The 144,179-nt window shown below is 35.6% G+C and overlaps 3 protein-coding genes across 4 annotated transcripts in view; all 3 read right to left on the bottom strand.

Moving 5' to 3' along the window:
* LOC121411793 overlaps positions 1-18,520 on the bottom strand; it is a 26,587-nt gene extending 8,067 nt beyond the window's left edge. For both annotated transcript variants that reach the window (XM_041604650.1, XM_041604651.1), the window contains exons 1-4: positions 18,150-18,520; positions 5,238-5,292; positions 2,101-2,241; positions 1,366-1,487 (exon numbers count right to left, since the gene is read on the bottom strand). In XM_041604650.1, coding sequence (XP_041460584.1) covers positions 1,366-1,487; positions 2,101-2,241; positions 5,238-5,292; positions 18,150-18,287 — 456 coding nt within the window. In that variant the 5' untranslated portion in view covers positions 18,288-18,520. The remainder of the gene's footprint in view (positions 1-1,365; positions 1,488-2,100; positions 2,242-5,237; positions 5,293-18,149) is intronic.
* Positions 18,521-28,512: 9,992 nt separating this feature from the next.
* On the bottom strand, positions 28,513-52,407 carry LOC121411792 (nuclear protein MDM1-like). The gene is made up of 15 exons (XM_041604649.1): positions 52,277-52,407; positions 50,014-50,128; positions 48,713-48,920; positions 48,005-48,224; positions 47,357-47,488; positions 46,395-46,565; positions 43,554-43,690; positions 42,876-43,065; positions 40,907-41,085; positions 37,951-38,103; positions 35,906-36,072; positions 34,702-34,839; positions 33,148-33,281; positions 31,796-32,012; positions 28,513-30,552 (listed from the first exon to the last, which is right to left on the bottom strand). The coding sequence occupies exons 1-15, from the start codon at positions 52,292-52,294 to the stop codon at positions 30,242-30,244; spliced, it is 2,490 nt and encodes an 829-aa protein (XP_041460583.1). The 5' UTR covers positions 52,295-52,407; the 3' UTR covers positions 28,513-30,241.
* A 5,861-nt stretch (positions 52,408-58,268) lies between these two features.
* Positions 58,269-137,589, bottom strand: LOC121411791 (extended synaptotagmin-2-like). Its single transcript, XM_041604648.1, has 26 exons — positions 135,606-137,589; positions 123,738-124,084; positions 120,728-120,769; positions 115,708-115,845; positions 111,429-111,505; positions 94,684-94,759; positions 94,175-94,264; positions 91,877-91,932; positions 89,584-89,704; positions 88,950-89,049; positions 87,365-87,435; positions 86,787-86,872; positions 86,026-86,074; positions 85,326-85,415; positions 84,284-84,382; positions 78,973-79,047; positions 77,669-77,755; positions 76,931-77,083; positions 76,138-76,194; positions 74,674-74,954; positions 71,537-71,575; positions 69,301-69,393; positions 62,387-62,521; positions 61,326-61,431; positions 60,791-60,840; positions 58,269-60,346 (listed from the first exon to the last, which is right to left on the bottom strand). Exons 1-26 carry the CDS (start codon positions 135,784-135,786, stop codon positions 60,283-60,285), a joined length of 2,763 nt encoding a protein of 920 aa, XP_041460582.1. The 5' UTR covers positions 135,787-137,589; the 3' UTR covers positions 58,269-60,282.
* Positions 137,590-144,179: the final 6,590 nt, after the last annotated feature.

Below are 144,179 nucleotides of genomic sequence, written 5' to 3'. Positions count from 1 at the left end.
CTTCCACCCAACCCCACCCCAAGCACATTCTGACACCATAAATGAAAAAAAAAATCTTCGGCTACAGAATTTAGTAAAAATAACTTAGAATATTTTTGTGTTTTTTGCCAACTGCAAACTTGTAGACAAGTCTACAAGTTGTAGACTTGTCTTCATGAATTTGCCAACTGCAGAGTTACCAGTTTTTTAAGTCTTGTGTTCTGTTCTTTTCAGATCTGAAACGGGGCAGTACTTGTACATCACTTTGCTGACTGGTATAGCGTATAGAGTTCTGCCACTTTAATATTTGCCAACTATACTTTGGCTTTGATTATTCAAATTAAACCTTGGAAATTCATCCCACCCCACATTTATTTACCTAGTCTTGCCTCTAATTTTACAAAACTAATAATTGTGGTATAATTTGCAAACTCAGTCACAAGCTTGTTTATATCGGGGGAGGACCGGGAGCTTACTTTGTGTGTTATTATAGCTCCATCTGTTTTGTCCTTTGTATTTTGCTGACTAGTAGGGCTCTAAGCCTGGCTACATGGACTTGGATTTGCCAACTGGTTGTCTTTACTCTAAAAGTCGTAACCTTCTTCGAAGTTATTACCCCTATTTTTTTCTTTCTCTCTTTGCCTCTTCCCCGCCCCCTCTCTCTCTTTCGTTCTTTCTTTTTCTTTCTCTTCCCCTCTTTCCTTCTTTCTTTTTCTCTTCCTTTCTTTCCCTCTTTCTTTTTCTCCCCAATCCTCCATTTTGCCAACTGGTAAATGATTTTGCCGACTGCTATGAATGTTGGGGGGTGTCACATTCCCCATACCCCCCCCCTCTAGCTACGGCCCTGCGTTAGACAATCAATTTTTTTCAATTTAAATGTGTTATATTAGCATTTTCCACACAATAGATGTTTGTACAAGGAGGGGGGGGGGTAACATCTCCCATTGAGACATTTAGAAATCCTCTATTTATTAAATCGCATTTGTTTTATGTAACACATTTTCATTGTAAAGTGTGTACCAAATAGTTAAATTTCATTCAATTGATTAATCAATTTATTTATTAATTCATCCTTTTTATTTGGTTAGTTTCATATATATATATATATATATATATATAGCCGAAATAAAGAGATACTTGAAGCTACGTCTTGCATCAATGATTGAGTCATTTACGTCTGTACATAGAACATGATGCGCTGCAATACACGTTCTGCGAAGGGCCCTCTTCCTTTATATATACATATATAATATATATTTATTTATTCATTTATTTATTTATTTATTTAAACATATTTATACAATGTAAGAACAAGGTCACCAACTGATTGTTTAGATCATACCAGTAGTCCTGTACTAACATAACATGAAATATTATCTTACTTACACGTGTTTCATTGACTGTCAGTGTTCTGTTGAAATCTATTCTGACGCAGAAAGTTTCCGCGTTACAATCATTCGCAGTACACCGGACCTGAGCTTCATATCCAGTCAGAAGATGGATGTTTTCTGTAAAACAATGAATAAAGTTCCTGATTATTTATTATACTAAAATTAATTATACACTCATTTGCCATATACTTTGCCCCAATTGAAACAATATATATATTTTAGGACATCGTGTAGAATCTGCCCTGTTCTTCCCGTCATTCGCCTCAGCGATCCTTTTAAAATGCCCCTGAACAAACATCTTTGTAAAATCATACACTTTAGCAAACCTGAAGATTATAAGAATTCAACTGGGAGGAACATGATTTAACAAAAAAGTGGAGAGCCTATTATTGAATTATTCATACTTTTTAACAAAGCTATCGATCGAAGCGTGATTATGGATTTTCTATAGTAACATCAATTCAATCCAGAATTATTTAATTCCAATAAAACATATATATATCATACAATTGCATGAACATTATTAAAATCGAGCGATTAAAATTTAAATGTAATTACAGAATATGAGATTATAAAAAAATAGTTCCGTATTGGATTATGTTGGTCTTGAAATTGTGTAGATGACTGCCCTTAAATAATTAAAAAAAAGTATTTTGCATTGATAGTGTCGTCAGAATCGGAATATTTCTGGTGCAGATATTATCTGAAGGCGCTGGACTGTACCATTTACCTGAAGGTGAGGTCCACTGTGGGATCATTTCCAGGTATCTCTGTCCATCTGTTGCTATGTAGGAAGAAGAGTCTAACCTGGCCTCACCGGGGGCACCCGGTGCCTCGCGACTACGCTCATTGTAGATGTACGGGCAACTTCCTGACCAAAACATGAAGAAGGTTATGATTGTTAGAAATGATTATTAGAAATGCTTTCTCACAAATTATACGAAAGCAAAATTAAAATCGAATTGCACAAAAATACAAAAGGAAAATAGTACTAATTAGAACACGTTCGAAGACACAAGGTTCGTCAAAATGAGAAGCAATAGGATTTGAAATCAAACCCAACTATTCAACTGCCAATTAAACCATCATTGCTGGTATCATTATTAAGGACGGGCAAATAGACATGGCTTTATATGTACTTCTTTTTACTTGTTTTAACCTTACACTAATGATACAGGGTTTTATTTAAAAAGATGATAAATCAGAGGGGGGAAAATATTTGTGAAGTCTTAACGAAAATCCATTAAGGAACAAGAGAGAGATATGAATTTTAAATTTGTAATTTGTGACGTCATAGACAAGCAGGTGGGTGTTTCATAAGGATGTTCATTATTTAAGAGTGACTTAAAGAACGACTGGTGAACCTTTCTTACGCGCTAAAACTCATCAATGAACATTAATGGTGACTATCATTCACTACAAGAAAGGATCACCAGTCGTTCTTAAAGTCACTCTTAACTTATATGAACAGCTTTATGAAACGGCCCCGGTTTCCCAGACATGTAATATGAATTCAATAAACTTTCATTTCCATTTGCTAATGACTGAAAATGGCAATTTATGGAATTTACATTCGCATGACACCTACGGGAGATGCTCGCATGTGGCGTCGCAAAATAAGAAAATTCAAACTCCGTTAATCTTTGATGGATTTCGCCAAATCTTTACCAATATGTTTCTTTTGTTTTTATGCTTTTATTAAAACAACTTTCCGTCAGGTGGGTGTTTCTTAAAGTTGTTCGTAAAGTAAGAGCGACTTTAAGAACGACTATTGATCCTGTCCTGTGGTAAATGGTATATCCATTGGCGATGGTTTAGCGCGTAAGAAAGGATCATCAGCCGTTCTTAAAGTCGCTCTTAACTTACGAACAGCTTTATGAAACGGCCCAAGGTTGAACTTCCCCGGTCATGCGTGACGAGAAAACACGGAAAATGTGATATCTCGTGTCACGTGTTCAAGGCTACATTAATCATCTTTCGTTACATTGAAAGTGATCAAATTACCATGTCCTGTTGTTTTTTAATTTGCACTTTGTCTTGAAGGAAGAAGAAACATCGCACACCGTAGGCCACTGAAAATTCCTCTAACACGCGTCTGTATGATCACATTCGCTAATTAATTCACTCACACCCCACCCACCCTCACATCCTCACGAAGAAATACACATACAAGGCCATCGACTCCTATTCACAAAATGTATATTTTAGATATTGGGAGACTATAAAACCCTTTCCCCTTCATATTAATAAAAAAAATATCATGTTTACTAATTAAAATTTCCGCAAAGGACTTCCTGATCTCAAGGTGTCATTAAATACCAACACCTGAAGTAGTCATTTTTACACACCCTTGAAATAACTTTTTACGGTTAGTAATCAAGTTACTACCAGCATATACCAGCCTGGCACAAACAAGTGAGCTTGATGTATCAATTCTGGACAACAGGAGACGGATCCCAAAACTTCCCCTCTGAACGTTTAAGAATGAATAAAATTTAATGAATACATTGTTACTTTGTAATTGAGACATCGAGTCAGGGTAGAAAAATTGAACAAGGCCGAGATTATCGATAGGTCATGACCCACTCACATTTTTTTTCCTGGAGCGCAAGAAGCGAAAAAAAAATCGAAGAAACTATAAAAAGAAAGCGAGTGAGAGGAAACAACCGCTTGTCACGTGCGCGCTTTTGCATTTTCTTAAGTGAAATTGAAGGATTTCGTGCACAATTTTGGTGAATTTTGTGAAAATTATCAAAAAGGTAGCTTTATAATAAAATATTTTACACATTGACAGTCAGATATGCCCCGCGTTTCGACAATTTTTTTTATATTGATGGCAAAACGTCTACTGTGTTTCCTTTGGCAATGCTAGTTTATATCATATTAAAATCAAATTTTGGGGGGCGCCAGGGTATTTTAATGATTTATTTCCAATTGGTCTAATGCAAATTCGTCTAATTACCAACTTGCCTACTATCATTTTGGTCTATCATAAATTCGTCCTCTCTCTCTACACTCTAAAAAATGAAGTGCTAATTTAGCTCTTAAAGAGCGTGTATAGTGACTGCACGTCGAAGTGCTGATTTGTCCAGTTCAAATTTGAACGAGACAAATCAGCACTCCGAAGTGCAGTCACTACACACGCTCTTTAAAAGCTAAATTAGCACTTCATTTTTTAGTGTGTACATGGTCTAATTGCCATTTCGTCCACTCACCTTTTCGTATAATAACCAGTTGGTCCAATAGCCATTTAGTCTATAAACAATTTGGTCTGATTGGATAAGTGTTGATTGGGCGAAAGGAATAAAAAGAAAAAAGGTATTAGACCAAGTGGTTATTAGACGAAATGGTCATACTGATGATAAGACGGAGTGATTATTGGACCAAATGGTTGTAAAGACGAAATGTTGATGGACGGAATGGCATTCGACTAAAAGAGTGGACGAGTTGGCAATATCGACAAATCGTCAGTTTACCATTTTAATAAGTAAATTTTCTCTTATTAATTTTTTTTGTTCTCGGGCCCGTTGCAGAAAGAGTTGCGTTTAAACGCAAGTAAAAAAAATCAGTCGCAAGTCCCAAATGCGCGCTGTTGATTGGTTGAAAATCAAGTTACGCTTGGTTGCGATTGATTGCAACTCTTTCTGCAACGGGCCCTATCCAGCAGAATGGTCTAATCCTATATTAGGTTGGTTCGACAGTCCTTGAAATCAGGACTAGGATCAATCCCTGGGCTTTGTGTAACAGGGGCCAGGCTCAGATTTGCTTGAAATTATATTGCAGTGCATACTTCCTCTTTCTTCTCACCTGACGCTCGTTATGAATGATAAAATACGATTCTTAAATTTTTGGCTTGGATTTACTTACCTTTTATGGTGATATGACACGGGGGTAAAGATATACCTGACGCTCCAGATGCATCCTGTAAAACAAGGGAGAGGGAAATGATGAAACGATTAAATTACCCACCTGCGAGAAGGATATCATTATCTCAAGTAATCAGATTAACATGAAAAAGCGTCTGTAGTTGTTTTAATTTGGCTGAAATATCAATCTGACACCGTTTCAGCTAGAAGAGTACATGAATTCAACTTATCTGAAAGGTTGTTTAGTGATTAGGTTTAGTTTATCAATTTAAAACACGACCACTCACGAATCCACTTGAAAAAATACATTGAAAATTATGATTCTCAGGAAATCAAAAGGATCATGGGGAGTGCATTGTGACTCCTTTTGGAGTGAACTGCAAGAAGAGGCACACGCACTTGCCTCCAAATTAAAGTAGTCATTATGCACTCTAAAAAGATGTACTGTTCACTCCAAATGGATTGGTCCCTATAGTATCACTCCAAGCAGGGGCGGATCCAGGATTTTGAAATGGGGGGGGGGGCGCCAGCGGCAAGGGAGCGAAGCGACCGAGCGGGGGGAGGATGTGGGAGGGGAGATACCCCCCCTCCCGCGGCAAGGACTTTTTCAAAAAAAATCATGTCCAAAAGTCGTATTTTGAGAGCACCTTTAGAAGAAAAATGCACACTTAAATCACTGTAACTTCATGAATAAAAGACACATACTGACTCATTTAGGAGCTGGTTTCCAGTCACACACCGTATAAGCGGTCATTCAAAACATACATTTGGCACAGGCTCTTCACTTGCTTGCATCGTGTGATTGAAACGTCAAATTTAAATGATACGAAACTGAGACTTGTAATCGATAAGTTCCGAATAATCCATTCTGTTTATTGTCATTTGTGTATTTACATTGTGTGTTTCAAACGAGAATTGTTTAGTCGTATGGCAACATGCATAAAATTTGGTTCTTTTTTCCCCAAAATGCACAGTAAATTGTTACAAACTACAGAAAAAACGACATCATCTTCTGGTAATCAACCTTTTCCCTCGTATTATTTTCAAATCATCTTCAATAATCCAGTCATTCTGCACAACCTCAAAGTAATATAATGCCTCTTAAAGGGATTCTCATCATTTTTATTGTTTACGTTCAAAGTCTCTCATCGCGTTGCCATCTTAACTCAGTGGCGTACCGTGGGTCACGGCATTGGGGGGGCACCAGCAAAAATTTCGAGTCACTTAGGAAGCGCGCGAAGCGCGCTCAGTTGCCAGGTATACTGACCTAATAGAGATATTTAAAGGACATGTAGTGCCATTAAACAGATATGTATCTCACTGACTAGATAATGCGAGCGCGAAGCGCGAGCTGAAAATTTTTGATATTCAGACCTAAAAAAGGACATTATAAGCAAATTTTTGTAATCATGATCTGTCTCGCTAAACAAACAATGCGAGCGCGAAGCGCGAGCTGAAATTTTTCTATTTATTGACCCAAACAGGGACATTTTAAGGACTATATTTTAGGAATCCATTTAGAGTATAAATATCTCAGCATAGTCATCTAATGCTAGTACCATCCTTTGCTGATTTTCTTAGAATTACATCTTAACACATGAAGCACTTTTTGTAGTCATTGTATCGTGATTATCATACGCATCTCACTAATCAAATACTGCGAGCGCGAAGCTCGAGCTGAAATTTTTTTTAATTCACACCTGAAGAGGGGCATTCTAAGGCTTGTTTTGTAGGAATTCACTAAGACCTTACATATTTCACTAACCAAATAATGTGAACGCGAAGCGCGAGCTGAAAAATTTTGATATTCAGATCAGAAAAATTGACATTTTAAGGACAGATTTTAGGAATTCATGAGGAGCAGACATCTCACCAATCCACTAATGCGAGCATAAGCACGGACAGGAAATGTTTTATATTTAAGACCTTAAAATAGGGTGATCACTTTAGATAGTCATGAAAAGAAGCAAATGTCACTACATAAAAAATAATAACTCGAATTGCGAGGAAATATATTTGGTGTATATTGATTTGAAAACGGAAGGTTTTAGTACAACAGGATCATATATCCCGTTAAACAGTCTATGCGAGCACCAGGAACAATAAAGACAAAGGCCCTAAGCAAATAATGTTTCATAACGTTATGAAAAAATGCTTCTTAAGTAATATAACATAACACAATATAATATAACATTTTAATGAACAATAATTTCTTCTTTCCCCACTACGTTTCTCTTCCTTTACCCTCTTTTTCTCCTTTTCCCCGTTTTTTTTGGCCAGCTGATGGGGGGGGGGCACGTGCCCCCCATGCCCCCCCCGTAGTTACGCCACTGTCTTAACTTATGACCAGCCAGGATGACATTGTATTTATATTTATTTTAAAATAAGATAATCAATTTTTCGCTCCTTACGCTGACATATAGCTGCCTATACACAGCAAACGCGGAGTGGGGTCGACTGGTGATTGAGAATATACAATTTTGCTCCTTGATAATTCGTTGGAATGATTGCTTCGGCGAAACTTAGTTGGGGCGCCCTGGATAATATGCCTCTGAATCTACCAGAAAGTGTAAAAGTTAGTTTACATTAAATACAAATATGTCTGACCTATACATTTCAGTGAAAACGTACATGACCAAGGCAGAATGATAATGCTGCGCACGTGGCGCCCGATATACGGCTTCATCTTTGAGTAAAGAATAATCTCGGGGATAGACATTATCATTCGCATCGTTGACACTTTCTCTCGCGATCTGTTACTTACAATTACCATGTATTTGCCATAAAGACGGACAAACGCATGTTACAAAAAACACAAAATTTCGGGAAAAAATGATATCCAATCCAACATCTTCAAACTGGTCACTGCACTGCAACTCCCGATCACAAGTGGTGCAACTTTCCAACCAATCGATTTGCGCGCCCTGGAATTCCGGAATTTACATATTGCAGTACAGTATGACAGAGGTGCATTTGTGCGAACACAAAGGCCATGAGCGTAAGTTAAAATATAGTTTTGACTAGATCTAGCCCTTGAAATTGACTACATTGTACCAATCCAGTAAATATAACCATCAAAAAAAAAAAAAAAAAATCCGGCGAAAATAGGGGGGGGGGGGCGCGCGCCCGGGGCGCCCCCCTCTGGATCCGCCACTGCCAAGTCAGAGGAGTAAAATTGGGAGTTAGATTAGCTTTTTTTTTGCATTTAGAGAGTATAAAGATATCAAAGGACAAGTCCACCCCAACAAAGAGCTGATTTGAATGAAAAGAGAAAAATCCAACAAGCATAACATTGAAAATTTCATCAAAATCGGATTTTAAATAAGAAAAAAAAACAGCTACATGCACATCCTGGGGCCCATTGCATAAAACTTTTTACCTGAGAAAACTTAAGTTGTTTTTACCGGAGTTTTTGCCCTGTGTTAAAGTCAATGGCAGAAATCAAACTAACCTTAGTTTTCAGTTTTTACCAGAGTTTTCTCGGGTAAAACAGGTCGGTATGCGAATGAGGAGACTGATGACGTCATCCAATCACTATTTCTTTTGTATTTTATTATATGAAATGTTTTTCTAGAGGAAACTATTGGCGGTACGGACGTGCAGCAGTATTGTGATGGAACTAACACTTAAAGTGTGATGAATAGATCCGACAAAAAATGTCGAATGAAAATAATGAAAAGAAAAAAAAACCAATACATCTTGTCAAATGAAGTTCGTATCATGGACATACGCCAAATGTCAAATGTTTTTGTCTTAAGCATAAAGGAGGAATGGTATTATCTGTTTTATCATGTTGATGACCCTTGGGTCAAAAAGGGATCATATTTTTATCTTCTGCACAACTGATGCGTGATCATGTGGATATTATCAAAGTTATTGGTGGAAACTTTTGGAATGATACTGAGGGTAAGGTATATGTGAATGTAATACATGCAGATACTGATAGGCCTATTTTATAACTGAGAGCTTGCCATATTTTGTGAAAGTCTACTAGGTGAGATATTTCTTTTTTATTCATCAGGTAAGATGATTTAATGCATGTCGCCAATATTGGAGAGATTATGACAAGATATTACATGTATATTTTTTCCGTGACGACATATTTTTTTTTATCAAATCGATATTTTTTATCAAAATGATATCAATATATCGCCAGGCCGACATACATTTTCGTTAAGTCTTGGTAAGATCATTAACGTCATCATGTAGATTTGCAATATTTACAAATCAATGAAATGTGGGAATTATGTCAACTTGTCAAGATAAAAATCTCGACAAGTTGTTAACACGTCAAGGGCACTTTAAAGCTTCTGTACAAATAAAAATGAAATATATGTCTTCTTCCCCCCCCCCTCTTTCTCTCTCTCTCTTCTCTCTTATGTCGCTGCTGAATCTATAGATAAATGAGACCACATGTCATATTCGACTTTTTGAAAATTATAATAGCAAAGTCGAAAGATGTCTAATGACCGATCCAACTCCCGGATCCAACTACAACAATTAAAAATAGCCTAAAATGACTTTGTCGCCATATTAGTGAGAATTTGAACAAGTATACGCCGTATATTTAATTATCCCATGTATGTTAATCAATTCAATTGACGATTCCTTTGCCGAACATGATCCTCGATTTGATCAATGCTCACCCTCCCCCCCCCCCCTCCAAATTTATAATTTTCTATCAAACTTGCATCATAATCATCAGTCATCAGTGCTAAAAATATATCAAAATTTATACTATTCGTTCAAACTTATGATGCAATAGATTGGGGGAGACAAAAAAAATTTGGGAGCAAGGAGAGGGAGAGAGAGAGAGGGGGGGGGGGGGGAGACAGGGACAAGCCCAAAATTTATTTGTGCTTCTAGATATGCACACTGCACTTCTAATATTTTTTTTTCGAAACTTTCATCATCTATATAGATCGTCACAACCAATTGTATTCTCATTTAAAAAGCCACGAGACCTTTGACACGTGACCCCAAGCGAGAATAGATCGCGGATATTACTTCCAACAACACGTCTGATCCAAGTTTGATTCTGATCCATCATAATTATTTATGATAATCTAATCGCCAGAACAAGAGAGTTATTGACTTGTACATAATAAGCTCTGTAGACATTTGGGCTCAGCAGTTGGCATATTATCTGATAAGATCATTTTTCACACATTATGCACTCACTCCCACGCGAAACATGAGCCAGGCCTGACACGATGTTCGAAGCTGATGCGTCGACGCCTATCGACTGAAAATGTAGTGATTTAAGATATCTTATTTACCTCTATGTTTTTGCTGTCCATACGAGCTCAGACTCCTTCTGTAAAAAATATTATATATATATTACATATAATATCCAAATGAACTGTTGCTGCGCTAGCGCCATGAGCGTTTCTGGACGGCACCAACGTACCTAAGGGGGGGGCAGGGCTTTTTGGCTTGTCAAATTTTCAGGCGAAATTCGCATACCCCCCCCCCGTGAAAAATCCTATAGGTACGCCACTGTACTGCTGGACGGTGTGTGCGCTCAATAACACATGACTATTATTATTATTATTATTACTATAGGATTTCCCGGCCAAAATAGCACTGATGTTAACTTTCCTTTCTTTCAAATTCGACGGATTCCGTACTCTTGGTGATATCTCTGCTTTATATTCCCTTTTCTTGCTTAAAAATTAACGAAGATTTCATTGGAATGAATTGTAGTTTCCTTTCAATTAATGAATAATGTCCTTCTTTTGCGGAGCGGTCATTCTATTTAGCACAAATCGGTTTTCGGTTTTCGCGACGGCATGTCTTTATCATTTAATTTCGTTTATATCGCAATCAAATTAGCACTATGTGCATTATTAATTTGCCTTCAGGCAGTTTTTTTGGCAGTGCTCATGGTATTCTTTTTCTTTATTTTTTATTCTCTCTTAATCTACATTAGAGAGTATTCTTCTTTTTTCTTCAGCTTTCTTTTCCTTTTTTTTTTTTTTGGGGGGGGGTATGAATTCTTGTCATACAGAAAGGGAAAAAATGATGTACCATGTATGTATATATTTGATATTAATCTTATGCTTATATTACTCATAATTTCATTGTGGGTCATGGGGGAATAAGGGAGAACTCCATATGCTACATACATGTCTGTGAACAATGTGCAGTTATTACTCCAATTCTTATAGCTAAATTTCTGAATAGACCCATATACTTTGTTCTTGAAAACGAATAGACATGATAGATGAAATAACGAAATACATCACAACGTCAAACAGGCATTTCGGCACATTCTTAGGTTTGGAAACACTTGTAACATTTATTCCCCTGCATTCTTATAACTTGAATTATCCCTTCAAAATAAAAAAGGATTTCAATCGCTAATTTAAAAGCTAGAAATTACGCTTCGAAATTCACTGACTATTTTGAATGCAACCTGGCTCGTTTCTAAATTAAATGAAAAAAAAACGCAAACCTTCGACTAACACCCTAAATGTAAAAATAATTCTGTAAAAAATGATAATGACAATTTGCACGGCAATACTGATCTACGCTAATTTAAATGTCAAAAATATTGATTCAAATGAAAATCTCGTGAATTTCGCCGGGAATCCTAAATTATTATCATTACTGTTATTGTTATCATTATTATTATTATTATCATTATAACGATCCATTTTCTTGTACAGTATAATGACCTCTGTCACATTTTTCCATGTGCCTGGCTTTGGTCACCATTCATACATGTACACGAAGTTTGTAGTTCATCTCTTCAATATTTTTTTTTACTTGTACACTGTAAAAAATATTGGGCAAAATTTTAACCAGCACGAGGGTAATTATGTATCCAACCAATTATGGGCAGTATTTTACCCAATGCGGGAAGCATATTGTCCAGTAAGGTTAAAAAATAAGCAGAAATTACTTTAGAATGAGCAAATTTTCATCACACTGGATAAATAATAATGCCCAAAAGAAATGCCCAATGTTGGTTGGATACATAATTACCATCATGGAGCATTTTTAACCCAATATCTTTAAGAGTGTAAAGTTACTACGAACAACGCAAACACAAGGACCATACAAAGCGAAAGCATAGGGTACATTCATTTATAAATTCCTTGAAGACTACTTTTTTTCAAATTGAAATCATGGCGGAAGGTGTTATTGCTAATGTAAGGTGGTTTTTTTTACCGCCTAGAATTTGACTTTAGTTGAACTGTGTGCCCTAAATGGATACATACTACATAATGTTTAAAAAAAATAGAATAAAAGAATGTCACATGTGATTCGATTTTCGATAAGGGTTATCGGATACGAACAAGTAAAAAAAAAGTTAGATAAACTTTGATATGTATTTTGTGGGATCACTTACAAATATATCATACTAGAGGGACAAGAGGATAAGTATTACAAACTTCCTTCCTCATAAGAATAGGGAGCAAATCGCACTCAATGCATATTGCTTTGTTCGGTAATTTGGCGGAAAGGTAAGTTCTAATTGGAGATCTTTTTTTGGCACACACTTCCTTGATCAATAGGTAAACTGTCATTCCAAACAAAAAGGAATTAAATTTGAGGAATAGTTCCCTTTCCCCCACATATCAAGGGTCTGATGACGGATCCAGGGGAGCTAGGGGGTACATCCGGCCCATGCCCCCCCCCCCTTGAGAGTCACAATCAATTTTTAAAAGGTAAATATGCCCTTTTTACATAAGCGCCCCCCCCCCCCTTTGAAAGTGAGGATTTTTTTTTTGCTTGTCACATTTTCCGCGGACAAAATAACCGTAAAGTGTAGGAGTGTAGGCTTGTCACATTTTCATCGGGAAAATGTGCCACCCCCTTTGAAAAATCTTTGATCCGCCCCTGCAAGGGCCTGCATGCAACGCGAAAAATACACTCATCTGTAGTCTGAACGATTGATTTTACCGGTAAATCTTTGGCAAACAACGTATTAAATTACCATTGATTGTTCATAACTGATTTTGATTTATAACAAATACATAGCCCGGACTTCGTATTTTAATTGGTGCACGGCTGTCGATCGGACAATAAACATGGTTTCAAAGTCGATTAAACTGGAAATGAAGTAAAATGTGTATGTAATCACCAATACTACCAGTTTTGCTTTCTTTTGTCCCCCGTTTTGAAAATAGTTAAACACCCTTTTTGCGACAAAGCCTTAATTTGTAGGCGCGAAACTGACATCTAGACATAGAGAGAAATGATAAATTACTGAACCCCCAATTTAGTTTATCATGTGGGAGGTCCGTGATCATACTAAGCATGAAGGCACGTACATGTCCGTGTCTATTTCCCTTAACATTGAAAACATAACGTTTTTGAAGAAACATAGAAGATTCAGGGTATTTGGAAACATCTTACATGAAATTTGAGCTATAGACCTACACCACCGTCTTGAAATGTTACATGATAACCCTTTTGACAAACTATACGGGGAATCCCAGTCAGAATTCAATGTCGAAGACAAAATATAAACACACCGCTTCGCCTTGCTTTTATAGGCAAAGAGTTCAAAAGATTCAAATTTTCAAACTGGAATTTATCTGGTTTAAATTTGATTACGGGTGTGATATACTTCCATGAAGAAATTGATATAGATTTCATATAATCTAATGGAAGCTAGTGAAAAGTCTTCAAATCCTTGCACCTATTTGTCTACTAGATTGTGACTGACGGCAGAACTGACTTGCTAATATCGAAGCGTTACTAAATTTCGTATAATCTTACTAAATGCCCTTGTAGTTAGGAGTCTTTGCTATTCCAGAAGTGTTGATATCTTTCGTAATCTTACTACATACCTAGTTATAGAAGTCCTTGCTAATCTCGAAGAGCTACATACCAAGCTATAGAAGTCCTTAAAGGGGAAGTTCACCCTGTAGAAAACTTTGTTGTAAAAATAGCAGAAAAATTAGTAAAAAATATCGCTGAAGGTTTGAGGAAAATCCGTTAAATAGTAAGAAAGTTATTAGAGTTCAAAGTTTTGGATTTCTGACGTCATAAACGAGCAGCTGCCCCATGTGTTATGTAATATAAAATGCATGAATTTCAAATGTTTTATGGTTCCTGATAACTTAATTTTGTTTTCTATTCATGATCGGGTGTGAAATGATTTGTCTATTGATATACAAAAGGTACAGTGAAAACCATTCTCAATTTTCTGAAAAAATTACATCTCATCGATTTTTTACCATTCGCTATGTAGGAATGCTGCTCGCATATGACGTCACAAATCAAATAATTGAAATTCTAATAACTTTTTACTTATTTGATGAATTTATCTCAAACCTTCGGCAATATTTTTTATTATTTTTTCTGCTATTTTTACAATAAAATTTTTCTCAGGGTGAACTTCCCCTTTAAAGCGTTACTAACTTTACAAAACTTACTATAAGTTAGAGGAAGTAGGGATTGAATAATGGAGACCATTAAAAGGACGTTCATGCTGTAGGAAAATATTGTGTTGGTCTGGACGTGATGGCGATTTTTAATGCCGATCTTTAATGCACATTTTTTTTTTTACTTGGCAGCCAAGGGGGGGGGGTGGGCGTTAAACCCAAAGGTTAAACCCCTACCCCTTGTCCGCCACTGCTAGATGTCTGGTTAGAAGGCGTCACCATTCACGATGCTTTAATAACTTTAGTAAGCTTTAATACCAAATGCCTAGTTAGACACACTTCTCGAAGCGTTACTAACTTTAGAAAGCTCACCAAATGCCTATAGTCATAAGCCGTCGCTATTCAAGATGCTTTAGTAATTTCATGAGCTGTAAAACTAAATGCCCAGTTATAAGCACTTGCTATTCTCGAAGCTTTACTAAATTTATTCTGTGATCAAAATGACGTCATCACCTTACTAACTGTAGTAAGTTTAATAGATATTAACGTTTCGAGAATGCTGGCCTATGTGTTTTTTTTATCATGAATTGGGCAATTTTCTCCCCAGCGCCTTCAGACTTTAAACATAATAAATAGTCACACGTCCACCGGATACCTCCTTATAAAAAAAATACAATTCAAAGTAAACCTTTAATATCATTTTAGTGGGTCTATTTTGTGCGTGGAGCACTAGAGTCAGGGGCGGATCCAGCTTTCGCCAAAAGGGGGGCCGAAAAATATTTTCATTAATTTTTTTTCTTGATTGGCCGCTATAATCTGATTTTTGTGGGGTTTTCAGGGGGTAGTCCTAACTAGAGACATAAATTTTTAGTATGTTAGTTTTTTATTGTTATAAACAAGATAAGGCATCTCATGTGGTCGTAATATATAATGCGAGCGAGAGCTAATATTCTTTGATATTTTATGTCCTTAGAACTGAAGATTCTGAGCAGTTTTTATAATCATGAGCAAACATAAGTATCCAACTAAACAATGCGAGCGCGAAGCGCGAGCCGAAATTTTATTATAGTAATGTGAAAAGGGACTCAATTAGGACTGTTTTTTAGTGATTAGTGAAGAGGATACAAGTATTAAATAATGAGAGTGCGAAGTGCAAGCTCAACATTTTTTGATAATCCGACCTGAAAACTGAACAGTCTAAGCGCTTTCTTATTTAAATAAATAACAAGTTGTGTGTCTCAACCCATTAAATGCAAGCGCCAAGCACGAGCTTAATTTTTTTATATACTGACATGATAAAGGAACATTTTGACAAATTTTGGAAAGAATTCCCAAAGAGAATAGGGATTTCACAAGTCAAACAATGCGAGCGCGCAGCACGAGCTTTAAATTTTGATATAAATCAAACAAAATAATGAAAGCTTGATGTGCGAGCTAAAATATTGTGTGCAAATTTATTTCAGAAATTGGATATATGAAGTGTCATTTAATCCTCTTGCATGGGGTTCATTACACAGACAATGTGAGCGCAAAGTGCAAGCGAAAATTCTTATATAAAGTCTATTTTCCAATTCTTCCCCTCACCTTTCTCTTGTTTTCTTTCGGGGTCGGGCCGGCCGTTACGAGGCCGTAAATTACACATCATGGGTATGATACCTCTTTCTTACTTTTCTTTCTGTTTTTCGTAGTTTCTATCAACATAAAGTACACTTTCTTTGCAGGTTGTCAAAAAATAGGGGGGCCGGCTCGGCCCCTCCTGGGCTCCGTAACACAAAGGTTTGCGATGAATTGCTAATATGAAAAAACCGCTCTGATTGGTCACTGGTCAATATTCTAAACCTAATGCGCGTGTAACGTTGATAATGATTGGTCAGTTGATTTAGCGATTGATCGCTAATCTTTGTGTTACGGAGCCCAGGATCCGCGCCTGAGTTACATCACAATAAAAACGCTACGTGGTCATTTCGAATTCTGCATTAAGTGGGCCAAATAGAATTAAACGTCTCAACAATTTTGAAAAATTTGTTATCGCTTGTCCGATTATCTTCAAACTTTCATCTATACTTTTACAGGCTAACTGCTTATCTAATACTTTATCTTTTAAAAAACTTTTCGAATTGTTATTTCCCCTTCCCTTTTATGTATGATTTTTGAAGAAGGGTCTATCTTATCATTGCCTCTCGATCTAGAAACATGCCGAACTTTCCCGGCGATTTTTTATCATTTACTACGGGGAAACTCTCTTCAACGTACCTATTCCTTTGAAAATGCAAGTCAAATCACAATGGAGAGCTGAGAGGCGTTTGTCGAAACTTCCGTGTGGACAGGGACAGAATCGGCGTCTCTTGAGGACAACGACATCTTTGCAATTCTTCGTCCGGTGCAAATCTTCGGATGATCTGCTGTCCCAGTCCACCAACTCGAGTCGACAAAAGCCTCTCAGCTTTCCATTGTGATTTTACTTGCACGTTCAAAGGAATCGATGCGTTGTACAGAGGCGTAAATATTCTTTTAGAATGCAAATGCCGTTAAAATAAACACAAACCAACCAGTTCCCCCATAGTAAATGCGAAAACTATATTGCAGAAACGGTAACTAGAAAAAACAAAGACGTTCTTGACATCGGTGAAACGAAAAAAAATCGGGGGCGATCGAATCGGGGCAAAATGTTTAACAGAGTTTTATAAACAACAAATATATCACACAAGTTGGACTTTACATGCCAGTGCCTGTGCCACGTACCGTTTGGGAATCCCAAATAGCAGTCCCGCGCGCTTTCACTTTCATTTATTCACAATAAGTCATAAAACGATCACATTTTACCCAGGATTTTACCCCCCAAAACTGATTTGTAAAGTGCATTACATCAAAGATTTATTTGATTTAATGAAGGTTATTTTGCAAACCAACGCAAATAATTATTGTATTGTATCTTCACTTTTCTGCATTTGGTTAAAATCTTACCAAAATTGAAAAAGTTTATACTGTCACCGTCAACTCTTTGAAAGTTATATAATATGCCTTAATTACAAAATAAATGAATAAAGTCACTCGACGGTTGAATAATATTCCGTATTCATGAACCTACCATATCTGACAGATCGAGGTGGTATATCATCATCATGGTGATACTACCGAAAGAAATTATAAAATCAGTCTCCCCTCCCGTCCCAACTGTTACTTGATATTAAAAAAATTAAGACCCCCCCCAAAAAAAATCTAATATTTTCCCAACCACATGATGTAAAGTGATACATAATTCGTCATATTCGGAGTCGGATAATTGAGAATGAAGAAGATAGGTAAATCATCATCATGGTGATACTACCGAAAGAAATTATAAAATCAGTCGCCCCTCCCCGTCCCAACTGTTACTTGAAAGTAAGACCCCCCCAAAAAAAATCTAATATTTTCCCAACCACATGATGTAAAATGATACATAATTCGGAGTCGGATAATTGAGAATAAGCAAGCTATACATCTAGACCCCCAGAGGAATCAAATCCAAACAAAGGTAAATCATGATAATGGCAGTACATTATATGAAACATACTTATGGTGTACATACGTACCGCACAGGGGGTATAGCATGACAACTCTCCAGAAAGTCCTGAACCCAATCCAATGTTTTCTCCTGACGTACACACGATGAAGCTCAAAATAATCCCTACCAAAGTAGCAGAATGGTGACTGAATAAACTTCCAAACATCTTGGTAGAGTGTGTGGTATTACAATTTCAAAAGGGTATACCTGAAGAAAACACACGGGTTTTTTTACATTCTATTTTTCTCAGAGAGGCAAGTTGGGATACCAGACCAGCAAGCCAGTACACTGGGTTCGTAAATTTGGCAAGCCTGTATTTATGATTTCCATGTTGGCCTATCTCATGGTGATATCTATATGCCTCCATTCTACAACTGAAGCTCGGAAGTAAGTGGTATACCTTCGCGTTAGATCCGGGGGCGGAGCTTACTCCACGTCCAGGGGTAACTCGCCCTGACCTTTCCGATCCTGTTTCTTGGAATAATATGTAGTCGAAAACATGTAAGAATAAAGTGTAACATACTGACGCACTGTCATGATATACGGGGTGGGGAGCAATATGTATACCCAAATGAAGGGGCGGATCCAGGAATTTCCAAAAGGGGGGCACAATATTTTGCGGATGAAAATTGGACAAGCAAAAAAAAAAAAAAAAAAAAATCTCACTTTCGAAGGGGGAGGGGCACACTTGGGTTAAAAACAGTATTTTTTTTATACATTACGAATTTGATTATGGCTCTCGATTTCAGCCAGTTTACCTAGCTCCCCGGGGGTGGGGGTCACATTTGTAATTTTTAGTATTTACATGGCTGTATAGTAATATCTGATATATGTTGCATTTTTTTTCAAATAAATATCTTGGGGGTCAATCATTGTTCCATTGTTTGGGCCCGTTATGGGCTAGAAACCCCCTCCCCGGCCCACCCACCAACCAATACAGATTAATTATCACATTCTCATCACAAACATCACTTTATATTGCAGTATAATGATGACAGTAATAATGAAGTTATGATAACAAAATCAATAATAAAGATGATAAGAATTAATTTGGTAACATAGTTAAAATGGCATTAGAGTTTGTAAATCGATAACTATCTATACTTTGCTTCATTTGGCACGAGTCATGCCATGGCCTATAATGATAATTGTATTGTTTCCCTGCCTGTCTATTGTTAATAACATGTATCCCGGAATGGCATGTTTCCCCAGGGATCTTTGCCCTTCCATCTCCCTGGTTTCCCTTATTTACATAATTTTTTTTTCCACGAAGCTTTTAGTTTTATATGATTATCTGTACTTTTTAGTTTCAATTATTCCCCCACTTGTTTAATTTTGTTTTTTCTTTTCCCTCTCTATTCTTGCACTCTCTCCTTCCTCTTTTTCCGCCATGTGGCGGCTGTGGCCTCCCCCCAAAAAAAAAAAAAAAAAAAAAAACGTACGGACTAAAAACACGCTATGAGCATAGCTAAGTAGTTAGACACGTATCTTGATTAGATTACAAATATTGATTAGAATTATTGAGGCTAAACTTATTTAAAACATATAGTTTAGAGTCAGGATTGTTGATCCATGTTTCGGATGGCGAAGGGGGGGGGGGGTAAAGACAATGTCCAAAAGTTTCGGCACGCTCTGCGCCCCATGCAACATAGACGCAGAATTTTGCACGTTAGGCACACCGAAATATTACAATTTTCCATGTTTAATCTTGTTTTTTATGTCATGTTTGATGGCTATATAGCGCTTTTAAATGGGAATGAAACCTTTGGAAGAAATAGGCTTGTGTAAAATCAGAAAAATCAAAGAATAAGAATAAAGAAAGTTTGAGAAAAATCGGACAAATAATGAGAAAGTTATGATCATTTGAATATTGCATTCACTAATGCTATGGAGATCCTTCCATTGGCAATGCGACAAGGATGTGTGATGTCACTGATGAACAACTTTCCCTTTGGTGTGGACTATAAAATACCCTCAAAATGTATCTTTTTGCCTTTTTTTATGATGATACAAACTCTTTATCCATGATGTATTCTTAAAAAATATGTATTACATGCCCTCATGTAGAAAGAACACATGATCTATGGATAGATGTGATAAAAGAGGCAATTCAAGTGAAATATATACTAAAGTAATGGGGACAGTTGTTCACAAGTGACATCACACATCTTTGTCGCGTTGCCAATTTGCTATCTCATAGCATTAGTGATCGCAATATTCAAATGCTCATAACTTTCTCATTATTTGTCCGATTTTTTCTCAAACTTTTTTTGATCTGTTTCTTTGATATTTCTGTTTTCAGACAAGCTATCTTGTTCCAATGGTTTCATTCTCCTTTAAGATATTTTTTTCAAACACATTTGTGCAGTGGATTGTTAAAATTTTCATTTTGTCAAAATTATTGGGCAGGGCAAGTCCATATGTTTGACGCATACCCGACCCCCGCACTATGATAGAAGCAACATGTCTTGCGTAATTTCCTTCGACAAGAAGTTTATCCACATTGTGCTGCACTCAACCCAGGTGAGGGAAATGGGGACCTGGCTGGAATTTTTCCTTGAAATGCCACCGCGCTGTAAAAGGCTGCGGGGCTACAGCCAGTGTAATAATTCCAATTATAAGAGCATATAGGGGCGCATTTGGCAGTGATATACTGTTTATGCGCTATATAAGCATGTTGGTATCATTTGACTCTATTCTCTATAGACTTTGTGTTATTCAGGGCCGTGATCACTTGGTTCTTATATCCCATTCAGTAATTTAACGATATTGCAGATGTACATTATATTTGGAAGGTCATAAAGCGCTTCAAATGCTAGGTTTTTTCTTCAAAAATCGGCTCCCTAATCACCATATTCACTCCCAATATTTTTTAGGGATACCATACCATTGACATTAAAAGCCCATCTTCTGCCATGTTCTATACCTTTTATATTCAAAATCTTTAAAACGCCCACCTCCCCCTTATCATTAAATGCCCTCATCTACATCTGTATAACACACATCTGGCCCTGATGCACAATATGGATGAAAAATTCTCAAGCACTTTCGAAAATGTGATCTTTTTTCGCTCGGTCGCTGCGCTCCCTCGCATTTTAGAAATACACTTTTTATAGGGGAGGGGGATTATTTGCTTGGTAGGCATAAGGCTATACGCTATAGGTCATTTTCATTGTATTGAATAAACCAACGTCGAAAATTTCTCAGGCCCCCAGAAGCCCCACCAAAACTTTGAACTGCGCCTATGACATACCTATATCTTTTTTTGATAGAGTAAAATTAAGATGTAATTAAAACTTCAATCTTTAGTGAGGATTACCCCTCATACACCAATAAAAATCAGATTGTAGTGGTCGATCGTGGAAAATGTTGGTAAAAATACCCCCCCCCCCTCTTATTGGCGAAAGCTGGATCCGTTCCTGTGAGTATGCAATCTTAAAATTTGCCAACATTATCCTGGTTTGTTTTGCAAAAACGACCCATCTATCAACATGATTAAGAGTCAGAGGCGGTTCCAAGATTTACCAAACGGAGGGGGTATTTTTTTACAGGAAAATTTTGACATGTCCCCACTGCGAAATGGTGATCATTTTGTTCCAGGAAAAAAAAATACCCCTCTATCAACATGATCAAGAGTCAGAGGGGGATCCAGGATTTACCAAACGGAGGGGGTATTTTTTTACAGGAAAATTTTGACATGTCCCCACTACGAAATGGTGATCATTTTGTTCCAGGAAAAAAAATTACAAAAACTACCCCTCTATCAACATGATCAAGAGTCAGAGGGGGATCCAGGATTTACCAAACGGAGGGAGTATTTTTACAGGAAAAAATTTGACAAGTCCCCACTACGAAATGGTGATCATTTTGTTCCAGGAAAAAATACAATAAAAACTACCCCTCTATCAACATGATCAAGAGTCAGAGGGGGATCCATGATTTACCAAACGGAGGGAGTATTTTTTACAGGAAAATTTGACAAGTCCCCACTGCGAAATGGTGATCATTTTGTTCCAGGAAAAAAAAATACCCCTCTATCAACATGATCAAGAGTCAGAGGGGGATCCAGGATTTACCAAACGGAGGGGGTATTTTTTTACAGGAAAATTTTGACATGTCCCCACTACGAAATGGTGATCATTTTGTTCCAGAAAAAAAATGACAACCCCCCCAAAAAAAGGGTCATCACTTGCAAGTGCATTACCTAAAAAAAAAAATTATTCTTCTCTCAAGGGGGGGGGGGGTACACGGGCCGGATGTACCCCCTTATAATCCGCCAGCCTCAAAAGTATCCTGCTTTCGCCGCAATAATTGCAATGACTCCGTGTATTTATGAGCAACAGGGGAAAACATATATTGGGTGCGAGATAAATTTGGCATTTTTCAGTTGTCTCTCGGCATATAGACCAGCTCTTAAATAATAAGACACGAACTTCATCAAATCGCCAGGAGGTATGTGAAAGTTGTGAAAAATGAGATGTAGTTCATGGCCTTTCAAATTTAACACTCCCTTAAAAAGATCTATATAGTTCAAGATTTTTTACATTCTGACTCTTTCAAACAAAATTTCATTGGGCTATTTCCCGTCATTTTTCATAATGTAGGATTTTTGGTGACACTAATTACGGATCTCATCAAAATTCTTACGTAAAATGTATTTCATTATCTTCAAAATTGTCAAAACCCATATATTGGACATCATACTTTTGAATTTTCCCTTCAATTTCCCACTGCGGGAAATTCATGACTAACAACCATACATGCAATATGCATTTTCTCCCACTTTTCCTCTCTCGCAATATTTCCTACATTTATTGTAGCATTTCCAAACCACTACCTAAAGTAAAATACAATTTAATTAGGAGGAAGTGATTCGAAGAGTCGGACTGATTTACATTATCATACGGCAGGAAGAATAGCCGGACTCGAATCTTGACCAAGATGTGACTTGTTCGATCTAAAACTAATAATTATGGTTTTGTTGTTCATTTCGTTTTTGTTGTTTTGGTTTCTTATATACAGTAAGGGTGTGTTTACTTTCCCAAGAAGCCTTCTGTGTTCCATAAAATGAAATTATGTGTAGTGTAATTTCTAATTTACGATCATGACGATGGCAAGCTATTGGGTACTATTAGAACCTGCAATAGGAAATAAATTATTATAATGCACGTTTACTCTTCCAAATTGACTCTGGCATTTAAGGGCCAAAATTACTGTCACATTTTTTTTCTTCCAATTTCGAGCCAGTGGATCTATATTATTAGCAATCATTAGGCATTTTTTTTTAAATCAGAATTGATTCTAAACTAATGCCATTGTTTTAAAAACTGAGACTCCCCAAAGCTAATGATTTTTTTTTAAATATCAACCCAAAACGGGGAGATGAATAATTGGGTTACTTGATTAATATTCATGTGTTTGTCGATGAGAACATTTGTATGCCCACTTTGCCAATATCCACTTATTTTTCAGACGGTAAACGTTCTCACGTTGGTAAATCCTTTTCTGTCAAAAGTACCTCTTCGAAAAAAATATAGGCAAATTGACATAAAATGTAATTAACAGTTTGAACCCTTATCAATAAATAAGTGGATGACCCTATGTATCCATATAATAAAAAATAACACTTCACTTGGTAACAACAAATAAAAAATGAAGGAGGAGGGGGGGGGGGGGACAAACAACTTTTTAGTCAAATGAGACGCTTAGGTTAACCAGATTGTAAAACAAAAAATAAAAGAATGCCGATGGGAAGAACCAACGGAAATAGGAGCAACAGAATATCAGGGATGTTATAGAGTTAGACTGCTATCTTCTCTTTTCTTCCTTTTTGGGTCTTTTCTCCTTCCTCTTTTTTCACTACTTGAAAATCATAGGGAGAGAGGAAGGGGGGGGGGGTCGTCCCCCTACCCCACCTGTAGCAATGGTCTTGGTAAAACGGTTCTTTGAATTACCGGATGAAATTACAACAAAAGTACAATGGGATAGAATGACAGCGTGACATTATACAATGGGGTCATATTTCTGTCATAAATGATGAATTAGGAGGATTTATTATCATTAGCAAATACGATATTTTCATGAGAGGAACTGAAGCGATCATGATCCCGGCAATTGTCTCCTGATTCATCAAATAGTGCAAAATTTTGTAAGGTTTATCTGCCTTCATGAAGGTATCTTAATTCAGTAAAAGTATCAAATTTACATCACAAACCAAGCGCTTTCAACAATTAATTTTAATTCAGTCATGTAACAGATTATTCATTCAGATGATTCAGTTGTAGAAAATTGTTGGTCATATTTCAAATCATTTGGTAAGATTCAAGTTTCAAAAAGAAAAGATCAAAATTGCGGGTTCATTTTGTTTTCCCTACAAAGTGCAAATTCTCGGTATTTCATTCCCTTCTTAAAATCAGGTTCATTTGAAACGGTAAAAATAAGCATTTCGTTTCTTATGCAGTCCGTCTCCATCAATTTCTTGTAAAACAATCACGAAAGGTAAATCTTACATCATATGGAATTAAATTTGACTCGACAATTTGAATTCAGGCCATATGGCATATGCTTACTCTGAAATCATAGTTTTTCCAATATTTGATAGACGGGGAAAATGTCTACAGACCAAAAAGGAAGTTATTTCCTGTATACCGACATTAGTCAGAACCAGAAATTGTTATGGCTCCAATCTGATGCCAGACATGAGCACTATACTTATTCCTTAAAGGTCAAGTCCACCTCCAAAAAATGTTGATTTGAATCAATCGAGAAAAATCAGACAAGCACAATGCTGAAAATTTCATCAAAATCGGATGTAAAATAAGAAAGTTATGACATTTCAAAGTTTCGCTTATTTTTAACAAAATTGTTATATGAACGAGCCAGTTACATCCAAATTAAAGAGTTGATGATGTCACTCACTCATTTCTTTTGTTTTTCATTGTGTGAATTATACAATATTTCAATTTTTACGAATTTGACGATTAGGACCTCCTTGCATGAAGCACAAAATGTTAAAATAATGGAATTCTACGTGTTCGGGGAGGAATGAAACTTCATTTCACATGACAATGCCGAGAAAATAAAAATATTTCATATAATGAAATAAAAAAGAAATAGTGAGTGATGTCATCAGTTCCTCATTTGCATACCGACCGTGATGTGCATATAACTGTTTTGTGAAATGGAGCGAAACTTTAGAATGCCATAACTTTTTTATTTTACATCCAATTTTGATGATATTTTCAGTGTTTGGCTGGTTGAATTTTTCTTTTTTTATTCAAATCAAGTTTTTGTTGGGGTGGACTTGTCCTTTCAAAATGTATATACCTTTGATGAAAAATGGAAATTGGCAGTGAATTAGAAGATTCAGAAAACTTTTAGAATGATCAGGGGCCCGTTTCATAAAGAGTTACAACTGTTGCCATTATGGCAACTACCATGGCAACCTTGATTCTGATTGGATGCTGAGCCCCGTTACCATGGTAGTTGCCATAATGGCAAAGTTACAACAGTTGCAAGTGCTTTATGAAATGGGCCCCTGTATGTGCAATCACGACAAAAGGCATGTGGTGTAGAAATGAAGCTCTATAAGTAAAAAGGAATTCGATTCCCCGTAGACTGTCGTCTGATATGTCAAAGAATAGAAGTGTGTTTAATTATGTAGCTACTAGAATAGAACTACTATCAGGGGAGCGTTTCACCAATATTTTCATCCGACAAGTTGTCAGCACTGACACCTTTCCATGATTTTGATTGGCTGAGAGGCACTGTTCCTATGGTAAAATGTCGGATAAAATGGGACTAGTCGGATAAAACGTCCGACAAGTCCTTTCATGAAATGCCCCCCCCCCCTGATCAATAAATATAAGGACGTCCCCCCCCCGCCCGCCCCGAAATACAAAAATTTTGATATAAATACAGTAGCGATATCATTAAAATATCAAAGTGTACAGCTAGTCATGAGACTGTTAGGGTGTAATTGATATGAAACTAAATCCTCCAAGGGAGAAAGTACCATCTGGCAGTGCCTGTGACTAGCATATTTTGAAGCATTGCTTAAAACACACACACACAAGCTGGTCCTTTCTCATTATTAGCCCACCCACTGTATTCAGATTTTGGGGGTATAGCAAGGAAATAATTTCAATTCATTGTACAGCGGTGCTGAAAAGTTACGCCAACTGAAAATGAACATATCTAAAGTGTTCAAGTTCTGACTTATATTTCAGATATTTAATTGTGAAGTGAGGTGATAGAATATTACGTCAAAAAAGTTTGTTTTCTCTGGGCTCGCCGAACATTGCAGTGTTGTTGTCTACATTCCACACTCAGCATGAAGGAGTGCATTTCGCGTTGAGGTTCACAAACTATTGAGTACAACTGTAAATTTCAGTTGCAAATTTACAAGCGATAGATCAATTGTAACTAAAGAATATCAACTTGAAGAAAGGCATTAGCAATTAATTGCAAATTTTACAATTAATTTCAAGACTTATAACTAATTTTTTTTAGACCTAAAATTGACTTGCGAATGATTGTAAGTTTCTTGCAATGTCGTAAATGGAGGAAGCTTCCTTGTACACAGTTTATGTAAACCCCCTCAAAAAAAATAACTGAAAAGATATTGGGGAAAAACCAAGTATGGTTGAAAGAGAGCACTGTACAAAAAAGGCCAAAACATTTAAGTGAAATGGAAATAACTGAAAGTGAATTGATGCCATTTGATTTTCATTGAAATGGTATGATTAGTGTTTGGTTTCTTGGGTAGGATTGTGGTCAATATGTTACTTCCTTCATCATTCTAATTCTCTACGAAATGGTATTTTACTCTCCTAGCAAACATACTTAAAATAGATTAAGGAACAGCAATGGGGACAGTTGGCGATGAGCAAGTTCGTGTGTCTTTCTGTTGTCTTTGGGAGAAATTCAACCTTTTATGGTGATTTTTTTTTTACCTGATTACACTATGAAAGCATGGATGCCTGTAAACAAGCAACCAGAAGACAATTGGCTTTAAAGTCCTCTCCAAGGCGACTGGTAATTAGGATAAATGCCTTTCCAAAGAGCACAAGCACATCAAGTAGGAATCACAGGAATCATGGGTCAGAGGAATCCGAAACCCCTACTCTACCGACTGAGCTATCGCACCTCCAAACAAAATTGAATTTTGTATAGCATTTCAAACGCCACACCATTTCAAATAGAAATAATTAGCATTAGTAATAATCTTGATAGCCAATCTTTTCACACTGATTCCAATTATTACAATTAAATAGCATAATTCTTCCAGAATAAGACATAAGAACTTGAGAGTTATAATTTATACTATAATATGCATATTCTACACTCCATTCTTTATCCACATATAATCCAATTGCAAAAATACACATAAAATATTGAAAAGTCAATTACGTCATATTTTTTGGATGGTGCATTAAATGTCAGTCCCAGATTGATTGTCATCTCATTTATGCACGGAAAATACATGTAAAACAGTGACAAGATACTGTGAGCTTTATTGTATCCCTGAAAAAGATGTGTTTACGTCAAAAATTTGGACTTGGAAATAAACTTTGTTGGAACTAATGCATTACCTCTTTGCCTCTTTTATATGTATACTGTGAAAGAAATGAAGAGAAATATGGTAGGCGTATCTTAAATCAAGGTTCCCCAAAGCTATCTGCTCTTTGGAAAAATAAGTGATGCCGAAAAAATGTCTCTGCTGGGAATCGAACCCGGGCCCCAGCTTTGAACACCGGTGCCTTAACAACTAGACCACAGAGACGGGTTAGTGGCTGGGGCGACCCCGATCCCATCAACCCTCAGATAAACACATTCTCGACACCACCAATTAGATTTCCTTTTGTTGGGGGTAGGTGAGTTTTGAACAATGACAGCTGGATTTTGTATATATGCTGAAATGGGAGTATTGGAACACACAGACACTGGGTCGAAGTCCCTCTCAGCATCTTTTTATCTTCCAATTCCCCATTGTTTTGTAAATGCTGAAATAGGAGATAAGAAGGGAATGACGCCAAGTGGTATTTCTGCTTAAAGCTGCGATCAAGAGTGACTGAGTTCTTATTCTGTACCATGATATCCATTATATGTACAGGGGTGTTCCCAGCTGCCTGCGTTATAAAAGGCATGACCACATTGGTCAGATCATGCCAAGAGGGTGCGCACTTATGCGTATAAGATTTCATACCGTGTACGCGATGGCATGTTGGACATTTATTTGTGCGTAAATTTAGGAAAGCCTTATGAAAAACCACCCATGTAATTCCTGTGAATGAGAACAAGGACATTTCTAGGTAAACTTGCCAATACAACAGAAAATTCTACAAGCAGTAGCCATTACAACGCATATAAGGAAAGTACAAGATATGGAATTCAGAAATCGAGAATTCATTTAATCCAAAACAGTACTTTGACATGGAGTTCACATTTAAACATGTTTCCATCCAAGTCAAGCTACATGAAGGGAATATTCTGTGGAAAAATAGATTGTTAATGCATTACAAAAGGCTAAGTTGCATTGTCTTTAATACTACATATCACAACATCCAATTCGTCATACATCATTGACATTCATGGGTTACAAATACTGCATTTTCATTATCTATAATTGGTTGAAAAATGTGGAATGTAAAGAATGTCTACACAAGGAAGGAGACTTATGTCAATGATATGATTTATCACAAAGGATTATCTACTTTGGAAAGACCAAATACAACTGACCAAATGTCATGACTACAGGAAGTGTTGGTCCTACCACATCCTACATGTATATTGCAAGCCTCCCAAAATGACTTCACAATATGAATCCTCTCTAGTTCATTAACTCTAAAATCAATTCAAACTACATCTATCTCCATTAAAAGAAAAAATCATTTTACAATGCTTATTACATGTACTAGGAAATAAAATATTTACAATTACAAATAAAAAAATATTTCAAAAACGAAAGGGCTATTCATATATATTACAAAAATAGGAATCAAAACTGCACATAATGGTACATATCACTTCAAAAAAGTTCTATAATACATTTTTTTACAGGTAAAAGCACAAGGAAATAAATAAATAATCTTATTTGAAATAAGAAATTATAAGGAAGTAAAATAGGCCTCTCACAATTTACAAGGTAAAAAATTGCCTGAGAAATCGTTTGCAGATATTTAGAAGAAAAACTTTTGAAAAAAAAAATTTAAAATATATTTGCCCAAACTTGGTTTTACTAATAAATGGCAAGTGCTAAGTATGAACTCTTTGTGAGAAGAAATTAATGTCATCATTTTGTTTCCAAAAGACACCAAACTATCATTGATGTTTCATAGTCAGGAAAACGGAGTGACGAAAAAAAATACCACTCTTTCGATATAAGAGAAAATCCCTATTGTTACTTTTTCTTTTATTTTTTACTTGGCAGAAATGAAAATCGTATCTCAAATTTCTCTGGAAATTTTTTCATTTCATCAAAAATTATCAAATAATGCGAATAACACCTTGGATTTGCTTGGTGGCAATACTGACCAAAAATAAGGAAGTAGAAAATGATAGGTTTGGAAAGAGAGAAATCCTGTTTGATAAACCCTTGTTGGAATTTTGTGTGAATTTCGTTGTCAGCCAACAGAATAATTATAATTTCTGAGCAATCAACCGTAGAACACGGTTCAATGATTGATTGCATCAAATGAATTGAACAATCATCTTGTGAATATTTGTGTTTTTCTTTTTTATTCATAATCTTCTAATATGGTGTTACATTCTTTCATATTATCTTTTATCTAATTTTTTTATCTATATATATTTTCTTATTTTCATATCTTTGCATTAAATTGATAATTCATTATCTCCGGACTGAATATTGGCCAATCACTGGTGCATTACAACAAAAAGCACCCGTGATAATGGCCATGTATGGCGCATGGTAAAAATATCTAATTAATTTCTTTTTAACAATGGAAGGCTTTTTATATTGGATCCTATTTATATCTATTTTGTTTCTATTTTCAACAAATTCAGAATAAATTATTACAGAGGTGCTATCCATTGAATTGATACATGATAAAGAATATCATTATCGTCATAATAAATTCATTCAAATAACGCATTGCTTCAATCTCTCTTCTCTTTACCCCAGAACTCATCACGCCTCTTCTTTGCTCTCTCCAGCACTTCCGACGCCAGCGTGGAGCTGGATGCATTGGACATGGTTGATAACGAGAGCTCATCGCTGTCTCTCCTCCCCCTTCCCCCGCCCCTGGGCGGGGTCAGGTCCCAATCGTCGGGAGACTCTGGACCGTTGGATCTGGGGGACATGAAGGAATTGAGTCGCTGGACCTGCTGAGAGGCTGCGTCTCTCGTTTGCGGGACAGCCGTCTGTGGCCGTCCTGCGATGCTTCCTGAGTGGGGTCTTTCAAGGGGGCCTGAAACGCAAGAATATTCAGAATTAACTTGTTTCACAGGGTCATGTACAAAACCAGCAAAAACTTGATTTGAGTAAATAGAGAGAAATATCAAACACGCTTAATGCTGAAAATTTAATCAAAATCAGAAGAAACATGAAGTTATGACATCTGAAATTCTCGTCTTTTTTCACTAGACAACATGTGATATGCTAATGCCTGAGTCTATAAAGTCACATGCTCACTATTTCTTTTGTATTGTATTGTATGAATTATAGCATAGGTCAAATCTTGCAGATTTGACAAGTTTGTCACTTAATAAGTTAAAACAATATAAATTCTACATGTCCAACAGAGAAACAAACCTAGTTTAACAATATAATAAGGGATTCCCCGTTGGCGACCCCAATAATAATAGCGGTATTTATAAAGCGCCTTTTGCCTGAGGATACAAAGCGCTACTATTATTACCCCGGCTTTAGCTCGAGCTGCCATCACCGGCGCTCAGTGCATGCAGGAATTAATCCTGCCGGGTACCCATTCACCTCACCTGGGTCGAGTGCAGCACATTGCGGATAAATTTCTTGCTGAAGGAAAACACGCCATGGTTAGGATTCGAACACATGACCCTCTGTTTGAAAGGCGAGAGTCAGAACCACTAGACCACGACGCACATAGAGTTAAATATTTCATATTTAATAAATACATTTAACAAAATTAAAAAAAAAGAATGATGAGCGGTAATGTCATCTTTGACTACATTCCCATAATAACCAGCATACAATAGTTTTGTGAAAATAATCAAATTTGTTTCTTTTTAATTAAATGAAATGTGTCAGGGTGTACGACATTCTGACACAGAGGTCAAAAATCACATGAAGGTCAAAGGAAACATGAAGGATCATACAGGAAAATTATTTTAGAAATTTTAGAATCCCTTTAATAAAACACACAAATTTTGCGGGATAGCTTCAAACAGAAAACAAACACCGCATAGAGTACTTTCTTTTCTGGCATTTGTTGAGTTAATCCACTTGAACAGACACTATTATCAGGCTTTCACCCAAACAGTTTCAAATGCTGGCAGATGTTTCTCCTCAAACACCAGACATTGATGATACTTTTCTCAGCAAGGAAACTATGTGAGCACACCAGTCGAGATCCCCCACCCTACCGGCCAGCATCCAATACTTGACATAAGCCAGACCTCTAAAAAAGGTTACAGGTGTTTCTTGTCATGCACAAATACAGCAAATAAACTTACCTTTCCCAGCATGAGGAGCTGTTTTTAGACCCGCCCGAGGGGCCGCCCACGTCTTTGGCGGTTCGATCTTGCTTGGAATTGTGGGCATCCCAGGACTGGTTTCAAAGAATCTTTCCGAGTGCCTTTGGAAGCCTGGGGATATCAGTTCCTCGTTGAGTGGATGAGGGTCAGAGGTTCTCCTACCAGCTAATGGCGAGGTTTGCAAGAATCTTCCAAGCTGGATTGAATGACAAGAAATTGGGAATTACTTGTAGAATATAGATCATTATCAAAGGAGGTTCATTTGGATGTCAAACTGTTATCATTTGAAAGCATAAACATTTGAAAAACATATTAACATGAAGGTTAGTTACAACTCCTTCAAAGACTCAAACAGAGTTATGGATTCTCAAACTCCTGAGTGTTTGATTCACATGAAAGCAGCTTTAACACATTCCACATATATAAATCTCATAAATTGCAATTTTCTCTGAAAATTTAAAAAGGTTTCACATGTGCATTCAATAAGCAACCACATTACTCTGAACATGCTTCAAATAAAATATATATTCAAAAATAGCAATAGCAAGGAGAAATATATTGATTATGAATATGGCCCATATATCAGTTGAAAGGTAATGATGTGGGGATTATCATTTGGTCATTGAAAAATAACGAAAATAATACAAAAGGTGGAAATTAAAAGCGCTAAAATGCCTCTCCGAAATATGCCTCGCATCGGTCACTGAATTGACTCAAATTTGATGATGTGCATGAGTGACGTGATTGGTTCTCCCAAGTCAAGCTCCACTTGCATGCAAAACCTGTTGCGAGGGTATGTTTTCTCCCCACGGTCACTGACCCTAATGGTATCCGCAGATTGACATTGATAAACAGGTCACCTGGGGCTCATTCCATAAGGACTTGCAACTGTTGTAACTTTGCCATTATGGCAACTACCATGGCAACCTTGATTATGATTGGCTGCTAAGCCCGGATACCATGGTAGTTGCCATTACGGCCAAGTTACAACAGTTGAAAGTCCTTTATGAATCGGGCCCCTAGGCATGGGGAAACGGGTATTAATGTCATAAAACTTCCTTATCAATAAGAATTGCCACAAATCCACTCTTAGAAATATCATATGAATGGATTTTAGTAGCTTATAACAATTACTTGAACTTCTTATTGATTCAAGTATTAAAACCAAAGACCAGGGTCCAGTAAACAATAGAAAATGCACAATTTATATAGCAAGCTCACTATCATCAAATTGAATGATATCATTAGCTTTAAACTGTTATTACAAAAATATTATTATAACAAGCTTTATGGAATGGGCCCAGAATGTAATTATAAGAATCTGTTCATACTTGTTTCTGCTGTGTAGAATTGCGAGGTGGTGTTTGCTGGCCCTGGGTGAGTGTTCGGTCTAGATCAACATCATCCTCCTCATCGTCATCACTATCGTACTCAAAGCCTTTAGTGATGCCTCCAGGAATGATTGCTGCCAAGTAAAAAATGACAAGATAATAATAATAGGCATTTTGATAGCACCATCGATCTCGAAACAATATATCCGAGATCCATTGTTATTATCATTATTACCCCGGCTTTACCTGGCAATATTACAATATTAACAAATATTAAACTTAATTAGGCCAATATGCATACCATTTCAAAGGGAGAAATAAATAACAAATAGATATTTGAAAACCACTTATAGACAATTGCATCAAAATCTTTTAACGTTGCTTTATACCTAAGTTAAAAACTAACTTTGAGATGCCATCTTTGAGACTTTCAAAGAAAGTTTAATGGTACACTATTCCACTTAATACTGTACCAATGCACACTGGATACATGTACGCACATGTGATCACAGCGAATCAAAGAATATACTCATTTATCATTACTATTTGGCCAAACTTAAATCCCTCACACAAACCACAACCTTGCTTCTGTCCTCACATGAGCACATACTACAATTAAATGCTACAAAAAAACATGTTATGAACTCCTCACACGAAATCGCTCACATTAGACTCTTTTTTTTAACCATACAATCAAAACACTCAAAACTTTACATCAACAAAAAATAATTCAGCCACAACAATTTTTTTTCTTTTAACATGATCATTTATTACAATAACCGTTGAAAAATAATTAGATCATTGTATGGAAGAAAGAAACAATCTGAGTTAAATCGGGAGAATGCCATGCCTGTTTAGGGAAAATCAGGGAACTGGAAATGAAACAGCATTCTACCTACTCCACTGAAGCTTAGGTCATCGACTCAAATTTCTATCAATAAATCTAATTAATAAATTCTTTCATGGAAAAGTAAGCAAGGGTGAGCGTCTCTCCATCAATTTTTTTTGGGGGACCACAGAAATTTGTTTGACTGAACAGCTGGGAGAAATTAGACTGGGGTGAGCAGATTAATAAGTTTTGCATATTGAGAGGGGTGTTTCATAAACATGTATGTAACTTAAGCACAACTCCAGACACAGCTGGAGCATGTTTGGGGGTGCCAAATCAAATTCTCAGTCATGTTGATTTCATCAGCTACAGTTTAAATCTGATCTGTGTAAAAATAAATTATTGAGAACAGGTATCTGAGTTCAAAGTTGTTAACAATTCTAGGAAATTCAGTCTGATGCAATCGAAACACAACAGAAAATAAGGGGTATACCTTTTAGCACAAGAATGTGTACATTAGTCATAATGGATATTAAAGTCACATGTACCCTACAAACTGCATTATGAAGCAACCTCCCCAGAAAAAAAAGACCTAGACAATGATTTTCATTTATGGGACGTCCATTATGCAGACTCGACTATAAAATCTATGACATTATATTCTGTTTTTAATCATAGTAATCAATTTCTATAACAGGTTCCTTACGATAGAAGTTGTTTCTCACCTTTCGCAGGGGCAGACCTTGCAACATATGTACGACTACTTGGCTTCATCTGTTCCCCTTGCCTAGGGTAGGTTGTGGTAGGTTTAGGAACATGGTGTGCCCTCCTCCTCGACGCTGGCGATGTCAGCAAGGCTCCTCCTATCAAAAAGAAATTATAAAAATAACAATGTTTTTTAATAGGACATGTGTCTGTTCTAGGGCGATTCCATAAAGCAGAGATGCCAACCTGATCGAGAACATTTAAGTGTTTTAGAGGCTGAAAATCAGAGTTTCACAGAAATACCATGATATGGTCAACACATAAACTGAAATTTTGAAATCAGTAATTTGCATGAAACCACCAGTATTCCTTCTCACTTTTCAGCAACAACTACTGGAAACCAGTACTAATTGGCAGCTCTGAAAAAGTATTTACATCTGGGGCCCCGTTTCATAAAAGAGTTACAACTGTTATAACTTGCCATTATGGCAAATACCATGGCAACCTTGATGCTGATTGGCTGCTGAGCTTTGTTACCATGGTAATTGCCATAATGGCAAAGTTGTGAAACAGGCCCCTGACCCCTTATATGTGGAAACTTTCTGAAGTGATTCTTTTCTGCCGTGTGCTTCATATGAAAAGGTGTAATGCTCTTAAGTGATCAAAGCTGGAGTGGTTCACGAAGTGAAGTAAAAAGGAGAAGATGTGTAAAAAGTAGATTACACTATGCAATTGACCTATAGCCAACTGAAAGACGTCTTATCAGAGTCGCAACAGTTTATCCGGGTACGAGTCGTCTCTATGAAGACATAATGTTAGAATATGAAACGGGTTGGGATTCGCATTGGGCTTCAATAGGATGTAACACTGAAAAATTGTTTGATATTCACACTATTTCATTATAAAGCAGATACATGTATCATGAAATTGTGTTAAAAATCAATAAAATAGTAAATAAATAGGGTTTAATAGGAGGAAATTCTAATTTGTAAACACATTTTCAGCATTACTCCTATGTGTTTAAGATCGCACGCTCAATCTGTATTGAAAATCATAAGTCAGAAAAAACAAACAAATGATTTTCAGTACAGATCAAGCATGCGATCTTAAATACACAGGAGTAGTGCCGAAAATTTGTTTACAAATCAATAAAATACATTAAAATTGCATCATAATATAAGCAGTCAGGTTTCAACAAGTTGAGACAATGATAAGAAGCGCTACCTTTCGCAGGAGTGGTCCTGTCTAAATGATGCCTCTTGGTTCCATGTGATGGCTCCGTCTCTACGAGGGTTGGGGTGGGAAGCCGCCCATTCTCTTCGATGCTCTCTATATCTGAACTCATGGAGGACGTGCTGGGCACTGGGTCTAGGGTTGTAACACTGCTGATGCTTTTGGAAGAAAAAATAGACCAATCATTGAGAAATTGCCAACTTTGTACACAAAGGCAGTAAAAAACATTTGACAAACCCCCAGTATTCCTCAATATACTGAATGCAATTTAATTTCAATTAAGTTGGGTACACACATCAATGGGTCAATATAAGTACATAGACTCTGTTCTTCATTTTGTAATTGGTTTTGATAAAAATAAGGCAACCTAGCCTAAATAGAATCAACTGGGACTTGCAATGTAGCCTTAAGCCTAACCTTGGTGATAGAGTACTCCCACTCTTTACCAGAAAATCCCCCACAGTTAATGGCCCATATTCTGAAGTCAGGATTCACTTAGACTCAGGTTTAAAGCTGTGGTTTAAGTATGGGAAGCCAAAAGTATCAAATTGTATTAAGTTGTACGTTTCTTTAATATGTTTACTGTGCTCTTTCCTGATTCATCGATGGTGAAGACAATAATCTATATATACTTCCTAGACAATTATGATTTGAGAGCCAAATGAGCTGAAATATGATATCTCTACCGTTTGTGACTTACGTAGCAATTGGCTGTCCATACTTAAACCACAACTTTAAACCCGAGTTTAAGTTAAAACCGACTTCAGACTACGGGCCAATATGTTTAAAAACTCATCTTATGACATTTCTTTCTTTCTGTCATCAAAATATTCAAATTTGTAGATATGTCTTATATGCTTTGACATGTGAAGGGGGGGGGAAGTGTCATTCCTGTATGTCATATTCACAATCAATAATTTTTCTTGTAATTGTTGTCATTTGACATGTAATTGTTGTCATTTGACAAAAATAAGATGGGGCCATTATTGGTAAATATCTATCACAAAGAGAAAATTGGCACGAGTGTGAAGGAAGGGCTTTTGATCACCTTTTGGTATACTTTTGGTATACAACCAGCTCTACTGTTTGGCTCTACTCAACTCTACTCAACTATTTGGCAATACATCATATGAATATGATTGCTTACATATTCAAAGCCAAGTAAGCAAACGTGCCATTGTATGATATTGTGTCTTATTTTCATGAAGCTCTCATGGCTTATTTCTTTCTTGAACACCATCTATAACAGGAACTACATCAGTAAATCAAACATAAGATAATTTGGCAAGGATGTCTTTGGAGAAGCCAACTCTACTAGCAAAAAAATAAAAGGAGAGACAGATAACATGGAAATGCCAATAATGAAGACATTACTGAATCGTCTAAACATTAATTTACATATTTTCTTAGGGACAGAAATCATTGAGGGAGAAAAGTGATTTCCTTTTCCCTAAAACAGGGACTTTTCCCTAAAACAGGGACTTTCCCCTTGTAAAGAGCCACATGTAGGAGAGTTATTGGAGAGACAGAAATAATCAATATGAACTATCAATTTCTTTCCACGATATTTAGGAGGAATATGAATTTCAGATATTGTGAAATGCAGAGTACTGCCCAATTGCTCATCATTCACAATGAGGCAATTCATGTTGTGTACAATAAAAACTAGAGCAAAATAAAGAATAAAGAATATCATTTCAGAAAATGTACACTGAAAGGATTGCTCTGCACTTGCCCTAACATTTATAACAATGAGACGGTTTGTGTGTACAGCAAAAACAAAGCTCAAGCATGTTTAAATAAACAATCTTTTATAATTATTTGTATAGATGTCAAGAACTAAACTTCATCTTTAAATACATGATTATTTAAAAAATAATCTTTAATAGAGAGAGAGGGCAACTGCTCAAATGCTCAACATTCACAATGAGGCAATTCGAGCATACAGTAAAAACTAGAGCTAAATATTGAATATCATTTCAAAGAATGTGCACTGAAAGGACTGCTCTGCAAATGCCCTAACATAATTTACACACCTTGATCTCCTGTCAAGAGGTGCAGTGTTTATGTTTTGATTTGGTTCTTCCGCTGCTTTGTTGTTATTGGCATGCCAAGCTAGCTTCCTCCTTGTTGGTTCATGGCCCAAGTCTGGAGCACTCGTCGAGGGACGTGGTTCCTCCTTTGGTTTGCTGTAAATAATAGGATAGTCATTTCATGAATCAATCTTAAAGGGATTAAATATATTCATGAATCAATCTTAAAGGGATAAAATCAAGTCTGGAGCACTCGTCGAGGGACGTGGTTCCTCCTTTGGTTTGCTGTAAATAATAGGATAGTCATTTCATGAATCAATCTTAAAGGGATTAAATATATTCATGAATCAATCTTAAAGGGATAAAATATATTCATGAATCAATCTTAAAGGGATAAAATCAAGTCTGGAGCACTCGTCGAGGGACGTGGTTCCTCCTTAGGTTAATTGTAAATAATAGGACAGTCATTTCATGAATCAATCTTTAAGGGATAAAATCAATTCATGAACCAATCTTAAAGGGATAAAATATATTCATGAATCAATCTTAAAGGGATAAAATCAAGTCTGGAGCACTCGTCGAGGGACATGGTTCCTCCTTAGGTTAATTGTAAATAATAGGACAGTCATTTCATGAATCAATCTTTAAGGGATAACATCAATTCATGAATCAATCTTTAAGGGATAAAATAAATTCATGAACCAATCTTAAAGGGATAAAATAAATTCATAAATCAATCTTAAAGGGATGAAATAAACTTGTGAATCTATCTTAAAGGGATGAAGTCATTTTGTGAATTAACTTTGTTGGAGGAAGACAAATTAGCTTCTAAGGGAATGACAGGTATACTGCATCTCTTCCTTGTGTATTATCAACAATACCCAAACTTTTGAGAAGGAAGGGAAGTCTTGAATAAAGAAGGCAATAAGCAATCAAGGTTTTGCATTCACCGTGCACGAGACTATCCAGCAGGCAGACCACGTGGGTTGCCCAACATAGCGGCATGCAACACATAGAGACCATGCCTGCTGAAAGAGTTAAGTGGTACCCTAGCCACAATTATGTAGATATATCTTGATGAATATTTAACTGACTACTTGGCTTATAATGCTCAGGCCATTAATGTCTGATCTGGAGGATCGACCAATTGATGATTGAATTATCCACTGAACCGCTGATTTTGATTCATGGAAAAACTTTAAAACTTCTCAAATCTAGGTGAATCTGAAAATGATCGTTTCCAAAATTGGAATTCATTGTTAGAAAGAATGACAGAGTATATCATGATATGCTATCAATGGTATGGTATAGGTTACATAGATTTATATACTGAATATGTAATGGTATCTGAAGCACTGTCATAATAGCTCGATAAAATCACCTTAGTTGATTTTATTTCTTGAGACTTTGCCAAGTGCTCTTGACTGATGGCCAAAGGACAATACAATCTAACCAATAGCACGATTAATTTACACTATTTTTGTTTGTAATAGAAAATGAAACATGCTTACTCAGGAAGGGATAAAGGGATGGATTATTTATTGGTAAGATGAAAATTATTGTGAACTTTCTAATTACTTTCATTTATTAAGGAAGATTATTATAGTAACTGGGGCAGCTGCAATGGATTGCGCTTCAAGGTGTGGGTAAATCATTTGTATATAGTCCCATACACTCTTCTACATGTGAGGGTCAAGTGGCTCTCAAATGAATCAAGTTAATTTTTTCGAGATTATAATCAACCTTTCAAAATTAGAATATGAAGAAAATAAAAAAAAATTATAATTTATCACTTCCTCTCTGACAGTGTATTCAATGAACAATTTTGTTTTACCTACGAATCGGAGAATTCAAAGATGTTACGCTCAAAACATGTTTCCATTCAAGCGATCTGCTTTCTACCATAGCAAGCATAAACATAAACATCTTTCAAAATGCAATATATGACGTCATTGCAGTGGCCTGTCTCCACCCACGTTTCATGATTTTTAGCTCAAAACATGATTCCATTCAAAATTGATCATTGACTGCCTTCACACTCTAAGTAGCCATCTTTTTTATGTTGGCCTTTTGATCTGTGATCTACGTGTGCCTAGCTCAAGAAAGTCACATGAACACACCATGTTAATTTAGCAAGGAAAGCATTGAGAAGTAAAGCCTTCAACCCTTACTCTACAATTTGTGAAAGTCAAATTCATTGGACTCTCCCTTTTTTCCCAAGTATTATGTAACTTTAGCGACCAAATATGTGAAAGCTGGATACATTGCTCCAAAGTTATGCAACATTTTGCAGGACCTTAAGAGCATGTCAGACCCCAAATTGCCCAAAACTGTAATTTCATGTATTGGACATTTATAAAACAATAAAATGCATATAAAACTTGTTTTGATATCAGAATTTTGTCATAGTATATTTGCCACAAAGAGTGTCCTAGCCAAAAAAATATACTTTGACCTGCATTTCTTGATTTAGAGCATAATTTTCATTTCATGCATAAATTAGAAAACACTTTGTGAAGTCACATAATTTTCAAAAACAAATTAACTCTGCAATTTTGTAGATTATGTCACAGGTACCAAGCATGCCAATTGCAATATGATCAAGTGGGCAATGGTTGAGGTCCTGCCCTTCCCCCATGATCTACATAAATAGCCAGCTCTGGGCCACGTCTTGAAAAGAGTTGCGATTGATCTGATGAACCTCAAAGTATATGGTAATCCATCAATGTCATAATTTTTTCTTTGGAAAATTTGCACAATGTCCTTTGAAAACAGAGAGAAGCACTCTCAATTGTCAAGAAAACAGTGAATGTATGAATATACATCATATCTAGAAAATATTTTAAACAAATTTGCATTTCAGATATTGACATGACTGGCCATCCATAGTTGTGATTGATTGGATCAATCGCAACTCTTTGTAAGATGGGGCCCTGGTTAAGAAGGATAGAACACTCACTCTTTCTTTTCTGAGCCTGAAGTCTGGGTGGAGATAGAGCTTGATATACTACGCTGATCACTAGATTCCTCCCATAACTTAGCCTGAGAAGCCAGTAGTTGAGCTAGGTGCTCCCGGGAGAAATGAGTGCCTCGGGAACGCTTCTGGTACTGTCTTGCTCTCTCACGCAATTCTAAAACCTGAAAGGAGGATATCGAATAATTGTTATAAGTACATTTTATTTTCTTTACAGTGGCATCTGCGACGTTTAACCCTAAAAAGACTGGGGGGGCTGATTCAGCCTCCCCCTCGACATTTTTTTGCGATAAATCCGCCGCGCGAAATTTTTTGACCGCATCGCTCGCTGACATTTTACTTTCAAGTCTCGCGCAACTTTTGAGACCAAAATTGTGACCCCCGGGTACGCGGTTCCAAAATTACGCAACATTTTGTAAGTGCATGCAGACCCAAAATTACTCAAAAACGTGAATTTGTGTACAAATCCAATGCAAATAGTGTTCTTAGCCAAAATTCATAAATGTATCATTATTTTTCCTTTTACTGCTTCAAATCAATCAATTTTATCTTTTTTATGGTCAAAATAAATTCCCCGACAATTTCCATTGAAAAAAACAATAAAAAACAAACAGTCAAAAAACAAAGAAATACATAAGAAATTTAGAAAACAATAGAATACATAAGAAAATAAATGTGATTTTGAAATTTTTAAAAATCAATTTGATCAGATGCCTATCTAGAGTATATGGAACAAAAATTAGCATTTAAGGGGCATTATTTTATTAATTAGAGCAAACTTATTATTTTATGCATAAATTAGCATAATTAATGAGACATGAGATTTTTTGCAGAATTTGATGTTACAGTTTGGTAGATAATGCCATTGGGAACGCGTGTGCCAATTTTTGTCGCGATCGCGCGATCGACGGCCGAGATCATAAGGGGGGGCTGAATCAGCCCCCCCCCGTCTTCTTAGGCGTCGAAATAGCCCAGTCTATTTAGGGTTAAGCTTTGAAATGCATGTATGTGTCATTTAGTAGCAGTGTACAGATTACATAAGTAAAACAAGTTATTAAATTGAGATTACATCAATTGATATATGAATTTAAGAGAGCTAGGTGAATTCTGGAGGGGAGGGGGCCCTGTCAAATGAAATCATTCATTAAAGGGGAAGTTCACCCTGAAGAAAACTTTGTTGTGAAAATAGCAGAAAAAATAGTAAAAAAAATTGGTGAAGGTTTGAGGAAAATCCGTTAAAGAGTAAGAAAGTTATGAGAGTTCAAAATTTTGGATTTGTGACGTCATTAACGAGCAGCTGCCCCATGTGTTATGTAATATAAAATGTATGAATTTCAATTTTGTATGGTTCCTGATGACTCAATTTTGTTTTCTTATCATGATCGGGTATGAAATGATTTGTTTATTGATATACAAAAGTTACAGTGAAAAACATTTTTAATTTTCTGAGAAAATGACATTTCATTGATATTTTACCATTCGCTATGTAGGAATGCTGCTCGCATATGACATCACAAATCAAATAATTGAAATTCTAATAACTTTTTAATTATTTGATGAATTTTTCTCAAACCTTCGGCAATATTTTTTATTATTTTTTCTGCTATTTTTACAATAAACTTTTTGTCAGGGTGAACTTCCCCTTTAATTACAATGCAAGAAATCTATGAGAAATTCCCATCCAGCCAATGAAATATGGATATTTCAGTAGCTTATTTATTACCATTGATAGTAAGCCACACCAGACTCCTTTACTTTTGAGAACCAGTCTGGTCCCCATCCCCTAGCTTCTATCAGTTGAATCCTCTCTGGGCAGGACACGAGAAGAATCTCAAGACCAACAAAACTCCAGGATATTTCAGAGGCATACATCTCTAAGTGTAAATCACTGAAGATTGCTCCATGGTAAAATGCCCGACCCCCGCCCACGTAATCCCCCATATCTCTTACGTACCTCTGAGAACCAATTAGGTAGATCTCCGACAGACTTTGACCGGGTCAGCTGCTCTGGTTTAGTAGCCCCTCTATCAGAGGAGTCATCCCTGGGTTGGATATGGGGAGGATCAGCCCCCTTCCACACCCCATTCTCGTAACTGAACACCTCAGGGGTCTTGAAGTTTGATTTGTACTCTGACCTCCATTTCCTGAAAATACGCAATGTAACAAATGAATTTGTGAACGGACGATATGCAGATCACAAAACCGCTCAAGATCTTCCTTCAGTACTTCAGTATATTTCAGGGACAACCTGATTTTGTGATTTTTGACAGGAAATTAAATTCTGATATTTCAATGAGGAAAAAATTGGCATGACCGTAATCAAATAAAACCATTTGTACTTAGACTGTTACTACAGTCACATAGTTTGTAAATATGAGAAAAAAAAAAATCCACTTGAGTAGAGTGACAAGAAGTAGTTCTTTCCTTTAAGAAAAATTCTCTTTCACACATTCCATAAAATATTCACTTTTTGCAAGTCTGACCCCCATTTTTCCTCCTTTTTTCTTCACAAAGGCAAATTATTTCAGAGACATCCCACACACATAGGGGGTCAGGTGCACATAATTTATGGACTTGCCCAGTGGTACAAGTACATCGCACAAACGATGCCAGAAGGAAAAGCTCAACTGACCTTGTTGTAGCATGTGGAAAGAAGGGTCTCTGTGGATTTTGTGACGATTTGACGAGTCTTGGATCATCATGTGAGATGACCGATGGTACTCCAGCTGGATGATGTTTATCAGGGGTCAGCTTCTTGGCCCGTTTGCTCTGAAAGATACAGAAAAATAAATACATATTGATATTGTACATGATGCGCAATTTGAATTCTCTCGCTTGTTAATGAGTGAGCATAAAGATGATGAAGAAATCAGGGGAGTGTTTCACAAAGAGTTTTATCAGTGATTTTCACTGACTAATCTGCTTTCAGCCAATCAAATGCAAGGATTTTTAGTAGCTTACAACATCTGTTTAATAGTGAAAGTCACTGAAAAGATTTTCAGGAAACATTTCCTTGGTGAGAAATTACGGGGGCAGGGTTGGCGGATTTAAATCACGTTGATTTAAATCGTGATTTAAATCGCGATTTAAATCGCGATTTAAATCACCATGATTTTTTTTTTAAAATCATTGATTTAAATCACTTCCATTGAAAAATGTACAAATCATGGACAAAGTATTTGTTCAATGCAGTTTTAATTCTTCAAGTCAACTGAAAAACTTTGAATTAACTTTGTATCAATAAAAGATCAACAAAGTCTTCATATTTACTTAAAACAAATTAAAATCAAATTAATAAAATCAGGTAATTCCTTAAAACTACAGATGTATGTTGTCAATAGGTACTCATTTTTTGTAAATTATGTCAAGTTTTTCTTCTGAAATTTTACATTCTTTGTCAGTTATTATTAGTCAATTTCTTTCTTAACATAAAGTTTTCACATAATCCAAAGACTTTTCAGAGAGCAGTTTGTAAAAAAATATATATATAATATATAAAAGTCAATGAGAAAAGGTTTGTTGGCAGTTTTCCAGTTTTGATCCTTCGCCTACACATAACTACTTCTGTCATGTAAAATAAAAAAAAAATGATACCTGCATGTAATCAACATATTTAACATGCCTCTTATTTCGTATTGTTACATTTATCATACATTTGATGTTTTAAATAACATAATTATAAAATCACATTAACATAATGTAGTACAGTCATAATTTGACTGTTGAGAAAAGCTTTCTCTTATAAACCTTTTAAATCACTGCAGCCCATTTTATGTTCAGTGCTACAAATAATGGAAGTTTTGTATCTGCATGTAATAATGGAAAGAGCTCTATAACAATTTGCCAAACTCAGAATAAACATTTAACATTGCATTTTAATGTTAAGATGCAGGTACTTCAGTTACAATCATTGGCAGTTGTAAGCTGTGTCTCATTTAAAATAAAATGCTTCTTTTTGTAATACATATGTTGTAATTTAAGCAGTTTGGCAGTTTTTATCCTTTAAGCTAAAAGTAAGTAGATTCTTTTTCATACTTCATTTTTGTAGAGAATATGGGAATAAAAATTGTAGATTAATGTAAAAAATTCACAGTAACAGAATGTAGTATAGTCACCCTTTGACTAAGCTATCTCCTATATTGTTTCTCCAAAACTGAGAGTTTTTCATCTATATCTGTAGCAAGAGAAGAGCTTTTTATCAAAAAGATCCTAAACATATACAGTTGTAGTCTCTCTTTGACTATTGTAAAGCTGTGACTAATTGAAAAAAATCATTGATTTGAATTATTTCTCTTACCATATACATGAATACTAGTAATTGGCAAAGGGTTTGTTGGCAGTTTTGATGAGGGAATTTTTCGATTGGATTTTTAAAAAATTTGAATGAAAAATCCCAGAGGGGAATTTTCTCTACTCACTGGGAATTCCCTATGGAATATTCCTTCATTTATTTTTAATTGTCCATTTTTACTGGATTTTAATTACAAAATATGTGGTTAAGAACAATATTCGGGGTGAAATGTATAACATCAATATTGATGTCATTGTAAGAGTAAGGGGGGGGGATAAGTACCCTTTTTTCAAAGGAACTTTTAAAAAATAAAAAAAAAAAAAAAATCTGATTTAAATAAAAAAAATCTGATTTAAATCAAATAAATCCGATTTTTTTTATTTTTTAAAAAAAATTAAAAAAAATCGCCAACCCCGACGGGGGGATACTACCAGAGTTCAGAGGACGATTTAAGATTCATAAAACGCATCACCAATCTTGATAAATCTTGAAAGATATTGAAGTATTATGTTCTCATTGTAGGGATGATCGAGACTCGCTTAGGGCTTGAAGACATAATAAATAGAGTCTTAGGAAGTAGTAGTAACCATGATGTTTATTGCTCTCCTAGTATTCGTTCACGCCGCGCATCACATCTAGGGTGTAGTAACAATATAGATCTTGGATATATCACAACAGATATAATCATATTGGCTTGATCTTATTTATACAATTCTTCTTCCCCAAGTTTCTTTACTGCTAAAACCTACAGAACACCCTTTCCAATCTACAGTAGAAATGAAATACGATTTTTTGTAATCACAGAAGTGGACTAATTCTATTATGTTTACAAGCACTGAAAATACATCATTGCAGAAAGTTCCTTGCATTAATATCAAAATTCAGGAGTCAGAGTCATTACACCATGAGAACTCTATGAACTGTGTTTTGGGTGGCATTTTAATAACAAAAAGAGTTAAGTCTGACTTACTTCATGCTCAAGTGGCAACACAAATGGTATTCAATGCTTAATCTCGTTAATTCATATCGTTTTCTAGTGCATCACATGTACATGATCTGACCAATGTGGTGATGTGGTATATACCACATGCAAACAGGGAACTGAACTGTGACTTTTAGTTAGACCTAATACTCTTTGTAAAGCATCCCCCCCCTCTCCATTATCCCACACATCAAACTTACCTTTGTTTTGACTCTGTACTTTGCTTTGATTTCTTGTTGTGCATTCTGCATAAGCTGCTCTTGTGCTAATGGACCGGGATGGTTTTGTTTGTACTGCCTCTGGTATTCTGTATGCTTGGGTATCTTATCAGGTATATAAGGAGCCAGGTTGGCATTGGAGTTATGTACCATCTGAAATTAGCACCATTTGAAATGATAAATTCATTTGGTTTCAATGGCTAATTGATAGAGCCCACGGTTTCCCCAAGGGTCCATAATGCAATGCTTCATGATTGATTGCATGACGAGGGTGACCAGGATTCTTGGATATCCTTGTATTTCAGCAATTTGTCCCGTGTCCTGTACCCTTCCCAGGACGCTGTTTTGTCCGTATTTCACACTTTTGGACATATTTATGTGAGGATATGCACAGCAGAAAAATGGGAAAAGAGTGATAGATGATGTTTTTTTGAATACTATAAAATCTATCAGAATATTTTTGCTTGCATGCTTCACTCACTTGAAGTTTTACTTGTACCCTCTAGCATGTTAATCCCTCTGAAAACGCTTGGTTTATTACGCAACTGATCGGATCTCGAAGTGTCCCATATTTGACTGTCCAGATCTGGTCATCCAGCATATGATTGACTTGTATGCTTGATTTCATATGATGATTATTGTAATCAAGCGTAAAACCAACCTTACAATCAAGCACTACACTTGTGTCAATGGACCAAATATAAACCGTAAACAGAATAAAGTGCGCTTAAAAACGCTCGTAGTAAGCGCCTTTACAAAATGTAAATGTATTATTATTATCATTAACAGTCAAGTGGAAGCACCATCACCACTTTGGTTACTGAATAATTGTTATCAATAATGACCAATTGACCCAATCCAGCGGATGGTTCAAAAACAGAGAGAAAAATACGATATGATATAAACAAAAACAATCAATAGTATCGAATGAACATCCATTTTACCTGTTCTGCAGCCATTAATGGTGATTCTTTTGATGGTTGCTTCCAATCAAACTGTCGTTGGTACTCTGATGAATATTTGGGACCACCAGGCCTTGCGCGGATACCAGCCCGGTACTGTAACGCTTCATCAGTCTAGAAAAGAACCAATCATTTTAGGGGGTTGTATCAAGAATCATTGTTTGTGTGCATCAAACTCTTGATTCCAATAAAAATCAATGTATGAAAGAGTCAGAAATCATTGTAGCCTAGATAGTTTAATGATGTGGAGCATTGTGGCCCAGTGGATTAGTCTACGGACTTTGAAACAGAGGGTCATGGGTTCCAGCCATGGCGTAGTTTCCTTCAGCAAGAAATTTATCCACATTGTGCTGCACTCAACCTAGGTGAGGTGAATGGGTACCTGGCAGGAATTTATTTCGTCGAAATGCTGAATGCTGGAAGCATCCAAGTCCTTTGGAAGCGCATAGAGACCTTATTCATGTGTTATGCGCTATACAAGAACTGACTATTATTATTATTATTGATGATTTTTAAATTATCATATTCATATATCACACTTTTCATAGTTTCGAAACATATACTCATTTTTCCTAACAGTTGGCAGCTACATGATGCTGATTACAATTTCACAATCAAGAGCATACTCACCTCCTGTTCAGCTTTGCCCTTTGTTTTTGAAGCATCGCCCCCTGCTTTTGGAACATGCTTATCTGACTTGGTGATGGCTGGACCTTTATCTGTCTTGGTCGGAGATGGAGGGGCCATCTTCTTCGTCGGGGGAGGTGGCTGACTGGGTCTGGATATAACTCTCGTTTTTGCTGCAATGGCTTTGTTTTTCTCTGTCTTTAAATTCTTGTCAATGGGCGGCCTGAGGAAGAAAAAAAAGAATGACTGCAGAATTCCGATCCAGGACCTGTGACATAAAGCTAAGCGATTGATCGTGGGGCTGGTTTTTATGATTGATCATACACAATAATCAATGCAATCAATTCTAGCAACCACCCCCACAATCAATTGCTAAGCTTTATATTACAGAGCCTGGGACCTGTTACACAAAGCTTAGCAATGATCGTAGAACATTTTTCTACAATCGATTGCATCGACTACAATGTACAATCAATCGTGAACATCAAGCGTACGATTAATTGCTAACCTTTGTGTTACGGGACCCAGGTCATACTACAAAGAGTGGAAAAAATATAGCTTTCAAAACTTGTTTATTAAGCACCTTAAAACTGGAGTTTCCTGCAAGACATTGAAATCACCAAAATACTATACCGCATAACATGGGCTGTTAGAAACATGCTAAACATGAGAAGGAATGACTGTTTACCAGTCATGGTTAACGTAACCTACCTGGTTATTGCAGGCATGTCCACTTTCTTGAGGAAAGTCTTTGAAAGTGATGAGCCAGGTATCTTGTTTGGTTTGCCTATATCACTGCTGTCGTCCGAGTCGGGTGTAGTCACGAACTGCTTCGTAGTGTAGGTCATCTTGTTGTCTACTTGCAGAGGTTTCCGCCTGCGTTGGAGTGGTGGCTCCCGCGTGATTGCAAAGCTATCCGCTGAAGAAAATTGAATATATGATAGTACAAGACATATCACTACTTTTCTCAATACACATACTCAGTACATCAACATTTACCACATCAATTAGAGATATTAGAATGAACTATGAAAGTAGCTTGATATCACAAGAGGCATGCATTTACATACATTTACAAGTGGTCCAGTATTGGGTCGTGTGGTCCAGTGAGCATTATTAGAGCATTGGACTCATAATCGCAAGGTTGTGAGTTCGAAACCCAACTCTGCCATTGTCTCCACTTTGATAAAAAGGCCCAAGAGTGATATCTGTTGTCTATTACGTCAGCCACTATGACTGATTAACCTAGACGTAAAACGTTTCCAAGGTAATTGGTTATATACCAGCTTGGCATTTACCAGCAAAAATGCTGTCCTGCCGAGTTCCTACGGGAGTTACCACAAACAGAAACATGCAATTCTCCCACTGTTCAAAACATCACCTGACCAAAATTGGTAACGCATCCCAGATATCTACCAATAACACCATACTGACATACTTCTTTTGTATAATTCAAATGTATTCAAACACGTAGATCAATCCAACAATAAATTTTATCACCACACTCTCATTAGCTGCAACTTTTCTTTTTAAGTGCAATCTTAGTACTTGTTTCTGTTCATCATTATTCAGGATCATGGACAATGTTAGATCTAGTCCCAGACTTCTAGTCTAGGTTAGATCTAACAGATTCAGAAATTATGTTAGAATCTACCCAAAGGTCCCATTATTAGATCTCAACCAAGGATTTTGCTGAAACTTTTACAGAATGAAAACTTGAAACTGCTGACAACATCCTAAACTGAACATTTACTTACAGTCAAAACTGTAAAAATACCTTAAACAAAGTATAATGCCAGTAGTAAAGACATCCTTTTAATGCCATGTTTCATGCTTGGGCATGTGTGTGTTGGGGGGAGGAGGAGGGAGGCTTCAGCCCCCACTTCTTATAATGTTTACAAAATCTGTGAGTTTTTTTTTGCATGGTCAGCCCCCCTCTCCCCACCTCACACTTTCAAATATTTTCCACTGCCCCTTAGATGTGATGGGTGGGAGTGGTGATATGTACTTACCGTAGTCAACAGAGGACAATCCAGCCTGGGGTGCATTTTGCTCTTTCGTGGGGGTGAATGAAGCCGACTTGATGGAGTCATTCCATCGAAACTTCTTCACGTATTCAGATGATGTCTGTTGAATGAGGAATAATCAAAGAGGAAAATTCACTGATGTTCTCAAACTTTATGGAATATAGGAAACCCATTATTCTGGTATTTTCATTCTTATTTTCGTAAAATAATATCTCTGAGAATATATGTCTTAATTCATATATTTTTTCTAGATGTAGTGTCATACTTCCAGTGGTGCTTCCAATTTTTGCCTAAATTTGATAGATACCATTTTCTTGTAAGTGCACCAAAAATCACATAAAAATGTGAATGATTTCTTGGCCAGTCATTTTCAGAGTGAACCCCCAAAATGGTGCCCATGACTGTGCATCCATTCACTTTCCACGTGATTCAGGGATTTTGATGAGAAAGGCATAGGCTGCAAAGGGGGGGGGGCATTCACATATCTGGCAGTATACCAGGTATGTGCAGCTCTTGTTCAAGACCCACTTTTCAGCCAAGCATTGCAAGCCTTTCCCACGGCAAGCATATCATTTTCAAACTTCTTTAATGACCAAACCTTTCATAAGGTAAGCAGTTGAAATCTCTCATTCTCTGATTTATCCTTCCTTTATCCTTTCTGATGCAAGCACATGCACACTTTGTTCCGTTCTAAATGAGCAGCAGCGCTACTCCACCAATTAAGTGCAGAAGGAAATACATTTCACATTTGAAGGTTGGTACAGTGGTATAGTCATATTTCATGTGATACCTTATTTTGCGCACAGTCACATATCTCAAAAAGTAATTAATATCTGATAACACCAGCAGAAAAAAATCGAATTAAAGTTACCCTGGTGAGTAATTTTCTTGAAGATTAGGAGTCTACATGTATTTTTGAAAATATTGGCAAAGCATCTGCAAATTTTGATGGCTTTTGCATCCGTTCTGAGAATATCCTAACTTCTCCACAAGCATCAAGAAAACACCATTTGTGAGCAGAGATCTTCAGAGTAGAATGTGCTACCATCTGAGCATGGCTGTATGCAGCAGGGGGTAGGCAGTTTCCCAAAAAAAATTGTGAAAACTTAAACTTTTTACTAAAACTTTCATAAAATCCATCAAAAGTCAGCACAAAATCCTTCAATTTCACCGTACAAAATGCACAAGCGCCCCAATGACAAGCTTGTTCACTTCGCTCCCTCGCTTTTAAGTTGTCAAGTTTGCGCGTGCTGCCCCCCTCACGAAAAATTTCTGTGTACGGCCATGCAACCAAGTTTATGGCATTTACTGTATTAAAATCTCCATCTAATAAATTAGACCTCTATGTTACACCTTTGCTTAATTTCTTTTCCAATTCCAAAACTTTGCAAAACGATCATGAGCACATTAGATTAAGGTCATACTTTTTTCTGACACTTTCGGCCAAGCGCACACTAGGCCTAGATGATTGCCATGGAAAATTGAGATCGCGATACCAGCAAAACCATTGTCCTACGTTATAATTTCATCAACTTCAAGCTATTTTTACTCGAGGATCTTGCCTTCCAGTTCCATAAGGTAGGCATAGGGGCCTAGCCTTAGATTTGTTTCTGATTTTAATTAATTTTGTGTGAACTGCGTCTTTGTGTGTATTTTTGATTGAATAACAACTTCATAATCATATACCGTAATCATAATAATTTTTTAAATGTGCGCAAATTATGGTCACCTGATCAATAGACAATAAGTTACGATGCGATGATTGGATGGAAGATGATATCATATTCGTGAAAAGAAAATTGATTTTTTTTAAAAATTAATCTTGGCAAAAAGTTAGACTTTAATTTTTAAAGACTTTATTTTTCTAGTTCTACTAACTAGGTTACACGTCTAAATTAGTCTAACGTTAAGCCTATGTATTCATGTTGGAAGTTATGAAAAGGGCTGGGTAAAACGTCTATAAGATCCGCTACCATAGACATAGATCTAAGATCATTAACTTGTCTCAATTCAGTATCAGATCAGCTCAGCGAGTTCGAGAGCCAGGCTGCTGAAGCTGGCAACCCAGTCCCAGACCACCAGCGAGCGCGAGCTGGCCCGGGCCGGGCCGAGGGAGCAGCTCGCTACACTCCACAGCATCTACGGCCGTTTTCTCACACTAACTTTCGCACTCTTCAAATTAAATAAAATAACACAACTACAAAACATTAATTTTGAAGAATATAAATACATGGTCAACAATATTTACCTTCGCCCTGACTGGCATGACTGCAACCTCACAGTTTCATCCTCGGAGCTAGAAAATGATAAACAGCGATAACAGTTGTTTTGTTTCAGTCCCTTTCAGATAGCTGCCATCGGATCAACAAGTACAGGTCAAGGAGTCATTTGTGTTTGGCGTCCTTTACATTGCGCATGCGTAATCAACGGCTCTTTAATCCAGTCCCAACTGTAATCCTTGATGGGGGCGGGGAGGGGGGTGGGGAGTAAGAATCTATTAAGGGATATAAATTTCCTACAAACAAGAGATATAAAACTATCAGCCTAAGTACCTAGGCCTACCTGCAAAACAAAAAATACTTTCGCATTTCGGGGCATTTCGGGAGGGCAGTGGGTGGATGCATGGGCGTGGTCATGGTGGAACCGTGGATTTTACCCGTTCCATAGAGAGATATAGCCTATAACCCGGCCTATATCGCAGTATTAATACTGGTATATATCTATGATCAGTACCCATCTGTCCGATGAAAACTATTATTTTTTTTTAAGTTGTAATAATGTCTATAGAAACATTATCAAACAGGAAGGTTTAATCCGGTGGTGGATTGCTATGAGAAACAAGAAATGTTGGCCTATATCTATAGGTTTTTTTTTTCCTTTACCAAAAGCAGACACACGCCAAGTCTAAATCATTTTTCTTGACCAAATTTTCAGCCTAAATGAACGGTGAGATTTTCTATACATAGGATTTGCTATTTTTTTTTTTGAGGAACAGATAGCAGGCGGATGATTTTTCCCCCGTCACCTTCATTGGACAATTATGTCGAATCCACCCCTGAGGTACAGTATCATAATTCTAAGAGCGGGAGAAGAAAACAGAAGAAAAAAGAAGATAAAGAAAAGAAGAAGAGAAGAAAAATTATACTAAATAAACATTATAGATTTTTAGAAAATGATAATTAGAGAAGTAGGTATTAGACAAAAATTAAGTACAAAAGGAATTAGTAGACTATGATATCGGAATGCTGGACCAAATTTGTTCATCCTATGTCGCGTTATACTAACTGAGACTGAGTGGATTAACTGCCTAAAGACCACATGAATGTAAACCGTGAGAAATAGAGAACAGTGATACAGTAAATATGCATTGACATATATGATTATGATGATGAAAGTCAACAGTGTTAAATCTCCCTTTTCTAATTTTTTTTAATATTTTGTATCAAATTTCTATTCCTCCTTTTTCTTTTCTACCCCTGCTATCCCCATGTCTGTCTACCCATTTGCAAATACTGTCTCATACAGAGTAAAAAAATCATACTCCCACCCTCCCCCGAAAAAGACAGAAAGAAAATGAACAAATAAATAAAATTGGAAAGGAAAAATAAGAAATAAAAAGATAACGAAAGATAAAATCAAAATCAAATGCAAAAAAGGGGGGAAAGAGGTTGTTTTATGAATCTTTGTTTTGGAAATAGCTGGATTTTTGCCCCTTTATTGGACTTTCTTCTTTATGTTTATCCTGGTTATAATACTAACACATCTTATCATTAACCAACACTTAACCAATGAGCCTAAAAACTCATCTTTCTACCTCTTATGATCAAAATCAGTTAAACCTCGATGTTCCATAATGAATTTTCATTGCTCTTTCACCTAATTTAAAAATAAGTATATGATACTTTGTTTATTATAACAAAGTATCTGAAAGTCATCGTTCTTGGGGTCCCTTAGTCTTGATACATTTTAATTACTACTGTGACTCTTTTGTATTAATAGATTAATTGTATTCATAAATTTAGTTTGTCCACCAAAGGGCTTCAATTCATCTATATAAAGCACTGTACTATCATTACTTTGTATTCCTTATTCCACTTTACACTGTATTTTCCCTGTCTATGAAAGTCTTGGAAAAAATAAGGTTTATTTTTTAACTTAAGGACACTCACACTTGTTGACAAACATACGGTATACTCCATGTCTCTCTCATTGTTAATACATAATTTTTTCTCTTTCTTCTAATCCACTTATTTTCTATCACTTTATCTCCTTTTCATCCCCTCTGTATTTCTCATTCCTAAAAAACACAAAAAACCCAGTAAAATCGAAACAAGATGTGCACAAATAACATAATTTAATATTTCACAAGAAACCAAAGTTTTCACCACATACATTTCACAAATAAAAAGACCGAACAATCTAATGTCTAAAACAATACACTTGTCATAACAAACACACATTCATATTTGCGAAGATACAGGCTAAGTAGTTCCAAACCGTTATAAAATAGTATTATATGGGATAATGGGATAAGTAGTCTCAAAATTCCTATAAACATTATAATTTCTTGACCAAAATAAAATATATCATAAAAAACTTCATATTTATATCCAACGGTTATTCCCTTGTCTATATTTACCCAGAATACATTGCACAGATAAAAAAAAGTTTGTAAATTTACAAACTAGTATATATATATATGTTTATATATACGATTATTACATAAGCAGTATCGTTCAGGTTCTCAATAACTATACAATGAAAGTCACTTTTTTGTATTGTGCATTCTTGTACAGAGATCTCACTATGTCAAAATGTGTTATTTTGTGATATTTAATTCATTTTTTAATGCGGTGCAATATTTGAAAGTCATTTAGTCAACCTTATTTGAAAGTGATTCATATCTTTTAATGGCATTAAAATAACACCTTTGTTATAATTTGAAATCAAAATGCATTACCAATCTAATTCAAATAAAGTCATAAACTCTTTGAAGGCAAGAACATTAACCATACAATAAACAAAACAAAGTGTAGCACTTCTGGAGTGAATTTGATTTCTTTTTCTAACAATTTCTGTGTTGGCAGGAATCAAATAGAATTTCAATGTTTTCATTTCATCACAAAGGAAAGTGCAAAGACAATGACTTTTACAAAGAACATTTTAATCATTTCAAGATTAATTACTAAAGCTATTGGCAAAGCATTCATTTTTTTGAAAGACAAGTCTAACCCTAGATACAGACCAAGATTCACTAAAAAGATAGACAATGGACAAGAAGAAAATATTGGATGTTATACAAAATGTTTGGAGCAATGAAAGATGCACACACCAGATTTTAAAAAAAAAATGATTACCTGATAAAAGATGTGTTTTTATTCCATAAAGAAAGATATGATATGACGGAAATATTACACAATGACAAATGAAAAAAAAAATCATAATGATAAATAGAAATACTTACAGGTTATTAACATTAGATATATAGTTTGGTATAGGAGATAGGACAATTTTCACGGCCAGAAATTGATATGTTTAATGGAATGGGGAATACGATATGATGAAAGTAGAAAAGAAAGAATTTTTTTCCTTAAGAAAATATTTTCATTTGAAAGTTTTATAATAGAGTAAAAAACATCAAGAAATAGACCCTCTGATGCCTTTCTTCAAAAACAGATTCACAAAAACATGTTGCCATCACCAACGATACATGGACATAACTTTACTGCCAATGAGCAGTTACAGAATGCTGGAAGACTTTTTACTTAAGAATAGGTGAATGTCTCAAACTTCTTTAACCATCAAAATACAATAAAGTTTAATCAGGCATTATCTGAATAGAAGACATTATGCATGCCTGTTGGTAAGTGATTCAATTTTGTTTAAATGAAAAACGAGGCGTGATACAGTGGCTCACTGTCTTGTCCTTGGGTTACAAGAGCGAAAAAGCAAGTCATATAGGTAAGGCGTTGATTCTGAAACTGAAATCCCTTGGTGGAGAATATAAGCCATCAGTCTTCTGGTCCACTAATCAACCATCTGATTCTTGCTTGCACACACATAAGGTATGCACTTTCTCCACTCCCTGGGGACCATTCAAACAAGAGTTTCCAAACTCAATTGCAAGGCATTACCACACTGGCTTTCGCATCTGATAGGGTACCCATTCAAAAGCTGGGTGGAAAATGACTAAGTCTGCACTGACGCCTTGCCAAAGGATGCTGGCATTTGAACACACGACCCTTTGATTACAAGGCAAGATTCACAACGACTGCATTAAGTCAGTTCCAAACATCAAGGAACATTTCTTCTGAAATAGAAATTTTAGCAGCATGAATACACAGGAAAGGGAGATTAATAAATATACATCATCTTGCAAAATCTATTCAAAACCTGATGAATGACAAATGTAACTGAAAAAATTGAAAAATCTATGATTTACACCAAAATATAATTTTCATTGAATTTCAGACGTTCAATTGCAAACCAACTTGAATTCAGCCATTTTATTGGTAAGCTAGGACCCCTTAACCTGCTCTTAAGCAAATACAAGAAACTAATTATGTACATGCGTAATCTTATTCTACATCAAATAAAAAAAAATGTACACAGAACATAAAGGAAATTAGGTTAAACCCATAGAAAAAAAAAGACTTGATTTCACTTCAAACTGGAAGAATCCATTTACAAAATGAAAATCTGAAAGTAAAATTACAAAATGAAAATCTGAAAGCAAAGTTATGATACATAATGTACACCAGTTCACTGAAATATTTCAAAAATCACAAAAATTATTCACAAATATGTTGCTGTGCATATGAAAATCATGTGTGAGATGACATCCTAAAAACAACAGAAATACATGTAGATAGATGTTGGAGGAGTTATTTCATATTTTTCATTCAAGAAGCAAATTTCATATACTGTACAACACTGGTGCCCATTTTCATATTTAACTCTCTATTAATATGATATCATGTCATAAGTTGACATAATCTATCTTGCTTTAACTACATGACTGAATACCCTGCCTCAAAGACTGTGGCTAGTTTAAGTTCCCTACGTCTATCTCGACGCGTTGACCCATCACTTCTGGATGATCCTTGTGTACCGGTAAAGCTTATGACAATAAGACCATTCAATATTTCATGGCTAAACATAAAACTAAAAAATCGGCAGTGCTAATTCTCCCATTTCAAGCAAAATGAAAAAGAATCACCTTGGTTTAACACCATTTTCTTTATGAATACTCCTAGTATTCCACCACCATTTACTGTTTCCATCCAGTATCACTGTCCAATCCAAATGACACGATAAACATATCAACATCATGAGGACAACAGACGTACTTGGGACATTGACAATACGTATATATCATGACAATTCTTTGAAACATTTTAATACATTACAGTGGAAGAACAATATTTTTTTTATCTTCACATTATACAAGTACACTCCTTTAACCCTAAAAAGACTGGGGGGGGGCTGATTCAGCCCCCCCTCGACATTTTTCGCGATAAATCCGCCGCGCAAAATTTTTTGACCGCGTCGCTCACTGACTTTTTACTTTCAAGTCTCGCGCAACTTTTGAGACCAAAATTGTGACCCCCGGGTACGCGGTTCGGAAATTACGCAACATTTCGTAAGTGCATGCACACCCAAAATTACTCAAAAACGTGAATTTGTGTACAAATCCAATGCAAATAGTGTTTTTAACCAAAATTCATAAATGTATCATTATTTTTCCTTTTACTGCTTAAAATCAATTAATTTTATCTTTTTTATGGTCCAAATAAAGTCCCCGACAATTTCCATTGAAAAAACAATAAAAAACAAAAAGTCGAAAAACAAAGAAATACATAAGAAATTTAGAAAACAATAGAATACATAAGAAAATAAATGTGATGTTTAAAATTTTTTTAAACAAATTTGATCAGATGCCTATCTAGAGTATGTGAAACAAAAATTAGCATTTCAGGGTCATTATTCTATTAAATACAGCAAACTTATGATTTTACGCATAAATTAGCATAATTAATCAAACAGATTTTTGCAGAATTTGATGTTACAATTTTGTAGATAATGCCATGGGTAACGCGTGTGCCAATTTTCGTCGCGATCGCGCGATCGACGGCCGAGATCATAAGGGGGGGCTGAATCAGCCCCCCCCAGTCTTCTTAGGCGTCGAAATAGCCCAGTCTATTTAGGGTATAAAGAGTTTAAAACCATCGAGGCTTTTAATCTGACATTATTGTGAACCTGGCAAAATAAAAAATATTCTGTTAGTAAAACTCCTGATCAACTTATCAAAGGTAGTTAATTACCTCTCCGGGTAAAAACAAGTACACTGACTTTCTTTATATCATGTGGTATCACTACATGTGCTCAATATACTACAGAACAAAGATTTGTTTGCAGTTGTACATCAATACATAAGACCCTAACATCATCACATATCGTTTACTCTCTCGAGCAAAATCATTTCCTATCATATCATAAATTTACAACACAGAACAAAGGAAGGGGTATACAAAGCACACAATTCAACAACCACAAACATCCTCATGATTTCACAAGATACAGGCATAATCATCCACCACCCACATGGCAATGGATTGCCTAATCGTTAAGATATGATGTATAGATCGTCATTCATACACAACCAACTCGAGTCTGTTCTCCCTGTAACTTCTATGACCACGGAGTATATTAATAATCCATTAATATAGTGTGCATGCATAATATTAAACCCTCATGTACAACCATTTCATATTGTATATCAAAGTGCGATTAAATTTTAAGTAGATATATATATTTCATTTTGTATTCAATATGCGATGTGTTGAGCTTTACCTCATCCATAATGAAGATTACAGTGTGCTTGGGAATAGATCATATCTAGATATGCAGTGCTATGTAGTATGTAACTGCCCATTAATATCTATTATTATTGTTCATTATCATCTTTTGTCATTATCATTATTATTATTATTGTCATCATTACCAATATTATTAGAAGTAATGCTGATTAAAAGCATGCAAGTCAGTAAAATACTCTTTCCATACTGTGCATCACTAGGATTCTTGTTAAATAGTACAAGTAAATATTAAATAAGTTGCTAGGTTAAATGCATTACAAGTGTTTCGTTTGGCAATATGAAAATGAGCACCCAAACACAAAAAAGACATAGCACAAAATCTTTTTAAAACTGTACAAATAGAATCGGAAATTCACACGACCATTACACTAGCGCTTGCATTCCAAAAGCTCCAAAGACTTTTAAATGGAAACTTGCTGGCATGTTTGGGCAATACTTGCAGTACAGAAATCTCAGAAACAAAATTGGGAAATAGAAGACCATGATGGATAGAAGAAATTCAATGCAACAAAATTGACTGACATGTTGCTTTTCAGAGCATTTCAGAGTTTCATGGAAGTCAAACATCTACATATACAATTAAATCTGAATGTTTAGGAATATTGATTTACTATGGAAACGCTTTGAATAAGCAAGCCAAGTGGTGCATTGTGTGAAAACCATATACCTATGTCCGATAACACAAAGGTTAGCGATTGATCGTACGCTTGATTTCTATGATTGATTGTACATTGTAGTCAATGCAATCAATCATAGAAAAATGTTGTACAATCATTGCTAAGTTTTGTGTTACTGGCCTCTGGTAGTTGTTTAATAGGCAAGTATCAAAGAGAAAGGGGAATGCCACAATCGTACAAACTTTACAGTCGAGTGTGAAGCAATTTTACACACAAGAATGAATACACGCATGCTGTTGATGAATCCCATATTGCGATCTTTGTGAATATTTTCATTGAGGGATGTTCACATATGATGCAGTTAAATACAAAAAATTGTTATAATTATATCATAATATAATTATTTCAATTTACTCTCAGTATGCAATATTGAATGACAATATGTGTATGGCACTACCCTAGGAACAACTTATTCAGTCAGACCAAGTCTTTTCTACCCGAGCATAATAGGGTAAATATTGCCGAGTTGGGTAAGTGTGAACAAAAAAGAGATGCTCCATATGGTATGAAATGATGTGTCGGCTATGACGAATGCACAAATAAAATGTTTATAACTGATCTCCTGCACCATATGTGAACAAAGATTAATCCATGCATCATTAATGCCTAGAGATTTCAAAATGTATATGTCAAGTGCTCTGTGCATCATTTCAGCCTTGTATCAAGGTAGTCTTAATAGCTTGGTTGGTGGGTTGAGGTCACGAGGTGAAGCTCATTGAGAGCCGAGATACAGAGTCGGGACTGATCCTCTTTAGGTTATACCTGCAATTCAACAGAAAAAAATTAAAGGATTATACAAAAATATATAATTATACATTTTCCCCCTTATAACATGTCTTTTTTTTTTCACTGGTCAATATAGGCTTCATATTCAACTGCTTACTATGTATTCTATTTCGGACAGGAAACGTACACCTATTAACGAACAACATCAAACAGAAATGAAGACCCTTTGGTTATAGTAATACAAGAGAACAGTTGCTGGGCTAGTGCCATAAGCATCTTAGGACTTCATAAAATTTCTGCCAGTGAGCCAAGTGAAATACTTGAAAAAAAAATGTTCTTATCTCATACCAGCCAAGGGATATGGATGAATATTTACTCCTCCAGAGAAGTTATGTATTATTGAGCATTTTCCGAGTGATAAAATATGAAGATTCTGATTTTTTGGTAAATAGACTTTTCGATTTGCATCTGTCGACTTACCATTCTGTTGTGGCTTTGCTAAGGTCTAAGCTTGCAAGGTCAACATCCACCTATCATGACAAAGAGAGAAAAAAATGCATATCTTTAATGAAACTAGTTGCAACATTTCCCAGAAATCCTAAAACACAATCAAACCACCTGTATAGAGGGACCACTTGTCTATAAAGGCCATACGTTTGGTTTCAGAAGCTTTGTTCACATACATATATTTTGTAATGCTCCCCCGGGAGTGGAGAAGGTGCATACATTATGTGCGGGCATGCCAGGATCCAATGGCTGGGCTGATAATATATCTGTAAAGTGCTCCTTATTATGTATTAAGCGCGAATTAACAGTGGATTATTATTAAGTATGTGACATCTCTCATTCGCCGAGCATGATCTGTACATAGCAGTGATGCATTATACCACTCGCAAAAAGGAATCTAAGAGCGATTTTTCGACATCACCCAGGAAGAATTATACAAGCTTAGGTGCTGTTTAACATGGGAGTGGCATAACGAATTTAAATATAAAAAAAAAGAAAAAAAACTTACCTGGCCAATTGTTGGGTTACTAAGATGTAGGAAAGAGCTTGAATTCTTGACGCAGATATCAAGAACTCTCTCCGACAACTCCGTCGATGTGCAGGAAAACTCAAACCTGGTAAAGAAATCAAGATTTCCTCAGTTTTGAATAATCACAATTTTTTTTAAAAATGCCTCATCAATTACAAATACAATTCACTACCCACTCTACTCCCAGTCATCCTACAATCAACTTCTCCCTCATCCTTGCTCCAATCCTTTTCTCCCCCAATTATTGCCAAAAAGGATAACATTTGTTGTTGAATTTATGGTTTCTGTTCCAAAAGAACTTTTAACATGACCCATCATGATCACTTCGATTTAAACAGAATACAATATACAATTTTTGTTTTCTTTTCATGAAAGTTTCACTATTAATGATGGCTGCTATATATTAAAGAAATATGTTACAACCAATGATATTACAGGATTTCAGCAGCATGTGACAAAAGCTTTATAGTAAATGGTGAAGATGAAGGAGGAAGAAAGGAAGAGAAAGAAATAAGGAGCAAAGAGGGAAAATGAGAAGAAGAAGAAGAGGGAAAATAGTAATAGGGAAGAGAAAAAGGATAATGAGAAGGAGAAGGGGAAGAAGGAGGAGGAGAAGAATAACAACAAGAAGACCCAGAAGAAGGAGAAGAAATGAAAATGAAACTATAAAAACAGAGTGAAAATAATAATGAGGAAGAGAAGAGGGATGAAAGAGGAAGAGAAGGAGGAGAAAGAGAAGAAGGAGAAGAAGAAAAGGAAGAAGTGACAATTATACTCTAAAAACAAAGGGAAAATAGTAATGAGGAAGAGAAGAGGGATGAAAGAGGAAGAGAAGACGGAGGAGAAAAAGAAGAGGAATAATAATAATAATAAGATGATGACAGGGGAATTAGTAATGAGGAAGAGAAGGAGGGTGAAAAGAGGAAGAAGACAAGAAGGAAAAAAAGAAGAAGCAGCAGAAAGAGGAGGAGGATCAAGTAGGGAGGAAAGAAAAGAGAAAGAGGGGGAAAGGAGAAAACAAAGATGACAAGGTTACTTACGTGTGGTCAAACACCGGATCCCTTGTATCCTTGATGACTTTGGTCTTCTGTTTACCACCTTTAGATTTATCTGGTAGAAGGTAAGCCCTGATGTAAGAATCAGGCATGTCTTCCGAGTCTGGGATCGTCAGTTGTCTGCCATGGAGATAGTGATCATGAGTGATACTGATGACTTTTTCATATAAATACATGTCAAGTCAGTAAAAACAGTACACCTCAATGATCGCCAATTTAAAGATAAATTCCAGTTCTGGGAACGATCTCAAAATGACTTTTTACAGAATCTAATATAATGACCACCCAAGTGTCTGTTTGTATGAATAAAAAATATGTGCCAAAGGATTCTGGAAGAAATTGTGTAAATGCGGAGAAATAAGCAAAATAAGCGCGGAATCGGTCACTTCCTTCAGGTCTTTATTCCAGCAATAATGATACACTATCCCAAATTTGCCTATCTGTGTTGGCGATCTTCAGTGTGATCGTATTTCAGCTTAGATTTTATGATTTCACAAAGTTCAGTTTATGTTACTGTACCAGATCTAGATCCACGATGATATAGTCATACTTAACCTTGGTTTTACAGATTTTCTCACAAAATTAGTGTTTTACTGCAACTACTATCATTTAGCTTTGATGAAACGGTATGCCATGAAAACTGAACAATTATTGCTATCAAGCATGCATAAATATATCATTCCATATTTTTAAAAGAAGTTTAGAAACACAATGACAATGAAATTCTTATGACAATAATGGCAATTATAATAATAGTGAAGATACTGGGTACTCAATTTGCTTTCAATGACCTGCATATAAACCAAAGACCTTATAATATATTACTAGACCGAAAGCTGCGCGCGCGTTCAGCACAAAACAAATGAGATTAGACTCCGCCTACCGCGATCATTTGAAGACAAAAATAAGCCCCCATTGACATTCATGAGCGTAAATATATTCATATTCCGGCCTTGTCATTGGCTAAGAGCGTCATTAATACGCGATTTCCCCGATTCTTTGTCATCGATACTAGTGGTATCGTGTTACAGAAGTAATTATTCATTTGACCTCATTACGTCATCTAATTTATTCATTCTGAAACTTTTCTTTCCACACAAAAATGGACCTACGAACACTTCGGTGAGTACGTATAAATTGATATAACCACATGAATTCAGTGGACTATTTACAAATTTCACACTGTATTTTGTGATCTTAGGTTATTTCTCTACCAAATTAGAGAGTTTACTATCATTCTTCTGTTAAAGGAAAGCAGAATTTGGTCTTTGAAATTGAAGTTAGATTGTCATCGTCGCCCAGTGCAGCCTGTATGTTGCTTGCAGTGTTGCGGTTATGCCGCTGCGTTAACCACATGTATTTTGTACGGGCTCCTACCCGATTGGGCATCGAGAGAATTTCGGGCCGGTTTGGTTCACCTCCAATTAACAAGGACCAATCCACGATTGATTAAAGCAAGAAGAATGAAGCTTCTTTTTGTACACTGTAACGTTAGATCTAGAGGGAGATCTGCATCTATCTTCAGTAGATCGAAACCCAGTCAGGAATAAACTGTGAAGTGGAGTGTGGATGAAGATATATTGCCTGTCATTGTGTCAATCCTCACTTTCAGTTTCAGATATCAAATTTATTTTGCATAACTTCAGGCTTCTTCAATTAGCCCCCACCCATTTTAACTTATTGTTATTTATAAATAGGGTCTATAGTTAGACTCCTAGACCAAAAGCTTCAGTCTCTATTTTGGTTGTTCCGCTGAACTGTGTTGGCTCACTCACGAATAGTAAAAAAAATGTCAGAAATTGTTGAATAAATCCCCAGAAACGACGGTTATTCCTGTATACGAAATAATATGCTGCTCTGCATGCATGTTTGTCTTATTATCAATAGGCTAGATCTAGGACCTAGATCTAGATAGGCCTAACGTTAGATCTAATTTCTAACTTGGTTACCAGAGGATCTAGGCCTAGTGTTACTGTTGCTTCTTTAGACTTAGATCTAGGCCTACGGTACTTCACTTTTATTCATCGATGCTTTCTAATTCTAGGCCAACCTAATTCAAATCGAGTCATCTAAATTATACTTTCCCCAACCCGCGACACTTACCCCAGGCCCAGGGCTTATGATCTAGGTCTGTAATTTAGGCCTAGATCTAGGTCTGGGCCTAAACGACTCCATTTACATGTACGAGTATGCCTGTCAGTGTCAGTGGACCAAGGACTAGATCTAATCTTGGTCAATAATGGCAATGAAGTTTAAACTTTTAGCCAGGAATAAAAGACATCAAATCCATATAGGCCTAGATCTCAGTTTAGAACCAAAGCTTTACTTTCTAGGTCTAGATAGATCGAGAGTCCATCGTTACTATCTAGATCTAGACCTACGAGTAATTTAGATACGCGAATGCTGTTGCACAGCTCTGAGTCTTGGACTAGATCTATACAGTATACTTTCTTACAAATAGATCTAGACCTAGTGCATGAGATGAAATTATGTTAAAGTCAAATGAAATAAGATTCGGAAATAAAAAGATGCAGATGTTTCTTTTTGGGGGGGAGGGCAGACATTTGAAAAAATTTTAGAGAAACCTAAAATTCAGAAAGCGAGGGCCAGAAGTAACCAATATTACCTATGGCCGTTTTGTGCATTTTCTAAAATAAAATTGAAGGATGTCATGCAATTCTTTTTTTGATGAAGGTTTTCACATTTCATCTCTTACCCAAATCCCTCCCCTATACATACGGCCATGAAAAATATCACTTCTTATTATTGTACTCTCTTTTCTTTCACAAACAGGTTGAGTTTGAAGAAAAAGAAAAACAGGTTGAGTTTGAAGAAAAAGAAAAACAGGTTGAGTTTGAAGGTCAAGAAAAACAGTATAGAGGTCTACCTATATGGTTCAAGATGATGATCATAAGTGCATGCATCATTTTGCAGATTCTCATCCAGGTATAAAAGTTAAACTAACCCATTCAAAATTACAGATACATTACATGCATTGAATTTTAACCATGTTTACATTAAATAAAATAACCTGAGCCACAAAGAGGTAGGATCTGTACGGAACATACACTTCTTAAATATACAGGCTCTCGAGTCTGAAATAGAATCAATGTCAAAAGTTATGTACTTTGGGCAAATTTATAAAATTAGGACATGTCCTTGATCTACTAGTAATTAAATTGCCTTTTTATTTCCTATTTGTTTATAAACAAAGCAATATTTATTTTTCATGAGTTATATTTTATAAAATTCATTTTATTCATTCTTTAGTGTGATATTCATATTTCATATTTGTAGATTTACGATTTTTTTTTGGTTTCACATTTTGTCTAATAGGATGATGCAATTTGACAATTTCCATGGAGGTGATTGATGATGATAAATAATTGGTGAAGTAGGCCTAATAGAACAGTGCCTGGACCACAGAGAGAAATACAAACTACAGCAGTTATATGAGTCAGTGAGTTAGTGATTATTTTTGATGATGGAGGTTGTTCACATTTTTTTGGCAAAAATAGACCTGCCTTTGAAAAACCCATTTCAATTTTGTTTCTAGATTATAGTTAGTGTCGTTTTTAATTACAGATCAAAATATTCTGTGCAACAAAACATATCAACTTTAATTCTGACTATTCATATAATTTACATATGTTAATTTATATATTCATATTTACAAGAAATCTCTGTCATTTTTTCGAAGAGTACATGTAGTTAGAATGGAGAGTGGTATGTAAACTGCAGAGAACATGTTTAAGTGATATGCTTTATAGAAGTACAACTTTATAATTAGAAGTAAGATTTCCTATGGTATGTGTTGAAACATATATACCTATGCATAGTCTCACTTTTCTTAAAACATTTGTTTTATAAATCATGACAATTTAATTGATTTTCTTTCTCTATTTTTTAAATCTGCAGGACTGGTGTAACAGATGTTTTCATTCAAGAAATCCAACTATTCAACATTGAAGACTTAGAACCACGTGATGAAGTTGGAAAAGGTTTTTTTTTTAAAAGTCCAATTCAAAAAAAAAAACAACCCAAATTCATGACGTATGAAATTTCTTATTGATAAAGAGAAGCTATAAACATACAAATAGGAGCAGCGGATTGAAGTTGCTTGAAAGTGGGGGGGGGCACAGGGAAAATGCTGTTTTATGTGAAATTTTTAAAAAGTTGCGAGCAAGCAAAATTTTGACATTTTAAAAACAAATATCCAATTTTGTGATAGATTTCGACAAAATATTCAAAATGATATATTTCACCCTTTGCTTTCCTTTTTCTTTTTTTCCCTTGGTCGTGATTTTTTTTTTTTTTGGGGGGGGGCAAGAGCATTGGCGGCGGAAGGCAAAAAATTTAGGGGGGGTCCACCTGAATTTATCCACCTAAATCTTAGAAGGGACCACAAAAATTTCCAGCAAAAAAAAAAAAAAGGTTGTCAACCACAATTTTAGGGGGGCACAACAATTTTAAGGGGGGGTCTACCTGAATTTAGGGGGGACGCAGGAAAAAAAATTGACGAGCAAAAAAAAAGATTCTCAACAAAAAATTTAGGAGGGGGACAGGTCCCCCTATCCCACCGCTTCCACCGCCTATGGGCAAGAGTCCTTCAAGCCCCCCCCCCCCTCCATCTGTACGAACCTGCTTATATACCCCACTCACATGAATTATTAAACTTAATGCACACAGGATTTCCTTCAGAAGTATATTATAGAAATGAAAATATTGTTTTCTTGTTTCAAAGGGCACTCGTCATGGTGACCATAAAACAGATCCTTCTCAAGTGAAAGGGGCACAGAACAAATTCTTTAGAAGCGCTCTTCTTGGGTAAAAAGGGGCAGTGATTCAAGAAAGGGCACTTTCAAGAAGGCGAGGGGGCACTTTGTATTACATGAAACGGGCTCTCAGATGGAAGGGCACAGAACACGTGGGGGGCATTTTTGGGTGAAAAATTGCATATAAGGAAGAGCACTAATTGGTATTACCTAAAAACAGGTTCTCATCAGGTGAAAGGGACACAGTACACGTTCATGAGGGGCATTTTCTTGCATAAAAAGGCACTTTTCAGTGCTTCAAAAAGTAGGGGAAATTGTGCCCCCCCCCCCAGCATAAAAAAACATATTTATTTTGATTCAAACTATTAACATACGCTTAAGAAAAAGGTAAAGCTTAATCCTCTGATAATGTGATTTTTTTCTGGATAATTGATAAAATTCACCACTAACCAGAAAATTCCTTCATGTCTTTCATTTGTGTTCATATAGTATTTGTACCGAGCTAAAATGAAAGGGATTTGGAATTGGCAAAATTCAAAGTGAGACGGAGATCGAGAGAGGGAAAGAGTGATGAGAAGTGGGTTGAAAAGAGATGAGAAAGAAATGGAGGGGCACATAATTATGAAGAGATAATTTAGAGGGGGTGGTGAGAGAGCTGGTGTTGGAAGTAGGAACAAAAGGGGTGGAAGAGAAATAAGACGAGATTTTTGGAAACCAGGAGACAGATAACAAGTGGGAAAATAAGAAGGAAATATATGAAAAGTTAAGTTGCAAAAGGGGCTAGGGCCACTCCAAGAAAATCATTTTTTTTATTCTCCCATATTGCAATATTCTTATGCGAAAGTGAATTTTCATGATACCCTACCATTAGAAATTCAAAATTGGGTATAAAAGAAATCTACTTATCTTCATATTTTTTTAAGATATTATTTTCCAGAAAAATTATGAATGGACCTAACCCCTTTTGAAAAAAGTGAATTTTCTTTTTTTAGTTCACTTTTTTTATGGGAATTTCAACTTTTCTATGGTATCATCTTATAGAGCTACTAAAAATCAAGACATAAAAATCAAATTTGATTAAAAATGGACCTAACCCCTTTTAAAAGTGAGCTCTTCATGTAGGAGAAGGGCGGCACAAAAGAACATGATTGGGAAAATGATTAAATGGGAAAAAAAACAGAGTAAGAAATGCTTGAGAATAAAGGGGACAGGAAACATATTGAGCATGATAAACTGGGGCCCGTTTCATCATGAGTTACAAGTATGGTAACTACGAATACCAATCATAATCAAGGTTCCCACGGTTATCACAATATAATAGTGATGTTTAAATAGCTCAGTGTAATTCATTATGAAACGGACGCCAGAAGAAAGCAGGCACGGGGATCATGAAGATTTTTTTTTTTTTTACTTCTCCAAATTAAATTTGTAACAAGAAATGACTCTTTTAGTGGTGAAAGTTATTTTTTTCAGTATTCATACTCAACCAGTGAAAATGAATACCATCATTGTAATAACCATGATTTGCCCCCACCCCACCTCCACCTTTTTACCTAATCGCGACTTGATCTACTCTTCATCTTCCCTTTTAGAATTAGCATAGGCCTATAAGACGCAATACAAACATTGTTTTGTTTTTAAGTGATATCGCTTGTGATATCGATACTTTACAAAACGCAACGTATCGTCTCAGATTTGCGCTTGCTTGATTCGCTGAATCCTTCGCGTCACGAGCGCGTAACAAAATGAATACATTAATAAATTTGCCAAGTTGACCTTTGTCATTGCGCTGGTGTGCGTATTGTCTAATACACGTACAAAACCACAGTTGACGAGGGAGCATCGTACGAAATTAATATTAATGGGGGCTTATTTTAGCTTCTAATGGATTAAACAAAATGGCGGTAGCTTCGGGGGCCTGATATAAACACTATTTATACCGGTTGATATAAACTTAGATACAATGCAATGCCTATGCAAGAGTGTCATGTCAAGCCAAAAGTCAGGCAAAGTTGTGAGATTCTTGAAAATTTTGAAAATTCTTGACAACTCAACAAGCATTTCATCATACTGGCAATTCATATGAAAACCTCAGTAATTAATTACAAATAGAAATTTACTTACGAAGCCTTATGGATCACCACTATAACCTTTCCCCTTGGTGAACTGTATCTAATCGTCATCTGAATACGACCATATGGGAATGGAGCCTTGGGACTGAAAATCAAACAGCAAACAAAATACACAATTATAAGTGTGCAATGAATGCATTAGATTAGAGTTTACAATCCATTGTAAAAAAAAGAATATTTACAATTGTAAACATTATGAAAATATTTACAGTAAGATTTCTCAGACATTCATATGAAGATTCTCTTATCATAATTTTTGAAAAACATGAAAGTGCTTTTTATTCTCACATTTCGTTTTTAATTTTTACAAAAAATCTTTATTTATTTTAGAAGCCTTTTTCAGTATGATTAATTCAATTATTTGTATATGTTAATGTGATGAGATATAAACCAAATAAGGTTTACGCAACAACTGCTAAAATTGATAAGTTTATGATTAGTCCATTTTCCAAATGACATCCAATGTACACATATCTCACTCTATTTTAAAACATGAAGGCTTCTTAAGCCTTTATACCAGGCAAGTACAGAGGTTATAAATAAATGTAATAAATATCTTATTTCTCTTTTGTAAAATAACTCCTCCTAGATTTTGGGGAACATACCATGAGTTAGCAATAGACTCATTGGCCCAAACCATCGGTTGAAACCAAGGTTTATGCAGATTTCCTGTAAAACCTTTTACCACGTTTATTAAACAATAGTGCAATGCTGAGGCGAACTTTTGCCACAGTGCGCCAAATTGATGCCTGTTGCCATTGTTCAGTATGCTATTTTATTCATGAGTCCACTGTTTGAAGTGTGGACTCATTAATTCAAAACAGTGGACTCATGAATAAAAGAGCATATTTAACCATGGCAACTGGCGTCAATTTGGCGCGTTGTGGCAAAAGCGCGCATCAGCATTGGACATTTGTTTAATATACGCGGTAAGCCGGTAAATAAGCATAAATCAAACATGAAATCTGCATAAACCACGGGTTCAACCGACTGTTTTCAAAACTACCTTTGTGAATTTGGGCCATTGACTCTCCCTGTTCATTATGGATACACATTTCCGCTACAACCACATGTAAACAAGCTTTTCTATTTACCCCTTTTTTTTTAATTAATGAAGTTCAAAGTGTGGAATCCAGTTTGCATTAATTAAGTATTGCTATGTCTGAATATCCTCAAGAAGAGACTTTAAAATTTTGAATAAAAATTACCTTTATCTGCTCCTATTGTATGTCTACATATTACAAGCTGGATTATTGTTATTGTTTAAATATTGTTTAAAATTTTGTGAATGTAATTTTATTGAAAAAGGTCAGGAAATGGCCCTTGTACATGGGATCTTTTCCTTCAGTAAATAGATATTCTTTCAGGGTGGGGTGGGGTGGGGTTAAGTGAACAGATAATTGCATGCTCACATTATTATGCAAATTAATTTGAATTCCAGTGTCATCACAACATGTTAATTAACATTTCATATTCCATAACATGTTTTTAAAATCACTTCTCAGAAAAGAAAAATGCATTTAACTGCTACAAATCATGCTAGTGTTAATAAGAACAATCAGAAAAGGAAATTAAAAAAAAAAATCATAATTAAAATAAATCTATAACATACAAGAAGAAATTAAATACTGTATACTTTCCTTTCTGCTCTAGCTATACTTCTGTGACCAGATTGTACTTTCATTTAAATATATTGCTTGTAAATTTAGTGACTCAATAACCATAATAATATTGGTGATGGTTAATAAGTACAATTAACAAAATATCAAATAAAGTTCTATACAAATATATTTGTACAAATTGGGGGATTAAGTTCACAATGTTAAAATGGTGAATATACTTATTTATGATTATACACCAGTGTGAGTAGAATGTTTTATAGCCATTATGTTAATAACCACCATATAAACATGAATTCCTCAAGTACAACCCAAAATCACCACCAAATAAGACCAGGGCTCTGTTTCATAAAACTTGTTACAATAAACAAATTTACAATAACAGTTATAAGCCCCTACAATCCTTTGATCTGATTGGCTGATACTACATTTGTCATAGAAATATTGCATTTGTTATTATAACAAGCCTTTATGAGACCAAGCCCAGACTCCATCTCATAAGCCACTATCACCATCACCATTCGCACCATAATCTGTATACACCATATTAAACATCCGAATATAGCTGGAAATGTTTGCCCTTGAATCTTCAGAACCATTCAAACTCACTCTCCATTCTCAAGCGTTTCGAGACCGTTTTCGCCATTCCTAGATCAAAGATTAGGTCAGTACCAAGGTCAATATATAACTAAAGGAGCACATAAATTACAACTGTGCTCACAATTAGGGGACTTGCAAGAAACTCATTTGTAATTGATTTTGATTGTCAGTTGCAAACTTGCAAATTGATGGGGTATTTGTAATTTTAAGCAAATCAAAGAATATTTTCTGCTGAAAGAAGCAGACCTACAATACCAATTGTATTGTTTACAATTGAAAAAAGGTTCATTAATGATTTGCAATCAATCTCAAGTTTCCTGCAAGATCCCCTGTTTCATATAACATACTTTTAAGGATATTTTGATCTCTGTTGAATGATGAGTCCCTTTTGTCCTTTCATCACAATATGGTGGCTTCACAAACCATATATCTACCAAGTTACCAACACCAGTGTTTAGTGTAGTAAATTATAGGAAACAGTGGACCATCGTGATTCAAACTATTCAGATTATTTTTAGTTTGGGGAGGTTCAAATGACTTTACTGGGAAAACGGATGTATCCAATTAAAAATAAGACTTTTGCCTTCTTGAGCCTACTCACGACATTTGGTTGCTAGCATTTTGTAGATCATGAGAAGATGAAAACTTGGCCTTTTTAAGCTTGCCAACGGGGGCGCTGTTTAGACGGTGAAGCCACCATATTGGATGACAAACACTTGCCCTCCTGGGTTCACCTGATCGACTTAAGTAAAAACTTCACAGGTTAGATTCTGAACTACGGGTCAACAATAAACTGATTTATATTTCTAGAACTCAAGAACATAAAATGTGAAGCAAATCCTTAAATGGGATATCAATGCTGAAAAAAGTTTCTTAATTCATTACTATTTGCAAAAAAATAAAAATAAATATCTGCCAAAAGATTCAAATTACAGTCGTACTGGCAAGCAATAACCAAACATATGGTAAGATTTCAGGTTAATTTATGCACCTCCGCTGTGTCCGAGTTTCAATTGTTATGAATGCTACTGCTTGATTGTGCTTACTTCGTGAAATTTCAGTGCAGTGCATACAATGTATATCCACTGAGCTGTATATTTTTTCAATTCATTTCATTTTCAACAGAACAATGAACTTATACAATACAAAATAAAAATTGAGGCATGTACAATATATGATATTTTTCTAAAAGTAAAAACAAAACAGAGTACGGTATTATACAATATACAGTCCGACCTCTCTTATCCGGACACGTTGGGACCAGCACCAATCCGGATAAGGGATTTATCCGGATCTGGGAGACCCAATATTAAATACACGCAGCTGCGCTGCCGGCTGCCTCCCCAGGCCACCGGCGGTAGCTACACTGCACTATTGTAGTGGGCGTATGGTAAAGACAATATTCACTGCAGAGTCAGTGCAAATTATAGGCAGTGTTTTTTATTGAAATGAAATCGATCGATGGCCAAAACTCTTGGATAATTTACCTGCTAAAATGACTGAGGTATACATCGAGCATACTTCGAAAGAAAGTGAATGACTCGATGAAACCAAGTTTTAAAATTAGATCATCGCGGCGGGTATCGCAGCTTCGCAATGTCAGCCATTGTTCCACTGACTGTAGGCTCAAACATGATAGATGGTGCTGTCCGTATTGAGGCCTAAAGTTAGCTAGCAAGACATGTGTTGTTTTTCCCGCGAAGCAAAAAGAGAAACGTGATGAAATGTTTGCGCTGCACCCTGATTTACTGGAAATTATCATTCCTAAAGTTCTTTTGGTGATTTGGGTGAGATATTTTCATGAAAAATATGTTTGGTGTAGGGTGACTATGTTGGGAAATATATGTAATCAGAGTGGGTTTATGTATAGGATTGAGTTTAGATTGAAATCTCATTTCCTCACATACCTGTACTAGATTTAAAAAAAAAAAAAAAAAAAAAAAAAAATCTCGGCAAGTGTGCGTCCGGATAATAGAGAGATCCGGATAAGGGAGAGGGATAAGAGAGGTCGGACTGTATCAGCAAAGTATCATAAACATTATTCTGAGAAAATGTATAACAACCCATCAGCGTGCGAACGCCCATCTTGTTGACATACATGTAAGATGGTATATCACATATGTCGGAGCACATCAATAACGATTTCTGTGGCTCTACAACCACATTTCACATTCAGGTCAACCACGACCAGACAACAACTAATTTGAAGCAGTTTGACAAAAAAAATCTGTCCCTGAAGTAGTCAATCTATAATTGGAGAAAACCTCTCTATCATTTTGAGTTGCTTATTTAAGTTATTCAATGCGAATGGTCAAAATATATTCTGAACCTAAAATGGAAAATATAACTATACCACAAACTAAATAAGTTCTGCAATATGTTGAGCATAATACCAGGGTGGTGTTTCATAACGCTGTTCGTAAAGTTACGAACAACTTTACGAACGACTGGAACATGTTCTTTACAAAAGTCAGCTACATAGGGATATAACATATAACACAAATGTTCACCAGTCGTGCGTAAAGTCATTCGTAACTTACGAACAGCTTGCATAATCTTTCATAGTCTTTATGCACAGGGTGAAAACACCTGTACATAAAGACTAATCAAAGGGCACAAGAAAACATAATACACATAGGTGGTCTTTTTGGACAGGTTCTTGTCATACTCGTTTGCATGCAATCCAGTGAGTCATATTCCAAGTAGGTTCTGTAATATACGGTATAGAATCCTAGCGGACGTTTCACAAAGATTTAAGTCTGACAGAGTCGTGCTTAAATGCGCGATGTACATAATATGTACATGACATGTACATAATATGCAACGCGCAATCTTATCGATCAATAAGCAGTATTGCGCATCCTCTTGGCATGATCTGACCAATGGGGTGATGCCTTTCATACCGCATGCAACTAGACATATACGAATCTAAGTCATACTTAAATCTATTGTGAAACATCCCCCTGTTTGAATAGAATTATGGTGAAACCTGTTCATATTGACCACTTCAGGGGGACAAGACAAAATTGTGTTCATAGTCAGAGGTCAATTAAACCCTTATTACCCCTAGAGACCACTTCAAGAAGACAAAACAAAATGGTAGTCGTAATCTGGTGGTATTTATTTACTCAAATAAATTCACTCACTCATAAACATATGGCTGGACGTTTCTCTTCCTCAGCTCCACCCCGCTGGTCTCTCCATCCCCCACCCCGGGGGAGGTTCCATTAGGGGGCGTGGAGATGTTCTGACTGGTTGAAGCGCCCTCTCCCTCCTCCTCGGGACCAGGGCCGTTGACGGTCACATCGGCTGCAGGGGGGTCCGATTTGTTATCCGATGACTTCTCCAGGGATTTCTCCATCGAGGCATCGGGGTTCTCATCGAATACGGCCTCATCTTCATCATCCTCAAGCTTCTGGTTCTTGGCCTATAGGGGATAAAATAGGGGGTTTACACTGACCAAATTTTTTGTTTAAATTGCATATTAAAGGAAAATGAAACCTTTGGAACAAGATAGTTTGTGTGAAAACAGAAAAATCAAAGAAACAGATTAACGAAAGTTTAGAAAAATCCGACAAATAATGAGAAAGTTGTGAGCATTTGAATATTGCGATCACTAATGCTATGGAGATCATCAAATTGGCAATGCGACAAAGATGTGCGATGTCACTTGTGAACGACTCTCCCCATTACTTTAGTATATATTTCACTTAAATTGCCTCTTTTATCACCTCTCTCCGTAGATCATGTGTTTTTTCTATAGGAGGACATGTAATACAGATTTTTAAAGAATACATAATGGATAAAGAGTTTGTATCACCACAGGAAAAAGTAAAAAGAGACATTTTGAGGGTATTTTGTAGTCCATCAAAGGGAAAGTTGTTCACATGTGACATCACACATCCTTGTCGCATTGCCAATGGGAGGATCTCCATAGCATTAGTGATTGCAATATTCAAATGGTCATAACTTTCTCATTATTGTTCTGATTTTTCTCAAACTTTCTTTGTTCGTATTCTTTGATTTTCATGTTTCGATACAAGCCTACTTGTTCCACAGGTTTCATTAATAATAATAATAATACATGTTACTTTAAAATGCCAAATTCACTCTGAAGAGTGCTCAAGGTGCTGAAAAAAAGGAAAGGTTTTAAGAACTTTTTTGAAAGACTCAACAGAGATACAATTTTTTATGTTTTCAGGAAAGCTGTTCCATAGTATATTGCCTTAGAAGAGCATAATTACCAAGTCATGTTAGTATTCTATAGTACTAACCATATGAATTCAACTGCATATTGCCTACAGGGAGTACATAAAGTAATTTGCAGGTTTTTTTCTATTAATGACCAATCAATGCTTAACTGAATGGAAGGGAGCATAATTATGAAACCCTTTTGCTGTTTAATAACACTAACCACAAAATTTCAAATGCATATCAAACATTTTCATGGGTAGGTATAGTTTTGGTCATTTGTTTGAAATTTATTATATTCCCAAAGAAAGCTTTTTACTTAAAATTGTCACTGGACTCCCTATTAGATTTTAAAGAGGGAAAAATGATTTAAAAAAAATCGTATTTTACCATGATGTAATGTTTTCATATAAACTTACCAAAGCAGACATGGGTTCAAAGGGACCCTGTTGCCTTCCTACACCTTTCTCCAAAGCCTATAAAAAAAATTAACCATGAGTAATTATATGATGAATAATATACAGCCATTATAATTCAATCAAAAAATTCAGATGAGAAAACGTAAATGTATTTGACTTGGAAGGATGGAAGTATAGTCAATAATAAATGAAGTGAAACATGAAAAAAAAAAATCAATACCCATATACCAGGGCAAGTACAATGGACGGGGTGACTCTTCCCACCCATATTGCACAAAATTTGAAACAGGGCAATAAAAAATCATGGCACTTGAAAGAAAAAAAAAATCCTTGTATTAAACCCAACGCAAAGACTGAATTCCTTCTCTTTTCCCAGATCTGCCAGCATTTCCCCTGGAATATTCAGTTGAATGTTTCTTTAATTTACCCAAGGTATTCAAGTTCCTCAGAAACAACTGGAGTGCGATGTTTCTATATAGACCAGAGTTACTCTTTGAATGAATGGTCTTTCGATCACCATGTCTGGATGGCAAAGTGTTAGTTCTTCAAAGATATAAAGTTTTTTTTAATAGAAAGACAAGCTGACTGACATTCACAACATGTCACTAACTTACCCTTAAACACATCTTGAGTGTGATGTTACTCTGAGGACCAGAATTATTCAGTTTGAATGGTAGTTTGACCACGTCTTAGCTGGCTCAGTGTGAGCTCTTCGCAGAGATTTTCACAGAGATTTTTTTTCTTTCTTTAGAAAGACGAGCTATCCTACATTCAAAACATGACACTAACTTACCCTTAAACACATCTTGAGTGTGATGTTACTCTGAGGACCAGAATTATTCAGTTTGAATGGTCTTTCAATCACCATGTTTGGCTGGCTCAGCAACAGCTGTTTCAGAGGGATGTTCACATTACCAAGTTTGTTTCCCTTCTTACTGTCTGTGACCTGCAATATCACATCAAAAGAGGAATTGGTTTTAGTTTATAAAAAAATATTATTTATTGATAAGACCCTTTAAAAGAGTCAACATTACATCTGGTCATGAGACAGATGCATTTGACATCTTTGCGTGATGATGACTGATGATAGTCAGAATGAAAATGATGGTCACAATGACAATGATGGTCACAATGACAATAATGATGGTCACAATGACAATGATGGTCAAGTGACAATGGTCATGATGATGATTGATAATGATTATGACTATGATGATGGTGTTAATGATGGCGATGATGATGATGACATTGCTAATAATGATCCCTGGCGGCCATTATTGCACACAAGGATGTCCAAAAAAATGACTATTCCTGTCAGGTACCCATTTGCTGCACCTGGCTCAAGTAAATGTAGAAACCGGGAGAAAATGCAGAAGACAAGACTGAACAAATGGTTTCTCTAAATGTATCAAATCTACATGAATAACTGAAAAAAATGCCCCTTTTTCTACAGACATTTCCCCTTGCGTCTGAATATATAATTCTTTGCTATACTTTCATCAAAGTAGAAATTTTACCCCGATAATCTTACCTCTACATCCAGTGACTGCATGGCAGGATTCATGACCAAGAAATGATAGGTCTCCTCCCACACAGGACGCATTGTTTTTTGTTGAACCTGATGAACAAATTATAAGAGAATCCATTCATTCAAATAATATTATCAGAAATGACTTTTTATGATCAGAGAGTCCAAATTTTGTAACATCTTTTCTTCTATGTTGGAAAAATAAAAATGGTCCCAACATAAACCCTAAACCCGGGTATGATTTGACAAAAGCTGTAGTTTGTTATACATACAGAATAAGCTTAAAGGGGAAGTTCACCCTGAAAAAAAGTTTATTGTAAAAATAGCAGAAAAAATAATAAAAAATATTGCCGAAGGTTTGAGAAAAATTCATCAAATAATTAAAAAGTTATTAGAATTTCAATTATTTGATTTGTGACGTCATATGCGAGCAGCATTCCTACAGAGCGAATGGTAAAAAATCATAGAAATGTCATTTTCTCTGAAAATTGAAAATGGTTTTCACTGTAACTTTTGTATATCAATAGACAAATCATTTCACACCCGATCATGAAAAGAAAACAAAATTAAATCATCAGGAACCATACAAAATTTGAAATTCATACATTTTATTATATAACACATGGGGCAGCTGCTCGTTTATGACGTCACAAATCCAAAATTTTGAACTCTAATAACTTTCTTACTCTTTAACGGATTTTCCTCAAACCTTCACCAATATTTTTTACTATTTTTTCTGCTATTTTTACAACAAAGTTTTCTTCAGGGTGAACTTCCCCTTTAAATCATTCCAAGCATATACAAATGACTTCATCATCATTTTTCCCAAACTGTCCCAAGCGGATTTCAGTAGAGAAGAAAAAAATTTGAGATAAACATGTTACTAAACAGCTATTTTGGAGAGATTTAAGTAACGATATGGGATTAAATTTCATTTTTCATGCCACAATAGCAAATACCGGTGTATAAGGAACTGACTGAGACCATTAATGGGTCAACGATCGTTTTAGTTACGATCTAGATTGAATACCATTTTTAAAAAAAATCATCAAATTCGGGCAGATTGGGATACTTCATGAAAACTGTGACAATTTGCCAGACTAAATTTAAGTAGACAAGAAATTTACGGTTACAGTTTAAAATACATTGAGGATTGGGTTTAGAGTTAATTCCAAGATTATGGTTTATCTTCGGCATTCATATAATGTGCCCATTTTCCATGGGAGCAGTTATTGCCAGTACAAATGACATGAATTCTACATGTATACCGTAGAAACTGTACTGTGTTGAGGATACTTTGTACTTACATGACTCTTCTGTGTAGTCTGTCCAACCTTAAGTGTACACACGGGACTGGGCATACTGGTGGATCTCGATGATACCTGCATTATTCCAAAAAGTTAACAAAACAAAAAAAAATCAATTTCGATCAATCTGTCACAAAAAAATTTACTGGTATATAGTTTACCGAAGTGTGACATCATAAATTTTCCATTTTTGCATTTCAGCGCTTTTTATACCATATTTCGTTAGTGCATGATGAAAAACAGCCACTACCATAATTTGGTGTGAATCGGTCCATGGGGGCCTGAGACATGACCTCATGAATACATAATTAGCCCCCATTGAAGTCGATGTATTTATGAGGTCATATCTCGGGCCCCCATCGACCAATTCTCATCAAATTTTGAAGGTTTTTTTTATCATGTGCTACCAATATATGGTATCAAAAACGCTGAAATACAAAAAAAAGTTTTTTGTGACGTCATCACTTCGATACTCTATAGGGGAAAAAAAGATTTGGGCAGAGGAGCAGCGATCATTAGCCTGCGCATCTGGGGCCAGTTTCATAAATGACATACGATTACGGTAAAGTCTTGTCATTTTTGTATCTACCACTGACACCTTATAGTTCAAATTATTTTCCCAAATCATATTTGAGAAATTCTGATGATTCGAACAAACTTTTAGGCAACTGGCAACCTACCCTGATAACAGCATACGTCTGTTCACAGTAAATGCATGGACATATGAGTATAAAGCTTATTTTCAAATATCTAAGTGAAAATTCTATTGAGCATTGTCTCTCAAGATAACACTGATCAAAAAGAGGACTTGCATATTGCATCGAAGGAGGGGGGGGGGGGGACAGGATATGAACCTATTTTCTATGATCATTACCCGTAAATTTACGGTAGAAGTGAAATTATCCTGAGCAATTAAGAATAGGAAGATCGAGGGCTTGCATATTATTATATCAAAGAACTTTCAATTTATAATTGAACAGAAACATCATACTAAAAGGAATATGAAAAATCAAATCTGAGAAGAAACACTGCTCGCTACAGCTCATAGTTTTCCATTTTTGTAAACCAGAATTCAATCAATCCAGGGGCCTGTTGCAGAAAGAGTTGTGTTTAAACGCAAGTCAAAATATCAAGCGCAAGTCCCGAATGCGGGTGCTTCATTGGCTGACAATCAAGTTGCGCAAGATTTTTTGAGTTGTGTTTGATCGCAACTCTTTCTGCAAAAGGCCCCAGGAATCAAAGACTTTAATCAATACTTAAAGGACAAGTCCACCCCAACAAAAACTTGATTTGAATAAAAAGAGAAAAATTCAACAAGCATAACAATGAAAATTTCATCAAAATCGGATGTAAAATAAGAAAGTTATGGCATTTTAAAGTTTCGCTTCATTTCACAAAACAGTTATATGCACATCTTGGTCAGTATGCAAATGAGGGAACTGATGACATCACTCACTCACTATTTCTTTTGGGTTTTTTTGTATGAAATATGAAACATTTTGATTTTCTCTTCATTGTCATGTGAAATGAAGTTTCATTCGTCCCTGAACATGTGGAATTCCATTATTTCAACATTTTGTGCTTCAGGCAAGGAGGTCCTAATCATCACATTCGTAAAAATTGAAATATTGTATAATTCAAACAATAAAAAACAAAAGAAATAGTGAGTGACATCATCGACTCTCTCATTTGGATGTAACTGACTCGTTCATATAACTATTTTGTTAAAAATAAGCAAAACTTTGTAACTTTCTTATTTTACATTTGATTTTGATGAAATTTTCAGCATTGTGCATGTCTGATTTTTCTCAATTGATTAAAATCAACATTTTTCTGAGGTGGACTTGACCTTTAACATGCTAACTTAAAATATAGACATAATTAGGCCCTCATTTCCATAAACTTAAGCCTGGTCTAATTTTGTACTAAAAGTATGGGATGCCAAAATGTCAAAATTTTGCTTACATTGTATGTTTATTTAGGTTTACTGTGCTCTTTCCTCACACTTTACTGGTGAAGCAAAATATTTTGATTCTTGTTCCCAGACAGTTATGAATAATTTGAGCATCAAGTGAGCTGATTAATTGAACATGTAATAATAAAAGATTTGTCACAAATAGCTATCCATAGTTATACCACATTCCTAATCAAACCCCTGAGTCCAAAATACATGCTGTAATGTAGAATTAGATTTTAGAAAATTATCAAATAACTTTTATGCCTTTGTTGTGAAAAACACAGCTATTAAGCCCGAACAGAACCATTCTACATAATATGACAATATTTTGTTTGTGCCTATGTATAAAACTGAGAGTTGTGTGAAATAAATATTTTTAAATAAAATGGGGGATATATGTATACATACATACTTTTATGTAACTTCTTTTTTTTGGGGGGGGGGGTGATGTATCTCTGGCAACATACAGCATAGCGTATAAGCTGATAATGTAATGTACATGGTAATTTCTATTGATAGCATGAATGCAAGCATTTGTCTTAGAAGCAAGAGACATATATGTGTGGTCCTGTAGCACAGTATTGTGTGCTAGTAATGTTCAAACAAACACTTTCAAAATATTTGTAAGGATGGGAACAATAACTGCAATATGTTTGCTGATAATTCCATGCATGAGTTTTAGATATAAAACCTGCATTCTGATAAAGTTTGTTCAAAGATGACTATAGTTATAAAATCATTTCCATGGTTAATCTTATATTTCAAAATATGAAACACAACAGAACAAATAAGTATACACATGGAACAGCTTCGTTAGGTAAAATATTTCTAACTTCAAATTCTATAATTTTGAAATGATGAACAGTCTCAATTTAATCAAATCTGGAAATCTGTTCACAAAAAATGTTTCAAACTGTGATATAGAATAAAACTTTGTTATAATTAAATTCAGGTTATAAATTGGTGTAATACAAAAGCCAGCAATTTAAAATGATAACAATTCAAAATTGTAATAATAAAGAAGCTGATTTAATGCATGTCAATGATATACTTTGGGCATCCTTATACTTTCAGCATTGAAGTAGAAATTAAAATTTTGTAGGAATGAAAACACAATGCATTCTATATTGCTAGAGATAACATAGCAAATACACTTTCAATAACAAGAAGAAAACAATGGTGTCTGTAAAAATACAAACAAAATTGAAATGAACAAAAGGAAAAAGCAAAATGCTGAATGCCTTCTAAGAGAATGCAATCAAAAGATGGAAATGCTGAATGCCATCATAAAGAATGCAATCAAAAGATGGAAATGCTGAATGCCTTCAAATCGAATACAATCAAAAGATGGAATTGATTAACACGATGAAGAAAATACTCACTACACCAGGGATTGATCTTATTACTGTACTCTTCTGTTGATTGGAAGTGTATGTATACATACACATATATTGTTAGTGCTCTATAGACTACACTTAAACACGTTCAAGTCCTACTATCACAAAGCACACTGAGTGATCAGAAAACTATTTTGTATGCTTAATGACATTGACCATCGTAAGCGATAAAGCATAAATATCAAAGGTCAAGTACACCCCAGAAAAATGTTGATTTGAATCAATAGAGAAAAATCAAACAAACATATCGCTGAAAATTTTGTCCAAATCGGATGTTAAATAAGAAAGTAATGACATTTTAAAGTTATACCTATTTTTCACAAAACAGTTATATGCACAACTCAGTGATATGCAAATGAGAGAGTCGATAACGCTCACTCACTAATTTCTTTTGTTTTTTATTGTTTGAATTATACAATATTGCAATTTTTACAACTTGACTGAACCAAGAAATGTTCAGGGAGGAATAAAACTTTGTTTAACTTGACAATGAGGAAAAAAATTAAATATTTCACAATTTCATTATTTTACAATTTTATTATTTCCTAATAAAATACAAAATAAAAAGTGAGTGATGTCATCAGTCCCCTCATTTGCATACCGACCAGAATGTGCATATAACTGTTTTGTAAATTCAAGCAAAACTTTAAAATGTCATGACTATTATTTTACATCCGATTTTGATGACATTTTCAGCATTTATGCTTGTTGGATTTTTCTCTTTTTACTCAATTTAACTTTTTGTTGGGTGGACTTGCTTTAATAATTACATTGATCTCCATGAGTGATCAAAAATAAATATTAACAATACAATCAATTGCAAAAGCTTAAAGATTAAAGATAAAGGTCCTATTGTAGGTTGATGAATTATCAAACACCTATATGATCAGTGTTTACTCTTCAATAAAATATTTTTCTATCATTACTACATTTTTACTTCTACAATTTATGTTTCTGAAATAAATATGGACAATTAAAATAATGTCATTGGGAGTCAATTCACAAATTTGCATGGAAAATAGTGATATCCACACCATTGCTAATTTGAGGATTTAAGTAACCAACATATTTCCCATTGTATGAAATATATTGGGCAAAAATACAAAATGCAGTAATTTCATTCTGAATTGATTAGGTAAATATTTTTTTTTTACTAACAACTGGTTATAGAAAAGAGTAATACAAGATCTTTTTTCTTAATAAGGATCTATGTGTGCAATTTACACATGTGCAAGGATCTTGTGTCTGTACATCCTATAAGAAATGAGGATTTAAGTAGATAATGATAATTAGTGGCAACGAAAGAAGTATTTATCTAGTGTGAAAATAACACTAAGGTCAGTAGATCTTGAACCTTGTGGCATGACAGCTACAAATATGGTATAATTTTTCCATAAACAGGTAACTACTATGGTAAGACTGATCACTTTTTCCAAGAGTGAATGACTTGAGTGAATACCTTGTATAAAAAGTTCAGGTATTGTTGATTATACACTAGAAAGAGATATGGCAAACCCCTCATTCCGCCAAAAGAAATCCTGCCTCTTTCAGCATGGGTATTTTACCCATCGACCCATAGCGCTAAATTTGTGATTTCAAGTTAAAATCCTTGATCAAAAATGACGCCACAAAGCTGAGCAACATTTTGAAGAGTGTAACAATATTGAGATAAACCAAACAAACATGTTACAAAATTTTATAATGATTGCATCATGGTGAGTGATGAGTATGTCCATCCGACTCTGGAAAGGGTATTTTACATTTTCTTTTTAAAGAGATTTGTTTGGAACAAGTATTTTTTTTCAGGGGGGGGTCACCTTAAGCCCCTACCCCTCCCCCCAAAAAATGTCTCATACCACTCATTACATTGTACACAAAACTGTTGCTAAGCATTGCTGTGACATGTCTGAAGTGAACTACATTTCTGTCCAGAGGAAAATGAAGAGTATGGGCTTACCGGAAGGTCTTTAGCAGAGTCCAGTTTGACCACCAGAAGGGCACAAGAAAAGAGGGATTCTGAGGTCGGTGTGGCAACCTGCAAGCAATCCGCTACTTGCTAATACACAGAAATAAAAGGAACAGTAATAATTATATTCATCCGAGCATGAATGCGAACATAGATATAAACCCCGAGAATAAATTCAGCAACTGGATTTTTTTAAAATTGAAATTGGCATAATTTGAGAACTTCATCATTACAATGAGGAGCCATCTGTTGTGATTGCATAATCGTGGAATGTGCACTTATGCTGAATATAGGGAAAAAACAAGGGTGAATGTTGCAAAAAAAATTTTCTTTAACCAAAGTTTTAATTTCTTGTGAATTTGCAATATGTATTGAATTATGACTGAGTGAATTAGTGTTTGCTTGAAGTGAGAGCTTCCATAGACCTTAGATGGTCAGTAAATGAAACAAACATCCCAAACTTGTTCAACATCCTATAGCTTTTACAAACAACAGGTTCAATATAAAGACAGAAAATTGATATTTCCAACTTGCATTAACAATTATATCTCTTACGTTGGAAGGCCCTAGAAAATGCTTCAGGAAGCACATTGTCAGTGATATTCACCGACTAATTTGCTCTGAGCCAATCAGAGGCAAGGATTTCAGTAGCTTATAACAATAGGCAGTGAAAGTCACCAAGTCTTTGTTTCATCAAATGCTCACCTGAAAGATTGATATTCAAAATTTGCAACGGGGTACAAGCAATTGATTTGTTTATATTATCCCAGCCATGGCGTAAATTCCTTCAGCAAGAAATTTATCCACATTGTGCTGCACTCAACCCAGGTGAGGTGAATGGGTACCCGGCAGGATTAATTCCTTGAATGCATGAGCGCTGAAAGGCAGCTCAAGCTAAAGCCGGGGTAATAATAATAATAACAATGTGCCACGGAATAGAATATTTCCAGATAGATGGCGCTATATAAATGCCTATTATTATTATTTAAAATTTCATTCCCCTACAGCCTGAGATTGAAAAAAAATAACTTACCTCATGAATAATATCAAAGTTCTCTGAAGGAACAAGCCACTCCAAGTGAAGATGGAGATCACCATGTTTGATGTCTTCAAGTGGCAACCACTAAATGACAACAACAAAAAAACACACAAATAAATTGAAAAATGAGCAATTATTCCTTCATTCTTACATCAAAAATGTCAAATTTTCACTAAATGGTAAGTAAAATATATTTGGGGTAACATTTTCTATCTTTAGAAAAGGGAATAATTCCCTTCACATGACCACACCAAATTACAATGCATTGAGTTTAGTATCCATTGACAAAGGGCAATTTAAGATATTTCAAGGAGGGGGGGGGGGGGCAAATTGCCCAATGCCTCAATATATTATTTTGCCCAATATTAAATCCACATATCCACTTTAAAGGAAATATACAGTAATTGTTTTCCCTCAACCAAGAAACAATAAATTTCTATTGCACTTTATCAAAGACCCCCTGCTTTGCTTTATAATAAGTATAACAGTTATTAGCCTTGAAATTGTAATATGTACAGATAGAAGTTACATGTATGTTCCCGAGTTTGACAATTTGGAAATTAAGGGGTGTTTCCACTCTCCAGTTGGGAATTATGACAGATTTTTTTAAGGAGTAAAGCATCAATCATAGTAATTATAAGGCAAATGAAAACGTCATTAGATGAGGAAATAAAAACTGACTGCATTTCCTTACAGAATCAAAGGTGCCCATCTTGGAAATGTAGTGAATATCGATGCTCAGACTGAAAAAATAAAAGATATATTAAACGTTACATCAGAGTCATAAAGAACATAACAATATAAATAATTAGGGCTTTTCATAAGGAGCTGCATGTCAGTAAGGCTTAATATCCAATGATGAAGTAATTGACAAGTAATCTTATTTTTGATACACTACCCAAAAGTGCAATATAACAAATGCGTATTAAACTGCACACATCCAGATTTTAGAATAAAACTTAACCGTTTTTCAAATTCGAATTCAACCCATCCCGCCCCCGGTGTTGAAATGTATTATAGACAATCATACCACAAAACTGTGTAGAATGAATAACATAATTTTTCTTTATTTATGATTTCTAACAACATTTTAAAAATTTACTACTTTTTTAACATCACAATATGTCTTCAGCATGATTTGTATAAAATCTATCAAATCTGTGTGACAAAAGTATAGAAGTGCACATTTTTGTTTTTTAGTTATGGTTATTTCAAATATTTTCTGACATATCAACAAAGATTAAGCAACATTATAGGAACTCACAAAACATCTTTAAATACATATAAAATATGCATGTCAAATCTAAGATCTTTACTCTTCTAAAACCTTCATGTATGGATCTATAGAATTTTCTCCAAACACACAGGAATTTCCTTTTGCTAGTACCCATATAAATCTGGGCAGATAGTGGCAAATGTGGAATGGGGCCTTGCCAAAGGATATTACTGACTTACTTTCCTAGTGGATCATCTTTGCTTCCTGGATCCTCATCCCAACAATCCACATCTAATGTCTGTCCATGCTCCTCATACACTATGGCCTACACAAAAGAAATCGTTCAATTTAAACGTAAAATCCAGCTGTGACAATGATCCAAAAAATGCATTGGAAACAGAATCCAATAGCATGACCACCCAAATGTTTGTATGTATGAACAAAAATAATGAGCAAAATGATTCTTGTATGGGATGCAAAATTGCTGAGAAATTACCAAAATAAGCACAGCATTCTTATCCGATGATGTGTCTTTTTCCAAGCAATACTGATACACAGTCCCATATGCGCTTATCTACATATATGTTCATGTTCTTCAGTGTGGAGGCTTTACAGAGTTGAAATTAGGTTTACATTAACTTTCTAGCTCTAGATTAACACTATCGTAACAAACCTTGATTCTAAATACTTCTCATGAAACTCTTGCTTGCTAAAACTTCTTTAATTTCACACCACTAAAGAATAAATGACATTACACTACCAGAATATCTTTCTTCCCTCTTCCAGAAAAATAACCACTCTCGGGTTTCCTTCTTACCTCAAATGTCTGATTCCACTTTGGATTCAGGTTGTTGTTGATTGTTTTGGTCTTGAACTTCTGCATTCCAACTGCATTAAAAATATGAGAACAAATATTCACATGACACTGATCCTTCACAGTCAGACTCACATAAGTTGACATATATAGGCCGAGTGGCCATGTTCCTTAAAACAACAAAGACTTGTCCTAAAAATGCCAGTCAACGAAGTAGCAGGATGTACCAGACATAGGGTACACATTTCCTGCAGCATGTTGTCAGTACATTTCACTGACAAATATGATCTTGACCAATCAGGGGCCTGTTGTATAAAACTTTTTACCTGAGAAAACTCTGGTAAAAACTGAAAACTAAGGTTAGTCTGATTTCTGCCATTGACTTTAACACAGGGCAAAAACTCTGGTAAAAACAACCTGAGTTTTCTCTGGTAAAAAGTTTTATGCAACAGGCCCCAGATGTAAGGAATTTGGTAGCTTATAACGGTTTGTCAGAGAAAATTAAACACAGAGGCCCGTATTCTGAAATCAGGTTTAAGTTAAACTCTGGTCTAAAGTTGTGGTTTAACTATGGAAAGCAAGTTGTTACATAAATTTTGCACAGTAAAGGTTCAATTTATGAGCTCATTTGACTCAAAAAACATTATCAACCGTCTTGGAAGCATGAATAAGAGAGTTGTCTTCACCATTAAAGAATTAGGAAAAAGAGAACAGAAAACATGAGAAGCATTCCATGCAAACAAAATTTTAACACATTTGGCTTCCCATAATTTTAGCACAGAGTTAGACCATGGTTTAAGTTAAACCTAACTTCAGAATAGAGGCCATTGTGCTTAAAAATCCATCTTGTCCAATACAAAGAACACACAATCCCTACAGGCGAGGGATGGCTTCTCTGAAAACTTGGTTCAAATTCAAAGTGTTTTGTACCAAGCAAGTGAATGTGCAACATCATATTACTTCTTTCAGTGTTTAAAGGACAAGTCCACCCAAACAAAAACTTGATTTGAATAAAAAGAGAAAAAACCAACAAGCATAACGCTGCAAACTTCATCAAAATCGGATTTAAAATAAGAGCGTTTTGACATTTTAAAAATTTTGCTTCATTTCACAAAACAGTTATATGCACATCTCAGTTGGTATGCAAAGGAGGGAACTTATGTCATCACTCACTATTTCTTTTGTATTTTATTATATGAAATACGAAATATTCTAATTTTTCTCCCTATTGTCTTGTGAAACAAGGTTTTATTTCTCCCTGAACATGTGGAATTACCATTGTTTAACATTTAATGGTTTAGTCAAGTTTATCCCTATTGTAAAATCTGTAAAAATTGAAATAATGTAAAATTCAAACAATAAAAAAACAAAAAAAAATATTGAATAAGCGACATCATCGACTCTCTCATTTGCATGTAACTGACTCGTTCATATAACTATTTTGTGAAAAATAAGCGAAACTTTAAAATGTCATAATTTTCTTGTTTTTTATCCGATTTTTTCTCTATAGATTCAAATCAACATTTTTCTGAGGTGGACTTGACCTTTAAAAAGATCTTCAGAGTCTGGCCTCTGAATGGATACTGACCATTGATGACCAGATACGGGTCAGATTTTCCCTTCTTGAGCAGACCCATGTCGGCTCTGACCAGGTTTCTTGCTTCGACTGCTGTGATACGCAACACTCCCTGAAAGATCAAGGCATATTAGGAAGAGAGCGAGATAGAAATAATACCTACAAATCATATCAAGAAATTAAACATTACAATAGATCCACAGACAGCGGAAAATAGCCCTTTCGTTGAGTAAGCCATTCAAGATGCGTTTTCCATGTAGCTCAGATATTACCACAGGTCTGTTAAAATGGAATTTTCTATTCATTTTGTTTTAGGATTCTTCTTGCTTACATTTTTGTTATGCTCAGCAAAAGAAAAAGACATAAGAAAGAAAGAGGAGACAGATATAAGGAGAGGAACTGTGGGAAAGGAGAGGAATTAAAAATAGGGTAGAAATATGAATGACGGATATTACTTAATTTTGTCAAAGAAGTTTCTGTCTTTAATTATTAAAAGCAAGTATCTTGGTCTTCACTAATCATCAAACAGCAGATCAAATAATAAAGTCATCAGCTATCAACTATCCAATAAACTGCCACAAGAAAATCTCAAATTTTTGGAGGAATATTACTGTGACAAGAGGTGATTATTTCTATTTTGCCTTACCTTTGGCATTGGGTACTTGAGTTCATTGAGGTCTACCGTGTCAATGAGGGTGATTGGGATCCTGTTTGGTAACACCAGGAAACATGCAAACTGGTCTTCAAGGATCCCATGAAGCAGGTTACTATTCAATTAAAAAAGAAAGAACATTATTGACAATTTTTTTAGATGATAATTTGATTAATTTCTACATGGAGACCTTCTAGTATGCCTAAAGGCGACCGCACACCTTACGATTGGTCTGCGACCCTATTTCAGAATAAAATGTAGTAGAATTTGATGCTAATATGGAGACTTGGAATATCTTACGGTGTAATGTTCTAAATCATCGTACGAATACCTATATTCAAATCTGTGACTATGCTATCATCCTTCTCAGAATAAATTCAAATTTAATATGTAGTCGTAATAACGTCATATCTGTCATACGATTGGCTATGATTTGAAACTAATTTGGCCTTTACTTTCAAAATGGTTAATATATTAGTATTCTTTCAATTAATTTTAACCTCAAATAAAATGATTTTCAGTAAATGAGCAAAATTTGATTTGTTCCAAAATTGGATCGCGAACAGTCATAAGGTGTGCGGGGGCCTGTACAAAAGATAACGTATGCACTGGCATAGCAACACATGGTTCTTTGAAAGTCCTACATTGGAAATTCTACAAAAAAGATATCCGGCTCCTTAGCGACTCCACTGGATCACCTCAGGAAGGAAGCAAAGCAAAGCAATCCTCAAGGATCAATTAAAAAAAAAGGCCAGCTGGTTGTTACTGAATTGTGAATTTTAGAAATATACTTCAATTCCTGAATCCATTATGTTTACTTCTATTTTTTAAGGTTTTTAATGACTTTATTGCTTTATGTTTGTTTATTTGCTTGTTTGTTTATGATCAGTCATATGTTATCTATATATGTTGGGGACAAGCCTTTGATAGGCCCCAGGGCTTTGTTTGTCCCTCCACTTTTTAATATTCTGTTAATGTTCCGTACTTTGTTTATCCATTTGTTTTTGTACCATGTAAGTCTATGTATTGTATTATTCATTGTTCTTTAAATCACTTTGTGCAATTTTGATGTAATTTTTATTGAATTGTGGAAATAAAATGAATTGAATTATGGATTTAGTTTGTTAATTTCAAAATACAATCAAATTGATCTCAAAGGGTACCATCGTTCGGATAAATAGATACCTACGAAGGGAGAAAAAAAATGCATCTAAAAACATTTCCCGGCTTCATTCAATTTCCTGTTTTTCAATGATTCCTTTCAGAGTAAAAAATAAATTCAGTATCACACAGAATGAATTGTATATATATGTCCATTCGCCCAACATTAGAAAGGCTTCTGTAATGAACCCTGACTATTCACTTAAATATGTGCATCCTGTGCTCATACCAGTATCACTGCAGGTAGCACATTATTTAAACAGATATAATATTTATCATGATATTGATACATACTTTTCATTTGTAGCCTTTTGTCAAGGAGTAAATATTCAAAGAATGGAAAGAATATGAAAATGTATTTTTTATCAAAAGGAGATGGACGAAATTACATAACAAATAATAACGAAAAACAAAGAAACAATATTAAGCAAAAATATGGGAAGTTGTAAATGAAATCAAAGTCAATACATACATAAAGTTATCAAACACTGGGACAAATGCCTGTGGAAATGAAAGGAAAAAAAAGGGGGATTGGGATGAAGACGGGGATGGGGAAGAGCACAAAGCAATTGAACAGAAAAATATGACAGAAAGAGGTACAGGAGAGGAAGAGGAGAGAAAGATAGGAAAGAACAATAGTGGATAACATGCACAAGGCAAAGGAGGGGTAGGTAATAATAATAATATAGGTATATTCACCCAGGGTAGCCACTTCAGTTTCGAAAACTGTTCTTCCAGCGGGCCCTGCTATTATTATTACCCCGGCTTTAGCTGAGCTGCCTAGGCGCTCAAGCATTCAAGGAATTTCTTCCTACCGGGTACCCCCATTCACCTCACCTGGGTTGAGTGCAGCACAATGTGCATGAGTTTCTTGCTGCAGGAAATTGCGTCATGGCTGGGATTCGAACCTGCGACCCTCTGTTTCAAAGTCAGAAGACTAATCCACTGGGCCACAACGCTCCACAAAGGAGTAGAGCAAGGAGAGAGAAGGTAGAAAAAGAGATGAGGGGAGAAAGATGAAGGAAAAAGAGGATGGGGAAATGGGGGCCGAGACTCCAGGTAAGACATGGAAGAATAGGACCATGACAGTGAATATATAAGGGGAGTAAAGATATATTATGTATACCTTAGTCCTGGTACATCAAGTAAGTCAGCCAGGTTGGTAAGATTGAAGTCTATCGCCTAGAGGATGAGTAACAAGAAAGAATTCATATTTCATCTCAATTAAATACAATGTATCAACTCAAGAGTCACAAATATGTCACTAGCTCAACGGCTTGAGCAGGACATACACACTATGTTGTTGGGCAGGTATAGAACATTATAATATATTCATACAGATCCATTAGCAATAGAAATTAAAACCATGGTAACATTCTAACTCTGTATTCTGAAACAAAATATGATCAATGATCAAAATAACAAAATTTTCCAGGACATTCCAAGCATGTGCACAAAAATACATTTGTAAAGAGCTCTATGTGAGGGGCATTGAAAACTCTACTGTATATAATACTGATTTCCAGTGATTTTCATACATAATCTTTGATAGTTAAAACAAGCAGATTATTATATAGGAAAATATTATGATGAAAACAAAAGGCAAAAGGTTGTCAAGAAATTGAATGTTCTGTTTTTATAAAAGATAATGGAACACATCTCACACAGGTCACTGTTTCAGCTCATGCATGTGATATCTCAGGATGTCATACTGTCATACCAAACATTCACAACCCTCAGATAGTCATGACACATAGCTATGTAATCTCATTCTAACTTTAGACAGTTGAAATGTGAGTTGAGGAATACATCATGAACCCTTTTTATTAAAGGCATGGTCCTAGTTGGAGGGAATGGGGGGGGGGGTACAACCCACATAATACTGTACATGAGAATGTAGAGCTGTAAATGTGTGTATTTTTCACTTTAAAATCCCTACACATATGGTATCCAGATGTCTAAGCCAGGTTTGCAAGGATGTTCATGAATATTTGAACTGACGTTCAAATTAATCAACTATAAGTTGCCATATTTATGTTCTCTTATTTCAAAGGGATACTGCCAATGGACTTGAACTCTGTTTTTACTAAGAATAGTGCAATACACTCGTACAGTAGGGCAATGCCATGAAATAATCAACCTTTTTGTACATCCGAACCCCATTTTTCTCAAGTTTTACTTCACTTCAAAAACTGGTCAAGTCATGATCATTTGAGAGCATTACACACTATCATAAAACCAGAAATCAGAGACAGATAATTTCATGAAGGCCTCACATCAGGCATGAAAAAATAGGCAAGGGTCACTAAGTCACTGACAAAGTCCGAAACGCCACGGTTGTGGTTACAAGCTCTTGCATAGTAAAGAAATCAAAAGTGACTTTTCAAGGTGAATCTGCATGATAAGTTTTATAATTTGACATTAAAAAGCAGTAAAAAATAGCATAAGAATGTTCTTGGGCAAAAGATTTCACATTAAAAAATAAAATCTGTAAAAAGGTTGATTTAAAAATTGGGATTCCAATTTTAGTCGGGATAATATCATGCCTGTCACATACATTGGGTCGAACTACATATTTTGTGGAATAGCCCAGTACCAGGGCACAGTGGGATTTATGTTTTGTCATTTCATTCAATCCCTTGTTATAAACAATAATCAAGAAATACCATTGTTTTCATTGGATCAAATGCTGTCATCATTCTGGATGAACTTAAATCATGTCCTTCATTGTCAGGTTTCAATACAAGGCTAATATACTGCATGTTAATTTTTTTTTAAATACACATCATGTTTTTCCCTTCTTCTTCCTACCCTTCTTTTCTTATCTATTTTCTATTCTCCATCTCTCTCTTTTTCTTTCATTCCATTCCTCACTCTCCCCCTATTCTCCGTCTGTCTGTCTGCCTGTCTGTCTATCTCTCGTATGTAATATTTATTTTAATAATTTATCCTAAGATTGCCCTTGATAAGCTTCTGGCTTTTGAAAATTCCTCCATATGCTTTGTTTCTTTGGTTGTTCTTTGTATATTTGTAGTTTTTTTTATGTGCTTTTGCCATTTTTTAAATCAATTCTTGTTTGTAATTTTCGTGTTTTTATATTGTCAAATTTGAATATGGAAATAAATAAAATGAATGAACGAATGATTTTTTTCCAGGTACTAGAAGAGTGTAATATGGGTTCATTTTCATTCAAAATACCCTTTAAAATATGTACAGGTTGGCTGGTACAACAGCACATCCTTTTGCAAAGTTTATGTTTGAGATTAGGCAAACTAAATATCTTGCTAGTTTCATCTCCATTATGAATGACTCTCAGATAATTAATATCGGGACAATTTGCCAGATTAGCAATAGCAGGATAATGTGGAAACTCTGGGTGTTGGAGAAGAAGCCTGTACGGTAGAAAAGTGAAGAGGAATCTTACCGGTCTGTTCAAGAAGTAGACTGACATCCCACCAACCAGAGGCATCTTGTTAACCAATGGTCTCATCTCCACTCTCAAGTTACCATGAAGCTAGAATAAACAAAAACATTTACATTCAATACCAATAAAACACATAATTTAAAAAAAAAAAAAACATTTACATTCATTAACAATGTCACAAGCAAATCCATGCAGACTTGTGGCATTTCGATTCTTGTTTGAGTAACCCATACACCCACCAAACTGAATTCAGAAAACTTTAATATATTTCATGATTTCTTTTACAAAAATGTTACATTAACACAAAGTAATAATGAAAAGAAAAGAATCTTCATGAGCTTATATTGCTATTCTCTAGAGGTTAATGTTATTGGCATTATTTTACTAGCCAGTAAAAATAAGTTATAGATAGAAAACTCACATTTAACGCATAATAAATGTAGGCATCAATATGACCTCCCCCCATCTCTGCTTGGATGAGGGGTTAAACGAATGAATAAATAGCATACCTGTAGATCTTGTATTCCTGCTTTTAATCTCTTGACAGTCTTCACACTGATTTCAATGTCACAGTCACCCGCATAACTGTATAAAGAAAGAAAACAAAATAATTCAACAAAATATTTAAATTTGATATTCAGTTAACATCAGTGATTCCTTAAAAGAACTAAGAAAGGCTCTAAGCAAAGGACTTGCCATCCTTAGATGTTAACGTCACTCGCAATTGATAGCGCTAACAATCACCACTGAAAAATAGAATTGCCTAGCAACAAAGAACACCACAGTGAAATACGTAAGATAGTCATTCCAAAAGTACCATCACAAAAATTTCAGAAATAATTTGGAATTTATGACAAGCTTCATTTTACTGAGATACAGATGTTGTTGATTTGAATTAAAGAATAAATTATTATATACAGACAATACTTGCAAGGCTACATGTACATACATGTATTTGCTGGTACTCTATACTCACTGATGGCTGTGAGCAATAATTTTGGGATAAATGCTCTGAAATCATAGTAAAGTGTTTACAAATATATAAACAAAGTACATGTACTACGTGTAGTATGTTTTGCTGTGAGAGCTTGCTGTACGAGCATACGTACATGTACAGTAGTTCATGTATCAAAACGAACTGAATATTGTAAAATGGAGGAATGTAGAGTGAAAAATCAATAACACTGAAAACTGCTATGCAACCACAGATGAGCACAACATACTGGTGGATTAAGATCATGAACTTATCCTGACAAATATGTTTTGTGTAAAATAAAAGTGATATATCATGGAATGAAATGGCATTGGAGGATGACGTAGTATAGTATTCAGCCAGATGGAGCTCAGTAGTATCCATGGCAACCTAATACCCATTTGATTTCTTTAATTTGCTTAGCCAACTGCTGCAAATATCAATGTGAAATTGAATATCTTCAAATAGTTATTTTTCGGAAGGTTGAATTCTGGGTAAGATGAAAAATAACCTGTGAGCATAACAATTTTCCATAACTCGGAAGTATATCATAAACTCTCTCTCTCTCATAGTCAAAGCAGATTCGCTCAAATTTATTATCTTTCTCTCTATCAGAAACTGTCTTTCTAGAGAAATGCTGATTGAAAACACACACCTTTTGGTGACTTTACAAATAGCGTTTACAATCAGCATTTGAACAAAAAATGAGAAAGGAGGTCCATGAAATAATGAAGAGCCTGATTTGGGCCCAAAAGAGTGAAGTATATGCACCCATAGAGAGCTGCATGTGGGAGAGCCTTTCAGACCTTGAAACCATTCTATTATTAGTTAAAGGATGTTTAGGGAACCATGATAAGCCTTGGCGAGTATTCATCTATTCACAATTTATTATCCATTTAGCATTTGAACAAAAAATGAGAAAGGAGGTCCATGAAATAATGAAGAGCCTGATTTGGGCCCAAAAGAGTGAAGTATATGCATTTGAACAAAAAATGAGAAGGAGGTCCATGAAATAATGAAGAGCCTGATTTGGGCCCAAAAGAGTGAAGTATATGCACCCATAGAGAGCTGCATGTGGGAGAGCCTTTCAGACCTTGAAACCATTCTATTATTAGTTAAAGGATGTTTAGGGAACCATGATAAGCCTTGGCGAGTATTCATCTATTCACAATTTATTATCCAGAAGGACAATGCATTTTTATTCACATGAAAAAATACATGGAGAGATATTAAAGGTACTGGTTATCAGTATGAAGTTTAATGAGATAAGAAAATGAATCAAATATTAAGTGAAGTTTAGACAGAAAGAGATTCTCACTGCAGGCCTACCGGGGGGGGGGGGGCAACCACATACGCTACTTTCCCCCAAAACGAAAGGGTTTGCATGCACAGCAAACTACATGTACTTCATGACTGAAAACAGCCAAAGCCAAGGTTAACACACATCAGTCATTCTCAATGGAAACGAAAAAATAACAATCATCTTTCAGGCATAAAAAATGTATCCTTTGAAGGAGAAACTGAGGGCAGTAGGATGTACTGTATACAAGTGGCATGGGAAGTACACTGAACCTGTAGTTCGTGAGGTTTCCCAGGCAACAGCTTTCAGATGATGTTCACACAAGAAAAACTTCCACGATACAAATTAATCATGGCTTAATACACTGCAATACCAATAGTAACTAACCAATACATTTTGAAACTATGATGAGCAATTAGAATCACAAAAGAGAAATTTACTATACTGTTCAAAAATGGAAATGATTCATTAAAACCAGGCAGAAATCCAGCCAGATTTATAGACACAATAGTTCTGAGAGGCCGGCTATTGTGCAAAAACAATACGGCCCCTGAAATGGTATTGTGTCTAATCCGGCCGGATCCGCGCCTTGTTGAAACAATACATAGTGACTTTCCTTGTTCAAAATATGTTCATTCAAGGTCCTTTTATCAAAATGCATAATGGGATGGAATTCTGGTTTACATGAAGCATGATCATTGAATACTGTGATAAGCAATATAGTTTTGATCATTATTCTGATCAACTTAACACCATTTTTTTTTCATTTGGTTCTAAAATGTAATTTTCTCTTTGGAAATATATATGGGCTATATTTCAGATTTCTGCACTTTTACAATGTTTATGAGAAATTATAAGCAAAGTTATTTGATCCTATTGCTTCCCTTGCGTATTTATAGAATTCCATCCCATAATGCATTGCAATCATGAATCTCTATAGGCACACACAAAAAAGAATGATATCCCTTGACAAATATTTGCAGGGTCCTGTACATGTGGATGTTGTAAGAACTGGAAGTACAATGCAAGCTGCATATTTCACTATCCATTGTCATCCAATCTGTTTGAAGCTCCTTGCTTAAAGTATGGTAATGTCACACTTCGCATTCAAACGGTTTTTGTGAGATCCAAAAGGTTATAAAATCCAAATTAAAAAAAAGCTGATATCCTTATAACTCTAAAGAGAATATATCATGTCTTTGCTTCAAGGACCAAGATTGAGAAGGTCTAATCTCGGGGCAGATGGTCCCACACTCACAGATCTTTTCATCCTTTGGCTTTCATCGGTAGAAGGTCTCCCCTCCCAAAGGTTTTAGCGGGTCATTGCCTTTTCGGTTGTGTTTGCCATCTTTTCCCAGTTATCAAAAAGCTAGTTTTCAAAATGCCATCCTAATTTCCCAAAACATGTTAAAACAAGGGGCTATGTTTATCAACTCACCTCACAGTCAGAAATCTAACATTGCCATTGGGCATCTCTATTGCACAATTTGATCAGAGAAGAGGTTATCTAAAGAAGAAGCGCTGCGGTGTAGCGGTTCTGACTCTCGCCTTGTAATCAGAGGGTCGTGTGTTCGATTCCCAACATGGCATAGCGCCCTTTGGCAAGGCGTCAATCCACACATTGCCACTCTCACCCAGGTGCTAATTGGGTACCAGTAGAAAACAACTGTCATTGTGGTTGGTTTAGCAAGTGTGCGCCTAACAGGCTGCTTGAAATGCTATGAATCCAGCGCTTTGAACAGTCGTAGATTGATAAAGCGCTATATAAATGCCAATCATCATTATTATTATTATTATTTAATGCCCACGATTTTTGTTTCGCCTTTAGTGATGGTCCATGCATTTTCCATTGTGACAAGTGAAAGTGAATTTAGTACAAACGTGTATAAAACAGGCTCTTATCTATCTCTCCTGCTGAAATGTTTCTGGCTCAAATGTATCGTACAAATTTGTATGATTCAAAGAAGGCTTTTCAAACCCCATCGTCAAAACAATTTTGCCATTATCAACTGAACAAAATGACCCTGAATTGTGTTTTAAAACCTTCATTCTATCCAAGAAAGTAGTTGATGTAAAATCGCCATCATCTATCCAAGGAGAAATGTGGTTTAATTCACTTTACTCGACAGGACTTATGCATCACAGCACAGTGCCTTTTACTGTATATCATATGCTGATTGTTCCTACATGTATATTCCTGCCCAATAATATTCTGTTATAATGGATTCAACTACAAGGAGAGAATGGTATGGAGATATTCTAAAACTTTGCTCCAACGACAATAACATTCCAATTCCATTATCTCAGATTATCTGGCAATCCTATTAAGAGATGTTTTAACTCATTCACTCAATTATAAAATATATATACATTTTTTATAAATCAATCCAAAACAGGATGAATAAGCTTTCAAGCACCAATCTCAGTTACATTTCCAAATTTTCCCATTTCCTGAGCTCAAAGTCATATTCTGTTCATTTGAATCATGTTTATTATTACACTCACTGGATACACCATGGATGAAAAAGATGAAAAGAAAAAGATGAAAAAAAAAAGAATGAAAAAAAAGGAAAGGGATTATTATTAACAGTATCACTATTCTACAAATGTATTGTGACGGGAACAAAATCTTGATTTACATTTTAGATTTACCATCAATTTTACGTGTATTAAGATGTAAAAGAAGATCTCAATGGAATGTGGACTTCATATTTTCATCACTTATAGTAATTAACTCTTGATTCTCTTACATGTACATTCTTTTGTCCCCACATTTCATCTTTTGTTATGAAAAACTGGTATTCACTTTATCCCCCTACAAAAGATTCACCGATAACGATCTATGCTTCAAAGCATTGTAAATCTACCACTCATCTTGATAAATTTAAATGCCCTAGCGTCCTGCAAGCTGATGCATAAGGCCGCTGCATGAAGACATCGAATATGAATTCATACAGCATGTATGCATGTATGCTTCGGGGGGGGGGGGGGCAAAATGGTGAAGTATTTCGGAATGATGTGTGTCACGCATACAAGGGAAAAAAAAGGCTTGTTGCTTCTGAACCGCTGCATATTTGCCCTAAAATGCGGTAAGCACATGCTTGCTCTCTCGACTCCAGCTGCACCGCCATCCACGCCAGTGAGGGAGGTGAAATTCTAGACACCCGGACAGAAATACCCAGTATAAAGAGTATTCCATGTTTATTCACACATGGGCAAAGTCTTCAGCAAACATAATTCCCTCGCCATTATCGATCCTGAAGCTAGGAAAGAGATTTTGTTACACACATTTTTTCGAGGTAGAAGGGGAGAAGATGTGAGGGTCATTGGGAGACATATTCAGTCACACTTTCAGCTACATTATTCTTTAAAAATATATTCCGAAATACCTGGGGGCCGTTTCATAAGTGTTCGTAAGTTAAGAGCGACTTTAAGAAAGATTGGTGAACATTTCTTATGTGCCAGACAATCACCAATGAACATTAATGGTGAATAATCAGGAATATTATTTACCAGAAGAAAGGATCACCACTCATTCTTTAAGTCGCTCTTAACTTACGAACAGCTTTATGAAACACCCACCAGGAACCACTCCTTTAAATGCTCAGGCAGTTCACCTAAGTACAAGTACGGTGAGAGCTAGCTGACCTGTGGATTTTAAATTTATCTTGCCTAATGTCTATTAAATACATGAAGACTTGCAACAGCACCACATGTATACATGTGGTCCAAATTTTGTATAAGACCACGCTTAAAATCATAAACTTTGTGTGAACTGTGAAGTTTTTGTAAATGTAAAGAATTAATTTGTTTATTATTGCATATTTTATGATCACGTAAACGATGTCATGGTGTGAAATAAATGATACCCACGGGAAGAAATATATCAAGGATAAACTAGCGGACGACCTCCGAGCCTGATCTAATGTTGGAGAGATAGCGCCAGCATCGTTAAGTTGTCTGACGTCAGAACCTATTTTATGATCACGTAAACGATGTCAGGGTATGAAATAAATGATACCCACCGGAAGAAAAATATCAAGGATAAACTAGCGGACGACTTTCTCGCCGGACCTGGTGTTGCAGAGATAGCGCGGACATCGTTAAGTTGTCTGACTATCAACTTTTAATCAAATGAAATATGTTTGTCTAAATTAAAAAGCGCAAAGTTTGGACATCCCTTCTAACTCAAGAAATGTCTTAAAATTATTGTTAGACGATTTGTAAGGAATGTATGATTTATTGACTTTAAATATAAATGAAAAAATATAGTCCGTCAAAATAAAAAAACGCAAGGTTTGGACATTCCTTCATACACGGGAAATGTCTTAAAATTCTCGACAAACGATCTGTATTGAATGTCAAAATGGTTATAAATGAACAAATACGCCCGTCGAAATTAAAAAGGGGAAGATTGATAATAAACTTTCAATATGAATGAATAAATACAAGGATGCGTGTTTATTCGTCCAACTTAAGAAGTGCTCAAAGTTTGATCATCCCTTTTTATTCGGGAAATGCCCAGCGTTGTAGTAAGAAATCTCTATCAAGGCTTGAATTAATCCCCACGTTCGCAAGTATTCATTCATTAATAATCTGACCGTTTGCTTTGCCGTTCAGTGACATCCCCTTTTGTGCGAGAAGACAATGAAAATCAATACTCTTCTCGGCTCACTCCTTCAGTAGAATTCTGAACGTGAATGAACTTGAACAAACGGGGTCTATTGTCTACTATTTTAATCCCCGTTCAGAGCCCGTTCGCACGCAAGGGGGATTTTATCTCTTGTGCCTTAATACTATCAGATAAAATTAAAGAAAATGTCATTAAAACATCAAGGATGTAGTGTGAAAGATGCAAACTGATATGATTTTTTATTTATTTAATATTTCCACAAAGAACCAATCGATTAAATATCATAGCAAGAGCCAGGTACTGATCTAGAATTTAAAATGTGAGTATACTACAATCATCCCAACAGCGTAGCCAGGATTTCATTTTGGAGGGGGCGGTAAATGCATGAGAAGCGTGCCAACACTTACAGAGCACGCGAAGCGCGCTCCCTAGGGGGTGGGTGCAAGGAGGGGGAGTTTCCCCCTCCCGCGCGAACCGCAAAGCTTTTGGTGTTTCATTAATTAAAATGAAAAGGAGCCATCTCTCTTGTCTCTAGTACCTATATCAGCTCCAATTCAGTTGGCGATTTTGAGCCTTGTTTTCAAAAGTAATTGTGAACGCACAAAAAAGGAATACAATGGAGGAAATTAAAATACTAATAACCCTGCGCGCAGCGCGAAAGCTAAAGCTTTTATCAATTTTTTTCATGGAAAGGGTCCCGAGAAAAGGGTATTCTCAAAGATATATTGAATACTTCTCTTGGAAAGATCAGAATTGATTACAAAGATTTTAGCGACAGTAGGCCTACATATCTTTAACTCGCAAAACAGAGGAAAAGAAATATATTTGTCGGGAGGAAGATATTCCTTCCCGCGCAGAGCAATGAAACTCTAAAATTTCAAAGGGCGGACGTTTCATAAAATGCAGGTATCTTGTACCACATCGGCTCTAATTCAATTGATTTTCTAAGATTATTTAACTTCATTACAAGGAAACTAGTGCGCAAAAAGTTGAAACTTCTCTGATTTATTGAAATTATATTAACAAGGATACCTCATTTCTTTGACTTATCCTGAAGCGCTTCATTTTGAATCAAAGACACGTGTCATTAAAAATTACAAACTGAGGGCGCAAAACAGGACAGGAGATGAATGTGCAGGGAAATGACATGAAATTTAATAGAATTTGATTTTTAAAAAATATTGTACTTTTTTATTCAATACGACACAAATTTTGTACCTTCCTCTTTTTAAATTAGGAACCTTTTTCCCAATAAATTATGGTTGTTTATTAATGAGCTGAAAAGCTGCGGGAGAACTTGACTTTATGGAGGTGACGGCAGAAACTGATATAAAGATTTTTACCCACCCGGAGCCGACCAGAAGTTGCGCGATAAAAAAAGGATAACTTCATATACTTCGGCCTAATTACCATTCTCTAAATCCATGCCCTATATACATTTGAAATTTAATTCATTTGGCAAGAAACACATATGGCTGAGGTGGAAAAATAGGGTAAGACAAAGGGAGGGGGAAACAATGGAGAACTTCAAAATTGTCATTTAACTGCGCGCAGCGCGGAAGCAAAATTCATATAAAAATATAGAGAAAGAATGAAGGAGTTTCTCTTTTGAGAAAAAAAAAGAATAAAAAGGAAAAAAAAAACCCACAAAGCTACCTTTCTTCCCTTTCCTCCCTTCCCTTTTCCTTTTCTCCTCTCTTTTTCCCTTCTTTTTTTTGGTCTTTTTGGGGACGTTTTTTTTGGGGGGGGCGACCGCCCCCACCGCCCCCCCTGGCTACGCGCCTGAATCATCCAACTATTACATGTACTTAATTTAAATTCTGGCTTTAAGTACTGTAAGTACTAAACATGCACTTTCAGATGGATGTGCAACAAAGAAACTTGTTTCATTAAATGACAATGATAGATTACATACTGTTTTATGCATGCTCAGAATCTTGACTACATGTACACCTGCTTCTCTCTGCATCATACTCTCTGCAGTCTTCACAGATGGATCTACTCTCTATCGTCTACATCTTCTATGGTATCTTAAAAAAGCACTTGAACTTGGTCCTTGGCTAATAATTCATTCTGTCAAGCTCATGTATACATCTTTATAATGGCGGCCTGGCGCTGGTCTTCTACTGTAGTTATCTGCACAATATTGACATACGTTTATTTTTTTGTTGAAAATGCAGAACATTCATTCAGTGTTTTTTCAACAGACTGATTTATATTACGGTACATGTATGCTATTCATACAAGTTTACTTGTATACTTCATTCATGGAGCTAACAGAGAAGGAGAACCATCTTCCAATTCCTCTGTTAATCCTTTGTTATTGCTTCCTTCGGGCGAAGGAACGATATCTAACATCAATCGGTGAGCCGCCAGGCCAAAGTTAGAGCACGCTTACATAATGCGATAAGCCACCTCGTAAAATCTGAGGTGAGAGATTTTTTGAAGGACCCTGCGAGGCACCGCCGTAAACAACGTTCTCCCCAAATTTCCCCGAGCTCAGTTGTTTTTCAAAAGTGAAACACGACTTGCTGTTCTTCTAACATCCATATCTCTTCGTACGGATTCCTGATGTACGTCTTTTATGTATGATTGAACTTCTGAGATGATCCCCTTTGCATACATACCAAATACGTTGCAATCTGAATTGACTCAACAAAATTACAAACGGAGGAAGTTGGAGATTGGTCATTTTAAGTATGTCTGTTTTCTTCCATGGTTAAATCTTTTCCTACCCGTACCTGTTTTAGAAATTATAATAAGATGAAACAGCATATTTTCAGCTAAATTTTCATGCCAAGATCATTTGTTAGAGTACAATAGAATCGATAATATAAAGACGAATCTGCGGGGCATTTCTCTGGCGATTGTCGCATCGTGGAGTACCCTCCGGTGCCCCACGCTTTCCTATTTGTGTAAGTTAAAAGTGAGTGTAATGAATGACGGGAGCCGTGCTCGCTCAGCTCTTGGTATCTGTATCGTTTTTGGAAAATAGCAGGGGCCGCGGAGCGAACAGATTTAATTTACAAACCAGTAAAAAGGAGAACAAAGTATAAAAATTGTTATTCTACATAATAAAGAAATTAAAAACAACATGTTTGGGACCACAAAGAAGTATACCCAGTTCTATGTCAGGACGATTCATTTTAAGTTACAAAGTCATTTGGAAAAAATTACAAGCTAAGTTTTACAATTTTTAGGACCCAAATAATCATGATTTAAAATTATTTTAGAGAACATAATAAAAGATGATTACAACTATTGAATTCATATCTTTAGTTTAATCTAAAGAAAAAAAAAGGCTTCCAAAATATAAAGTGTCCGGACACCTGCCCCCCCCCCCCCTCATTTCTAAAACATTCTATTTCTGTTCTAGATATATTAAGAAACACCGAATATCATTATGATTTTTGTTAGATTAGGAGATTTTTTGTTTGTTTAAGATTGTACTTTTTTCTTTCTTTCTTTCATATCCTTTTTCTGGCATCATTCTATCCTTCCTCTTTGCCCCTTTTTTATTCCATCCTATCTTTCCTTCCTGATCTTCTCTCTCTGTTCATTTTTCCTTTTTTCCTTGTTTGTCTTACTCTCCGTCCTATTTTAAATTTCCTTTTTTCCTTCATTTTTTCTTTCCACTTTTCTTTGCTTCCTTCTCCCTTTTCTTTTCATTCTTTCTCGATCCTTCCATTATTTTCTTTTTTTGAATTCTCTCCTTAATTATTTCCTCCCTCTCTTTCATCCTTTCTTTCATTCTTTATTATATTTTTTCCTTCTAATTTGTGTCCTTTTTTTCTTTATTTCCCTCCCTCCCTTCCAGGGTGACCAGACGTCCCGTATTTCCCGGGATTGTCCCGTATTTTGCTCCTTTGTCCCGGCGTCCCGACAAACCCTTCCCGGGACGCCTTTTTGTCCCGTATTTAAGAATATTGAACAAAATGTAGTTATTGCATTTAAAAGTGGTGATTTTTTTCATCAAATAACCAACAGATGACGAAGCAGAGATAACAATGAAACCAATTTGGAGATGTAATCGGTGGAACAAATTATTTAGTTTCATAACTAGATCTTGTTGTTTCAGCTTTCGTTTTGAATCTTGTTGTGTATGATGCCGCTGTTTCATCTAATTTTTAAGTTTGACAATGTTTCACTTTAAAATTTTACTCATTTCTAAATAATGTTAGTTTTTCAAAATTTGAGAATATATTAAAAAACACCAAACTTCATTATAATTTTTGTTAGATGACTTGAATTTTTTGTTTGCTTGAAGTTTGAACTTTTTTCCTTTTTCTTTTGTATCATTCTTTGTTCATCCTTATATCCTTCCTGCTTGCCCTTTTTTGTTCCATCTATCTGTATTCCGATCTTTTTTTCCTGAACCTTTCTCTCTCTCTCTGTTCATTTGTCTTTCTTTCCTTCTTTCTGTTACTTTTCTTTATCAAATTTCCATTCCTTATTTCCTGAATTCATTCATTCTTTCTTTTAAACTTTTCTTTGCTTCCTTCTCACTTCTCTCCCCTTTTTCGTTCTCTCCTTCCATTATTTTCTCTTTTTGTCATTCTCTCATCTCTTCATTCTTTCCTCCCTCTCTTTCCTCCTTTCTTTCATTCTTTATTTTATTTTTCCCTCCAATTCTTTTCCCTTATTATTTCTCTCCCTTCCTTCCTCCCTTCCTATTTTCTTCTTTCTTTGTTTGTTTCTTTCTTCTAAATATTCTTTCCTTCATTCTTTCTTTCCTCCCCTTTTTCTCACTTTCTTTTTTCCTTTCTCTTCTTTATTTTGTCTTTCACACATCTATTCATCTTCCCTTCCTTTCTTTTTTTGTCTTTCTATATTCAAGGCTCGACATTAGCGGTGGCCCGGTGGCCCGGGGCCACCAAAAATTCATCTCGGGCAACCATTATTGAAAAATGTTAAGTTTTGGTGGCCCGAATCGGGCAACCAATAATTTTCAAAGTAGCGCAATTTTTCTCCCGTATTTGCATGCGTTTATCAACTTTCTACAGTTCAAATTGCAAGTCAATTCGTAATGCGCCTTTTTTGTTAATCTACACACAAATACACACACACACAGATTGCAGTCATGACAGTATGTAGGCCTACCGCTAGCATACAGTAACTATTATTCAGCCGGCGCCGGCTGTCTGGCTGAGCTTTGCATGCATGAAACCACTGCAGCTGGCTGTGCACTAGCAGACTATTCAGACTCAGGGAGCTGCAATGCGAAATGTTACTGCTAAGAAATCTTCCCCAGAACTTTGAAAATCTACGTCAAAGTCACATTTTACACCAATGAAATGCCCTTCTACAGTCCATATTACTGAAACCTGATAATTTGCAAGCATTAAAAGGAGGAATTATGACCTCTCTTTTGACTCAAAAAGACCGATTTCCAAATGCATTAATACACATAGGTGAGTACATCACAGTCCCACATGTGCATTTGTATGTATGTTGATATTTGGTTTATTTTCGAAGCTGTCTTGAATAGACAGCTTCTTTCTTTCTTGTTTATAAATGACTTCTTAAACCACTCTTAAGGAAGTAAATACTTTGGGAAGGCATTTTATTGATATGAAATGTGAATTTTTTCCATCATTTTGTCAAATATAGGGAAGGAATATTCTCACTGTTTTTTCCAGATAACTTGCCGGTTTCTTATTTTTTTCTGTCATTTTTTTTACAGTGATTAAACCATTTATACCCCTTCCCATTGAATATGCCTGATTAAAGAACATGTTTCTACTGAATAATAATAATTTTCCCCATTTTTTCTGATAATTTTGTCTTATTCATTTTTCTTACATTTTCTTTTTTTTTCTCAATTTTTTTTCCTGTTCTTTGTTTTTTCTTACTTCATTTTTTTTGTCTTATTTCACTTATTCATTTTTACAATTTTTGCTTTTTTTTCAATATACTATTCTAAAAATTATTTTTGTTCATTTCCCCCTTTTATACATTGTTCTAATTCTGCAGCATATTTTCTGTGATTTTCTCCTGCTATATGCTTGAAAAGAGAAAATAAACTGGATTTGGGGCCTGCATAATCTAGGTTTTACGATCAAAAGGAAGGAAAAATCATTGTTTTGTAAATCAATCTGAGTTTGCTATATGCACTATTTATTTACTTTACCATTATGAGTGTGTGTCTATACGGAGATTAAAAGTCCACACAACCTGGGAGCAACACAATTCTTTTATTCTCTTTCAATCATTTCATATTCACAATGATACATTGTAGAACAATTTATATATTACCACAAAATAAGCAAAGTAAAATAACAGCAAGAACGATTTACATACAAGATGTACAAAGAATAGTGGTACGTGGTAGTGACTGCAGAATATTTCAGTTTGTTTTATTCATTTTTAATTGATGTTTTTCTTTATATTTTTCGGGCCACCAAACTTTACTAATGGGCCACCAAAAAAAATTATTTGAAGGTTTTGGTGGCCCGAACGGGCCACCACCAAAAAAAGTTAATGTGGAGCCTTGTCTATGTTCATTTCAAAGAATGACCGAAACCTTTTTCTCTCTTTTATTCTTTCTTTCATCCTTCTTTTATTCTAATTTTCTTTAATGTTTTTCTTTTCATTTTCCCCTTCAGTTCATTTTTCCTTTCCTTTTCCCTTTTCTTTTGTCTTTTCTTTCTCTCCTTCATTTACCCTCCCTTTCAATTCTTTATATTTCTCACATGTCTAACACTGTGTATCTTTTTTGATCTTTTTTGTTGATTGTCCCGTCTTTCTTTCAAAGAATAAAGGAAGCATTTTTCTTTTATTCGTTCTTTCTTTCCTCATCCTTTTTTCTTGCTTCTTTTATTTCTCTCCCTTATGTTTTCTTTCACACATCTTCCCTTCCTTCTTTTCTTTTTCTTTCCTTCTAAATTCATTTCAAATAATGACGGAAACGTTTTTTTCTTTTATTCGTTCTTTCTTCATTTTATTCTAATATTCTTTTTTCCTTCATTTTCCCCTTCATTTTTTTCTTTCTATCCGTTCTCAATTCAACTCTTTTCTTTCGCCTTTTCATTCCCTCCTTCATTCTTTCGTTCACCCCCCCCCCACCTTCCAATTCTGTACATTTTTCCCCCAAGTCGAACACCGTGTAGCCTCCTTTGTTGATCTTTTTTTAAGACCTGGCTCGGTCGATCCGCTCATGCAGCGTACTTTGTCGATTGTCCCGTATTTCTTTTTGTGAAATCTGGTCAGGCCTGCATTCAGCTGGTTCGAAAACCAAATTTTCGTCTTCGAAATCACGACCTTCGAAATCGTGAGCCGCCATGTTTGCATAAAATTCGTGAAGCCGATGTGAAATGCATTATGGGTGAAAACACTACTGCGCAAGCGCAAACCCGAGCTGTTGATCGCGTCGATCAACTTTCCTTATCTGATTTACGAGCGGCCTCTGTAATGCGCCGTGAGGGACCCTGCTGAGAGGGATTAGCGGTGCCGCGCATGGGGCAAAGCGTTTGAGAGAGTCAGATCTCCTTCTGTTAATAGCTCTATGCTTCAATTATCAGCCCTATGAACCTGATAAAGGAATGAGAGACAACCACCAGTGACCACATATATGCATTTAATTGCATTTTCACACAAGATCTTTGATCATTTTTCAAATCAAACATACAATGGAAAATTGATTTTTTTTTTGGGGGGGGTGGTGGGGGGTTTATACTGTAAATTGTTGGCGTACATTTCTGAAACAAATTAATCTGCATTTTAGAATTCTATATTTTCAAAACAATACATCAAATAAAATAGGCATAGCCAATGGTTTCAAGCGGAAGGGAGTATCTGAGAATGAAATATATTACAAGGATATGTTGATGTTTTAGAAGAAAGCATGTACCCTTATCCACTAGCACATTGGTGCAATCATGTTTTAGAAACTGGGATTATGGACACAAATACATGTAAACATAGCTGTAGCTGTTGGGATACTCATATCAAACAAATCTATACATGAACGGCCCGTAGTGTATTAATCTTTTAATTTTTTTTGGGGGGGGAGGGGATGCCACTTAGAATTTATTTAAAAGTCTGAAAATCATCTACATGCAGGATTTACCCTTTTCCTACATGAAGGTGTTTTCTATGGCCCCAAAATACATGTACATGTACGTTAAAAAGTCTGAATTCAGACTTTAGTCTGAAAAGTGGCATCCCAGGAGAGGGGGTCCTTAGTATTCAAACAGAGTTATGCAGAACAATAATACATGTAGTACCAATTGCATGTATCAACATCTTCATTTCAAAATTAATGTAGAAAACAAAAACTACTTATTTTGAGTTTGGGAGCACTGCTGTGAAAAACATGGACAGGAAAAGAGAGATCACTTCATTTCAGCCTCCACTATTTCCTAAAAAAAATCACTTGTCGTGTTCAGATTATGAGGCACTAGGGTAAGAATTTGAACAAGACAGGTAGGCTCTATCCAAAAAAAGAGGTCACTGTTTTACCTAATGGTGTGAAAACTTCTGAATCATTTTTCATATGGTGAATGATGCAGTCTGGATGACACTCGGTCTCAAATTCATGTATCATGCATGTGTGCACACAGCTCTGAGTTAACAGAAAGTAATGTACATTGTACTTTTGCACAATAAGCCAAATTATTGAGAATTTTTTATCTTAAAGGTAACTGGTACATTGAAATGCAGCAGTTATCAACCATATCGAATACATTTTAAATGTCATATTTTGAATCAAAATATGGTAAATGGAGTCTACCGCATGAAGGTGTTTTTTTCTCTCTACTCTAAATTCCTTTTGATGGGGCTAACATTTGACGCAATACTAGCAAATTCATTTTTTCGTAAACACTTTCACTTGAAGCCCATGGGGAGAGTGGGTGCAAGTCAAACATCATTCTCCACCCACAACCCCCTATTTCTAGTAACAGGGGGAAATGGAATGACAGTTGATTAAATGTCACCCGCCCCTGACAATGGTGTGCGGTTTCAAACTCCTTCAAAACTCAATACATGCGAACTGAAATCTATTGACTACATCCTAAGATTACCACATCCCATTAATCAGTTCCCATGTACAGGTATGGAAATTCAATAAGTATACCTTTTAACCATCTTTGGCTGCTATTACTCAAGCATTTATTTTGCTTATATAGTTTGCCACTGCATTTGTTTTTCACTACTTTGTCTTATCCTTAAATTGTATTCATGTCTAAATTTTGTTATGACACTACTATAAATTTGTCACATTACAATGTACTTTTATTTCATACTACGATTATGTTTAGGTATTGTAAATTTATTTTGACTTTACAATAAATGCAGAAACTCCTGCAAAAAAAATACAATGTACCATAAAGAGCTGTGGAAAGAAATAAACAGGAGAATACATAAAACAAGAACAAAAAAAGGAGAAATTGATAGAAGTATAATTATATCTCAGGTTCTACATAATCAACTGATACATACATGTACAGACCGTTCTCTTGGATAGCCCTGTTCATCAATAGATTTTCATTTTTCTCAAACATTAATTATTCATTACAGTATCTGAAGGAAACACAACGTTTGTCATGTAACAGTGTGATACATGTACAAACAACCCCCGCCACTAGATTCCATATATCTTCAGCAAAACAACAGAGAGGGAGATAAAGTTGCAGTAAATCTGCTTTAAATAGAGATGGGGTATGATTTCCACCAAAAACTGACATGAGAAAAAAATGAAATCAAAATAGCTCACAGATTACGTTTCTTTTATAGCCTGAATCCATCCTTCCTAAAAATAAATATTTGAAGATATTCAGTTGCACAATGATATTTGCAGCGGTTGGCTAAGCAAAGAAATCCAATAGGTATGACGTTGCCATGGATACTACTGAGCTCCATCTCGTTGAGCACTACGTCATCCTCCAGTACAATTCATTTCATAAATCAGTGATATCTCAACACATAAAGCATGTTTACCACAATTCAAAAAATGAATTCAAGTTGGTAAAACATTTCATAAAGGCACCAATTCTACCAACCACATATATTCCTGAAATAGAGACAAAAACCCACATCTATGTACGCATTATTAAGATGTACATTATGTAATGTTAACATGTTGGAGAATGACATAGAATATATATATCACAACTAGTACATTTGCTGAAGCGAAAAAATGTGCTCAGGTGCATGACAAAAATTCATGCTCCTGCTGGCTGAATCTAGAGGTTCCAGTAAACCATTCTCATTGTTCTGCATTGATTGAAACCAGTTCGATGTCTGGGTGACTTTCCTCTGCAAGTCTACCGTGCAAAGAGCATGAACTCTAATGATAATTCAACCGTGGAATAAAGATAATAAAGGCAAGCGTAGTACTGGTACTCACAATATCTCCAAATCCAGAATCATTTCATCTCTTCCTACATGCTCTGTGTATGCCTTTACTCCTCCAATCCGGGGTGACTGTAGGAGTGAAAATGGAAACCAAAATAATTTAGAATTGATGTGGTTTCATTAAAGATAATCTGTGATATTTGATGCAATCACCGAAATTTGAATATTTTGAACCTGACCAAAAAAAAGACATTTCCCTCGGACTATTGTTCATGATGAAAGCATGCACTTCCACTGTACTTTCTTGTTGAGACACCTGTCCTCTGCAATAATGACTGGAGGGAGGAATTGAAAGAATGAACTGGGTTTCAGCACCTACTCACATACATGTAGAAGCACTGTTCTCACTACGTTCCTAAAACTTAGTGGAAACTAGTTTAACGCATAGTGAGAACGGTCGAAGTGGTCTTGGAAGCGATCTTCCAAACCAGTTCGGAAAACCACCTCACGATGTAGTTTTCAAGATTGCTTTGCCTCATTAAACCGGTTTTAGCGCAATTGAGGACACAACCAATTTTTCGGGAAGCGATCTTCACACATTTTGAGCGCGCTACTCCATACGACAGGTGTAGAATGCCTACGCTGCAGTTTTGAATTTCGCATGAAACATTGACAGTGTTTTCATAGCAACAAGATCGCTTTACGTGAAGCGATTTTGAAAACCACTTTCGTGTGATCAAGTGGAAACGCTAGCAAAGCGATCTTCCAAACTGGTTTCCTGAACCGGTTTCCAGTAAACTAGTTTTAGAAAGTGTATTGAGAACGGTGTCCAAGTGAGTGATATATATGTAGCCAAACAAAAGTAATTTAAAAGTTGAAGTATGCATAGTTCAATTCACTAACATTGTTGAGACCTGGAAATCTCATTTCACTATAGAAAAAAAAACTGACCCTGCAGTATTCCTGAGAAACTTCACCAGTGATGTTTTATAAATTACCATCCGAAACTGAAGAGAAAATGATGAATGGAAAGGGGGGGATATCAAATTCCCAATACTAGTACTACCCAATATCATTGCATTTTACTGATTAAAAAAATAATACAGAGTTTTTGTATGATGTAATTATTGAGAAATATCAGCAAATGCACAACATGTATGTGAACAGTGAATGGTTATAGTTTGTGGAATTTGTATTATTCCAAATGATGGAATATGCCAAGGTTTTGTTATTTCAAAAGTTTGTTGACAAGAAAAAGCATAGTTTACTATTCCCAAGGTCAGATAGTACGAAAATGAGGTAAGATTCACAAGTACACACGCGTGACCAAGGAATTTCCAAACACCCCCTAAACAAGTTTTTCTCTATGTGCAAAATAACCCCCTAAACAAGTTATTCGCCGGCTTTATTTTCACATTTTGGCCCCTAATGAAGTTGACCATTGACCAGTCTTTCAAAACCATCCTTTTTCTTGAAAATCTGTGTTTTTGATACCCTTAACGAATCCACACACGGACCGCATCCAAAACTGAAAAAACACCCCTTTAAATGCATTTTTAATGCAAGTGCGAGTGGCATGTTTCGGAATAATGAACTGTCAAGAGTGTTTGAACCTTTGGGATAATGAACGCCACTCTAGTGAACATGTTTGTCCCAAGATTTTCTATACTTTCCAATCAGGAGGATCATCTGCACAGGGTGCTACATAACTTTTCAGAAGCGCTTGCCCGGTCGGGCAAGTAAATCTTTAAATAGTTGGAATATACTTGCCCAAAAAATCTATTTCACTTGCCTGAAAAAATCCTTGAAAAAATATCTCTTCTTCAAAAAAAGTTTTGCGGATTTATAAACCAATGACCCTTTTCTCTCTTTTGACATGAACTGATCTACCTTGTTATTGCATTTTTTTTTTTTAAGTGATTTTATCTTGCCTGCCATGACCAAATTAGGGTCAATATCATATCATATCGACCCTTATTTTGGTCATTCGACTGTAAGAATATTGCTTTTTACTGTGTGAATTTTGCTTGCCCAATTCGGGCAGGTAGTTTTGGCCTTCACTTCAAAACACTTGCCCGACTCTAAATTTTACTTGCCCCATGCAATCGGGCAAGCGCTTATGTAGCACCCTGCATCTGCATAAGATATCCATCTGAACTAAGAAATCCCCACCACCTTGACTATCAGCAACAGACTACCCTCAGGACCACGAATGCATTAACCGGATTACACTGACATGTCTCACCACAGCAACGCTCAATAGGCGGTGCTGCACCATCCCGAGTTTGCTCAATCTCGAGATTTTAGCCCGATCAGCCCTCTTCGCGATTAATCTCGAGATTCAAGAAACCCCGTCTCCACCATCGCACGAACAGCGATTCTTGCTCGAGCGAGGCAACAAGCCCGATATTCCGAGCATGCGCACTTTCGATCTTGGAGTTTCAACGGCCCGCGCTTTTGAATAACTTCCCGCGATATGCAATCAAGTCCATGTACTCTTTCGCCGAATTCGACCGTTGTTATGCAACAATCCTCTCAGCTCAGCCGCGCTATAATTATAAGCGAGTGAAGTTTTCTTCGTTTAATATGATGGCGGACTCCGAGGCAACGACAGAGGGGAGAGAGAGAGAGGGGAGGAAAGAAATGCTATTTGCTCACATTTTGCGAAGGAATAAGACGACAATGCTGTCAGTATTGTTATTGACTATGACCATCGTCGATAATGAGCGCCTCCCCCATCGGTCTGGTCTCTCCCAAAATCCATTCACGGGGGGCTTGACACCATCGTTGCTGATTGGGGAATTGATGAACGCTATGATAAAGTTGACTTTCGCATGCGTTCGGTATAATCGCTGTTTATGTTTTTACCAAGGCGGAAATGGAACGCGAATTGCATTATGGACTGAAGGTCATGAATAAATTAACCCGAGTCCAAACCCGAGTGCGTCTGCACCTACGAATTAGCGCGATAATTACTAAATAGCGCGCTATTTTGCAAATAAAACCCGAGTTGACTTGGGATTGCAATCTCGAGATTAATCCTACGAACTAGCGCGATAATTGCGTCTGCATTACAAACAATCTCGAGATTTTTCAGATCGGGATAATTTGCCGGATCAGAAATAGCGCGCTAATTTGAAAACTCGGGATGGTGCAGACGGCCCTAATGTGGCAAGGGGAAAACCTCAATACTTCATTTGTATTAGCTCAAGATGTTGCATGATCAGCCGTCACTTGATCAAGACCAAAAGGGCATTTACTTCATAGCATTAACTTTATGATTGAGACTTTAATCCATGATGTTGAAAGTACCAACAAAATCATGAATTTTAAATGGGAGATAGGGGAGGTTGAGAATAGCCAGAATAGGGGAATTATTATTGCCAATGTTGGAGCGACAAGCGTGCAATTCATGCAACGGTACAGTAGCATGAATTCACTTTCCCAAACCAAATCCAAGTGCATCTTCACCTGGTAAATACATGTAGCTGGATAATTCTTGAAATATCTTGGTGTACAATCCAAAGTTGACTTTGGGGTTCTATCTATCTTTAGCTTGCTACATGTCAGATAAAACCAACAGAACATCCCCCTATTCAACTTTGTCTCTATTGAAAATAGATAATAATGGGGATGATACCAAAAATCAGAAATAACCGGATAATTTGGCTGGTGGAGATGGGCCTAAATGTTCACTATGTATTAGTTAACACTGGGTAACATCAAGCATGTTCATCTCTAAGGAAGGGGGATGACTCAATAATGGAGATTGATGTGTGGTTTTTAGATTGAGAGATTTGGGTTTCCCTCAGAACAATGAACTTTTAAAAATTATAGAAAATGATAACATCATACTGCGATATTGGTATCATATGTACACGGAGTGTCTAAAATTACCAGTAAGCCTTTTATCATTCAAAAACATTATTCAAGGGTTGAGCCCAACTACATGTATCTTATTCTTTCTTTATAATATTTTGCATTTGAGTTAAGACATGTACCTGTACATGTAGGGTACATGAAACATGACAAATGAGAAAAACATGACAATTAAAACTTTAATGCAATGAAACTTTCTCATAAATTTGAAATATCAAGTCTTTTCATCCCAGCATACATGTATGTCTAAACCAAGAAGCCTCATCATAAGATGATGAATAAATCAAATTGAATCGAAATGAGAAATTTACTTTTTTCTCGAATTTTCTCAAGTACAGATTAACCGAGAGATAGAGCATGCCATGTGTACATTCATATTGAACTACTTTCAATTTTTCCTCAATTCATTGAAATGATACTCATTTGAATTGAGAGCTGAGGGGTATACTCACATATCTTCCCAGTCTGATCTTTTCAAAACGGAATGACTTGAGGTAAGAGGGTAGATTATCCTGGACAGCAGGCTCTACGGATGTTCTCAAGAGATCCTCCACATAGCCCTCTAGGTACGGCCAAAGGTGCTTCACGATCTACAGCAAATACAAGATAGATCCATCTTTTTATTTAAAGTACTCTCTTGAACTACATGTATTTTTTTCATCATACATCCATGTAATACACTGGGTGTATTGTAAAATAAATAAAATAAAATGTATCCAGGGGTGATATTCTGGAACACTGTCATAACTTTTGTCATAAATTTGTGACACTGATTGTCACAAATCGGTATTCTGAACACTGTCATTTCCCTGTCATATCTCTTTAAGTTCCGCCCTGACATAACTTTTGGCATATCTTTTTAATTGTGTAAAAAGATTACGCGCATCTAAAGCCGCGTATTTTAGTGCACGCTAAAGAGATGAGAAAAAATTTATGACAATTTTTGTGACAAAAGTTATGACATCCACCAGAATACAGATTTTGTCATATCTCTGAGAAAAGATAAATATGGAGAAAAGACAATGTTCAGAATACCGCCCAAGGATTCCAGGGGCAGACACAGGGTATTTTTATGGGGTGCAGGATGACTAATGTAGGTGATGTAATTTTGTCTTACAATGTACATGTACCGTAATCGAAAAATAGGTGATATGGAGTCACATAATACACACATGTACAGTCTTTTGACAATCTCTTTCTTTCTTCATTTTGCTTCCTCCTTTCATTCTTATTTTTTTTAATTTCAACATTTCAAAAATCCCCCTTGATTCATCCAATTATTACATTTTTTTAATTAGCTAGTAGGTGCCATCATATTTTGCTAATGTTCTATAAAAATGTTTTAAAGTGGGTTCTCCCATTTCAAGCCCACCCACTGTGCAGTTTGACCCATTAAAGGGGAAGTTTACCCTGAAGAAAACTTTGTTGTAAAAATAGCAGAAAAAATAGTAAAAAATATTGGTGAAGGTTTGAGGAAAATCCGTTAAAGAGTAAGAAAGTTATTAGAGTTCAAAGTTTTGGATTTGTGACGTCATAAACGAGCAGCTGCCCCATGTGTTATGTAATATAAAATGCATGAATTTCAAATTGTGTATGGTTCCTGATGACTTAATTTTGTTTTCTATTCATGATCGGGTATGAAATGATTTGTCTATTTGATATACAAAAAGTACAGTGAAAACAATTTTAAATTTTCTGAAAAAAATGACATTTCATTGATTTTTTACCATTCGCTATGTAGGAATGCTGCTCGCATATGACGTCACAAATCAAATAATTAAAATTCTAATAACTTTTTAATTATTTGATGATTTTTTCTCAAACCTTCGGCAATAATTTTTATTATTTTTTCTGCTATTTTTACAATAAACTTTTTGTCAGGGTGAACTTCCCCTTTAACTTGTGCCTATAGGCAAAATTGGATTGTATGAACTACAACGTACATGTATGAAATCAACATCTGATATGGAAGAAAACCCATCATGTAGAATCATCAAGCTCTCTGGCTGCATTTTTGCGACCTCAAGCCAGAATCATGATTTGAATCATGATTCTAATCATGATTCAAAACACAAACATGAATCACAATATCACAGAATCAGCGTTTAGACGACCTTCATTCCAATGCTGTTTCTCCTCAGATTCGGGCTAATCCAGTGCGCATCACTAGTGCGCAGTTTGCATCCAGAATTCAGTCTACACCTCATTTTGTTTACTTCTATCATATAGGGTCCATATGCTTCTATTCATCTTGTTAGTTTATCCAAAATGGTGTTTGGAAGTGAATTTCAGCGGAGATCCAATTTAATATTGATACTGTATACAACAACAACTGAGATCATTGTCTGTCCAGTTAATTCATTTACTAGAACTTGAAGTTGAAGACATGACCAAATAATGAAAAGTAGTGGACGATGCGATGACCAACACAGAACTTGAACATGACAAGAAATGCATGCATAGTACATAATCATGTACATACAGTGAGCATATAGAGCGCCTTGGGCTTGGCAAGAGTCAAACCGATAGTACATGTAGCTGGACACAGTGAGGTCATAGAATCATGATTCAAATCACGATATCGTTTATTCGAACATTTTCGTACGTGATTCTGCAGAAACGTCTTTCCAAACGCCCCTTTTTTCGTGTTTCATGTTTGTGATTCTAATCATGATTATATTCAATTTCGACTAAACGCAATCGTGATTCTGCAGAATCATGATTTGAATCATGATTCTAGGGTAAAAAAGTGGCGAATAAACGCACCCTCTGTTGAATTCTAATCTTCTATCGAAATTCATCATCCATTGGTCTCAAGAATCACTTTTCAAAATGTGAATTTGTCTGTATGAATTCATATTATCAGCTTGTTTTTCTTCGACCAGTGAAAAGTGCCTGAGCACATCTGTGAATTGAGCAAAAGGTCTTTGAAAACCTTGTCTGTATAATAAAAGAATTTCAATTGAACACAGCACTTCATACACAGTATACTACTACCAAGGATCCGTTAAGAGCACAGTCCAATGGGTCATGCACTGTAGATCAATCAGAGTGTGTAATGATAACTGGCTCACTCACATCCATCCCATCTGTGAAAGTCATCCAATCAATACATACTACATATGATGACACTTCATGATGCCATCCTACTCTCAGTCAAGGACAGTGATCTCTGTTCAGATCTTCCCTTGACCATGGAAGGAGGTATACGTGTATGTGTTTTTACTGTATCAAAGCACACAGGCCTACTCAGTCAGTAGGCAGCTCCCAAAAAAGTGGCTTCTTTCATCCAAGTGATATGCATGACTAGAGAGGTTTTGCATGTATGTAATGAGCTTGATGCGGACCAAAACACCTCTTTTTAATTCGATCATTGTTGCTCTAAATACACATCAAATTTCATGATTTTGGTATCATCAAGAAGATTCATTCTTTCAGGTCATTTGTTTGAATTCAATTTCATTTAAAGATTTGTACTCCTCTTCTTCATCTCCTTCTTCAGTTTACAGTACAGAAAGCCATCTGGTACTGGTATTGGTGCAGTATGCAAGTGTGTACATACAAAATACAGTACACAAGTAAAAAAACATACACCTGCCAAATATACAAGAAAATTAATAACTAGTATTTTACCAGTGAAAGAGCAAAGCACTGGTACTTGTACTATCTAAGAAAGTTATTTTCAGCAAGTTATGTTTTTTTTCCTGCAAGTTAGGTTTTTTTTATAACAAGTTAAGGTTTTTTTTTCTCATAAATTACTAGATTTGTTGAAGGGATTTCTCCAAGCCATGGAGTTCAATGTACAGTCCAAGAGATATCAGTGTGAAAGGCAGGTGAAGAGGTGTGGCACAAGCCACAAGGTTGAATGTGCACATTCTACGCTATGCTACAAGTATATGAATGAAAAAAGTCTTGAGTGTTTAAGGGTGTGTTTATGCTTCCATTGTGAGGACAGAATCAGCGATTTCAAACATCGATTCAAAACGCCGATCATAAACGTGGTTCTGGGAGTGCTGTTTATGCTTCACTTTTCAGAGCAAATCATGATCTCCAGCTGGCTTTGCATCGTAAAGCGAGGTCAAATTGGGCGCGCCTTTTTTCGAAAGTTTTTTCCGATTGTTGTTATTACGTGGAGATAACATGGAGCAATACGACTGTATTTGCCCGCGGATTTTCATCTCACCGGAAGCATGTACCAAATGACGTCATTTAAACACGTTTACGATCGTGGTTCTGTTTATACTTCCCCAGAAAGCCTGATTCTGGTCAAACGACGTTTACAAACGCACCTTTTTGTGAGTTTACGATCGGCGTTTTGAAACAGCGTTTAAATGAAAGTAAGCATGGACGCAACCGTGTTTTGGACTAATCACGTTTGGAAACGCTGATTCTGGCCTGAAAAGTGGAAGCATAAACACGGCCTAAATCTGAAATTAAGACTACAGACTATTGGTATTAATATCACAGCTTATCGATTTGGTAGCCCTTTGTTTACATTTAGTTCATTGATATTCATCGGGATTGTACTCCAGTGTATTTGATACCACTCCATGTCAATAGTCAGGTTTCAAGTGTTCTTGACAAGATGAAGTATTCACACGCAGTTATTAATCATATAATACAGTAGAGAAGCAAATCTAGGTCCTGTATCACAAATCTTGGTAATTGATTACAATTTTAATGATTAATGACATTCAACTATTATGTGTCATCAATCATATGCGTGTATTCCACAAATATAGAATCAATCACTAAGGTTTGTCTCCCAGGGACCAGACCCAGATGAATCACTTTGTGTAAGCTGCACCTGTAATGTCCTATTTGATTAGTATGTCTGGTTGTGATGAATCATACATGTATGGATCATCATGGCATCCGTGAGATTCTTGGGTCATAATTGACTCACGACCCTTCCATACTATCTCCACAGCAAGAATGTACTACTCACAATTCCTTGATCACAGCAGGAAACTCACAAGATGTACAGCTTGCATGTACAAAATAATATGAACATTAAGTATGTGTACAAGGCTGTGAACATACAATATGTGTATCGTGACCTTACAGCAATTAGTTGCTTGCTACCATTTTGCTTGTCATTTACTTGAATTGGTACTATTCTTACAAATAGGAAAGCAGTCACTTGTCATACATGAAAATAATAATATATAAAACATATTTGATTGATAGCCAGTTTGAACATTTTCATCATTAAAACAGACATTTTTTCCAATATTTCCCTTGCTTATGTAAAGTGTCATATTTTCCAGCAATAATACAATATGACATCATGTATATTGGGATCTCTTTAAGTATACAACTGTACCTAACCAAAATAAAAAAATAAAAAAAAACACTGACAATACCCCTCCAGGTAATTTCAATAGATCTGTTACAATTACAAATCTCCAATAAGAAAAGCGATAATTGCCTGACATAACAACATACATCTCTGATGATATAATAACTTACCTTGTTGAGCCATTCTGCCCTCTCAATGTCAGGAAAGTATACCTGAAATAAGAATTGGAAGAGAAAAAAAGTTGTTTGATGCTGTATCTATTCTGCATTAGACTTTAATAAGTTAGGAGACCAGTTTGACTAGCTCCATACCTTAAAAAAGAGCATTCTCTTAGAAATTTTAACATAATTTTGCACAGAAACATTCATAACAACTTTAAAATATGAGATAATGCTCACTGAAAATAATAAGACCAGTTTTATTACAAATCTGTCTTTGAAAGAAATTATGCAAATGTTCAGGTTTGTTTGTTACCCTACTCCCTAGCTTTGAGATGTTTAATACATTTTTATCATGCACACAAGACTATGGTGTATGAAACAACAGTTACGTGTATATCACCAAGAACTAGTAAATATGTCAAGTTTTAATGATTTCAAGTCAGAAATAAAAACATTTTTAAAAGACTTAAATCCAAAGCTTAAGTGAATTTATCAATGGAATACTGGTAAAACAGTTTAAATAAAATTGATAAACTACATGTACCTTAACCATTAGTACTATTAGTAAAAGTTTTTTTTGGGGGGAGGGGTGTTACTGATAGCCTCCATAGGGTATGCATCAACAATTTTCAGTATACTGTACAATGTCTTTTTATTATTAGTTTTTATTTGGTACTGCTTCAGGAGAGTAGTTTCATGGAATGTACCTAGATGGATTTGGGTAAAAAAAGGAACTATCGAACTGAAAATAACACTTTCCCAGTAATATTATCAAATAAAGGGGAGCACAATTTGCATTCAAAGCATCTTTCTTCTCCTCGTTCCTCTCTTTTCCTTGATACAGATCAATAATTACAATCATCAGGTTTTCATACTCTGCTAAACTTCAGCCAAAATATGGTAACCTCTTTTTCAAACTTCTGTACAAAGTAATGTACTATAAAGTTATTGTGGTGCTATCATTATTCTTTTCAGATTCCCAATATTTAAAATGAATAAATATCTAAATCATGTCTGCTCACAAAGTTTCATAATGTATGTATACATGTAGCATCCAAATTCATTATGATCCCCAGTGTAATTTTGCCATGAATTTTGCATGTCCTGGACCATGACTGATTTTAGAAAATATAAGAAATTTATACATGTAGATTATACATGTAACACTCAGTCTAGATGAACAATTGAGATTAATGTCTGGCTCCTCCACTATTACCAGTCTGGATTTCAACTGCCACCTTATGCACCAAGTTAGGAGAGGGTGCAGTTAACTTAGATTCCAATCAAAACGTCAAGACTTTGTTCGACCTTTGCTTCAAACATCTCTCTAGTGATGTACAACTTTCTAATCTGTACACATGAAACATTAGCGTATCAAAATGTTATTGATGAATGGTTCCCCATAACCTTTATTATTATTACAAGACAGGTCTCTCACTCTCAGACTCTCTATTCCTTTTTTATATTCTAGCACCTATGTGTTGATCGGCGCTCGCAAACGACAAACAACCCATTCAGACCTACACAACATGGGTTTGCTATTTATTTTTGTAAAATAGTTCTTTACTTTAGTTTGAATTGCATAAAGATTACTGGACATTTATGACCTTCCCCATTCTTCACATGGCCCCCTTGTCTGCACGATTAATTTGGTGGATTCACAATACGGTGCACCATTTATCGATTGCAGCGGACAGACCAAATTTTGTAATGCCTCTTGGGAAAAAATTGAAATCTACATGCAATTATGCTGCACTGACCAACATGGCTCGGCCTTTTGCATAAAATTATGCTATTTACCAGGATCTACATGTACCGTAAGGGCACTAGTATTCAACCCGTTTGGAGAGTTTCCTCAAATATATAGAAACATAGAATTTACCTGAATTTCAGACCCATCTTATTTCTAAGAGCAAACGCTGGTTATTCTTTTTCCGTTATTTTTTTCTTCAACCAGTCGACTGTGTACGCGGGCGATCGAATTATACGGCGACGGTTTTTTGCACTAGTATTCAACCCGTCTGCACTAGTATTCAACCTAGCAATGAAAGATGGTCCTGTCTCTCAATCTGCCCTTGTCCCATCCGACTATGGACTAGACCATTTGAGATGAGACCAAACAGGGAATTAATCAAAGCCAGAGACTTACATAGATCTAGATCTAATTTACCAATATAAACCCTTTTGAGATTTGCTATCTATCCTCACTAGGTTGAATACTAGTGCAATTCAGTTCAAAAGGCCATCGGCGCATAATTCGATCCTACGCGCATACAGTCGACAGATTGATAAAGAAAATACCGACAACAGATTACCCTAGAAATAACAAAGGTATGAAATTAAGATAGTTTCCATATTTCTAAATATTTTTGGAAATATGTCAAAATCTTTGAATTATGCCGGGTTGAATACTAGTGCCCTTACGGTACCGGTAGAAGGTGGGAGAGAAATTCGCTGAAATTAAATCTGGGAAATTTAGACAGTTTTTCGGTGAATTCTTCCTCTGCTTATCATATGAATTTCATACTTAAACATCTTTAAACAAGCACTATGTGCTGGCTGCGCCTAGCCTGCTCATAATGTCGACCCAAACCAATAGATGGCACACCGACGGCACCATATTGTGAGTCCACCACATTCTAAAAAGACCTGAAAGCTCAAATTAATGACCACAAAGTCACAAACTGCAATACCTGTACATAACTTTTTAGATATCATATTCATTTAAAAAATTGACAAATGGTGAAAAAAATATTGAATTTAGGTAATCATGCAAGGCCTCAAAATTCTGTTTTTTCATCAAAATCCCAGAATCGTGTAGAGAGTGAACAGACATGGGGCACCTTTAAGTTTTTTTGGCCTGGCTATTTTTTCAAAGAAAATAAATTAATGATTTAACACAATTACCGATATCATCAGTCTTATTAATCAGAAGGGCAACAGCTAATATTCAAAGCTGCCTGGTATCAATTCAATAATACAATCCAAATTATTTTAATTAACAAACATAGTAACATACCCATGACGGTAGATCTCTAACGACACCAACGATGCTCTCCCGCTCATTCTCCACCGCTGCCCTGGCGAGCTCGGTCGACTGGGCCTTGCGACGGCTGGCGCGATCTCTCCACACACTGACAATAACGATGAGCAGCAGCCATAATGCGCTGAAGCCGAGGTATCCGACGAGCCAAACCATCAACAAAATTCCCAAAATGAAGCCATGTTTCTTGATCACCGAGAGTAAATCGGTGCTCTCTTCCACCTTGACTTGTTTGACTGGTTCAGTGGCAGTTTCATCTCCATCTGAATCTGATTTTCCAGGCACCATCTTGAAGACGAAATTTCGGAGAGTCTCCGCCGCATCTGTAAACAAAGTGGAATCGAGAAGAACGAAAATTGTGAATCGATCGTGATGCGCGCGCGCGATTGTGTAAGCCGACCGTTATCATTCACAAAGCATTATAAATGGGTTTGTTTGTTTGGAGTGAAAGTGTTGCGGTCACGGCCGGCCAACTAGCTGGAGCTGGGGGTGTTAAGTCAACCCCTGGTAGCGCAATTAGCATGATCTTGGGGAAATTCCCTATTCATACCATCATTGTTGAATGATGAGTAAAGGTATCTAGAGATTTTTGTAATCGATTCATGACATTGGATTCTAAAGGTAAGCAAAGGTATGTGCCCGGGGTCTTGAACACCCCTACTTATGTTACCAGCTGATTGATGAGAATTATTCTCCTTTCCATTAAAAAGAGCGTGCCCGGTGAGCGTGATTGAAGTTTCAATGTGAAGGGGAAGAAAAGGGGCCTATTAATTTTGGTTAGGCATGATGAAATACCTCCACTACCAAAATTTGATGCGAATATATAATGCCTCATGAATACATAATTAGCCCCATTGAAGTCAATGTATTATTAGCTTGGTTCCATGAGGTCAGGCCCCCATCATTCGCACCAAATCTTGGTAGTGGAGGTATTACTTCATGATCTACCAAAATATGGTATCAAAAATGCTGAAATTCAAAATTGGAAAATTGATTAAAGTCACACTTCGGTATCATTCCCGTACTTTTGTATTCATGTATGTGCTTCGTAGAGAAAAATGAGGAAATTAAACCAAAAAAAACATGACGTTATAGTCTATTGTTCAATTACTAGAGCTAGGTTATTTTTTAATTCTTGTTCGCTTTGGGAAACTTCTGAACCATTATTATAATGGTTACGAACAAGAATTAAAATGGTTAAGTTTCCCAAAGCGAACAAGAATTAAAAAATAACCACTCGGGGCCATGCCACCGGGGGCTGAAGCTACCCCTCCCTCTTTTTTTAAGTATTCATGTGCAATTCATAGACATTTCTCCACTAAATATGTAGAGGGGACCATGCACACACTACAAGCATTTGCTTTTTAGTGGATCCACATTTTATCATATCTTTATATAAGTTTAGGATAATTTGCTATATAATACGTTTTGTTTTGTGGAAAAAAAATATTTATATTATTGTATAAGATTCATTAGCAAATGTCATTGAAATCATTTTCAACCACTTTACTTTGTTCACTTGATAATGAAATAAAACAAATTGAAATACAAGAACATGACGAGCAAACTGAATGTTATGCATGATTGCACCCCCCCCCCCCCCTCTACGTTTCTACGATAACAGAGTTATTTGGTACCATTCATCTAAATTTACATTTTCTGCCCAAATCAATATAGGATTTTTTTGGTGAGGAAATATATAACACATACTGGATACAGGCAAAATGATGGATTTGATAAGATAATATATAATTATAACATTTTTGCCGCAACATTCAGGATTTTAAGGAAAAAACACACTGGCAAGAAGATTTAAACTTATATTAACGAAATGATATGATAGGGTCTTTTGTTCGATTCTATTTTTTTCAAATGATAAATAATTTTAATGGACCTGTAGATTTAAAGATATTGGAAAGGGGTAATTCCGATGTGTGTATGTACACTTTCATTCTTAGTCTACAAATCTTTCAACGGAGAGGTCGCTCTCAAAAAAAAAGATCCGCTTTTCGATCGACACATCAATCAATTATTCATCGTTTTTAGATGTGTGTATGTTTTTTTTTTTTAATTGATAGAACTTCCTCATTAATCAGTTTGATTGAAGAGAGTGGTAAACGAGGGAGAAAAAGGGAATCTTAACTTGAGTTTTATATACAGATTATAAGTGTATTTCCGTAATTCATATTTTTGCTGTTGTTGTACCCGGATTCTTTTCTGTATTTATTCGTGATTATAAGCTGTTAAAGAAATGTGAGCAGATTAATTCTAAGTTTACATTTGAAATTCATATATATTCCTTTTCTTACCATGTTAAAATGTTTATGTGAAACTTGAAACAATTATGTTTTAATGATGTCATGTTATATTTATTTTTTACACGTGATATGAGGAAGAAATAAATATGATTATCAAAAAAAATCGTCCAAATTACATTTGCCATTGGTATAACCATTCAGAGTCATGAGAGGGAAAGGATTTCATCGTTTTCTTCAAGGGTCCCTTCCCGCGTCCAATAAAAACGAAAAATAACACATGATATTTGATTATTCCTGATGGCAAAAGCCTCTCAAATAAAAGGTGATCAAATTAAATTTAATTGTTATCTGAAAATGCCTAGGAGTATTTTTTCCATTCATGTTTTGGACTATACACTGTTAAAAATAATTTAAACACTGTATACTATGTGAATCGCACAGTAGTTGTTTAAACATTTGAAATAAGTGTTTAAATACACAACAAAGTTTAAATTCAAATATTTTATTTTCAATTATAGAGCGTGGTTGTATAAGATTTTAAACATTAATGTATAAACAACTACTGTGCGATTTACATAGTAAACAGCGCTGTTTAAATTATTTTTAACAAAGTAGTTGTACATTGCCGTACGCAGAAATTTTTCTTAAAAAAGGTGGGTAAGATTTTAGAAGAAAGGGTGTAAAGTGACCGAGCACGTCTTGGGGGCGCTTTTGCAATTTGTAAAATGAAATTAAAGGATTTCGTGCATACATTGGGTGATTTTTTGTTGTTGAAAATTTTCAGTAAAAATATACGCGTCTTCAATATTTCGAAGTGTGGGGGGGGGACTGACCTTTTAATAGTAATTCGTTGCCATTGCTTATCAATTGACAGATATTTTCAGATCGATTCGGAGCCACACATAATGATACACACCTGAGAACAAACACATTAAAATAGTCATTAACGGGAAAACAAACATTCGTTCCACTTTCTCTTACCTTAACAATGAACAACCAAATCTGGGAATATAAATGTTTAAATGAAAATTTGTTTTAATTCTATAGCATACGAATACCGTATTTGATGAAGAATGAATAATACCCTTCTTTCTCCGCTCGCTCACAATATTTAAATCAAGGCACTTTTTTTGGGGGAGGGGGGGGGCAGTCAATGTGATGACCCCGTTTTTCAAATATTCATTAATCAAAACAATCGCTACTTGAGTGATGTGTTGGGATTTTTTTTCTCGCAAATTACACGGACAGACAAATTCAATATTCTACAAAATCACTACTTTTGATTTGAATTACCTTTTTCAAGTTTATGTCGAATTGCCCCTGCTATCACATGTGCCACAAATCGCACTCTGTTTTCCAAAATCTCAGTATCCATCATTCAAAGAACAAATCCAAGTAATGCGAAGTACCTCAATGCATTTTATAGAAGCAAATATAAACCTTGGTTACAGAATACACTGTATTGCCTTTTATGAAACAAAATCCGAATTTTTGAAACCGTTCTGCACTAAAACACAGTTGAAATTGAGCTATACATCGACAGTACGACATCGACGAGGTGAAAGCATAATATGCAAGTATTTATTATTCAGATTCTTCATAAGAAAAACAAAATGTTGATAACATATGTCACAAAGTGCTCGTTACTTTTGCGGTGAAGTAAATAGCGAGTAAAGTGGCGCCCGAAAAATTATGGGAAATCGTGGGAGCTCGGGGGGGGGGCACCCTTGATATTGATTGAGTCATATTAATTATTTTCAAAGAGAAGTAAAAAAATGAAAGGTTTAAATGCGGATAAGAACTAGGGTTAAATATGTATCTGCATAAATACTCCCCAATTTGGCCCTGTTTTTAATGATGGGGGTATAGTGCCCCTAAGAAGCCAATAGTGTATGCGTAGCAAGAGTATGTTTGTAGTACCCAGCTTTTTCAATGGTATTGTTATTGTCATCAAAGTGTCAGGTTTAGAAATGTGATCAATCATTGTCTTAGCCACAATTAAAGGATGTTATCAAACAAAATGAATTGCACGCATCTTACCGAGTTCTGATAATGTAATGAATATAGTCACCGAGGAAAATATATATACATAATAATAATAGATAAATTAATAGATACATACATTAATGAATAAAAAAGATAGATAGATAGATGGATAGATAGATAGGCCTAGATAGATAGATATATAGATAGATAGATAGATAAATAGATAGATAGATAAACAGACAGACAGACAGATAGATAGATAGATAGATAGATAGACAGACAGACAGACAGACAGACAGACAGACAGACAGACAGACAGATAGATAGATAGATAGATAGACAGACAGACAGACAGACAGACAGACAGACAGACAGATAGATAGATAGATAGATAGATAGATAGATAGATAGACAGACAGACAGACAATTTTCTTGCATTCTACAATCTGAAGTAATTTCGTCAAATGATTTTCATTTTTTTTTACTTTTATCATGATAAAGAATGTTATATCCATGATTTAACTGACTAAACATTGGCAAGAAGATTTGTAATTTATTTAAAGTCTTGATCCATTCATGCATTAATTACGGTGCTGATATTTACCTTTGAAAATCTAAAAGCATAGAATAAACGTCTTTGACAAAAATGAACATGTATAACCTATATATCTTGTGTATTATCTCTGTGTATGAACAAAACGGCGTTTTATCTCTTTTTTCCATGAAATAAAAAGACCTCTAACCCATAAAATTTGTAAATATAAAGTCTTGGTTGGCTGATTTTTTTTAGAAGTAACAAATCCTGACTATTTCTGTTTATCTACTCTTTGGGAACAAACAAGAGATGTTCTTTTCATTTTGGAGGTCCTGCATGTAGAAAGGGGTACATTTGGTTGGTATACATTTCGGTGATATTGCCGATTGGTCTAATTTTTATTCGTCTACAATGCAGTTGTCTATACTACGTGGTATACTTGCCATTTATTCTATTTACCATTTTTTCTGATTTCCAGTTAGGTTACAGACACTCTAAAAAAATGTTAACTAAACATTATTTTGAAAGGTTGGAGGAGTGACAACATTTTCTAAAGGTTGCATTTACCACTTTAAATGGTCCTCAACTTTATACCAGGTTGGATGTAACATTTGGAAAAGGTTGTCACTCCTCCAACCTTTCAAATGTTGATTTAGCATTCGATTTTTTAGAGTGTAGATTTCGTTTAATATCTACCTGGTCTTAACACTTAGTCGATATCTTTATGAACAAAATTTTCATTTGATAAATAAGATTTAATATCTTGGGCCTGAACGAAGTGAAATTTAGACCAATATGGTATTTAAAAGTGAGAATTAGATCAAGTTGATATCATAAGGGACCAAGACTGGTAGTGTATAATCAAACGGCAATGAGACCAAAGGGTAGACCAAATGTTTGAATATTTACCTAAACCATGGACGTTTTTATTATGATTATCATGATTATACTGGTTATTGGTCCGAAATCAATTGGTTTGCATAATTCTCGTCCTTGGTTATTGATGGGGGGGGTGGTGAGAATATCTATTTTTTTCTCAATTGATTAAAGTGTTACATGAGTAACATGACGTATACGGTCGTCTAAACCCGATGCGTATATACATTCGTAATTCCGAAGCTTCGTTATTCCGAAAGTTCGGATATTCTGAAGGTTCGTTATTCCGAAGGTTCGTAATTCCGAAGGTTCGTTAGTCCAAAAACGAAATGAGGTTCGTAATTCCGAAGGTTCGTTAGTCCGAAAACGAAATGAGGTTCGTAATTCCGAAGGTTCGTTAGTCCGAAAACGAAGTGAGGTTCGTAATTCCGAATGTTCGTTAATTCGAAAACGAAATGAGGTTCGTAATTCCGAAGGTGCGTTAGTCCGAAAACAAAATGATTAACGAACCTTATTTCGTTTTCGGACTAACGAACCTTCGGAACAACGAACCTTATTTCGTTTTCGAATTTACGAACCTTCGGAACATCGAACCTTATTTCGTTTTCGGATTATCGAACCTTCGGAATAACGCCACAAATGTTCGGATTAACGAACCCTTTTACGTTTTCGGATTAACGAACATCGAGGTATAGGTAATTTACGTGTTTCGGAATTACGAACCTTCGGAACAAAGAACCTTCGGAATTACGAAGTGTAACCCATCGATATGTTACCTTCTTCTCTATTCAGTTTTCTTTCCAAATTTTCTTCACCTTTTCCCTACTATAAAATCATGGGGGGGGGTAGACACTGCCCCTTTGAGGCATCGCCCCTGTAGGTATCCATTTTGTTCCTTTCGATTATTATTATCAAAGGAAAGAGATGAATAGGATATCGACACTAGTTCAGGTCAAATATAATAACAAAAAGTGTCTTTATTTTTTAGTTCTGACGTTTTTGGTTGATATAGAAGAGAACGGGCATTCAAAGAGTATATTATTGTCTCAACCATCATATGATCAGAATAGTCAGATCAACAAGGTTATTCGATTGAGAACGAGTATATAAACAATATTCTCAAATAATAACAACGCAATGTGTTGAAGTGTGCTGGTAGCATTATGGCGTATTGCGGTTTACTGCAATTAAGTTCAACCGATTTCATCCTATATATTTTATGATTGAAATCTTCTATCGAATACACCAACTACCTGTCACTCGAGAAGACCTTCGTTTAAATCGAAATCTAAATTTATTTACAAAATAATGTAATATTGACAAACGCAGTGAATTCCTGTGCCAAGATGGCAAAAACAGTCGTTGAATGATCTAAGAGGGACTTAAAATTTGTTCATTTTGGCAGAGAAGAGAACGTAATAATAAAGATTGATGCGCAGTCATGAACCATTATTTAGTGAACTATTGATGTATGCCACTGTAAAAATATTAAGTAAAATTTATATAAGCACGAGGGTAAATGTGTCCAACCAATTTTGGGCAGTATTTTACCCAATATTACCGGGAAGCATATTGTCCAGCAAGGTTAAAAATAAGCAGCAATTACTTTAGAATGGGCAAAATTGTCATCACACTGGATATATGAAAATCTCCAAAAGAAATGCCTAATGTTGGTTGGACACATAATTACCCTCATGGAGCATTTTTACCTACTTGATTTTATAACGAATTTTGAATCCGTTTTGAATACATAACTTGTTGCTCTGTCTGGTCAAATCAATACAAAAAAAAATATTGTCTTAAGCTATCTAATATTTTAATAAATTATGTTAGTGAGCGTTTCAAGGACGAATTATTTAATCACTTTCTGATAATTATGTAGGCCAATATATCACTCTCCTCAGTAATCATCAATTTAAAACCCCTTAATCTGTGGCTACCCTTAAACAAACCCCTTTCCACGTGATCCATTCTAATGTCAGAAACGGAGTGAGCCAACATTTTTTTGAGGACCAGGCATGGCGTATTGAACAAATTTTCTGGTAAAAAAGGAAAAAAAAATCAGCGAGCGAGTAAAGCGATATTTTTTTATATAAATATAACATTCAGCAAAATATCATATTTTACCCTTTCCCCTTCCTTTTCTTCATTTCCCCCCTTTTCCTTGGTCCTAAAATTTTTTGGGCCCAAAGCATGACCCCTAAGCCACCCCCATTCATACGCCATTGGATTGACATACCCTCATGACTGCATACAGGAAATATGACAGGAACGGTGAAGAAATCAAAGAGACAGATCAATATACAGCCCACGTGACATAAAACTAAGACGTTGAAATGAAAATCGAAATTTGCTTTGGCGACCACCTTTAGGTTTGTATAGGAGCATCACCTATCCATAAAGACCACAACTTTGGTTTTCCCATTATTTATCCCCACTGAAATACATTTTTGCATTATATCTGGCGTGGAAGACCACTCACTGATGGTGAAGGACTGAACTTTCTCGTCTTTCTTTGAGTGGTCTTTAAAAGCAGATTTTACCGTATATGCAATCACCATTAACAACAATTGATATCAAAATCTTTTGATAACTATGAATATTAGCGTGGGCTTTTGGAGATTAAAAAGAGAAATAAAAAAATAACTGAAAATAGAATGAATGAGAGAAGTAAAGATGCGTTGAGTTATGAACCTCATTGATTAATATGTTTACCGTAATGACCAACGCAAAGACCATATCTAAAACACTGATACTTTTTAATTTTTTCTTGACATCCTTGGATCTTTTTTATAGAGAAGTTCCAGACATAGTAGCAAGCAATGTTTAAAAGATGGATTCCATTTCACATTATTGTTGCATAGATAAAAAAAAATAATGTCCCTAAAGATCATAAAAGGAATTCAAATTATAGCATGAATCAATTATGGGGACAACGAGAGTGTCGTGATAAAACCCCAAACAAAAGGTGACGAGGCTGATTATTTTCCCCGTAAATCATCCAGCTTGTCCAGTTTAACGTAAATGAAAAGGGGGTATATTATGATAATGTGCAGCAAACAATAATTGAAGCAAATAAATTTGATGATCGAGACAACCGAATATCTTTGTTTCTCCAAAATTAGCTCTTAGTTTAATGTCTATAAATATGTTAGACTCGCTCGCCCCTCTCTCTCTCTCTCAAACATAGAAATGAACTATCATAATTGCAAGAGGCCCAAACCATTCAAATAATGAACCTCTGGCAATTTGTTTGAAATTTTTTTTTTTTTTGTGTAAGGGTAGGGCGTGTATGAGACCTGGCATGCTGCATAATCGGCACCATCGGTAAGTTTCCACAAAATTAGGTTTTTGCCCCCCCCCCCCCCTACATCAAATAGTTCAGCTTTGCCCGGGCAACGCCCTTAGAAATAAGAATCCTTAAGATTTGAACTTATATTTTGAATCCATGGACTCTACACAGCTCAATCCACCCCTGACTGCGAAGGTCAAAATATCAATTTAGACATTTCCCACTTTCCCTCAAAATGTGCCTCCAAACAATAAATTCCACTGGGCAATTTCCCAAGAGGAAGGATGTATAAGAATTTTCTCTCAAACTTTATTTGAAAGAACGTCAATTTCCTCCATTTAACCATCGCGCTTTTAAACCCATGATCCCCATGTAATACAAAAAAATGTGAGTCACAGAGTAAGAAGGCCTATAGAAATTCGTATATATCAAAAAGCATTATATAAACTTTCATTACTTTGGTCAAATCATTGTTTTGCTAAGATTGTGTACACTCTCAAAAATATAGGGTAAAATGCTCCATGGGGGTAATTATGTGTCCACATTGCAAGGGCATTTTTATTTATCCGGTGTGATGAAAATTATGCACATTCTAAAGTAATTGCTGATTATTTTTTAACCTTACTGGACAATATGCTTACCGCATTGGGTAAAATACAGCCCCAAATTGGTAGTTAGACATACAATTTTATACCCAATGTTTTTTTACAGTGTAGAAACATTGGCACTCGTAATATAGGCCTACTCTGTTCCCCCCCCCCCTCCTAATAGGACATTTTAATTCAACATACTTATTGTATATGGACTGTGCCACTGTGGTAATGAGTAAGTTGATGATTACGAATTTCAAGAAAACAGTTAAAATGCGTTTTAATAAAAATGTGTTATTATTTTGTTTTTTCTTTAAGAAAAGAAATTTGAATAAGAAACTATATAATGATCGGGATTAGGTTTCCGTTAAGTAATAAAGTATACAGTCGCACACATTGCCTGATCTGCATTAATAATTGCATGAAAATTGCCTTTATCTCCTGTTTATCGAATGGTATTCTTCGAACCTTGTGTTAATGAGCTTGCACGAAAATACACACTGCGAATCGTCTTTTGCATTCCAAGTACTTTATCAGCAGATTAGTAATACCAGCCTCTTGTTTAGCCATCATACCGACACTGTAATCTTGTTTTACGCTAGTGACCTCCCCCAAAAAATAAATTGATAGATAGATCGATAGACAGACAGACAAACAGTCAGAAAGACAGACAAACAGATAGATAGATCGATCGATAGATAGATAAATAAATGAATAAATGAATAACTAAATTAATAAGTGAATTAATAAGTAAATAAATAAATAGATAAAAAAAATTAAAAACGGCTAATAGTAAAAAAAATGTTTGGTATCTTCTTCGTTTAAATTTTCGATTGCATAACTATTTCTAACATCAGAATAAAAAAAATAGCGGACTTGATAGAACGAAATTATCATGTTCCAATGACCAAACTGTACACATCTGACCATTCAACTGACATTGATTGTTAGCAATTAGATATATTTGCAAATAAAAATCATTGTCCATAATTATACCAGACTCGTTTTTTTTATTAGTTCGACATAATCTAGCTATAAAGGGGTTAAAAATCAGAATATGGATTATCAAAGAGGCTTAAAGAATCAAGATTAATGGTTTGCAGACCTGATGAGTCAAACGAAATATCTGGCAAGTTATGTTGACCCCCATACTGGAATTACCTGTCATTAGCTATAAGCAGCCCTGTCACATTTAATCAAAAATCACTGGGAACTCACCCGAAAGCTAACGAGAATTGGAATGTGAAGGAAACTAGAGAGAACAACTCTTTAAAAATGCAATATTTGACCAAAAGGTTGAAAGAACAATTTGAACATTTCGTTCTAATTTGAGCAGCGAAGCGATTTATAATAATGGCTCTTAATATGCCCTCTCTCTCTCTCTCTCTGCATTGGGAAATATGCCAATCTATTCATTTTCTTTTCTGAAATCGATTAGGTTTGTCATGAACAATGCTGAGGCCTTCCATACAAATACAGATTTTTTCTTTTTTTAGAATACGGGATTAAAGACACGTCATCCAAGTTCCTTTAAATGTCCCGTTTATATACAAGATGATTTTTATAGAATATATTGGATGTATAGATGCATGCACAATGTCGAGAGGCATTTTATTACCAATTTACTTCATTTTAATAAATTTAACAACACGGGTAACAAAAAGCAAAACAGGGCGAAAAACAACAACAAAGAGCAGAGCAATGCAAAGTGAAGCAAAACAGAAGAAAATACCTTTTATGTCAAAAACAAAACACACAAAGTAGTCACTCCCCCCCCAAAAAAAAAAAGGTAATACAAAAGGAAACACAATTGAATCCAGAGAATTATACGATGCAAACAATACTATTTCAGGGTCAACATTTCACAAGCTTAATCATGCTATAATCATTATAGGTCATATCTTGCCTTATGTCAATAAAATATGACCATTTTTAGAACCGGGATAATGATCAGTTGGTCGCGATCGTACGAATCGGATGTAAGATGACGGATTGGTAAACCGTATCTTCATTACAGAGAATTAAAAAGGACTGGTAGTATATAAAAATTACAATTTAGGCGAATTCCAGAAGCGAAATGTACTTGTCCTGAAAACATTTTGTAATGTCTCGTTGGAGAACGGAGGGGGGGGGGTCGAAAGTATCACATTAACAACAATAACAAATATGAATACTGATTTGTGGAGTACAAAAATTCCAGCGAAAGGGTGATTCGTCCTGAATCAGACTTCATTGACCACCCCCCCCCTCCAAGAAAGAATTGTTTCCTTCTTTCAATGTATTTCGCATTCTTTTCATTTTACTTACCTTCATATATTCTCGCCCACATTCTTTCGATCGAGGTCCAGAACTTTTTCCCGATTTCAGGCTTAAACTTTTTGCTGAGTTCCGGGCTGAGTTTCAAGGAAACTTGCCGGTTGAACTTGGGCATCGTCAATCGTTTAGATAGCCTCTTCGTCGGCACATCGCTGTCTGTATTATTATTCATCTTGAATGAGAAAATCGAACTTTTCTTTCAGGAAGTCAACACAACGAGACAAAATCATCCGAATTTAAAGCTCTCTTTCCACTAGAATACACAATGGCCGACATTTTGTCACAATAAAATTTACAACCACGTCTCCCGATTGTGACATTGTTGATTTATAACATATACGGTTAAATATTAATAGAAATTTAGATATGACACCTGAAGACTAATGGAGATTGTTGCCTATCAACATTCGCTGGTCGTGGTTACAGAAATGTGACCAAAGACCAGTACAATATGACATCACTCCTTTGAACGTAATCAATGTGATTCACTTATTTTTCTCCTGTCTTGAAATTTCCGGCTGGGGATCTTGAAAAGATTACGCAACCACGACAGCAGATCACAGAGGGACCCCCGATTTGGCAACGGGGCCGGTGATGACGAGGAATCGTGAAGGCTGACTAGATCTTGCCGAATCAGGCAGAGGTTGTAATCCCAGTGATCTCGGAATCAACAGACATTCACAATCGTATCCATGGGTTTAACATGGTTCAAGTGTAATCCCATCATAAGCCCATTAGTCGGTGATTATCGGGTGTGCCACGGATCACGTGATAATTTTCTTGATAAAAGTCTGTCGTCTGCTAGAAACCTTTGACACTCCCCTTATATGCGACGTGCTGTGACTTAATTCAGAAGAAGTAAAGTTCGTTCAGTACACCGACGTAATGATAATAATCTTTTGGTCAAGTTCTTGAATGAATTTTATGAGAAGTGTCTATAGATGTTCATCATTCGAGAAAGGTGACGTTAATAATTATATCGCAAACCATTTCCTGAAAATGAGTTCCACGGTTGAGTCTTCTCTTCTTTCAAATTGGTGGTATGTCCATTCGAAGATCAGATAGAAAATCTCGAGTTTCAGGGTGTTCTCTGAAGCGCAAATAACATTGCCTTAATTGGAAGATCGTGAACTAGCTCTCAGTATGATCTTGAAATGTTATTGCATCCCATTTTCTGTCACCAGACTTCGCAGTTAGCTAACCTCTGAACTACACCTCTCCAAAAAATTGTTTTCGTTAAGAAGAAGATTGTTTGACTGTGGGTTGATATAGACGTAGGCGTGTAGTAGACCTAGGTTGATTTTTGTGTAAATAGTATGCTAGAACGAACCTGCATCGAAATCAATCCACAGAGCGATTGTAAACACAAACACAGAACACATGCAGAACCTGATCACTCAGAAAGGAATCCAATAATGACAGTTTGAGCATTCCAAAGGTATTTCATGGTTTTGCTATCCAATAACAGAATAACCAACTGGAACGCGGTCAAAAAAGCTGAACTCTTATGGCCTTTTTTTTATTATGCAGAATCCTCCAGTTGCGCTCTTAAAAATATCAAGGGTGAAGTCAAGTCCACATGCAGGTTTTATGTCTCGATACTGCGGGTTTTATTTTAGTATATCCTCTGATGGTGATTTAGTCAGAATGAGTAGGAAGCCAATTACACTGATGTGGGCTCATTTTTAGGTGTATACACTTGAAAACTCTCTGAACTCCATGCTGGGGGCCTCCTGAGCGTTGATGTTGAAGTTTCGCTAAAAATAAGGATCATCGCTTAAGTGGGTGTTAATCCGGGATCATTATTAACTGGTTGTACCCTAAACATTCACGTCATTCCATATCTTTTTGCGACACACCTCTGTACCTTCTCAAAAGACGCCACATGAACATAATATCATAACTTTATAAGTATATGAACACAGTGTTTCCTTGCAGATTGCGTATTCATGTATTATGGTACACATTGATTATACAGTGCATTCCGAAGCTGATGATTTAACAATAATTGTTGGTACAGTTTGTTCGCTTGAGTGATTTTGTAAATTCGTTTTGGATCCCATTTAGACGATCGGGGTGCAAGATCACATACCCTCCTCTTCTCCTTTCTTGTTAGGATTTTGTATTCGAATCTTCTCAACCGTTTCTTAACTTTGTCAAACCTGAGAGACCTGGGATATTATTAACTTCTGGAATGTATGTGCGTAGGATGGCCTAAATTGACTGAGACCAAACTCATAACAATAATAAAGTCAACAGTGTAGATAATACATGGCGTATGATAATAGAGGGGGGGGGGGTTGGAGTAGTGCCCCAGATTTAATTCACCACGGGTTTCTTCAGTATGTCAATTCGATACCATGGGGAGTAGGGGTAGTGCCCCAAAGAAATTCAGTAGTTTCTTTTAATCTGAATTATATAACATGTTGATAATTTTTCAGCTGAATAACCTAAAAATAGCAAATTCTTGTTTTTTTTTTACAGATTGTTGTACTTTTATAATGTAATTACAATACCTTCTACTTCCTCTAATAGAAACGATGATGTAGCCAATATTTTGATGGGCGTGATAGTCCAAATACTCTTTTAATATCAATTTTCTTTTAAAATTCGCTGTGATTCTTATACATTTTCTGTTGTTGTATCTATCTATCTATATCTATCTATCTATCTATCTGTCTATCTACCTATCTATCTACCTATCTACCTATCTATCTACCTATGTATCTACCTACCTATCTATCTATCTATCTATCAATCTATCTATCTATCTGATTTGTTATGATTGCATTTATTTGATTTATATTTTGTTGAAAATGAAATAAATGAAATCTATCTATCTATCTATCTGGTGACACCACATATGCTCCTGATGTGACTTTGCTCCTGTCTTAATATCTCAGAGGGCATAGGGTCAGAGTTAGGATGAGTTTTTGGTTCAAAATAATGTTAAGATAAGGATTAGGGTTCATTTAGTTGTGGACGTCATAGGTTTTAGGTTAGGCGGACTTACATAACAAAACAGAAAATGAATCCGGTCTCAATTTTGATATAATATATTTTTTGTATACCACTATACCTGTTTTAATTCCTATAGGTCTTGACCTTGGTCTTGGCCCCGACCTTGGCAAAGAAAATCACCATTATCACCTCTATCGCCATCTTTTCACATAACATTTATCTACACGTAAATCCATTCTGTCTGATATACTGTGGTTATCCCATTAGCTTTCTTTGGGGGCTGTCGTGCCTTAAATCGAATTTTCTGACATTCCTTCTTTTGCAGCCCTGATTAATTTATACTTTACATTTTTTTCTTTTGTTTCACTGTTATTTTGTATTACATAATATACTTTGGAAATACTATCCTGTATGAATTATGCAGAATAATTCAACAAAATAAAACAAACTTTTTTTACAAACAAATAGGAATGATTTTAGCCTATAACTAAGTTTTTCTCGTTTCTCGGCAAATAAAGATGTTAACATATTTCTTTGAGCCCTGCATAAAGATTCTATAATGAAACTTGTAATCGAATATTATTATGGTGCTGGGATATATTTTATCAATGTGATACATGGCGCCACACTCTAAAAAATGGAATGTTAAATCAATATTTGAAAGGTTGGAGGAGTGACAACCTTTTCCAAATGTTACTTCCAACTGTGTATAAAGCTAAATCCAACATTTTAAGTGTTGGGTAGAACCATTTAAAGTGGTAAATGCAACATTTAGAAAATGTTGATTTAACATTCCATTTTTTAGAGTGCATGGTTGCAGCGGCAACATGGTATTTTTAATGGGGGGGGGGGGGAGGCAAGACAAATGAAGTGGCATATGTTTTTTCACAGTTGAATTGCAGATGGGGGTATACAATTCGGAATATCTATTTTGACACTCTTCTCTCCTTTTCACACCACTCCCTTTTTCACAGCGTGAAAAGTTAGATATGTTTATACAACCACAGTCGCTCATATCTATTCTGTGATTGGTGAAGGAAAGTGGAAAAAGTCGGGGGGGGGGGCTAGCTGATGTACAAAATACGATAACTAATCCTTTTCCATGAAACCTTCGTTCTGTTCTTGCCACGCCCTTATAAGCTATCCAGGGTCCCGTAACACAAAGGTTTGCGATTGATCGCTAATTTCAAAGAATAGTTCTGATTGGTTCATAGTCAGTCTACTTAGCAAATTTCGCATGCAACGAGGATCTTGATTGGTCATTTCATTTAGCGATTAATCGCTAACCTTTGTGTTACGGCGCCCTGATCATGCTGATTGAATTATTGTACGGAATATCATCTACAGCACCCCTCACTTTCAGGCAAACTCTTGCTTCCGCCCCCATATGCAACCCTGTTTGAATAATACTGGAAATCCTGATAAATACACCCCTCAATCTCAGCAAGGTCTTGATACAGCCCCCCCCCCCATATGCTACCTTATTGGACCAAAACTGGAAATTCTAAGGAATCATCGAGGGCCCCCTAAATTCCCAGCAAGTTCGAGCTACACCCCTACTTCCAATATGTCCAAGACCTCCTCTAGCCAAGATCACCACACTACAATGAATATTTACAAGGTAATGTTTGTATCGAATTAGAACTAAAAGACAAACAAAATCACTCAATTATTAAATGGCTTGAATTGAAGTTCAAAGTGCAACAGATTCCCTTGGGATAACGTGGGTGTGTTAACATTTTGTCAAAAGGTAAACAAAATTACACCACGATAACATTCTGGTGAATTCCAACTTGATGTAATCCAACTTTATCTGAGCCTCACCCAGATAGTCCAACGATTGTGAAACCCGACTATGACGACCATCCAAAGGAGAAAAAAATGATGTATACAGGTAGTCTTTATGGACTGTTCCTATTAAAGGACAAGTCCACCCCAACAAAAACTTGATTTGAATAAAAAGAGAAAAATTCAACAAGAATAATACTGAAAATGTCATCAAAATCGGATGTAAAATAAGAAAGTTATGGCATTTTAAATTTTCGCTTCATTTCACAAAACAGTTATATGCACATCTCGGTCTATATGCAAATGAAGAACTGAAGACATCACTCACTATTTCTTTTGTATTTTATTATATGAAATATGAAATATTTTGATTTTCTCGTCATTGTCATGTGAAATGAAGTTTCATTCCTCCCTGAACACGTGGAATTCCATTATTTTAACATTTTGTGCTTCAGGCAAGGTCCTAATCGTCAAATTCATAAAAATTGAAATATTGTATAATTCAAACAATAAAAAACAAAAGAAATAGTGAGTGAGTGACATCATCGACTCTCTCATTTGGATGTAACTGGCTCGTTCATATACTAGTAACTATTTTGTTTAAAATAAGTGAAACTTTGAAATGTCATAACTTTCTTAATTTACATCCGATTTTGATGAAATTTTCAGCAGTGCTTGTCTGATTTTTGTCTATTGATTCAAATCAACATTTTTCTGAGGTGGACTTGACCTTTAAATAAATGTTCAATTGGGAGATACTATTTTAGAGAAAACAAATGTTTGGTCCTCAATTACAAGAACTCCTATACTGGCAGTGACTAGTAGCCCCGTTAGCCATACTTTGAATATCAGATTGTGCTTCCTTTGTTATACCCAAACAGAAACAATTTCATGTTAATGTTTAGAATAGATGTTGTATCGATGTTCCCCAAGAAGAAATGTTATTGGGAGAAATGCCGGCCATAAACCCACCTTTTTCTGATGTTGAATTGGGGTTTACGATCTCTTTTAAAATACACATATAAAAACCTGATTTGCACCTTAAATGGTTTCAGACAAAAGTGGGGAAAACTAGGCAAAAGTGCTCTTAAACGATTTGATCATGAGACACAGCAATTAGACAAAGTGCAGGTATTGAATAGAATTGGACTTATTACAATTAAACCAAATTGTGGGCAGATCAAAGGGCTGTTAGCTACAGTGAAATAAAACAAAGGGCTAATAATAGTAAAGAGATATGATGCCCGAAACATGATTTTTCACAATAAGTGCGAAAGTAGTAAGATAAGACACCACAAGACAGTTAAAGACAAAACAAAAAGTCATACAATTATCCAGAGCATTCGACCATTAAATTCTTGGAAGTATATAGCTTGATCAATAAAAAATACACACAAATAAACATTAATACACAGTATGAAGATTATCACCAAACTTTTACAAATCAAATTGATGCATGATGAAAATATATCACTCTAATTTTTATTTCCATGTTTTCTTTTTCACTTAAATGAAAAGGATAATCTCTTAACACGGCTCATTAGTGCCTGTATAGTCTTTGGAAAATCTAAACATTATTCATTTCCAAAACTTAAATCAATTGTCACACAAAATGAAAGAACATGCATGTAAAATTCATACTGTCCGAAAGATATGACCTCAAGTCTGATATTTAAGGAATAAAATATTTAAATTAATAAATGGTGAGAAAAAAATAATTTGGGGGATGAAAACATCACGATACAATAGCGTTTTCTGATATATGCTCTCTCAACTTCAGTCGAAATGACTTTATTCATAAAGCGAAAAACATTACTGAGAGAGGTTGCTAAATCTGATTAACAAACAAATTCAAGTTGTCACATTTCAGTTGATTAAAGGTGATAAAACAGTCACTTTTGTAGGATTGGAATGGAACAAAAAAGTTAGATACGATCACCACTGAAACTTAAATTACGCCTTAGACAGGCTTGAAATGTATTGAACAAAAATCTGTGTACTTTTAAGTAATAAATTACCCTACTTGTGTCAAATATCAAACTTACCCGACCCTTTGAATATCAGCACTAAACTTGTCATGAGTTTGGTGTAAGAAAGATGGAACTTGTATGCAATCAGGCTACTGCTTAATTGAAAATGTCTTAAAAAGAATTATAAAAATCATTATATCAAACTTTCCTTTACTAAAAAATGAGCACAATCATGCACAGTATGAAATATATGACCAGGTGGATGTTTCAACAGCTATTCGTAAGGTAAGAGCGACTTGAAAAACGACTGGTGATCCTTGCTTGTGGTAAATGGTATATTCATAAACTATTCATTGACGATCACCAATCGTTCTTAAAGTCACTCTTAACTTATGAACAGTTTTATGAAACAGCCCCCAGGCACATCAATGAATAATAATACATTTATCATTCTATCATGTCGGATCTCGGAATATGATCGTTCTTAGCATGTCAAAACTGATTTAAAACTTCAAATTTCACAAAGTATGTTGTACATGTTGATCAAAGTGGTAGAAAGAGCTATTGCAAATCACAAAAGTTCACTCTATATGCAAAATAACCATTTCACATAACCATATAGTATGAAACAATGCTAATTATGTGGAATGGCTCTGAAAGACCCCTCAAAGAACTCATAAAGACTGATACTTCTTGTCTAACTGGGCTCAGACTAATCCTATAGAGATCTTTCACTGTTCTTTCAGAGATCTTTTATGCAAAAAGTGTTCTTTCAGAATTCTTTCCATGGACTTTGCCTGGTCTTTCAATGGTCTCTCACGAGTCTTACAGTGATCTCCGCAAAAATCTTGAGAGACTGTTGAAAGATCATGAAGACATAAGAACTTTGAAAGTTCATAGAAAGACCACTGAAAGACCACCACTCAGTGTTTTGAACCGTCTCAAAAAGCTTTATGACTCATGAAGACCACTGAAAGATCCATCAGGAATCGCGAAAGACCTAATATCTTTGAAAGTTAATTAAAAGACCTTGATCAAGCAAGTTTCATGCTCTTACAGCACTTTCAGAGGTCTTGCTGTCTGTGGAATGGGGTTTAAAGATCATGGAAATAAGATTGATAAGAACTTTGAAAGCTGATCAAGAGACTGCTGAAAGACCATCAAAAGACCATTTTTCTGAAAGACTGCTTTGAATCGTTTCAAAAGTTTTGGAGATCACGGAGACCACAAAGACCACTGAAAGATCCATCAGGAATTGTAAAAAACCTCAGATCTTTGAAAGTTGATTGAAAGACCTTTGTAAGATCAAGCAAGTTTCATCTCTTATAGCAGTCTTTCAGATGTCTTGCTCTCTGTGGAATGGGTCTAAAGATCATGAAAAGACTAATAGAAATTTGAAAGCTGACCAAGAGACTGCTGAAAGACCATCAAAAGACAATTTTTCTGACAGATGGTCTTGAACCATTTCAAAAGTTTTGGAAATCATGGAGACAACAAAGACCACTGAAAGATCAACCAGGAATTGTGAAAGACCTAAGAGATCTTTGAAAGTTTACTGTAGGACCCTTGAAAAAATCAGTCTTACAACTGTTTTTCAGAAGTCTTGCTCTCTGTGGAATGGGGGTATTATTTGCAAAATGAAAGTGGCCAGTCAAGATCATTGTTGCATGCTTGAATTGCTAAACATCATTTGTTTTTCAGGGCCCTTATTCATACCACAGTCTACAAAATCATAAAATATAAAAAAAATGTTGTCTTACATTGGTAAAGATAGTGAAAAATTTGGCCACAATTTCTAAACAAAATTCAATATATGTATGATTTACAAAATGAACTTGAACCATAA

This window comes from Lytechinus variegatus, chromosome 3 (assembly GCF_018143015.1).
Source record: "Lytechinus variegatus isolate NC3 chromosome 3, Lvar_3.0, whole genome shotgun sequence".
In the NCBI taxonomy this organism is placed as follows: Eukaryota; Metazoa; Echinodermata; class Echinoidea; order Temnopleuroida; family Toxopneustidae; genus Lytechinus; species Lytechinus variegatus.
This window is presented reverse-complemented; position numbering and strand designations above follow the sequence as displayed.

Excerpts from the sequence above, each read along its gene's own strand:
- LOC121411792 (XM_041604649.1), bottom strand. Across the intron at positions 48,921-50,013 it reads ATTGTCCTCTGTTGACTACG|CGGATAGCTTTGCAATCACG; the intron begins GTAAGTACATAT and ends AATTTTCTTCAG. Across the intron at positions 36,073-37,950 it reads CCTCTTGACAGGAGATCAAG|CATCAGCAGTGTTACAACCC; the intron begins GTGTGTAAATTA and ends TTCTTCCAAAAG.
- LOC121411791 (XM_041604648.1), bottom strand. The coding sequence starts at position 135,786 with ATGAATAATAATACAGACAGCGATGTGCCGACGAAGAGGCTATCTAAA. Across the intron at positions 94,760-111,428 it reads ATTCTGGATTTGGAGATATT|TTATGCGGGTGACTGTGACA; the intron begins GTGAGTACCAGT and ends TTCTTTATACAG. Across the intron at positions 71,576-74,673 it reads GTCCAGCCATATGTTTATGA|GAATGGCGAAAACGGTCTCG; the intron begins GTGAGTGAATTT and ends TCTTTGATCTAG.